Source organism: Rhopalosiphum padi, chromosome 3 (genome assembly GCF_020882245.1).
Source record: "Rhopalosiphum padi isolate XX-2018 chromosome 3, ASM2088224v1, whole genome shotgun sequence".
In the NCBI taxonomy this organism is placed as follows: domain Eukaryota; kingdom Metazoa; phylum Arthropoda; class Insecta; order Hemiptera; family Aphididae; genus Rhopalosiphum; species Rhopalosiphum padi.
In genome coordinates, this window is record NC_083599.1 from 59,332,577 (window position 1) to 59,442,214 (window position 109,638).

At 28.0% G+C, this 109,638-nt stretch overlaps 5 protein-coding genes and 1 pseudogene across 8 annotated transcripts; 2 read left to right on the forward strand and 4 right to left on the reverse strand.

The window, feature by feature from the left end:
* Positions 1 to 1,223: 1,223 nt before the first annotated feature.
* LOC132924517 (uncharacterized) lies at positions 1,224 to 2,427 on the reverse strand. Its single transcript, XM_060988881.1, has 2 exons — positions 2,399 to 2,427; positions 1,224 to 1,905 (listed from the first exon to the last, which is right to left on the reverse strand). The coding sequence occupies exons 1-2, from the start codon at positions 2,425 to 2,427 to the stop codon at positions 1,224 to 1,226; spliced, it is 711 nt and encodes a 236-aa protein (XP_060844864.1).
* Positions 2,428 to 18,183: 15,756 nt separating this feature from the next.
* Positions 18,184 to 22,183, forward strand: LOC132925245 (uncharacterized). The gene is made up of 2 exons (XM_060989653.1): positions 18,184 to 18,671; positions 21,943 to 22,183. Exons 1-2 carry the CDS (start codon positions 18,184 to 18,186, stop codon positions 22,181 to 22,183), a joined length of 729 nt encoding a protein of 242 aa, XP_060845636.1.
* A 3,976-nt stretch (positions 22,184 to 26,159) lies between these two features.
* LOC132925246 (uncharacterized) lies at positions 26,160 to 27,197 on the reverse strand. The gene has a single exon (XM_060989654.1). The coding sequence runs from the start codon at positions 27,195 to 27,197 to the stop codon at positions 26,160 to 26,162; it is 1,038 nt and encodes a 345-aa protein (XP_060845637.1).
* Positions 27,198 to 37,497: 10,300 nt separating this feature from the next.
* Positions 37,498 to 38,463, forward strand: LOC132925247 (ATP-dependent DNA helicase PIF1-like). The gene has a single exon (XM_060989656.1). The coding sequence runs from the start codon at positions 37,498 to 37,500 to the stop codon at positions 38,461 to 38,463; it is 966 nt and encodes a 321-aa protein (XP_060845639.1).
* Positions 38,464 to 39,702: 1,239 nt separating this feature from the next.
* Positions 39,703 to 41,097, reverse strand: LOC132925248 (uncharacterized; annotated as a pseudogene).
* Positions 41,098 to 44,309: 3,212 nt separating this feature from the next.
* Positions 44,310 to 94,312, reverse strand: LOC132926933 (LIM/homeobox protein Lhx3). Of its 4 annotated transcripts, none has more exons than XR_009661561.1 (8): positions 93,706 to 94,311; positions 53,250 to 53,424; positions 51,429 to 51,628; positions 51,132 to 51,315; positions 49,710 to 49,855; positions 49,453 to 49,641; positions 44,878 to 45,085; positions 44,310 to 44,739 (listed from the first exon to the last, which is right to left on the reverse strand). XR_009661561.1 is itself a non-coding variant. In XM_060991359.1 (7 exons), exons 1-7 carry the CDS (start codon positions 93,887 to 93,889, stop codon positions 44,973 to 44,975), a joined length of 1,194 nt encoding a protein of 397 aa, XP_060847342.1. In that variant the 5' UTR covers positions 93,890 to 94,312; the 3' UTR covers positions 44,310 to 44,972. The 4 variants fall into 4 exon arrangements, 1 of the variants encoding a protein (XP_060847342.1); XR_009661560.1 differs by having other exon boundaries at positions 51,429 to 51,631; positions 93,706 to 94,310; XR_009661562.1 differs by lacking the exon at positions 93,706 to 94,311 and adding an exon at positions 55,788 to 56,194 and having other exon boundaries at positions 51,429 to 51,631.
* Between the last annotated feature and the right edge of the window lie 15,326 nt (positions 94,313 to 109,638).

The following is a 109,638-nucleotide window of genomic DNA, read 5'->3' on the forward strand; positions in this document are numbered from 1 at the left end:
CATGTGTCAAATGTATTTCTGTAAAATTAATTTTATAATTAATTTTTATTCTTAAACTAGATATAAAATATAATAATCATAGAAAAAATAATAAAAATTAATCATGATTACAAATTAATACATTTTGTAATCGTAATCAATACTATGATTAAATTATTATTTTAATCATTTGAAATTATTTTAAATTGTGATTAACGATTACATTAATCTTTATAGCGATTAACGATTATACAATTTAATCGTAATCATTAATCATTAATCAGATTACAATTTGCCCAACACTGCTCTGCTGTATAGTAGAGATGGAGAGAGTAGGTCACTATAATGGATGTGTTAAATTTGAATGCAATGGCAGGTATCATTGTATAAAAAAACCGATTCTGAACGGAGATGATTTGTCAGTCTAGGATAATTAGTTGTATAAATTATATTATTAGCTATATTTAAATTGTAATATATCGTTGTTTTACGCGATTTCGTTAAAATTATATTTCATACGCTCATAATTTTTTTTTCTATATTGACGATAGAATTTTTTTATAGTTATTTGAAAGAAAACTTTTGGAAAACTTTTTATTGGGTAACCTTAGGTACAAATCAAAAAATTTATAAGAATTGTCAACTTCATAATTCTTTGCAAATTTTCGCGATTTTGACATATTTCGTATACATTTGAACTTTAAATACTTATAAACAAAAATGTTGATAACTACAACTTATAATAAACCTTGTATTAAATTTTAAAGAATTTTTGAATTACTAAATTTTAAAATCTATACATTCCTCACATCGTTTAGAATCTAAAAATAAGTTTTCGCCAATATAACGGCAAATGTTATTAATTCAATACCCTTTTACAGTTGTTAAATTGAGAAACAACGAAATATTGATAATTCACAATATGTAAAATATATTTATTTTATTTATTTATTTATAATATGTATATCTTGCATAGGTAGTGGAAATAATTATATAAGTCTAAAAATAAAACTACTTTTTTGCCATGCTAAATTGTATTTTTTTCTCTGATTTATAGTATTTTAACTTGGTTGTCTATTTTAACTTAGAATCACATTATAACATCATAGTAAATTAGTAATTTAAAACACGCTAACTTATCTAAAGGTACAATTGTACGTGTCAATATTTCAGTTGATTTTGTTATTTTGACAGTCCACGACATTACCATAAAAACAAGATAGAATAATAATCATAATATTTATTTAAAAATGTTCCACTAGATTCTTATACTGAAATTGTTTAACCATTTTGTTGAAAATACATTTCGTTAATTCTAAGTCATAGCAAGGATCGTGGGGGTACAATCCTTTGTGTTGTTTTGAACATATCATTGTATGTGTTTCTACTAGATTCAACATCCGTCCTTGTTTATTATACGTTCCTAAACTGTACTCGTATATGATCCGATTATCTTTCATTGTAATTAATTGTATGTAAAAATGTTGATTATTTGATACGTCCAAACACGTCATATTTAATAAATTATAGTTATTAATTTGTAATCTCTTTAAAATATCCATATCTGTGGAACCATTCCATAGCACGATTATCGTTATTTTATTGTTATATGCTAGATAACGTTTGATAAATTCAGCGTTTAAATTGTCTGTACTAGTGCTAAGGCTGTTATGCAATTCCTTCAATAATGCAACCTGTAACTCTTGTTTTGAATACAGCTTGATAACTGAAATTGTTTTCCTTAATTCTTGATTATTTAGTTGTCTAACATTTTGATTTAAGGCTAGTAAAAGAGGTTTTCCCTCCAATTTAATGGTTTTAAAATGATACGAACTATTTGAAATTGCACCGGATATTAAAACGATACTGGTGCTGTTAATTGCTGTGAACTCGAAGTCCATTAAAATAAATTGGTGAGTTCGTTCTCTGAAATTTAATATAAAATGATAAAAATTAAAAACAAATATAATATACTTGATAAAAAAGATTATTTGAATACATTTGGGTTATTTTACATGCTAGAACCAAATTACTAATAAGGTTCTTCAAACTCAATACTGTTCTTCCAATATAACTATAGAGCATGTTATTAAATAAAAAATAGGTCATTCTGCAAGGAGCAGACATTTATAAATGATAATGAACTTAAAAGTCATATTAATTGAACAAATAATAAAAAATAACCTAGAAGAGATCCAATTGATGACACCCCGATGACAGTTTTTCCTAATTAGGCATTCGTAAACAAATTTATTTTACTAAAAAGTAACTTTAAACATAGTGATGATGATGCTGTTGAAACTACTGTTTGTTAAATTAAACTAAACTTTTTTTTTACTATTATTACAATTTATTATTATTTTATGGACTCATATAAATTTTTACCTAAATATTAATACATATTATTTAGACGACTTACGATTTCTTCATATTAGATGTCTCGTACATAATCTGTGTATGTTAAAAACTCGTTGCTCAAAATATAAAATTGTTGCTTTGTGACTGTAATGATTCAATTTATTGAAAATATTATACTTGAATTGTCTATTGAAGGGTATGTATTTCGGCTATTGAAAAACTTCCCAGTATTCGGTAATAGATCGATATCTGACTCACTTTGTAAAATATAGTTTCAGGCGTGAAACATGAGTTTATTAAATAAAACTGTATTTAAACTAACGAAATATTTAACTGCAAGGTGTTAATAATGATTCTAAATACAACTATCATGTGAGTTGCTTAGTAACTTCACGAAGTCAAGAGTTGCAAGCATTTAAATTGTTTATTATTGTTCATGTTGGTTTCACATGCCTCTACAGTAAATATTAGGTAGATATTAAAACATAATATCAGTATTAACCCTACACTGCATGATGTGCCATATACGGTACAATTATTATTTACGATAAAAAATCGTAGTATAATTACAGAAAATATGCCATCTATTGAACAATATAATTCTATAAATCTTGATCATTTAAAAAATCAATTTTATTTAAATCTCACTAGATGGCGATAGCTGATTAATGTGGATAAAATAATGTGACAGTCATCGATTATAAAAAACGCGTATAAGCAATAACAACGATATGGTTTAAAAATAGAAAAATGCCCATTCGTATGATTTGTAAATTATCACATAACTTCTTCACAAGTCTTCTTTAATTTTTTATTATTTGTTTAGCCTTATTATTATTTAATCAAAAGATTTATAAATCGTGTTATTATGCCATATATGGCACACTATGCAAGCGTTCTAAAAAAATTAATTGTTTTCAATAGGTAATTTGTATCGCGTATCCAGTGGTTACATGCGTATCGCAAACGTTTTTTCTTGTGCGTTCCTCTTTTGATTTTTTTTAAATTTAATTTTTTTATAATTAACGTTTTGTTTGAAATAAATAATAATTATATCTTATTGAATCTGTGTAAATATGGACGATATTTCAAATAATATTGACAAGATTTTACACGCGTTGGATATGCCGATCGCTATCGATGATGATAATTGTGACAATTTTCTATCAGATGATGAACTATTAGACGGACTAGAAGATTTAGATGTATTTCAAGTCGATTTACATCCTAATATTGAAGGACAATATTGATTTGAATGTACAAAACGATACAGCTGTCGAAAAAGAAAGAAGTAAGACTCCGGCGTATCGCCGAAAAACTCAACGGGTACTTTCAGACATTTCCAACAATAAAAAACCAAATAAACGTCATATTTCACCGGTAAAGATATATTCATATGTAGATTGGAAATATGGAAATTTGATTATGAACAAGCAGTTTATTAAATTTTCTGGAAATACAGACTTACCACCCGAGATAAAAAAAATTATACACTCCATTAGAATTTTTCAAATATTTTTTTGACGATATATTATTAGAAAAAATTCTGTATGAAACTATTCAATTTAATATTGACAAAAATGTAAATAAGCCTTTCATAGGTATTTTAGTGATGATGTCAATTATTAATTTACCTAATTCAAGAAGCTTTTGGAATGAAACCATAGGAAATAATATAATTCAAAATACCATAAGTGTAAACAAGTTTGAAGAAATTCGAAAAAAATTGTATTTCAATGACAACAACAAAATGTTACCTGTTGAAAATCCTGAACATGACCGTCTTCACAAAATTCGTCCACTCATCATTCATTTACAAGAAAAGTGTAAAAGTATACCATTAGGAGAAAACTTATCAATTAACGAACAAATTTGTCCAACCAAATCACGAAGTTTTTGAAAATATACATGCTTCTAAAACCTCATAAATGGGGGTATAAATTATTTGTTTTATGTGGCGTGTCAGGGTTTTCTTACTATTTTGAAATCTATACCGGTTTAGAAAATAACTCGGAAAAAAGATTGCCATCCGAACTTAATCTTGGAGCGTGCGCAAATGTTGTTATGAGACTTTCAAGATGTATACCTGAAAATATCAATCATAAACTATATTTTGACAATTACTACACAACGCTAGCTGTTATGGTTGAACTCGCTAAAAAAATATACATTGCTTAGGAACATTGCACAAAAATAGAATACCAGGACTTCTACTTCCAAATGAAAATGAAATGAAACAAACCAAGAGGATTTTCAGCTGAATGTTTAGCTGGAGTAGATGGAATACCTATCACTGCTATCCAGTGGAAAGACAATAAAACGTTATCTTTTTTATCTACATTTGTTGAAAAAAACCAATATCAGAAGTACACAAAGATTTTACAAAAAATTAAAGTAAAGAATTCCAGTAGAGTGTCCAACAGTAGTTCAGGTCTATAATAAACACATGGGAGGTGTTGACCTTCTAGATTCCATAATTGGTAGATACAGAATCGCTATAAGAAGTAAAAAGTGGTATTTCAAACTTTTCTACCACTTCTTAGATGTGTCTCTTGTAAATGCATGGTTCTTGTATAGAAGAGCATATGAAAATGAAGCCACAATTTCACTAGTCAAATTTAGACAAGAAGTTGCTGTTACCCTTTGTCAATCTGGAATGATAAGTACTCCGACACGAGGAAGAAAATAAAAATTATAAAAAACGAGGTAATTAAAAATGTTTACATTATTTAATTATTATAATGCATATAATTAATAGTTTAATAGTTTGATTCTTTATTAATTATAATAATATCTTATCAAAAATGATTTTGTAAAAATGAATATAATATTTATTATATTTATAATTAAGAGAATGTCATTTTAAAATTTCGAATTTCGATGATGTTTAGCAACAAGTGCACAGAAAAAGTTACAATTTACTATTATACTTTTATTTACTTTTTTTAGATTTACTAACTAATTATATAGGTATCAAATTGTTTTCTGAAAATGATCTTGATATCCTACAAGTACCTATTATACAAAGTAAGTAGGTACAATGTGAAAAAAAACTCATCAAAGGAGTTTAATAAAAAAGTATATACAACATGCAGTTTAAATAAATCAGAATTAAAAGATTTGTTTATTTTAAATAAAATGTCAAAAAATGGCAAAATAAAAGATTTATTAGAAAATAGAAAAGATTTTTTATGAAAAATAATTTTAAAATTATAGTAAATGTTAATGTTAATGTTTAATTATATTTTTGTAAATGTCTACCAACACAATTTCAAAGACTGAGTACTTTCGCGACTCTTTACATTGAAAGTGACAGAGATGTTGATTTTGATCAAGTAATTGATGAATTTGACTAAAATACTAAAATTATCTAGTGGTTATAGGTTCTGAGCATACGGTGTAATGGGTGATTATGACCATATGCCGTGGAATGGCTTGGGATAGAAAATGGAGTGGTTGCGAGGATAGGAAGGAACTCTAAAATTGTATTCTAAATATTATGTTTTAATATTAATATAATAATGTAACTTTTGATATTTCATGTTGTAGATACAGTATTTAGTAAATTGTTTCTTTGAATGTTGCTCTTCACGAGACAGAGTAATATCTTTCGGTATAAGATTAATGTATGTTGTATCTTGAAGTAAAAATATGTGTATTTGTTATGTATATGAGTCTAGACGTGCAGTTTTAACTAATTGTACTTGTTGTAATATGACATAATTTTGTGTTTGAATTTTACTATGTATTCTTTTTTTTTTAAATTGGTACTCACAATCTCATAAATTACATACTTATGAGCAGGGCAGTGAAGTTATTGCATTAAAAAACACACTAAATTGATTGCATTATTGCATTAAAATATATTAAAAATTGCACTTATAAATTTAAAAATTGCATTGAAAAAATTTAAAAAAATTTAATTATAATCAATAAAATTAAATATATTAATACATAATAATAATAAAAATTAAATATGAATATTGCTTACATTATTGCATTGCACTACAAATGATTTTTTTAAGTTTTCAAAATCGAATGATCGTCTGTTATCGCACAACAAATTTTTGTATCGGGAGAAACTTCTTTCTACGTCAGTAGTTGTTATTGGCGTGTACTTGAAATAGATTAAATCGTTGTTGGTCAAGTCTTCTGGCAAGCCCTCCATTGACTGTATTTCTCCACTTAGAATTTTTGATATACGAAAAATTATTTGATATCCTTCATTTTTTTGTAAAATAGTTTTGAATTTCTGGTTTATTAATATTCCATTTTGTCCCGTAATTTTTTCTATTTTAGTTTCAACGTTTTTAACTATAGATAAAGCTTCGATTAATGGAACATGTTGGGTTTCGAATTTAGTGATTTCTGCTGGTATGAAACCATAATTGGAATGAATGAATGCCAAGTTGGTTTCCATAGAACTATCCGACAAAAGATGTTGAGCTTGTTCAATAGAAATAGCATCATTTGAATTTAATAATTGTATTACTTTTTTTACTTCTACAAAATGTTCACAATAGTAGGACGCGGCATTTATCCATGTCCCCCATCGGGTTATAATGGGCTGAGGAGGTAAATTAATACCTGGAGCTTCTTCTTTAAACAATAAAATACGGTTAGGAGCCTTTAAAAATATTTGTTTTACTTTGGCGATAAGCTTATCAATTTTTGGAAAATTACTTCTTATGGTTTCAGCGACTCTATGTATACCGTGAGCCAGGCAAGTTATGTGCACTATTTTAGAATATAAAACTTTAATTGTAGAAGCTGCTTTGACCATATAAGGGGCCGCGTCAGATAAAAATAACAAAACGTCATCGTGACGTATTCCATTGGGCCATAATATAAACATGGACTTGTCAAAAAGTTTGGCTATTGTAGAATGGTTAGCTTTTTCAAGAATTTCCGTAGTGAGTAAAAATATCTTACCAGGTTGATCAAATTCCAAGGTTCCGATTACAACGTTAGCTATGAAACGTCCACTTGTATCTGTTGTTTCATCTATAGATACCCATATTTTTTTACCAGTTACATAATTTCTGATAATTTTCATAGTATTATCGTAGCAATCATTTACACATGTTTTGCGTAAAGTAGTAACTGTTGGAATTTCTTTTCCAATGTATTTTTCCAAAAATGACCGGAAATGTATGTTACTAATTTTATGTAACGGAATATTACTTGACATCAATGCTTTACACAGATCAAACGAAAAATTTGACTTTTTTGTATTTGTTACTAATTGTTGAACTTGTGACTTTGTATTGTTTTTCTTATTTACTGCCCTAGAATGTTTATCTGTTTTTAGATGTTGTGTCACAATATATCGTCTATCGGCACATACTTGCATTCACACATTTTACAAAAGAGAATACTGCCATCAGAAGAAAATATAGCGTCACCAAATTCTGATACGTAATTTTTTTAAATGGCTGATTTAATCGGTTTGACTTTTGGCATTTTAACGGACGAAATAGACGCGACAAAGTATAACGAACGACTACAGTACGTGCCACAAAAACGTGCGGATGATTTTTGACGATAATTTTTATCTTAACGACCAAAATGCGATAATCGCTCTATAGAAATAATAAGTAGGTATTACAATAAATATAGAAATTTGTTCACTGCTACGTTTAGTTACTTTTATTTTATATATTAAGTTATATAATCTTAAATGTAAACGAAAATTATCAAAAATAGTTAAAATTGCAGTAAAATTAAAAAAATCACCAAAATTGCATTTATTGCAATATAATTTTTTTTGGTTTAAATTAAGAGTTTAATGAAACATATTTTAAGCTCACTCAGCAATAAATATAACCATTTAAAAAATACATGCAAATGCAACAACTTCACTGCTCTACTTATGAGTTAATTTTTTTTTATCAGGCATTGGGTTCAGATGTACTAGAAAAACTCATTAAAAGTGGTCTAGCTGGAAAAAAGTAGCCTTATACAGAAGAAATTAAACAATTTTCTGTAACCCTCAAGTATTATTCTCCTAAAGTGTATGCTATGTAAGAAAAACATTTGACAAATTACTTCATCATCCAAGGACATTACGTAGGTGGTATATGGTTGTAGATGGGAACCCAGGTTTCACTAAAAAATCCTTTGAAGCAATTGCTAATTAGACAAAAAATCGTCCACTTTACTGCAATTTAGTCTTTGGCGAAATGTGCATAAGACGTTACGTTTAAATGGATGGTCAACAATATACACGGATATATTAATATGGGTGCAGAATACTTACATGAAAATGACGATATACTATTGGATAAAAGTGCATTACTATAGTTAGTAGTAGAAATTAATAAATACTGGAAAATGCCAATCACATATTTTTTAATAGATGGATTAAACGGCGGTGAAAGAGACAATTTATTAACTAAAGCTATTGATCTTTTATATGCTACAGGTAAACATTTATTTTATGTAACGTTTGATGGTGCATCAGTAAACAGTAAAGTGTGTAAAGAACTTGGTGCAAACTTTAATATAGATAATGTTAAACCATAAATAATAAATAATCACGGACAAAAACTGTATATTTACTATGATCCTGACCATTATGCTGAAACTGATACGTAATACATGAGAATTCAAATCAGTAATAATAAATTCAAAAAAAGAAAAAAATATGTTGAAAATATATAAAAATGTTATACGAAATTGAACAGCAAGAAGGATTAAGGGCGAGGACTAAATTAACCAAACGACACATTTAATTCCATTACGAAAAAATTAATGTTGGTTTGGCTGCCTAGACCCTTAGTGGCAGTGTAGCATCTACGTTATGTTACTTGCAAAATCAAAAAGATTTCTTTAGTGACGTAGAACCAACAGTAGAATTCATCAGATACATAAATAATGTTTTTGATATTTTAAATAGTAGGTCAAAGTTTTCAAAAAATTTATACAATAAGGCTATTTCAAGTGATACTATTGAGCAGTACACAAGATTTATGCAAGATTTTATATAATATATTATCAAAAGCTTAGAATTTTCCAATTCTCAAACTCTGGTAGAAAAACAGGATCTGTAGGATTTATTTCAAATCTACAAAATGCACTATCTATGTTCCATGACCTATTGGCTAAAACAGATTTATATTTTTTTTCCCACATATAAGATCAGTCAAGACCATATCAAGACAACGTTTCCGGAATCAGAAGTCGATTGGGATATAATAATAATCCTACTTGTAGAGAATTTTAAGCTGCATACAAACGAATTATAACTCACAACGGAGTTGTTGGTTCTATAATTGGAAACTGCTCAATACTAGAAAATAAATACAAAAAATAGTCGTTGGTTGCCAGAAAGACATCTAGATAATCATGATTACTTTGAAACTTACATAAATATGACTAAATATATGGAAGACATATGCTATTATATAGGTGGATTTGTAGTGAAAAAGTTGTTGAAAAGAGTTGATTTCCAATTTTGCAAAAATACTTTAACAAAACCTGGAAATAACGATGAAAAGAAAAAATAGTTCAACAAGTTTAAAGAATCGAGGATGGTAGAATAATTTCTAGTAAAAGTGTTAAAACGATATGTGAGGAAGTGGAAAGAATATTTATGGTATATAAACCAATTTATTTTAGTAGAACTTATTAAATAAATTGAAATCCAGTTAGTATAAAACAAATAATACATACTTATTAAGTTGTTAAATTAAATATTCAGTCTGCTCGACAGTGCAATAGCGAGTAGATACTAGATAAATTATTTTTCAATTCATATTTAAATTGTATTTAATATTTATTGTATTAATATCAAGTTTAAATCTTTTAAACATTTTTAAATTTTCAATAGCGAAACCTCCGGGAAAATTAATGAGGATATTATTCTTCTTCTCCAAGAATGGAATTTAATTCCAATAAATGGAGAATACAAATGCCCTAGTGGTCATGTTTTAAAATTATTTTCGTGGAACGATTCTATTAATTGCTTTGTTTGGAGGTTAACACCTATCTGGCAATCTAGTACCTATGAAAGTACGTTCTAAATAGGTCCTTTTTTAATCCAGATGCTGTGAGGAATGTTCGATTAGGAATTAAAAAGCTACACAGTGTAACTATCAGGTATCGATTAGGAAAAATATATTTTTTGAAAAGTCACACCTTTCAATATTTAAGATTGTCGCTTTGTTTTATTTGTACCTTCAACAAATTTGAATCATTTATTATGAGTGAGTTAAAAATTAGCCGTCACACTATTGTCGATTGATCAAATTTCTGTCGAGAAGTAATGTATGATGGGCTAATTGCACATAAAGTACAAATCGGTGGTGTGATTGTTGAAGTGGAGATTGACGATAGTAAATTTGGAAAGCAAAAATACCATAAAGGGCACGCAATTGAAGGACAATGGGTATTTTGAGGTGTTGAGTGAGGAACCAATAGATGTTTTTTTGTTCCAGTGGAAAAAAAAGACAAAATTACTTTATTTAAAATAATAAAGGAGTGGATTTTACCAGGACAACGATAACTTCAGACTGTTGGAAGGTAATTTTTTAAAATAAAAATAAAAAATTGATTAGATGATTTATATTTTTAAATACTCTAATATATTAGGCATATGGCTATTTGAATGAAGAGAGGTTTGTTAATTTTAAAGTCAATCATAGCATTAATTTTAAAGACTCCGAAACTTATCACTGTAGGGCTCGGAAGTTAATGCGCATTTTTTTTTAAAATTTTTAGGTAATTTTCTACATTTTTAGTCATTTTTACTGATTTTACATTTCTTATCGTTTCTTGTCGACCATTATATACCGATAACTTATTTAAAACTCTGAATTACTCATCTGATTTTATCTAACCGATTACAGTCGTCGTTGTCGTGTTTTTTTTGAAATTCCGAAAATTAAAACATCGGTTAGTGCTCGTCTACGTGCATTTGTGTCGGAATTCGGCGACAATATTTTTTCTTCCGATAGCACAGTTTTTTATTGCAAAGCATGTGAAGTAAAGGTAGCCTCGGAAAAAAATTCACTATTGAACAACACATTTCCCGTAGTAAACATAAAAATGGTATAGAGCGCAAACATTTAAAACAAAGTCAAAGTTTTCTTACCATTTCGTCAAAAAAAATCTATTTTTAATTACGTCAAGCTCTTTTATCAGCCAATACTCTTCTGAACAAAATATCAAATGAATTATTTCGTACATTTTTGGAAAAATACACGCACAAAAGTATTCTTGACGAATCAACGCTAAGGTAAACCTATGTTGCTGAATGTTACGAAGATTGTATTAACAAAATAAGAAGTTATTACGAAAACAAAAAACTATAGGTTTCTATAGATGAAACCACGGATTCAGAAAGACGGCAAACGTAATAAAATTGTCGGTACATTGGAAATCGTAAGCCCGGGAAAAATATTTTTGCTCAATTCAGAAATTTAGCCGAAGCCCCTATTAACTTCAAGGTCTAGAACTGAAACAAAAACCAATTCTAAAAATTCAAAATCTAAAACCGTTAACCAAATCGAAAAAATTGATACGGTTCCTGTCTCTGCGAAAAACAGTCACCTGGTTTTAGTCACACAATTTCATAATGGTATAATATTAGTAACGCATTAAACGTTTTTTTAGTACATACCCACCATCATCATTGAATTTTATTGCGATGTGATAAAAACGAGGTTAAATCCATCAATCGCGCGTAGTATTTTTATTTAAAAATAAATCAATTGATAAGGTATTAATGAACGTTTTTGATACTTTTCCGAGTAGAAAATCTCAACAATTATCAGACCATGATACAGTTAGAAATTATTCAAGATTCAGTGAAAAATATTTATCACCTGGATTATTTTCTATTTTTAAGTCCCAAATTAATTAAAAAAAAAAAAAGATTTTAAATGTAATAATGAAATTAAAGTTAGCTCTAAATATTTACTTTTTAGAACCTGAAGTCTACAAATTGTTATTAACTATTCTTTCACTGCCATAAATTTCTACTTTAAAACGTCTAACTCATAAATTTGAAATGGGGCCAGGCTTGAATGATTTTCTTTTTAATATTCTTAATTATAAAATTAAATATTTTACAAACAAAGCTAAACAATGTGTTCTCTGTGCAAACGAATTACCTTAAAATTCAATTTGTATTATATCTATCTATCTATCTACTGGTTAAAGGCCTTTCAAGACCATCCCATCTCACACCCGTTCCTCCATTCTTCTCTATCCATTGCTGTTTCTTTCCAATTGGTTCCTCCTCCTAGCGATTGTACATCATTTTTAACTAAGTCTTCCCATCTTGTTTTAGGTCTTCCCAACGGTCTTTTTCCTCGCGGGTTTTGTTCCAATACTGCTCTAATTAGTTCATTTTGGCTCCTCCAAGCGTGGCCTGCCCATTGGAGTCTTCGATTTTTTATCACTTCCGTTATGGCTGTGTTTTGGAATAATATTTCTAGCTCTGTATTCTTTCTCCTTCTCCATTCACCGCTGTTGTTATCCTTAACTGGTCCATAGATTTTCCTCAATATCTTTCTTTCAAAGGTAATTTGTATTATATGTTAAACAAAAATATTATTGGGTTTCATCTAACAAATAAGACAAAGGTTTAATTTATAATAAACCTGCCAATTATACATTTGTTCTAATGGCTAGAGGAATAAATATTAACTGGAAACAACCAATTGCATACTTTTTATTATCAAGTAGTTGCAACGGATATGACTTGCGGGATATTATTTTTGAAACATTCAAAAACTTTTTAATGTAGGATTGGATGTAAAAATATTTATTACAGATATGGGTTCTAACTTTTTTAGTTTTAGTAAAAATGCTAATATTACATCAGCTCGACCTTTTTTTAAAGCATGTGAAAATAAAATAATATATCTTTTTGACCCTCTCCATTTATTAAAATCAACAAGAAATATGTTTTTTAATACAATTTAAAATGTAATAATAATAATTGAAAAAAATATCTTATATCATTTTTTGAACAAGACAGCAAATGCAATTTAAAAGCAACCCCAAAATTAACACAATTTTACATTTTTCCTGGTTGATTTGAGAAAATGAAAGATTTTTGGCTGCGCAAGTATTCAGTCAAAGTGTAGCAGCCTGCATGAATACTAGCCTTGTTAATAACGAATTGGAGCCTTCTTCAAAGGCAACAATACATTTTATTGAAAATATGGACAACTATTTGATATCTTCAATTCTTCAAGAAAACCAACTTTAAAAAATGTCAATAGGCCCTTTAAACAAGCAAAAGAATAAGAAGATCATTTAAAATGTATGCATGTTTTTTTTACAAATTTAACTATTATTACCAAAAGTGAACAAACTTATGTTACTAAATGGATGAAATTTATTAATGGTTGGTTGGTTCCATAGCTGGTTTGTTGTTACTTTAGAAAGACTTAAAATCAACAAGAACATTAAACCGACAAAAAATTATGTTTTATATACTGCCAAATTAAACCAGGATTGTCTTGAAAATCTTTTTTGTACACTTAGACAACAAAATGGCATAACACTTATCCAATTACTCATCAATTTTTGTTTGTATTTAAAAAAATGTTCTTACTTAATTATTTTCAACACTCAGAAAAAGCAAATTTCATAAATGATTTGGATGCAATTTTAACTTACCCACTGATTTAGGCCGAGATATTAGTATCTTAATTGCTGATAAAACACCCTTTAATTCCAAAAGAAAGTGTTTGCTTTTTATAGGGCAAGTTGATTATAGAAATTTAGAAATTCTCAATCAAAACGCATTAATTTATGTGTGTGGATATATCATGAGTAAATGTTTAACCAAACACTCATGTGAAATATATTTAGAGTACGAAAAAACACAAAAAAAATAGATTCTTTATTTTTTTTAAAGTGCTTGGCAGTGAAAGGTTAAATTAAATGATTTAAATAACATTAATTTTGTATTATTGCCACCAGCCAAATGTTACAAATTTACGCCAATCACTCGATGTAATTATTTTAGTCCTATTATTTAAAGAGAATGGAAAAATGTTTTAAATGATGGAAAAGATTAACATTTTGATACTAATTCAAGGCTGAAATCCCCAGGGTTATTAAAAAGGCAGTTGAAAATGTTATAAATATGCCCGATAACCGATAATATTAAATCAGAGCAACTAGAATTTATCCATGCAACGACTAAATTGTTTTAACAAAACTACAAGTCAATCAGATGAAGATGAATCAGCCACAAGTATGTACTAATACTTCGTGGACTCAAGCTTTAGATTTTATTAAAGAGCTAAAAAATGCACTTATAAATATTGAGGCAGGAATAAGTATATGGTTAAAAGACATTAATCCCAACTAACTTGATGAAAAAATAACGAACAGAACAGTCCTGTAACAAGATAAAATTTAGGGAGACATTGGAAAAAAAACAATACTAATAATATTTTTAATTTATTTATACTGCTGTAAATTTCTACATGAAATCCATTAATAACAATTTCGTCATAACTCAATATAACTAAATTTTGAAAATTTTTTGAGAGCGTGGATTAAGATTTTAATTTTTAAAAATACAAAATAAATAATACTTAAAATAAAAATAATAAAAATTACATTAGAGTGTATGTGATTAAATGTTAAATTTTTGAGGATTTTCAATAAATTTTTAAGTTGTAATTGTCTATACTTTTGCTTGTTAAATTCCATTAATAAAACGTTGAACTTTTAATTTTCAGTCTATTTGAACTCAAACGCCAATAAAGCTAAGTTAAAAAGCCGGTTATATTTCAATGATTACCTATAGGGATTTTAAGTAGGATTAAGCAAGAAAATGTCGATTCAAAAACTACAATGAGTGGATGTAGAGAACTACTTTAAAAGCTACAGTAGAAGCCGCTTATTAGAAACACGGATTATTGATACAATCGCGTTATTGAAACAAAATGTACCGGGACGGATCGCCCGTATATTAGATCATTTAAAATAAATCGGATTATTGAAACATTACATCGGTTATTTGAAACAATTAGGTGAAGGTCAGTTGACATAATATACACCGGTTATCCGTGCGATAACCAATACGTATATGTAATTTAATCTTATCTTTACTGTCGTTACATTTATATATGGACGGTACTTTATCTTACGTCCTATACGATGAGCACTTTTCTGTACGTATCTTTAGTTCAACTTCGGCGTGTGTACGTAAAGGTGATTAGTGTTTCGTTATTTCGTTTGTATTCTAAAAATCTAAAATCTAAATCTAAAAATGTCTAAACGCCAAGATTTAAGTGCTAAACAGAAGTGCGATTTATTAAAATCATACGACGTGCTTCCAAAAATTAGTTTACGTGATGCCGCAGCTCGTTTAAACGTTTCTCATTGCACATTAAATAGAATTTTAAAAAACCGTTCGAATATTGAACGCGCAATAATGGACAATGAATGTGATAATCGGAAAAGAAGAAGTTGTAGACAAAGCGTTAAAGGAATGGTTCTTACAAGTAAGGAAAAAAGATGCCCGTATTAATGTCCACTTTTACGCCAAAAAGCAGAAGACCTGGCAAAGAAAATGGGGAAAGAAGATTTTGTTGCGACGGAAGGATGGTTTCAACGTTGGAAGAAAAGGGAGAACATCAGCTTCATTAAAACACATGGAGAGCAAGGGGAAGCCGATTTTAGTGCGGCACAATCGTGGTTTAAAACTCATTGGACCGATTTGCTATCCCAGTACTCCCCCTCTGATATTTTCAATGCCGACGAGACTGGGCTTTATTTTAGAGCTCTACCTGAACACACATACGCACTCAAACTTGACAAAGCCAAAGGGGCAAAAACGAGCAAAGAGCGACTCACAATTATGTGTTGTGTCAGCATGAACGGGGAAAAACGAAATGTATATCCAAATACTTCAACTACTACTATCATTTCAAATGTAGCTTAACCTTACCTTGGGTGCTACTATTTTGAATACTTTTTGAAAAACATGTGGTTCTTTAGATAATGTGACTCCGTGAAAATCTTTGAAATCTCTTTCCATTTGTAAGAACACTTTGAAAAGATCATCAGATGGCATCTTAGATTATCTTGATATGAATAGTTATCTTGTGGAGGCTAGTAGAAGAATGGATATTTATTGTAGAACCAATTAGCTACATAATCTGAAACATATTCAATACACCCTTCTATTATTATTTATGGTGGTTCTCCTGTATTCTGTTATAAAATGGGTAAGGACTTAACTAATAATATTAATAATTAATAATTCCAACTTTGTAATTAAATATTCACTTTAAATTTATCAAGAAGATCGAAGTGAATTTCAGATTTATAAATATTTATGTTTTCCACAATAAGTGTATCATTATTGGGATCCGCTATAGATAATAAATTGTAAATCATGTATGATTTGGCCTGTCAAAACTCTGTTCTGGCTTATTGTTAAATTAATTTAAAGTTAAGTCAAATACCACACCAGGTGATGAACTACCTACCAGTATAAGAAACAGCTAAAAAAAATATACAACTAAATGACGGCAATAATATAGTAATAAAATATGATATTTTTATATATAAACAAAAAATAAGTGATAATGAAAAAATAAACATTATTCAAAATATCTTGCGATATGAACCAGTGTTGGATGATACCATCTAAATTTGCACGTACAGACTCTAATTTTTAATTATCTGGCCACGATGTAATTTAGCCACGTCGTTTACCGTCCACTACCAATTTAAAGCTTGGGCGCCCGTCATTAGACCGTGTATTGGTATGGACTTATTAAAGTCCGGAGCAATCGATATGTAATTGGATAACTTATTAACTTTCAGCGATTTTTACAACTCTATCAACATGACGTTTTGTGACAATAAAATACAGAGTAAAGTATTTGGGTGTACGTTATCGACGTCGACATTTGACATCGGCATGCTCTACTGCGTTTTTCCTGTGTATCGTTTCGACTCATCGATGCATGCATCAACGTGATGTATTAAATGTAAACAATCTTTATTTAACATAAACTTTGATTATAAAATTACAATATGTAAGATAATAAGGTGGTAACCGGTGTTACGACCTACCTCTGAATGTCTCAAATATCTCTAACCGTCTGCCAAGCACTTGCATCGATCTGTCTTATTATGATCGGATAATAAAGCCATGATTTAGTATGCTTGTTGATTTGAATTCTTATCCGTGTGACATCGAGTTTCAACTTTTCCGTGAAGAAACAGACCTTTTTGTGAATATACTTTAATGGTTATAATACAATGTTCACGCTCTTCGTCCTAACCTTAACATGTTTGTGCTCTTAATTATTTGATAAAAACGTGTACAACGTACGATATTATAGGGTTTGTAATAATTCGTCGTCATTATCGCTTCTTTTATAATTTCATTCGCGTTAGCATATTATAACGTCTCCTCCGTTCCTATCGTTTTCATTCGTTTTAGACATATAAAACAGAATAATCACTACAATATATTGAATAATATCTTATAATGTCATACCATTGTAATGTAACCAAGGGCTACCAGCTCGTACTTATTTATAAATAAATAATTATGTACCTAAGCAGCAATCACAGTATACCGTAACGTTGGACATTCTGCATGTTTATTTTATTTAGCTTTATTATTATTCAATCATATATTATAAAGACAAGAAGTATTGATGAAAATAAATGTCAAGATTCACTTTATATTTTAACAACAAAAACATATGTATATATTTATACAATTTTATAGTGTCCTCGTAACGAACGAATAACGAAGATTTAACGGCGGCTCGAATTTTTAACAATTACAGTGATAAAGAGGATAACACGTTGGGTTATTTGTACGCTACGCTTGAGCCCATTATCGTTATGGAACACTTGTGTCCGGTAATCAATCGGTTGGTGTCATGCTTCACGTGCGGCTCGCAGACGTTGCCGCCATACCGATTATGCGTGGATGCGCACGTGGCCTGCCCCCCATGCACCAAGTACCTATCGCTATGCGCTTGCGGTTGCCGTTTCCTCAGAAGGTCGAACACGACGTTTGACTGGCTGGTATCTGCCATGAAGTTACAGTGTAAGTACCGGACTAATTATTTGAACGACGGTCGGTGCTTATCTAAACCGGGACAAGTCGACTGTTCGAATAAATGGTTTTCCGTCCAGGAACTCCGCGATCATTACCAAACGAGCTGTGTTAGGAATTTGTTTACATGTCCGGTACAGGACTGTGGTCACGTGGCCCGCGTTGACACCATAACTAACCATTACGAAACAGCTCATGGCCCATTCGAGTTGCTCAGTCCTAGTGACTACCAACAGGCACCTAATTGCGTCATGTTCGAGTTACCAATCAAGTAAGTCTGGTGAGACTCTGTTTTGTCTATATTGTAATGTGTAGTCTGTCCAGCGAGAGAACGCGCCGATTTTGCGCATCCCTCCGCGTCACCATGCTATCAAAACTGGTTCGCTTATGGCTAGGTATCATTGGGGAATGCGCAGAAAAACTGATATTGGTCGGTTTGCGGCGCGTTCTCTCGCTGGACAGAGTATAGGTACACTCATAGCGCAACCACACCAACTCGGTATGTAATGTCTTAATATTATTACAACCAAATGACTTTAAAATTAAAAACTACCACGCACTTGTATCAATCAATTCCCCCCACTCAATTAACTTCATTTTTTAACTCTTGATTAATCAAAAATTATGTTTCTCGAGTCACCTAAAGAATTATACTTTATAGGTAGGTACTCTTATAAATATTACAAGCTGAAAATAGTGTATGTTTGATCTCATACATTTTTAATACTACTGGATCGATTAGAATAAGTGTTGTTTATAATTCTTATAGTTTGGTATAGGGTGGTTTAACATTTGATTTTCACGAAAATTGAATATTTTTTGTTTACATTTAGGTTTGTAATTAATTTCAGAAATCAATTTTAGAAACAGAAATAGATTATCTGAAACATGTGGCTATGGCTTTTTTTAAATAAAAAAAAATAATATTGAATTTATTGTTTGTTTTGCAATTATGCAAATGATTGGTTGGGGTGGGCGATTCTGTATTTGATTGATATTACCTAACGAAAAATGTTTTAAAAAATTGTGAGATTTAAACTATTATGGTCTTGAATTAGATATTTTGAGGAACCCTAGAGTTATGATGTGTAACAGCGCATCTAGTTGAGTATATAACCATCAATCGTGTTATAGATATAAATATGATTATTAATAACAATGAATGTTTAATTGTTTTTCTATTTTAGTATTTTATTACCATACGCTATTAATTATTAATAAGTGATTTAAGAAAAACTTTCTTTTTTGATATGATAAATGGAAGTTAATATTACTGACTACTGTACTTTATTCAATAAAATTATTGATATTTTAAAATAAATCAGCAACGAAAATATAGGCATCATTGATTCCAATTACCCTTTTTAATCGAATTCATATAAGATGATTGATATCCAGAGATTAGATTCAAATTTAAATTCCCAAGCAATTTTGGATATAAAACATTTTATAAATTAGTTTAAAAAATGTTTAGACACATTAACAACTTCAGATAATTAAAAAAAATGTTTGAAGCCATTGAACTTTTTTTGTGTATTGCCAATACCTTTAAAATCCAATTATACTCGTATCTAGGAATTTTCAAAAAATTAATTTAATTATTCCTCCAGAAAGTTTAGCATTAAATCAACGTATTATAATTGAATTCTTTCTGAGTTTTTAATATTAGGTTATTACTGTAATGGTATGTTATTTTTATTAAAAATTTTAGAATTTTTTCAACATCTTTTACCAAATGCGAACATGATTCTACGGTTGGTAAATACAGCTTCCATTAGTATATAATCTAATAAACGGACATTTAGTAAATTAAACATTTTGAATATTTATTATTATTATTATTTACTGAAGTCAGTAAATTCCGGTGCATTGTACAACTATATTCTTGTTGTCTGTAAAACTCCAAAAATACTTAACTAATTTTGACGAAAATATCAGAGATTGTTCCTAAAAGTATCAGAAAAATTTAGTAGTTTGAACCATGTTCGAAAATATACCAGGTTTATAAACCGAGGTACACCTAAATTCCGATTTATCCATAATTTGAGGTAATATCCATTTTTTGGACTTGAATGATAAAAACTAACAAGTTGGTTGTGTTTGCAAACTCTACTCATTCTTTAGTTGGAGAATGACCAAAAGTAGTACGCCAATTCCTGGTCCTTTTTATATACACTTATTTTTTTTTACTTATTTTGATTTTACACTTAAGCTTACAATATTATTAAAAACAAATTCAACTTAATTAACAGTTATATATTCTGAATCATTTTTAGTTCTAGTTTCTTCAGTTCTTTATTTGAATCTTTAAATTAAAATAAAATAAATGCATAACTTATTACTATTATAAATAAATTTATTATGATGTATTAATCCAACATAATAACAGTAAGTGTTATATACATTTTTTTACTTTGATTTTAACATTCAATATCCAAAACTTAAATTTAAACTTTCCTATATGTTCGATTCCTATTTAAAAAATATCATGTACATCACCTATATCCAACACTTTTCTGCGTAGACCAAAGAGTGTACTCTGGATCTTTTATTGCTATCATACATTAGGTATGGTATTTTCTTCACTGTCACTGTTGTCGCAACCACTCATTTAACTGTATACATATAATAATAATTTATAACGTTAGAGCCAATTATTATAACTCATAGTTTTAAAATGTATCGCCTATTAAAAATCATAATATTATTTTGATACATTGTGTTTGTTTTATTCTACGTTAAAAGCTTGAATAAAATATCTAAAATAATTAGTCCCAATTTTTTTTTTATATAAGCGTTTGAAGTCCAAACTTTAACAAAATTCATCAAAACGACAAATATTGTTGTTAAAAATACATAATTTATTTAAATTTTATATTGCTTCAAACCTTAAAAATTTAATGAACGGTTATTCTAAAAGTATTAAATTATTGAAAAAACATTTTAAAGAATGTTTAAAGATAAAATTTATTTTGTATTTAACTCTTAATTCGGAGACTAATTGTCCGAGTATAAAATTTTGACAGGGACCAATTGTCCGCATACAGACACACACGTATAAAATTATGGGTACCTGTCTACGTTATAGTGTATACAGAAGGCAAACAATAATAATACTGGGTTTTTCAAAATGATTAATCAGATTTTATGGAATCTTGTATCCATAGTTTGTGGTGATCGAACTACCAATTCTCAACCTTTTTTTTTGACTTTCGGTAGATTGCGTTGAGTTTCACTTGAGCCGACTGGCGTGCCTCTACCAGTTATTGTTGCAACGTAGATCCGTCGTTGCGGTACCTACCTACTTTATCCCTGACTACACTGTATTCCGGATTTTTTGAAGTGAAGTATATACATACTGTCTTTTACGATCGGGTTCGGTGATGGTGACGTCAATATAATATATTACGTTAATGATAATATTATAATAATTATGGTTGCGTTTTTAGCAAAATATAATATATTTTAGCTTGGCAGTGCTAGACATTTTACCGAGTTTATACTATGTAATAACGCATTTATTTGAAATTTTTTGCGTGTAGGAAGCAGGTAAAATTAAAAAAGATTTTCAATGGATACTTTATGTTCAGCGTTAAGCCGTATCGTCGCCTGCAACGAGACTCCAACTCATTATTGTCTATGCAAAATATCAATCCATCAGACTTATTTCAGTATAGATACACAGCGCAAGAGTCATATCAGAATGTGATTACGATCACCGTAACATTAATGGAGCCGCATCTCGGTCCAACATATAATAATACGTTATGGCATTGCAGTTAATTTATGAATAATGTATACCAAGTATAATAATGTCATATACCTATATATTATACCTGACAATACTGCAAAATATTCATTATTATTATTATTATTATGTATCAATAATTTTATTGCATTAGCCACTTTTTAATTGTTATATATAATTAATTTCATTAATATTTTCATCAGAAATAATAGATATCATATAAGTAGATATTTATTGAGCAGTGTTATATTTATTTTTAGTCGAGTTTTTATTTTCTTAGCTTGGGTAATGTCAGCCAAAGATAAATCTGTTGAACAATGCAATTTTTATTAAAAAATGTACACATAAAAAAAAAAAATTAAAAAAAAAATAAAAAATATAAAAATATATATATATATTTATATTTTCATATAAAAATTTACGTCTTCATAAATTTTCATCGAATAATGATTTTACTTTTTGAGGGGTAGCAATTGACTGAAAAAAAACCTTATTAATGTGATAAAATTATTTTTTTTTAAATATTAAATTTAAATAATATTTATTCTGGTACTTGGCCCAATTTTTTTGAATAAACAGGTTTTCCCAAAAATCTTGGGGAAAAGGTGATTCTATTAGTGATCACCACTAAAATAAATGGCTTTTTTGAATAAGAAGATATCAAATCTAAACTTATACTAACTTAAAAAAAATAATATAAGTTGCATAAAACATTGCAGTAGGAAACTGAAAGTCCTCCAACAAACAGATAACTAGAACATGATTTACTCTTTAGAAATAAATAAAAATGAAAAACAATATTATATTATATAAAAATCCAAATAATTTTGGTGGAAAATTAATATATACCTATCACAAATAACTTTAAGAACCTAAAATTGGAAATTCATTTATACTAATAAATAAATATTATTTTGTTTAATAATCTCGATAGCAAGTTTTGTACTTCTTGATACACAAAAGTACTTTTTAAGGAGAACAAATCCATTTTGTTTCTTCTGGTTTTTTTTTAGTTGAAAACATAGTATACCATCTATTACTGTCCTGAATTGGTTGATGTTTGGATTCATTAAGTCTCATATATATTGAGATATGTGGCTTATGGTTGCTGATTTCAGAGTTTGATATTTTTTTTCACTGTGGATGGAATTGCACATCATCTAATTTGGTAGATAAGAAACCTTGGTAAATCTTAATTATTTAATTTTTTATCGTCTATATCTAATTCTTTGTAAATAATTAATGAATTGATAACACAGCAATCAATAAAGTGGTCCCATGTATCCCTTATAGCTCGTTCTGTCATACTGATAATCTTTTTTTAGACGGTAAAAATTGTAAAACAAAGATTACATTTGAATTATAATTCTTCAATGCTAAGGGACATAGAACTTTTAAAATACTTTCATCTTTCTCTTTCCTATTGACGAATATTTTTTTTATCTGGAGAATGAATAGAAAATAAGATATAAGTTTTTTATCTTTCCATTTATAATAAGCCAATCCCCTATTATTTTCTGCCCAATTATAAACACCTTTTTTCATCTGGTTATCTCTTTTAAGTGTTGGAAAACTTTTTTCCATTACATCATATATAGGCAGTTCTACCTGCGTATATATTTTTATTCAACAGTTTCAAAAAGTATATTAATTGAAAAACAAATGTTTATATATACAACATGATTTTTTTTTCCAATTATTTACACAAATAAAATACATCCCTACCTCCAAAACCAGATTCAAGAATCTCTTCTTTTTTTACCTGTATATTCTTCAAATTTTAAATTGTACCCAGAACTATCACATAACATCCATATCTTGTACCTATTTACCTATTATTTACTGACTTAACTTTGATATATTGCTTCAATGAGCTTTGATCCTTGAATTATTGTCGTCTGACAAATTGTTCATTTGGGGCTGTTTAGGTTGCTGATTAGGTGAGTAAAAGTTCGGATCATCATCTGAATCGTCAAATATAGAAAAATCTGAATTTTGGTCACTTTCAATTACCTCAAGTTGGTGTTGTACTATTCGTTCTTCTTTCGAGTCCATCACAGAACATGAAGAAAATATGTAATTTAATTTGAATAACAAACTGAGACCACGCCGTCACGAACTGTAAATGTTTACTGACGTATTCTCGTAATATGTGTTGATAGTTTATAGTGTAAACAACGTTGTAATACTGATAAGAAATAATGTGGTAATATTTAATATCTATTTATAACATCATAATTATAGAAAAATAATATTATATCGGCCTTATTTTGTCAGTGTCCAATATCCCTTTATGCTGTATGGGGACAATACAACTTGCTTTTTCATATGGTCTCATTTATAAATGAAATAGCATTAAATATTATAAAATTGCTAGGATGCAATAAAGTATAATTAAAGTTCATTTGTGTTTTGTTTAGCAAATAAATGCATTTCTACTTTTGTATGTTTTTTTCACATTTATAGAAAAATAAAATTAGCCAATAATTTAAATTTGTACTTATGTAAAAACTTTTATATTAAAGCATATAACAGGTAAGAAATAAAATTAATTGTTTTATTTGTACTTTCAAGCAGTGGTTAATTAGTTTATACACTTTATTGGCTCACTTTAAGATAATTAATTTATTAAAACCTAATACTTGTTGTGAAGCATTCTTCTCTTAATTATTGAATGCTCTGTTTTCTTTTAAAAGATCTATTAAAAAAAAACATGTTTCTCAAAGTTCTAATAATATAATATTACTACAAAATGAACAGCATAATGTACTTAATAATGCAGTTTCAAACGAAAATATGAATAATTGTTCAAATGAGAATAAAGACAGCAAGTTTGTTGATAATATAATTATTAGAACGTTTGATTTTAAAAATACAGTTCACTGCAGTTGAGCTTTTATATCAGACATTAGTCTACTGTTAAATTCATTTAAGTTTTCATAACAGTAATAACTTTAATATTAGTGATGTAACATCATCCAATCTGGGATGAAAAAAAATGTTTTAGAACCTATGACCTCAGTTTTTAAAAGATTAATTGAAAAACAGATTAATGAATCTTTACAACTTTTGAAATTTTTAAAATTTGAAACAGTCAAGTAAGATGGGAAGATATAGTAAAAAGAGACGTGAAATCGTTGAATGGTGGCTCAGATTGAAGAATAAAAGGAGCGGATAGAGAAACCTGAAGGATTGGTTGTTCGGCGGGATGGTCTCAGTGGCCGGTAATACCCAAGAAAGAAAGAAAGAAAGAAGAAGGGTTAAAGATTAAACATATCTACTGAACATTTTGATTTTCGTGTACATTTCCTATTGGCCTGGTGTTAGGCGACAATTTAGGATTAAATAGTTTACTAGAATTCAGCAAGTCATTTTCTGCAAACTATTATTGTAGATTTTGTGAAATAATAAAAATATAAAAAAAAAAGCAAAGTAAAAAATAAATTAAAACGCGAAGAGTATCCGTCAATGAATCAAAGAAACCACAATCAGAAAAAGAACAATCAAATACGTCTGATGAAGTATTTAAATATCGGTGATATAGATACTAGTATTACAGGAAAATACCAATATTTAATGCATAGTTTTTTAAAAATAAAAAGGGTAGATCTGCTAACACTTGCTGTCACCATGAGAATTCCCTGAACATCATGCGTTGAAAGATTTATTGTACAGGGATGGTGAATTAAAAATATTGTTTTACTACAATTGTTTCTCCTTCGATTTTGTTTTTCAAACTGAGATTATAACTATATAAGTTAATTTCACCATCACTGTACTTTCAATACTTAAAAATATTTGATTGTTATTTATGGTCTTGATTCGTTGGTTTAATTGTATATAAGTTTTTTTTCTTCTTTTCCCTTCCATATTTAAGTAACTGCGTTCATATAATAAATCAGAATTTTCAGCCTCTTTTTTTAGACAGTGATACAAATCATTTAAAGTTGGTTGTGGCTTATTTAATATTTTATTTCATTTACTGTTCCACCCCTCAACAATGTTATTTGTTCAATGTCTTCTTTGATAACAATTCCATACACTTCTTGAAATAATTGGGTTTTTCAGCCACTGTTCAATTAAATAATCATAAAATATTTGAAGCTTATCATTATCAGATGTATTGATCATAATAATAATCCAACCTCCGTCGATGTCATCAATTGGAATATGAGCTAAGGCAGAACACATTCTAACGTGTAATCTAGTATCTGCATCATCTTTATAATTACTCGCTAAACCTATATTTTGAACTTTTCTCCAAAGCGATTGATTAAAATGAAAGTTGCAACCATATATTTCAGCATTAGGGAATATTTGTTTTATTGATTGAATAGTCGAAATTTCAAAATCTAATGTAAATGATTCAGGATTAAAGTTTGGAATGTGTGCTTTTATCATCGAAAATAAACGCTCATAAACAATTTTTGTTTTATTAGGAAGTAAAATATATATTACAGGAATTACATTTATTTCGTCGTTTATAGACCCAATATCAATATAAACAGTATAAACTTGATAAAATTGTTTGCTAGAGCTTTTAAAAGTGCCATCCACAAAACAAGTTTTTCCGTCATCAAATAATACAAATTCAGAAACACTAGGTATAATAATATCTACCCTTAATTTAGGATCCAATGAATTTCCAAGCGATTTCCTACGTACACGATTTAATGTCATTTTTACAGACGAGTCAATTGGAATTTCAGTCACTAAATCTAATCCCTGATATATTAACGGTGTAAGCTCTTCACGAAAAATTTGAGCGGCAGAATTTGATAAATCACGTACTCGTTTTTTTGCAATATTATATTTTTTTTTTACTTCAATTTTTGCTGAGTCATATTTACATTGATGAATAGTAATATTTAAAATTGATTTACCTATTGTTTTTAATCTTCCTGTCCATTTTTCTCTCTTTTTTTCATTCAAACATACCCAGGTTGTTACATTTTCGTTATTGGTTCGATACTTCCTATATTGGTAATCATTGTGTACTGCTAAAGCTTTTCCTTTGGTAGTTTCCAAAATTTCTAAAGAATCGTTCATTTTAATAACACTATAATATACCGACTACGAATTCTACAAATGTGTATACTATACTAAAGACTGAGTAAATGTTATCGGTGGATATTATTATGTACTGTATAGAATCAATTTAATATATATATACCTTAGATTAGATAATCAGGTAGATAGAAATAATCTGACTGCAAACGGCACGAAAAAGGTGCCGATACTTTAGTCTTCTGATGCATTCCGTGCATCATTTTCTGATTCAGATATTGCAATTAAATCTTCAAACTCTTGCTGAAATTCTATAAAACCGCTAGAAGTAGCTTCAATCAATTTTTTTTTATGTACTTCACAATCAGTCTCTAGTCCACTAACTACATTTATATCGTCGGTTTCATTGATAAAAACTACAAACATTATAAATAGTAGCGAACTTCTGTCCATGACAGGCACTTTATTAATAAACTAATAGCACGAAGAATAATTTCCCTAACTCTTCGCGGTACTGTCTTCAGAGGCGTTCACTTACTATATATATTAATAAAATGTACTACATCGATTCTTATAAAGCATCGAGGAACCCAATGTGAATCAGACGTAATGTTTTTTGTTAGCAAATCAGAACAAGCTCTTATGTAATGATGAGTATTGAGTAAAATTTTGAATCATAGCCGAAAGCATAGCCAAAGAATTATCGCAAACAGTCTCCTTTGGTTTTTTTATATCAGAACTTATCCACTGTAAAAGTCAATTTGAAATTGCAATATTGGTATACCTTCACTGACCATATATTTTGTGACAGTGAAGTTTTTCTTTTTGTCTTTGTCGTATACAAGTGCTTCGTATAAATAAATAGATTTGGTTTTTTCAATTCTAAATTTATGACATGGTTTTACAATTGAACCTGTGGCATCGATAATTAGTTTTGGAGTTTCTGTGCTATTACAATATCCTCGGTATAAATGTACTTGTTCTGCGCAGTAGTAATGTATAAAAAAGGGGTCACATCCTAAATCATGTATAATATTTTTAAACTCATTTTCCCTTTTCATTATCATCAAAGATATTAATACGTCTTTATACCTCTGATTATTGGCTAGTGTCTTAGACTTAAGTGAACGCAAACAATTTCCTGTTGGAATAATAGCTGGTTCGGACTCTCCTAAAATAAAAATAAAATTTAAAAGTGTGAGATGTATGTAAAACATCATATGAAACTTTTGAACACAACTTTAACATGAAAAAAGAAGAAAAGTAATCACTCAGTATATAGTAAATGTAGAATGTACCTCATTACTGAGTAAAATACTAAATGTATTTATTACATTTGATTCCATGATAAATCATTGCATACGAGAAACAATTCTAAGCCAAGTTAGTACCGTAAATTTAGTGACTTTGATATCCCTATTTTTTTTTGTATGTAAAAATTTATCTTGGTATACTTATTTTATTTCCCCGATTATTGATCTAAATTCTAAGGTCATATTTATTTACTAATTTGGAAGTTCGTTTAATAGAGATGATTAAATTTCAATAGTTTAATATATATTTTGGTTTTTTGTTTTCCAAAATGGATTTGCTAAATAGGCAATCGTTAGAAGTTTGGTTATAAATTAAAATATTAAGTTTTGTTTATAGTTTGTAAAATGTATATATCTTGATATAAGTTAGTAAAGGTTTTAACATAAGTTGTTTGTTGGTACCTTTGATAAAGCATTTTTAAGTCATATCACTTTTTAGTTTTATCAAAAAAGCCAAAACATTTAAAACATAAACAAAAAAAAATCATTATAGCTTAAACAATTTTTAAATTACACCTATTACTGACACTCATTATTATATTAACATAATACTTTTACATAAATATTTTAATTAATTAATTCTAATTTTCACAAAATACGATGTATTCTAAAATTATAATGACATAAAAGTTATTTAATAATAAATTTTATGATGTATACAGTTAAAAGTTAACTTTTTCAATGTTTAGATAAGATTCAAGACAATGTGTCCGAAAACATTCAACTCGCACAAGACCAACAAAAAATCTCGTATGCCAAAAGGCATCCACGTTCAGATAATTTGTTTAATGTTGGGGATAAGGTGTTGTTAAAAAATCTGCGACGGGAAGACAGGAAAGGAGGATGGGCTCTTATGCCATGGATTGGTCCCTACATAATTCATGAAATTATCAACAATAATTTATGTATACTGAAAAATGGTGAAAAAATACTCAAGACAAAACAGTTATTGAAAAACATAAAAAAGTTTCATGAATCATCTAAACCAACAAATACGAATAGTACATCCGAAGAAAATATGGACATTGAGTGTGTACAGACATTACACATTCAAGACAAAATTCGATATTTTAATCCAGTTGGTAAACACTGACAACAGGCCAAGTGTAGGGCACTTAGATTAGAATTCAAACAAAGTGTCGAATATGATATGGAAATTAAAGTTTTAACTCATCCATGTACAATCCAAAAAATTATTGGTGATGGAAATTACTTGTTTAGAGCTTTTTATTATATTGTTACCGGTACGGAAAAACAACATTTAATTATCAGAGAAAACATAGCCACTGTAATATAAAAATTAATAATTTATAATGATTTAACTAATTAATAATAACTTATCTTATTTACTTTAGATTGTAAACACAAACCAGAAAATGTTGAGATATGTAGGGGGTGGAGAACAGCTGCAATCGTATTTAAATCAAAATAAAATAGAAATGAAGGTATATAAATATTACTTATTCCAAATAAGTGGATACAAACAATAATACAATTTATTTCTGATATTAACAGGAGCTTGGGGTACTGATACTGAAATATTTTGAGACTGTGAGAGGTCTTTTCCGGTCTTCCAGTTGAGCCAATCATCTGTCTCTTTGAAGCATGGTGGTAAGTTGCATTGACCACCTAATTTTTTTAATTTTTGCATGGTGGTTATGACTACTAACCACCTCAAGGAAATAATTTTATCTTGTTTACGCATGGTGGTTAATGAATACTACCACCTCAATTGGTTAGTAAATATACCCACGTTTTGATTTATAAATAGTTTTATTTACCCAACTGTTTATATTTTGTGTCATACCATACGATATACGGTGTTGCAGCTGCTTATCTTTATCGTTCCCGTAATATAAATTAAAATTGGAATTTTTGTTTATAACATCTTTGACATATGTATTGATAAGTATATTTTTCATTCATATCAGTCTCTATCACTCAGCAACAATTACTGATATAAAAATTAATACTTTGTAGTGGTTAACAGCCGTAACCACCATTAAAAATATGCACATTATTGATGACCGATAAGCATTTATAAATATTTAAAAATTATTTTTTTCACTTTGAAATTTGAATCATATTTATAATCACATCAAAGATGTCACGTCGTACAAGATTGACGCAAAAAGATGTAGTTCAATACCTCGAAGAAGATTTTCCTTCTGGTTCTGAACTGGAATCAGATGTCGATGACACTGATGAGGATCCGGATTATGAAAAAGAATTTGTTTTGGATTGTTCGGACAGCGAATCGGACGATTCAAATAATTTGAATGATATTGTTTTACCAGCAAACTCATTAGAAACTTGTGCATTTTCAACTTCAACGTAAGTTTGCGAAATATAATATTTTAAATGGTACTGAAACTTATTTCCTTAGGACACCATCTAGGAATAGACCAAATACTCGTAATTTAGTAACACCTGTCCATTATCAACAGCTTCCAGAAAGTTTGGAATTTGTGTCTCCTACTCATTCGTAAGTTTATATGATATATAAACAATATTACAAAATTATAATGATATTTTATATTAAAATTGTTTGTATTATTATTTTGTTAATATTTTTATTTATTTTCACAGAAATGTATCAAGCCAAGTATCAATTGCTTCACCATTGAATTTAAATATAATCCCACCATCACCATCAACTTCAACGGTTCAGTACAATATACAGAATATAGTTATTCCTAACCAACCTCTACAAGTGCCTACTTGGTCTAAAACTGTTTCTATGTTTGAAGAAGATGTATTTAATGAAAGTAATGTTGGAGTTACAGAATATATAACAAGTATGTCAGATATTACACCAACAAATATATTTTTAAAACTTTTTCCTGAGACCCTTTTAGAACATGTTGCATTTCATACAAATTTGTATGCAACTCAAGCTGGAAAACCGTACATACCTACTACACCAAATGAAATAAAACATTTTTTTGCAATTAATATGTTCATGTCATTGAAAAAACTTCCTAGCTACAGAGACTATTGGTCAAGTGCCACTGATTTCCATGATAATTTTATTTCTAAAATAATGCCAGTAAATAGATTTGGATGGATTCTTTCACATTTACATTTTAATGACAACTCTTTAAAACCAAAAAGAGGAGAAATAGACTATGATAAATTATATAAAATTAGGCCACTTTTAAATTGTTTGAGTGAAACATTTAAAAAATCATATCGACCACATCAAAAATTAGCTGTAGATGAAAGTATGGTCAAATTTAAAGGTAGGTGTACCATGAAACAATATATGCAAAATAAACCTATAAAGCGTGGTTTTAAAATTTGGATGCTTTGCGATCAATCAAGTTATAACCTGAAATTTGAAATTTATACTGGAAAATGTAGTAGCAATGTAGTGGAAACAGGACTTGGTGCTAAAATAGTATTAAATTTAATGAATGAATTTGCTGGCAAAAATCATATAGTATACATGGATAATTATTTTAGTAGTTATAATTTATATGAAATTCTGAAACAAAATAATATTTATGCAGTAGGTACAGTAAATTCAAACAGGAAAAATTTACCAAAACTATCAGATGATAAAAAAATGATGAGAGGTGACTTTGACTGGAACACTAGTGATACAAATATCACAATGTGCAAATGGAAAGATAAAAGAAGTGTTCATTTACTTTCATCACGTTCATTACCTCAAGAACCTATTTCAGTAAAAAGAAAACAAAAAGATGGAACAATTGTAAACGTACCCTGTCCACAAGTATTAGTGGATTATAATAAAAACATGAATTATGTAGACAATTTTGACAGATTAAAAGGAGATTATTCATTAGACAGAAAATCTGTTAAGTGGTATATGAGGTTGGTGTTCCATTTTGTAGATTGTGCAATAACAAATGCATTTATTATACATAAGGAACTACCCAATGTGGAACATTTCAAGAATAAAAATTTCAAAAGAAACATTTATAATACACTTTTATCGGACAAATTAGTAGCAGTTTCCCAAAAGTCAAAAAAAACTTTATCTCAAGGAGGCCCTGCTTCACGAAAGCCTCATATAAACAAAAGTATACGATTAGAAAGTTCCAGTCACCAACCTCAGAGAACAACTTCTAGGCGTTGTGGTAATTGTAGTACAAAAAAAAACCCTGTAAAAAGCATTTGGGAGTGCTCAGTATGTAAAGTAAGTTTGTGCATGAAAAAATCCAAAAATTGTTTTCAAGAATTCCATTTAGCAAAAGGTAAGTTTATAATAATTTACTCATCTGTTTCTTGTGTTTTATGTTATTCTACAGAATGGTACATGTTCAGCTGCTTCCTACGACATATAAATTATTTGAATAAATAATATATATGTATTATGTGGTAATTATTTAGTTTGATCAATGTTATGCTTTTTATGTTGTTTTGTGCTTTGCTACTAAAACTAAATTGATGTGCTTATGTATGGAATACATTATATTTTTGCAATTATTTATTACATAGTTGTTTTTATTAATTTATTTAAAATATGAATTTACATTTTTAGATGTTTGACTATTGATGGTTTATTCAAGAACCTATCCAACATAATTCATAATTTGTCATTATTTATTTTTATTATATTATAATGTCAGTAATAAAGAAATTTGATTTATAAAAAAATTATGTTGTTAATCTATGCATGGTGGTTAGTGTAAGTAACCACCACTAAAACTTAAATAACTTTGTAAGTAATTTAAATTTTACTAAAATAGTGGTACATAGATCATTTATTGACCCACTACTATAAGTATTTTACAAAATTTCAAACTTTTTTTTTTAAAAAAGTTTCTGTGCATTTAGGTAGTGAATTTTTATATATGAACCGTGCTTCAAAGAGTTAAGTTATTTTAAGTACCGCTCCATCTTTATATTTGTACCCTGTGGTCATTGCACCAGACTGGATCGATCACAGGGCCCCTCGCCCCTATTATGTAACTTATATCATCTTCCCTTGTCGATATATATATATATATATATATATATAAATCATTTATCCATTCCTTCGTGTCATCGTAGTAGGTATATAACTAGTTGCCTACCCACCGAAAAATCAAACATGCGTCATTAGTTGCCTACCAACCAAATTTAAGGGATATCATCGTTCTCGGACAATCAGAGTGGTCCTTCGGTTGTCTCGTCGCTTTTGGGAACACGATAGCGTACGTTAAACAATTAACTTTAATATTTACTTCATGAGTCGAACGATTGTGTATGATTTGCTGTGCAACGTTGCCGCACTTAAATTTTTATTTATGATCAGTAAAAATTAAATTTAAAAAAAATTAATTTAGTCAACATATTTAAAAATAATAAAAGGTTAAAATAATGAATTGTATAAGTGTATTTAATTTAAAATATTGTACATTGAACTTAAATAACTAATTTTTGATAAATGTTATAATATTTTTATGAATTTTTTATTTATTATATTCTTTAATGGTTTCTTTTATATCAATTAAATCAGCATATTTCATTTTTTTTAAACAGATCTTTAAATACTGATTGCATTTTTGTACATGTTTCCAAAAGATGGGAGCTATGAAATTGAGCATTATAAGTTCGATGAAAACTTTCGGATTAATTTTAAATTGTATGTTCAATTAGTTCAAATAAAAATGGAAACAGTGCTTCAAAGTTGCAGATAAAAATCGTACGCAATCGTGTTTCTCCATACTCGGGCTAGAACAGTACTTATATAATAATAGATGGATTACTATATTTTAACTCTTCGGACATTCTTAAAAAATAATAAATGAATAATTATCTGCAATATCTATGGCATATCATATTATTTAATCAACAAAATTGTTATTTATGCATATAAATAAAATGTAATTGTCTATAGATTACTTTGAATAGAGTAAAATAGGCTACGTGTATTCTGGATATTCGAATCTAATTGCTTAAAAATAAATTTTAACAGAAAATGAACTGATTTTTATGGAATTGAAATTTGACAGAGAAATTGAAACAAATATCTAAAATATTATTGATTAGTTTTATACGTCAAAAAAAGGCGTTTATAGATTTCAAAATTTAATTTTTTATATTTATTTATTATTTTTACTAATAATCTAATTTTGATTATTTTTTATTATCAAAAATAACAAGAAATATGTATTTTATTAATCTAAAAATAGCTATAAATACTTAATAGAATTAGAGCCTTTCCTCCAAAATAAATGTCTGCTATGACACTAAAAAAATAGTAGATTTGAAATTTGTGCGATGTTAGTATTTTGATTTTTTCGTGTAGTATTTTATTACTTAATAAAATAATAAAAAAAGTGGTTTTTACTCCTTGAATGGTTCTTTTTACTAATAAGTAATAGCTTTATAGCCATGGACAACAACAATTCGTGTCATGTTCACGTGTGAATTTTAAATTTATTAATGGGGGTTAAGTCAGCTAATATAAAATGTAGTATACATAAAATATTGTCTAGTTAAAAATGCTACATGCTGAATAATTATAATTCAGTTTAACAAATACTCAACATATTATGCTATTATATGGTTTAAATTATACTTAGGGTTTGGTGAATTAAATATTTTATAAAATTAACTAAAAAATAAGCTTTTTTTTGCATCGACAGCGCTGCCAAAATTGCTTAAGCATTACGTCGACAAACTTAGAAATAAGCTAAACAAAAGTATTTGTTTCTATTAGTTTATATTATATTCAACTAAATACTTTATGTAAATTTCATATAAAATAAAGTTATAATTTAACATTTAGTTATATTTTATCAAATAAAATGTCATAACTCTTAGATTAACTTCAAGGTAAAGTTAAAGAAAATATCTTGGATGCACAATCGTCTCAACAAAAATCCTATGTCAAAAGACATCCATTAGCTTAGTGTACTTTTTAAGTAGGAGACAAAGTGTCAGTAAAAAATCTCCGACAAAATGACCAAAAAAGAGTATGGGCCTCGATGTCATGGCTGGGTCCATTCATTATCTATGAAATATTAACAATTTATGTTAATTAAAAAATGATAAAAAAGTATTAAAAACAAAAGTATTAGTAAGTAATATAAAAAAATATTTTAAATCTGATAGTAAAAAGTGAATGAAGATCCTTATAAAGAAAAATTAAAAACAAGTGAACATATTATAACGTCTCAAAAAGATCAAATTTCCATCGGTCCAAAATCCAAGATGTTTATCCTGTTGGTAAAACATGGGAGCACATTAAACGCAGATTATTAAAATTAAATTTCAACCAATTATCGTTATAAAACAATTTATAAATAAATCCAGAGAGAGTGCGAGGACAACAGCGACTCATCGTGGAGCAGTCAGCTGAGACTTTTGTCGTCCAGCGGCCATCACAACAGCCAAGTGTCGATTTCTGCTGAATTAACTATGAAATCTGTTTTTTTTTTCTTCAAAAATGTATTTATTTGCGTGAGTCATTACGGCCTGTTTATTAGCTTACAAATAAATTACGCAAGCAAAGTCTATTGATATATGTCCAAAATCATATTCAAGATGTATTGAATCTATAATATAAAAATGAATCGCAAAATGTGTTGGTAAGCGCATCACTCAAAAAGTACCCAACGGATTTTAGTACAGTTTTCACTAATCAATAGGTCTAGATTCAGGGGAGGTTTTAATATACAATTTATTTTTTTTTTCCCACCCGGCGTTGCCTGGGCAAAAGTCACTTCAGGTGAAAACCGAGATTTTAAAATGTAAAAAGATGTTTGTATTTCTTCCAAGTGGTTGCTAGGATACCATAAATATGTCTAATTTTGTTTTATTTTAATATTTAATTTATATTTGATATGCCTCCTATAAGACGAAGCAATTTAGGTAGAAGAACCAGAAATGCTAAATACCAAGCTAATTACCGATCTAATCGTACTGCACAAGAACGTGACGACGGAAATGAACGTGAAAGAATTCGGATATCACAAACGCGTGAAGCGCGAGCGCGACATTCAACTAATAATCGCGCAAGTTTGAATCGAGCTGCTTTCAGTTACGATGTGTCAATGGACTACAGTAACTACCAATGTGTTGTTATTGGTTCTATGAACTCGGTTTGCTCACACTGTAAGGCATTAAAATACAAAAACGAAGCCAATGGATTGTGTTGCGCAAATGGTAAAGTGAAATTGATACCATTGGATCCACCACCAGAACCATTGTACTCATTGGTTTCAGGAATAGGAACAGATTCTATACACTTTTTGACACATATCCAACAATATAACAATTGCTTTCAAATGACTTCATTTGGGGCAACAAATGTAGTTCGGGAAAATTTTATGCCAACTTTCAAGGTATGTATTATAGCAGTTACTCATAATTATTTTAGCGAACAAAATTTGCTGTCACCAAAGTTAAGATGTGTCACTAAACTTCAATTTCTTAATCATTACGAAATATATCACTTAGTCATCATATTATATGGTGATTCAGTTTCAGTGACACTTTTATTATATTTTATATTTGATAGATATTAAATATATACTTTTTAAGATCAAATATTATTTAAGTTTGATCACTGACAATCCATTAATTTATACCACACCATAATATTTTTTTTACGCTTTGAAAGAATTAATTCAAACAAATCTTCCACTGTTAAATGAACAACAGAAGTATGTATTTGAAACTCTTATGAAAGTAACAAATGATGAAACTGGAGGGATTTACTTCTTAGATGCACCTGGTGGTACAGGAAAAACTTTTTTGATTTCATTAATATTAGCAACAATTCGCTCACAAAATAAAATTGCACTTGCACTCGCTTCGTCGGGAATCGCAGCAACTTTGCTTGAAGGTGGTCGAACAGCCCATTCAGCACTAAAATTGCCATTAAATAATATGCAAAGCAATGAAACTCCAACCTGCAACGTTTCGAAGAACTCTGCAATGGCAAAGGTTTTGCAGCAATGTAAATTGATTGTTTGGGATGAATGCACGATGGCACATAAAAATCTTTGGAGGCTTTGGACAGAACCTTAAAAGATCTACGGAGCAATAATAACCGATTTAGTGGTGCAATGATTTTTTTAGCAGGAGATTTTCGTCAAACATTGCCGGTGATTCCACGATCAACGCCAGCTGATGAACTAAATGCATGTCTAAAGTCCTCCAGTTTGTGGAAACATGTCAAAGTACTTCATTTAGGCAAGAATATGCGTGTCGAGTTGCAAAATGACCAATCTGGAAACATATTCTCTAAACAACTCATTGACATTGGTAATGGCACATTTCCTATAGACATGTCGACTGGCTGCATTAACTTTCCTCAAAGTTTTTGTCAGTTAACTCGATCAAAAGATGAACTTATTCAGAAGGTGTTTCCAGATGTTTCTCAAAATTACAGAAACCATGATTGGTTGAGCGAACGAGCTATACTGGCTGCAAAAAACATAGATGTAAATGAATTAAATTTCAAAATTCAAGAACAAATTACAGGCGAATTGAGGATATATAAATCAGTTGATTCGGCTACTAATCAAGATGATGTAGTCAACTATCCACCGGAATTTTTAAACTCGCTGGATTTGCCAGGATTGCCCCCTCACAATCTTCAATTAAAGGTTGGATCGGTGGTTATAATGTTGCGAAATATCAACCAACCGCGTCTTTGCAACGGTACACGGTTAGCGATAAAAAAATTACTAAACAATGTGATAGAAGCAACTATACTCAAAGGAAAGTATAAAGGAGAAGATGTTCTCATACCGCGCATCCCAATGATTCCGACTGATGTGCCATTTGAGTTTAAACGACTACAGTTTCCGGTGCGTCTTGCTTTTGCTATGACTATAAACAAGTCCCAGGGGCAATCATTAAGTGTTTGTGGTATTAATCTAGAAAACCCATGTTTCTCACATGGTCAATTGTATGTTGCCTGTTCCCGTGTTGGAAAACCATCAGATTTGTTTATCTATGCGCCTACGAAAATGCCAAAAAACCAACTACTACACGGGCAACGCCGTGCCGGGACAGCTAGTATTTAATAATAATAGAGAATGATCAGATTTAATATAAAAACTAAAAAAAAAACACATTAAAACATTAAATGTTTAAAATAAAAAACTTTAATAGAAAATGAAAGTGTGATCGTTTCCGATTGAAGTTCAGAAATTGACTGAACAAAAATTAAAAATTGTATTTTGTTTATAATATTATTTTAACGATCGACGATGTTTATTGTTTGTAGTTACGCAATTTTGTGGCCGGATTGAAAAAAAAGAAATATTAAGGTTTATAATTAATTGGTCAAGATTTCTTATATTTTTATTTAAATAAATTAAATTATTAATATCGGCTCCTTACGCAACGGTCGTTGACGAAATTAAAATGTTTGATTAATTTGAATGTTTAAATGAAAAACATCGATAGAAACTTTTTAATAATAATATATATTTATTAAACAATCAAATAAATAAATATATGCATAACATCCCGTGTAAAATATATTATTTTTTGAATTAAATATGTTACAACATAATATGTATGAAATCTAGCTAACTGGAGTTGAATGAAGGTAGCTTATAGCCAATTTTTTGTAACAATTTAAGATAATACATATTACGATTTAATATTTTATACACAAAAAAATATTTAGTCCAACAACAGCCAACCGATTAAAAAATATTACTTTTTTTAAATATAAATATACACCATATTAAAAAATCAAAAATATGGTTTACCCACACTTGTTAAGTTAAATGTTAGCATTATTAATATTAGGCAATTGAATTTAACACAACTCCATTTTGTACCGTTAACGAAGTACGCAAGGACAGCTAACCCGCTCCCACTTCGCTGGGCGTCAAACATTTTTACTTGTGACGAAATTATCTTGCGTGGTTTTTAGTACTGAGTGTTTATGGTTTATTTTATTTCTTGTTGGTTGATAGTATGTATTGGGCGAGTATGTATAAATATTCGCGATTTGTACAAACTTACAAACTTTATCTCTTTATAATATTATATTTTAAGTATATAAGTATACATTAATGAGTATTGGTTTGTGATTACTATCATAACAATATATTATAATAAGTTATAATCTTACTATACCAGCCCGATAGCGAAGTTCTACCTATATGGCTATATTGCTAAAATGTTTATTTTATAGTACCTACCTACAATAAAATTATTTTAACGTTTAATCTATATATTTTTATGAATACACTACTTTTTCGGTTTAACCGGTGTATAATAAGGTATTCAAATAAATATAAAATATTTTAGAGAAGTAATACATGGACTTTAAAGTATTTATGAAAAGGCTGTGTCTTGAACACCACCTTGCCTTTCTTGTTCGCGTAATCTGAATAAGATAACGAATATATACATAATACATATGCACATAAATCTTTCAACAGCCATTGCAGTAAGATTCTGGTGCACTCCACATTAATCATTTGATATCCTAACTCTAATACCAACTCTCTAGAAATTAAAATATTATTAATGTTAATTAAGTATTATACAAATAGTATAATATATAATAATCTTGTATAATTTATAAAAAATAGTTTAAAAAAAAAAAGAAACTGATTTTTATTTTTAAGTTGGTTTTTGGAATTTCAGTTCATTGTGGTCACATAAAAAATACTATTTTAGAGGGGAGGGGCTATTGTCATTCATTACTAATTTAAATAACTAATTAGAATTTACAATACCTAAATGTATGAGTGAAAAACGTTTTTGAATCACGATTTGAGGGATTTTAAAATATTATATAACTGCACTAACAAGGTGTTGGAAACTGACACTATTAGAATTATTTGTCTGGCTTTACTTATATTTACTGGAACTATTAAGTTTAAGTACGAAGTACCTATAGTACCTATCTACTAATAAATATCAATTGTTAACCATTTAAAACAACGACAAGTTATCGCCTAAACATAATCAAACTTAAGTATTTCAAATAACCGCCAGGCTTACCTACTTGTATTTTTAATTTCCATTAACGCAAATAAAATATTGATTACATGAAGAGTATTTATAGATGAAAAATGAATAGCCAGCCAACAATTTTGGGTATCTTTGGTATTTTTTAGTATCAAGTAACAACTGTTTAGCAATTAATGTTATGATTATAAACAAATTAGGGGCTTAGCAAACCCCTTGTCCTCTATATGCCTCATAATTTACAGTAATAATCTTTAATTCCATTATACGATCAATATTTGGATATTTCCCAAATACATCAGTATCTCGCTCAGCTTTGTCTAAATTAACCATGATATCATTAAATTTTGAACTTTTATCATTGTTCTCTTCACCGATTTTATTAATTTTGTTACTCCTACACATTGTGTTATTCAACGATGCATATGTTTCTGTAAATACAGCTATACATGATATTCCTGAATAATAAAAATTGTGTTATTTTTTTATAAATACTAGTATTTATAATCAATGGATAGGTACTACTTTATATATTGGAATGATATGTAAACCTAAATATTATCTATAATAATGATTAATATATGTAGATTTAATTAAGTTAAAAAATATATTATTTTAGTTAATTTTTAATCCATGAACTAGGTAATAATAATTTTACTATATAACTATTTATTACTTTTACTCTTAGATGACGATATCAACTCTACATCGAGAAGTAACATTGCACCTCAGGTCTTGGTTGTACTAGAAAACATACCTGAAATAGTATAACCTATGAGCTTGAAGGTATTAGTTGCAATCAAGAAGAACTAAGCAGACTTTGTAACTCGGTCGGACATTTTACAGCATACTGCAAACGTGGTAATGAAAATTGGAAATTAATCGATGATATGAAAAAAAAATAATAGTTCAAGAGTACAAAAAAAAAATCCAGCTGAATATTTAGTATGTACAATATAAAAATATGTTTTAATAAACAGGTTGCTTTAGAAAATTCATTTTTCTTATGCCCTTTTCCATAAAGTTTGTATTATACCATTATTTTGTTTCGTACTTGATAACATAGACTATTCAACTGTTTATTTAATTAATAATAAATAATTAAATAACATTAACATTACTATATGAAATGGGCGTATGTAATTAGCGCCAAAAACAACCCCCCAAAAAATATAGGTATTCCATTTGCGCCACGTCTAAAAATGTATTTTGGTAGTTTACGCCACTTTTTAAGTTCCTTTGTAATTTGCGCCAAATAAAACTAAATAAAATGGCATTATGTAATCTGAGCCATCGTGTACCTACTAAAATTGTAATTTGTGCCATTGTACACCTTATTAAAATTGTTATTAGCGCCACTAATATTATAATTTTAAATAAATGTATATAAGTAAAACAAACTCCATGTATATTAAATAAGTAAATTTTCGTTTAGTAATAAAACATGTAAAAATCAGTCATACTATAATAATTATAAATAATTGTATATAATAATAAACGCCATCATATTGAACAATTTTTCGATTCGTGAACTTTTCGATGGGTAAAAATTTGCGTATAATATCTCTTTTAGTCACTTTTAATAAACCAATATGTATCCATTGCTTATACTTTTATATAATTTTTAAATGTGAAAATAACATAAACGCACACGCGATTTACATCGGACTAACTGTAAATATCACGATTCACGACATTGCTGTTCAATATTGTTCGATGTCTTACTTAACAATGAGTTGATAATTTTCATTAGATTAAACGTAATCGATTTTCGATTACGTCTAATAAGTAATAGAGACGATATGTCTCTATTATTAGTAGAACACAACAATATTATATTGAACACGCGTCACTACGTCGGTACGTATTATTGTATATCCTATGCGATATCAGTAAATTTATCTGCTGGTAAATTCCAACTGCAATTAAAGTTGAAAGTGTGGCGCAAATTATGTATTCCATTTTGTTTTCTGTCGTGGCGCAAAATACATGTTATATTTTTATATTTTGGCGCAAATTACATACGTACTTAAATGTACCTATTCGTGACGCAAATTACAGGTAATAAAATTGGCGCAAAATACCATCTCCCTATGAAATAATTGAATTACATAGGTACAAAAGTATAATATAATTGCCATCACTTGCTTTCTATATTAAGTACTTAGGGTAATCCCTTACCTACGTAAATTATATACGGGTTAATTTTATAGTACTTTTCACTTATCTTCAACAATAAAAGTTTTCTTTGAGCGAACTTTTTCCTAACCACCCTGTCATTTAATTGACATGATAATGATTAACAATGGGATAAAGTTTAATTTAAATATTTGATACGATAAAAGTCAATAGCATTTTCTCTAGGTATGTATGTTGTGTGCACATAGTTATATAATTTTATTTACAAAATCTTTAAGTAATCTTTAGATAATGTCTCTGCAGATTTACAAAAGGTGATTATGTTTCCAAGAGCTGAAATATTTAAATAAAAAGTAATTTTCACAAAATATGAAGTATTGTTCATTTTGGTTGTAATTCCAATCCCACTATCTTGTATTTAACACGAAGAAACTACTGAACGAAACAAAAAAGATATCATAAGTGCGTTTTATATACATATTTATAGAAAACATAGAGATATTCAAATTTGGCTGAATAATTGCATCAATCAGAATAAAAACTGGTCAGTGGCGAATTTAGGGAGGTGTTCATGTCACCCTCCTCATTACAAATTCCTAAATACGCCACTGAAACTGGTGTCTCTTAACCTTAACGTTTCTTGTTTATAGTGTGACCTTATGCGAAGTATCGTCTAATACTCTAATAAAATTAAAATATACTACTTTGAACCAGGACATACATAATATGTGATCGCTGATAGTTGTTATAACTTAGGAGCTCAAACATATCACTTATCATGCAAAACCATCACTAGAATATACAGTCTTATTAATCTTGGATAACCACACCAGTCACATTTCTATGGCAGCCTATCAGTTTTGCAGTTAAAAACACATTGTTATATGTCATTATACCATAAAATACTTCAATTAGACTACAGCCATGAGATGTTACTTTTTTTTTGGTCCGGCACTAGAAGCTGCATTCAAATGAGAGTGTGACTTATATATTAAATCAATTTTTTTAGTAAAAATAACACTCCATGACTTAGCAGAATTATTTGATAGGGCTTATTCTTGTGAAGCTACAATACAATAAGGTATTTCAGAGTTTGCCTCAACGGGCATTATTCCATCGAATCCGAATATTTTTACCGATTAAGATTTTTTTGCTGCGAATACATTGAGTTGTGATAACCTTACCAATGTTGAAAATATAATTGAAAACCTTACAACTTTAATTCAACACTTTAACGTTCTAAAAATGCTGATGATTTATAGCTAAAAAAAAATGTTCTTCAAAAAGACATTTTGATTGATGAAAGTTTCGATATTATGGAGATATATGACGATGATGGTGATGACAACATCAATGATGGCAGTGAAGTATGTATAATTTATGAAGAGTATGGCAAAAATGAAAAACTTAATTTTAAACATTTGAAACATATTTACATAGAGTTCTAGAAGCTAATAACTTTATAGTTCTATTGTAAGCAATAGTAAAATATTTAGATTTTTATTACCGGAGATACGTGAACTCCCGCTTAGGCGGCTGCCATTACTCCGATGTTCCCAAATAAACTAAAAATTCAATTTAAATTTTAAATTAAACGTATTTAAGGAAATATTATATCAAGCGGTTAGTCATAAGTACGCCTAAGCTTGAAATAATACAAAGTTCAAAATACAACATTGTTGATTATAATTAGATAATCACTCACTTATTTTAATTTTATAGGTAATACTAACTATACATTATAATGTCTTTAAATTGATGTTTAATATATACATATACATTATAGATATTAAGATACTTTCAAACAATTCTTTATTAACGATATATTTATTAAAGCTTATTTTACATTTCATACACAATGAATATTTTAAGATATAATAATATTAATTACATAACTTAGTCTTCCAAAGGGTAATACTTAATATACAATGATACAATGTAGCCTTATTATATGTACACATGTATAATTTTATATATGACAATGTATTTTTAAGTTGAAACAACAAAATTCCATAGCCTGTATACAATTATTTTGATTTATTTAAAGATAACATTTAAATGAATATAAATTCGAGATCAAAAAGAAAAAATATCTACATCTAAACACGATTCTTGGCGTAAACCTAATGAAATACCATAAAAACTGTTGCGCGAACTAATGATACACATGTCACACAAACACAGGAAATAAAATAATTATTAAACATTTTAAAAACTTGGTTCTCCTGAAACAAAATAATTAAAAATAGGTATAGGTATCAAAGTTAAAATACATCAATAAAATGAAACTATTATGTAATAGGTAAATGAATAGAAACATCACAAATAGTTAATAACAAATATAAAAATTATAATGTTCTCACCCAGTCAGTATGTTTGTTATATCCCTTGGTAGGTTAAAAGAACATTTTTGATTTGTACTTCGTAATACATTATTTTAATTAATGATAATATATTTTCAATATCTGTGCGGTGTTTCTCCCAGCCATGAATCTGGACTTGGTGGGAAATCTGCAAAACCATGTGTGCTACTGTTGTCGCTTAGTTCTGAAGGCGCAGAATGTGTAGGACCTAATAAAAAATAACATGATAATTTATTTTATTTTCATTAGTCGTTAATAATTATAAAATGAAAAATATTATTATTTAACAATAGTATACAGTTCCCGAAACTCTTATCTAAGAAATGTTGTGCCACCTAAAAATAACATCAATACACATGTTTAACCGTACATAGGATGATTTTTACTTAATTTATCTTATGTCAATTACAAATACATAAATGTATGAATATTATACACATTTGTACTTATTATACTTAGGTAGCTGATAAGCTTATACCATATGTACGAGTAAAACATTTACTAATCTTATACCACTTTCATAGTTATGAGTTACTTTATTCATAGCATAATATAAATATCAAATTTAATAATATTATCAGACGTCACTCGCATATTATTAACTTTATATTTATATTTATATAAAAATAAAGTATAATTTTCTTTTATACTATTTATAGAATGTATAGTATGTTTCAATGATGCAATTCACTATAAATAATAGCAGTGTATACCGGCATCCGAATACAAAGTTGATTAAGTGATATTGTTTAAATTATTTTTATCTGGCGAAAATCGTAAAAATAATATAAACAAATATAGGCCGAGAATGATAGGTGTTATTTGTACTGTCAATAATAATAGTTACCGATATTAAATAAGTCATTAAAGTTAACGAAATAAATTAAGTAAAAGAAATAAAATTGTTTTTTTTATCTTGGGATACAAATTTTGTTTTCATAAGCAATTATCGAACATCCAACAACCAAGTTGCTACAAAACAACTGTAAACCGTATATTTAATTAAATTTGTTGAATATTTTAGTTGAAAAATCAATAATAAAATCTCTAGATTTGAAGTAAAATGCTTCAGTGATTACTTGATATTTGAGAAAATTACGTATCCGAAAACTCAAGCTCCTCTCTTGAAATGTCCTCCTTGGAGTGGACCACTAACTTATAATTATGAATCTTTCCACTCAAAATGCTATGTGGTATTTAACTCATATATACAATTATAAACATTTTGTTAAATGTATATTTATCAAAATGTGAAGTACTTATATTATTAAATCAAGAAATGGTACAAAAAGTAAAAAAAAAAGAAAAGAAGGTTTTGGATATACTCAAAGCTTATTTCATATTTTTTTTACTAATAAATTAAAATAAATTTCAACATAACTTATCTTTTTTTATTTATATACATACAAATCAAAATTAAATTATCCAAATATTATATCTAGTATAATTATTATATTATATTTAAATATTTTAAACGACTGAATTATGTTAAGTATTATATTACCTACACAAATTAATCAAATTTTTAAAAATTAACATTTTTAATCATCTGTAGAACTTTTTATTACAGACAGTCCTAAAATATTTGTATGGATGTAAATGAAGATGCTTTTTTAAGTTTGGTTGGATTCAATATTTAAACATAAATACAAATATTCTTATATTTTAAATTTCACGGGACTCAATTAGTATGTATCTTAAAATAACCCAGGACACAATTTGTTCTAAAAAATTTTATTGGGATTCAGTTCGTATGCGAACAATAATTAGAGGTTTATATTTTTAGATTATTCCAAAAAAGATATTGATGATGGTGAATGATATACTTTCCACTCCATTAGTAACAAAGCAATTAATAACATTTCAATAATGTAACAAAGCAATAATTATATTATTAATAAGATTTAATTTAAAATACTATTTCGTGTATAGAAAAAATGTCTGAAGTGTAACTAATACTTGCAGAAGTCGAACAGCATAGGTAAGTCAGCAATACTAACCACGTCAAAATGTATGTTGCATAGTTCGTTGTAGAAAAAATAAGCGTAACATTCGGCGCCAGTATATTAGCCACACCCATTACCGCCGGCGAACGCAGAAGCCCGACGACTGAGGATACTCTTATAATATGAGAGTGAGTCAACGATACAATATTTATTATTAATTAATTTGATATTATTAAGTGCATTTCGAGAACAGCTATAGTTTTATGAAGTACACTGCGAATAAATATGTTGTACAAGACATTAAAAACTGAATTTATTATGATGAATTTAAAAAATATATATTAACTCATAGAAAAAAGATATGTATGGGATTATTATTATTATTTTTATTTTTTTTTGATTAATTTTAATTTCAATTTTTTGATTCTTGATATTTAAAACAGTAACGCGTTATACTTTAGGGATTACTTATCGAAAATAATTTTCATTAACTTTTCATTTTTTATAAAAAATTTTACGAAATTATGTAACGTGCGTTACAAATAAATATGACGTTTTAACAGTAACATGTTATTTTTGTTACGTTAAAATTGAACATGGAAATACTTATAAAACTATAATTAAAATAGTAGGTATTAAATACCGTTCGATTATTCTTCGATACCTACCTATTTTTTTTTTAATGTCATAAAAAATATTGACATGTATAAATTGTAATACATACACCTTCTCAAAAGCTAAAAAAAATATTTATCTTTGGCATTTTTACCTAATATATTGATTGAGTAATAATAAAATGAACACGGTGAGACAAAAATGCATACGCATTGCAGTACCTATGAGAAAAAATAAAGTTGTTTGTTTTTTTTAAGGTTTTCTTCTTTGCTAAGGGATCTATATGGTGGTTCTAACTACATCTAACTTTGATATTTTATTTTCATATACATTGTTTTTTGTTTAGTGCTTGCAATTGCAATCAACATTCATATTTCATATTATCTTATATGGCCCCTGGATCTACGTCTACCTATGATTAATTTATGATATACGTTATTTTCTGCACGGACTAAGACAAACAAAACTGAAATCACGTATTCTATATTCTGACCACAAACATCTAGTGTTATCTACTAGATAACCGTAGTTGTTATTTTAACCAGTGTATTTTGTGTAGTATTTAATTAGTATTATTCATGATTTTTACAGTTTTTGGAAAATACATGCATTAATAATAAGATACACCGACATAATTACTAGATCGAATCAAAATAATAAAATGTTATTCCGTCCAAAAAATTCATTATTATTCGTCTTGTGTACGATCGAATTTCAATAATACAATGCATTTACTATGCAGACATGCAAACATTAAACACCTATTTTAAATTAAAATAATAATTATTTTTATTTTTGTCCGTCATTTGTATGTTTGCTAAAGAAAACGCCCTAATTCTAATACATTTTCCTATACGATACCACGATTAAAGTGTTAATCTATGATTAATTATGAAATATGATTAAATAATCGGTACAATGGTAAAAAAAACAGGCAGATAATGAATGGTAGATATTCATGCCAAATTTATCTTATTAACAATAACAGCCTTTAAAGCTTTACAATATCAATCTATTATAGTTTATGGTACAAAATATCCATATATTTTCAATAAAACATAAAAATCATAAATAACTACAATACTTAAGTGGGCATCACACCCGCATATGTTGTCTCCGTCTTACAAGTACGTAAAATAGCAAATTTATGCTCAGCAGATCAGGTTTAGCTCCGTCAGTTTAAAAATTAGAGTGAATCGACCAATGGTAAGAACATTATCTGTATTAGTATGTTGGTTTTTTACGATTATTAAGTTTTTAAGTTTTTAAATGAGTTATGAGCATTTTAAATTTACGCTATGTTATATACGCATAACTTTCTAAAAAATTGAACTATCGTAAAAAACGAACGTACAAACAGATAATTGTCTTACCATCGAGTTTCATAATAGGTCGATTCACTCTAATTCTTAAACTGACGGAGCTAAACCTGATCTACTGAGCGTAAATTTGCAATGTTACGTACTTGTAAGACGGAGACAACACATGCGGGTGTTGCGGCCTCTTAAACAAGAGGGTTAAAGTAACTCGGGCTGCGCCGTTAAACGTGTGACACTTTTTAGATTGAATTTTTGGTGTTTGGTCTTCTCATGATAAAATAGATCTATTTTTATATCATGCTTATTTAAGTTTTTACGCTCAACGTCATACAAAACTAAAAAAATACTCATAAGTTAAAATCTTAAGACTTATTTAGGACCTACTGAAATACATTTAAAAAATGTAGGCATGAACTGCCGTTTTTTATTATCTACCTATCTAATTTTTCAAGTTTTAATAATTTCTTTTTGTTTGTAGATATAAACTATATCTATTTTCAAATTACTTACAATGGAACTTCCATTAAAATACTGTTCTGGTTTTGAAATTTATTCATTTTTATTAAAAACCCTTTATCACATGCAAGTTTAAATATATTCTATTCACCCATGCCTATTGAAATAAATAGACATGCAAGTACACCTTATTTCTTTAATAACTAATACAGCGTAAATATATGCATTGTTTAACTTGCCTACTGTGATGTAACCATTGTCTGCTGTAAATGTTGTAACGTGTTGAGTGGGTGATGACATGTATTGATGTGACGATGGTGAAGAGTTGCCGGGTAAAAACTTATGGTGATGACTCCCGGGTAAAGGAGAGCTGTGTTCTTGATCTATAGTTAACGTGCTTGTACCATAACTGTCATTGCTTTCTAAATCTAAACAAAATAATATAAATATTTTAAAAAAAATGTCACTTGCAATTAGTTTTATTCTATAAATTTACCGTGCGAATGACTGAAGTTCGAATCAAGATCAACCTTAAGGTCGTCTTTGTCGTTTCGAGGCGAAATTGAACCTTTCATTGTTCTGAAATATTGACTCCAACGTGATCTGCCAGCGTCTTTTTTAAGCCTTTTTTCTTTTGCACGTCTAAAATGTAGTAGTACAATTTGTCAAAATATAATATATGAAATAATAAAAAAAAACCCTATAAAACTATGCGGCAGAATTTATTTATTTATCTTATAAATAATTAATTATTTTTACTAATTCAGTTTTTATCACTATTATTACTATAAAAATTAAGGAATTACACTAATTGCTAAAAAAAACCTCGGGCATCTGGTAATTACCTATTTAAACTCGTGGAACTTATTAATAAAAAATGTAACTTTTAAATATTTTTTTGGTAAAAATTGCAGACCATAATGAATGCACATAATTATTATACGAGTATCATACATACACAAATAGGTACAATACGCCATAAATTTCTATTTTAATCTACAATATAATTCAGTATTAATACACGTGACATGACAACATGTATTATTTATATTTAATTCTAAAAATAATTTAAATTACTGAGTTATAAAAGTTTTAGCTAGGTAGGTATCTACCTACTAACATAGGTATTAAATAAATATTACATTTCCAATAGGTGGGTATGTCCATTATCCGTACTTTTTAAAATGTTCGTTTTACGGATTATAGCATATATTAAATTTAAATATACTAAATGGCATGTATTAAATGTTTTAAATTATTAAAAGGTATGAGGTAATTTAAAAAAAATGGACAGTTTATTTTAAGTTTAAATTATACTATATACTGTTTAAGTTTATAGCTGTTAATTAGTTAATAGCTTGTTACCATTTTGTAAATTGAGTTTATAATAAAATAATTGTAACAAACTAGTGTTGGCACAGCTAGACTTTGGAGTTAAGGATGTTTACAATGTATAGGTAATTATAAAATTATAAAAATAAATTAACTTATTAGATTATCAAATGAAATAATTTGATATATTTAAATAATAAATGTATAACATTTTAAGTAAAAATAATTTATAGCTAATAAGTTATAACTAATAACTATCGAAGATGAATCAATATTTTCTTTTTGTTGTTCTAATAAGCAATGCGTATTAGAATTAAAATTAAAATTTGACAGTATTTTCTTAAAATCCAATACTTATCCTCATTTTAAAAATTATAATCTTTCTAAAATTATTTTATTTATTTTGTCATTAAAATTTAAAATATATGATTTTGAATACATAATTTTCTAACATTTTTTAAATGTTAGGAGTGGAATATATAGGAAAAACTGTTCACAAAACATGAAACAGTCAGAAAAAAAATGTATGCTAAATAAAATGAACCGTTGGCTAAACTGAAATAATATAATTTTGGCATTATTTTACCTGTTTTGAAACCAAACTTGGACTACCCTCATGTCTAATCCAGTGTCTTGACTTAGCTGCTCTCTAACATGTCTAGCTGGTTTTGGACTGTTGTTGTACGCCATTTTTAATGTTTCCAACTGTTTTGCCGTAATAGTCGTTCTTGGACGTTTATTTGGTTGATCACCATCCAGGCATCCGCCCTCTAAAAATATCATTTACTTTTAAATTTTCATCAACGATAGTAAAATAAAACCACAAATTTCCCAACTATTTTGTAGCATCATGATTGGAATCGTAATAAAGTTCGAAACACACCTTTCGTTTTTGCGGCTTCGTAATCAGGTTTACACACTAATTTCCGATCTTCCATCAGATAAAATTCATCGCCGGTATTCAACGTACGGCCACACATGACACATGCAAAACATTGTAAGTGGTAGACGAGATCTTGAGCCCTCCGAACTATTTGTGTGGGCGGGATTCCCAAATCGCAACCGGCGCATTTTGTCCCGTACCTTCTGGCAAACACCAAAAATTAGTCTCTAACCAATTTTATTTTTTTAAATAATTCTTTAAAAAACCAAAAATTAAATTAGTAATGAAAGGTTTTATTAATATTAGTTGATAATTGATAACTAATTTTCTTCTAGAGATTAGAGAAAACTTTATATTAGATTGTAGATTGGTTTTACTAACGTTAAAAAACTCTTTCACATCTAAACAGAAAAATAAAAGCAACTGCCTTGTGCAGAATAATTTTTATTAATTAATTAAAACGCTTAGCTACCCGGGTTGGTACTTACAGAATTTGAAAAATTCTAACCAAATTTTGGTACATTTTGATGACATAAAATGTAATTTCTTTTTTTCTATCATTTAAGCCTTAGATATATACATACAATGATTTTAATATTTGAATATTTACTAGAATCCCGAAACGTATGGCTATTTATTCAAAGATATTTTTATGATATATAATTAAAATGTGATAATCATTGCCCTTTGATTTATCAAATTATTTCAGAACAAAGATAAAAACAATAAAGTATATTTTTACTACTTATTCGCAGTATAGACGTGTTTTATCTATTCTTAAATTAGGTATAGTAATATTAGAATTATGAGAGATAGGAATTCACGTTTTCTTCCATTGAATAAGAAACTCAAACAGCTTTAAACAATTTCATTGTGATTTTCTAAGTTAATATTTTCACTTAAAGAAGCACTTCTTGATTCGCAATAATTTTGTCGAAGCCTAGACACGACTTGGTGATTTCGGATTGTCGCAATTGATTCCTTATTTAAATATATATAACACAAAACTGATGAAGCCAAATTTGAAAATGTATAAAAAAAATAGATTGTAAACATATACTTTCCAATAAATATAATGGATAGCATTTAGAATATCTTCATGAAATTCCATAATTATATGATTTTTCTAATTAAATTAAGTTAACTTAGAAGAAATTAGAAGAATTACTTAATAAATAATTAGTTTCTATAAAATTTAAGTTATATTTATTTATACTCGTAAATAATAATTATAACTTATTAGATACACTTGAATTGGTTTTTACATTTGTTTTCCTATCAAGTAAACTTGAGTTAGTTAACCTTTAATATATAATATCATTTAATATAATTTAATTTAATATCATTAACTTGCCCAGGATTGGTTTGTTGTAATGAAAATAAACCAGACTGTAAAAAGCAATATCGTAAACACTTATTAATTAATTATATTATTTTATACACTTCTAAGTTTTTTTCTAAGTTTTTTTCTTAGTTTCTTTTTTACATAGTATTATGTTATTTTTATTTTTAGTGAACCAATATGTATTCAATTAATTATGTTTAATTCCTGACATTTTCGTTTTTTAAATGTAGTGCACGATTTTATATTTTTCAATTCAATAACTAAACAATCTTGATAAAATGAAAGAGATAATATCACAGTACATTAAGTATGTGTGAAAAAATATTCACAATAGTCGATGGTCGATGTGTGTAATATTATAAAAAAGTTCTATTGTAGTAATACTTCTTCATTTCATTATTGTATTATTTCTTTTGTTTTAAATACTTGAATTATTTAATTCTATTAATTTTCTCGCTTACGTAAACTGTACTCACTTAAAGAAGTCGTCTTTACAAAACAGCATTCCGTTTCTTGCAAAACACTTGTCGGCTAATGTTGCTCCACACTCGTTACACTTTAAACAACGAGCGTGCCAAGTGCGTTCCAATACTTTTAATATAAATCTGTCTAGTATTAATTCTTGACAACCGCCACACTTTGGTATACTAGCTGTAAAATAATTAGATTAAACAGATTACTAACGTTTCATTTATATTTAAATATTATACATTTTGCCATAAACTTATAAATTATAGTATACAGAGTGTATATAATCTATCGGTACTTTATACCTCATATTACATATACTATTATATCGTAAATGCCGAGGAAGTAGCTTTGTTATATAGTAGGTGTTCTTGTTATTAAAGATGTAATGAAAGTGTGTGATTGGAATTCAACGATAAACTATTGTATGCAGATACGGTGCTAAACGTAGATTAACACATTCAAAATTATTTTTTAAAGATTTTTTAGAATTTATTTATATGCATGATAACTTAATTTTTTTCTAAAGAACATTGTATATTATATTTTATAATAATTTTAATATTAATATTATATATTATTAATTTATTAAGTTTAAATCATCCAAGGTTAGGTTATCAATTTGTTATTTATGTTTGACTTGTAAAATGTATAGATTTTTTTCGAAATGTAACGAAAAACTTGGAAAATTGATTAATCAAATATCAGATACAATAAATATATTCTTGAACTATCAATCAAAAAAACAATTACAGAAATAAAAATAAATTCTTCAAAAAAAAATATTTTAACTGAGAATATTCTAAAAGAAAGTATCCGAAATAAGAATATTTTCTTCAATTTGAGTTTATGTATATTGTATATAGTAATTCGTGAATAAGTACGGGTGGTGGTACGACGAGGATAATACACAAAATTATAACACCGTCTGTCGTTGGTGTGTAAAAAGGGTTGATTATTATTGACATTTTACTTTGCCCTCTGGTGCGTTTATCGGTAATGGTAATATCTGTCCACATATACATTGATATTAATAAAAATAAATGCCATTATTATTGAAAGTAAAAGTATTATTGGTTATTGTGGTTTCTAGCAATAATCCTCTGGATATACTAGACGAGACACTGTGTTTTTCCGTATTTTTATATCTTTTAATTATATTGTCTAAGTAAAACTGGAACACAGGACAAGTTATATTTAATATATAAGTAAACCTATATAGTATTTATTTATTTATTTATTTGTTAACGGGCTGGGCCTTATTCAACAGTTTAACATAATACAATAATACATAATTTAAAATATATTAGGATAAACTGTTTTAATGATGTTTTATCAGTTATAAAGTCGAAAATATTTTAAATTTAAAATATGACCACATATTTGCTCATGCACTGTTTGGAATTTTATAATTTCACAATTTAACTAATCTAATCAACAATGATTAATACGGGGGTTGTATATCGCAGGTAATCACTGATTTTTCAAAATAAGTAAACTATTTATGCTCTATAATCTGGACTGAAACTAAGGAAATAAGTCTTATTATTGGAATTTGGAGTTGATCATTTTAAAATTTCTCATAGAGAAATAAGGTTACCAGCCCAAACAAATGTTAACTTAAAAATAAATTAAAATAAAACGATCGGTTTCTTCTCATTCGATTTTTGATACATTGTTATAATATAATAAATACTAATCGTAGAAACATGAATGACCGCTATTACTTAAAATATAATTTCCTATACATAATAAGTTTTTTTATTAATAAGTAACTTTAATAAGTACTTTTTTTTCTATAAATTTTGATAAAAATCAAATTTACTTTTACACATAATAAAAGGTTCTTCAAAACCTGTATTTAGAGCAATTCAGAAGTACCAAAAATATATGAATTTACATTACATTTTGAATAAAACTTCAATGAATATTATATATGTATTATATTTATATATATAACCACTGCAAATAATATACGTATCTAGTAATACAATTTTTTTTTATATAAATACGGTCACAAATAGTTTTAAAATATGTTTAATACCTACACGGTTATCGGTCACATATAATAATTATACACACGGAGAAATAAAGGCACTAATTATTTATTAAATAAAGTAAAGTTGGTATGTATAATGATTTTAAATAAAAAATAAACTAATAAATATTTCTTGATATATTTTATATTTAGTATAGGTACAAACATTAACTTTCCTAAAAAATACTGTGTGCATCAAATAAGATAAATATTTATAAAAAAAAAATTGGTTAATTATCATATAGTTTAAACTGAAAAGTGCACACCTTTTTATAAATCTGGGTAGTAAAAATATCTTGCTTTTTTTTAAACTCGTTCAAGTTAATAGATTTAGTTATTTGTTAACTATATTGTAACTAATAATTTGTTTTACATTGACTTGACAGAACTAGCTCCATAGTTAATACTCCCCATTAACTTGCCAGCCATTGTTACACGATAATAGTATACAAAATAAGTATCTATAGTAGATATCTAACTATAACTACCTTCGTATAATATTACATACCTAAGAGTTTCACCGGTATATTATTCAGATCCTGTTGAAAGAATCTTAAAAACGAGTTGGGCAGCCAATCAGCCGTGTCCGATTCTTCATTGCTCACGTGCAAAGACGAATCTATCATTTTCGGCCGTTAGGACGAACATACTACGGATCATCGGGACATCGCGTGAAGTGTGTAGAGTAATCGGGCGATGTATAACAGGCACGGCGGTGGGCAGTGGAAATAATTTTAACAAAAAAAAAATACAGAGAATAAAGACTGTTGAAAACCGAAAGTTTTTTTCGGCAGAATGACAAACAACAGTTATAATAATAATAATAACGACGATGGCGATGATGATGACGACGACGACGACGACGACAACGACTAACGTCGCGTACAATGGATTCATGAACACTGACGAAGCGCTGCCGCCACCCCGACGAGAAAGGCCGCCGGTAGTCGGGGGGCGGCGATCAAAAGAGAGGGTGCGCGTGTGCCTTTGTACGAAAACATCGGTCGGCGGTGGTCGGGGGATCGATAAGCGCCGGCGACGGGGCCCGGCCGGGCGGCGAGCGCTCCCATTTGCGACTGTCGGCCACACCCAGCGACACGCCGGCGGGCGACGGGCACCGCCCCAAACTTCCCCATAGCCCGACGACCCGTAACCACCACCACCACCGCCGCCGCCGCCACCACCACTACCACCGCCGGTTCCGCCGTCTCGGCGTGACGAGTTTTCCCGCCGGGCCTGGTCGCAGTGACAGGTAATCCGCGAAAAGTCTATAGAGGACAGGCGGGGCAGGTGTACGTAGTATACCTGCAGTACACCGCAGTAGCGCGGAGTTGCGACTTGTAAGGCGATTTTAAGGAGTGTAAAAAAAGAGAGAAAAAAAAAAGGGGAAAATGAAAAAAGGAAGCGCCGCGATAGAGCCGGAAAGGATGCGCGCGCGCGAGCTGTGCCGCGGGAACGACGAGAGAGGGAAAAAAATGATATCCACCCAAAGTCGGGTATAGGTATACATAACATATGTATAAAATGTAGTGTATATATATATATATATGTACAAGCACGGTTAACGGACTTATTCTGCTATATAAAGCCGCCGTAAAGGATAAAGCGCGTGTGCGAGCGAAACGTGTATAATAATGCGTATACACTATATATATATATTAGGTACGGTGAAAAGCGAGTGTTCGGCGAGGGAGCTTTCGTATTCCGCCGCACCGCCTGTGTGCGGTACAGCCGCGGGTGTGCGGAGGTGTGCCTAAAAACCGACACCGTAATAACATATAGTGATGCGTAACACACCGCCGTCTGTTTTAGTTCGGGTTACCGGGTCCCTATAATTTGACGTTTAAAACGCCACAGCCGTGACTGTTGCAATCCTATATTATATGACGTGCGCGCGTGTATATAGATAGGTGTGTAGGTAGGAGGTATACGTGTGTGCGTTATTCACGAACAAACCGAAAAGTCACTAGTACAAAATTAAATTCTGCTTTTTTTTTTTTTTTTTTATGTTATTATTATTGTTTTCCATCGAAACGGCCGTTCCCGTCAAATATACCTACGCGTGTTATATAGTATTATACGCAACTTCAACGGTATTTTTTGGCCAACGCTTTTATTTGTGAATACTGCGAAACCAAAGTTAATTGTGAAAAAATGATTCAATGTAACATACTAGCTAATACAACGTCTAAGGGTTATGGAAATAAATACAATATTTTGGAGCGTATGGTATAGTCAACAATATACTATACCAGTACAATATAAAATAGTTTATACTTTCACAAAATTGTTGTATAAAGAAAAATTAATACTTGAATAATTATTATACAATGAGCAGTAATACTCATATTACAAGTTTAAATTTTTTGGGTACAAATTGTTACTAACTGAATACCTATCTTATAAAAAAGTTTGAAATAAAGCTAAAAAGGGTTTGTATTTTACCTATAGTAATTACTAATTAATTAATAAAAATAAAATAGTCGCTTTCTTTATATTTTTTTCTTTTGTGTAGAAACATTCATTGTACTTGTAAGCTAAATCATAATTAGTTATACTTTATAATCTAAGCCCTATAAGGTTTTATTTTATGATCTAATGAAAAAAAAATATATTCTTTAGTTAAACAAATAATATAGTTGGTAAATAAGTGAATTTTTAAATTCAAAAATTATTTTTTTTTTATTGAAACACAATAAAAATGTCTATAATAAATTAAACATATCATATCATTAATATCAATTAATATTAATATTAATTCATATCATAACATATCATTCTGAATAACGTTTTAATACTGAAAAAATGAGTAGCAATAATTTTCACAACAGTAAAAAATTAAATTAGTCACCACATCTTTAAAAAAAATATATTGTATTAATTAATTTTACAGCATTAATAATATGTTGTAACTTAAATATATATGTATATGATCATGAAGTGTTTCTTTTCATATAAAATAAAATATTAATCATATTTTTTGTTTTAATTTATATAAATTAAAAACCATAAAAAATAATACCAGAATCTTGAATATTCATATTTTATTCTAGTATTTAAACTAGATCTGTTTTATGTATCGGAAAAACACAACTAAAATAACTTAAAAAAAGCTTCATATTTATATAATTATTTTTATTATATAAAATAACGCATTTTAGTAAAATATACTTAAAATAACATGATTATTTAAAAAAAAAAAAAACGTTCAATCACTTATTCGATGTCAATGTTCTCGTAGATCATAAGTGGTTTATCATTCGATTATGTTAAGTAACTATAATGTGGAGTAAAAGTAAAGTGGTTTTTTTAAATTAACCCTTAAAAGCATAAAGGTAATGTATGTATTGCATATCCAAGCTTTTAAATTTACGGTTTCTTTAATTAATTTTTATGACAATAATTGCATAGTTTAAAACCCAAAAACTTTTATAAAATTATTAAATATCATTATTATTAACAAAACCTGTTAGCGGTATATGTATCAACAATTAAAAGCACCTTATGCAAATGATTATGTCTAATCAGATACTAATATATAAACGGACGACCGCAGCGGTCGTTTGGGCGAAGGTAATCATTTAATTTTGAATGAAATTATTTTTACCTATGTGAGGTATAAACCTGGTAACGGATTTTGATATGGACGATATCACTACTAATTATTATATTTGCCAAGATTACAAACATACAGTACAAATTTTACATAATAACACCTTGCTCGTCATTCGTATATTACCTATATAAGTGTGAAATCTTTTTTCAAACTAATTCTTAACGATAGTTAAAAATAGTACATTTTAAACATGCATTTCAATATGTTTTTAAATATCTAACATATTTTAACGATCAAATGAATTACAAAATGGAACATTTCGATTTCATTATACGAACAAAAGATAAAACGTAAGTGTTTTAACTTGTAGTAAATAGTAATATGAAAAATATATTAAAGATGACAACACAATCATGACCCGAGTTTAAAGAGATATTTAGCATTATATATAGTTCGAAGTTCTTTTAAAAGAAAAGCTATTGAAAATACACATGAAAACCCGAATGTAATAAATTATTACTATCAAACTCAGGATTGAAGTCAGAGTGAACTTAATTTTACTGATATTAATTTAATCAGGTGTTCAATTTATCGTAACAGAAAACATTATTGTACCCAATAATACCCAAATCACAAAAAAGTAATTTGACCAATTATTATGTACCTAACATTCAATTAACCATTAAATTCAAAGATCATCAACTTTATTTCATGAATGATCAAAAGTAAATTGCTATTACATAGCTTGTGGTGACTAATGTACAACTTCTATATAAATCACAAAATGTTTTTGTAGATTTAACATTTTCGTATTGTTCTAATAGTATTTATGTCAACTATATACACACAATAATTATCATGTATCAGTACCTATGTATTCTTGACATCAAAATCAAATTCAAAAAATAATTACTTAAGTGTATGTGTTTGAAATATGCAAGTTATGTGCAATGAACTAATTGATGAAATTCATCAAGTAAATTTTTTTCTTTCTATGATAAACTGCACATTTAGTTACAGCATTCACCAAGTTATCGCAGTATTGTTAGAGTTATAAACCGAAAATCAGTTTTATTTAAAAAAAATATTAAGATATTATTGTTGTAAACAAAGAATTAAGTTTTGCATGTAAATAGATTCACAACTATTTGTGATTTTTCTGATGTAATAGAAAAAGAAGCCTACACATTAGTAAGACATTTTGAATACTCATTATTGTAATTTTTAGTTAAATAATTACAAAATTCTAAGTTTATACGATCATTTGGGAAGTGTGCCATAAAATACTCTATAAAACAATTAGAAATTTCTTATGGGTTTAAAAAAGAAAGTCCGTATATTTTTTTGTAGCCAGATTCTGGAATCGCAGTTTTTATTTTTATATTATTCTGTTAATCCAATTTCTTCGATTTTTCTCCGTCAACTTTGAGTTAAATGGAATCTGTATCCAATTACTCTTTTTAATGGCCAAATTATTTTTGCGCTGACATAAATTGATTTTTCAAATCGGCTACGATTGTTGTTAAATTTAATTCAGTACATTTTGTTTTAAAAAACTAAATAGTAATGCATATATATTTATTATTTTTTGGACAATAAAAATAACTAATAGAACTAATGCCCATTTATAATTATATGGATTGTAAAAAGTTGATAAAACAATTTAGAACATGAATTTCGTACAATATTTTGTATATTTCGTTTAATATTATAAACGACTCGCTTTATTTCACGATTCTTTGTAGCATCATTGCATCAATCATACCAACAAGATTTTTTACGTTCTCGGTGTATGCATTGTTTAATATTGTCAATATAGTCATTTTCAATGATATATTCAATTTGAGGATTTTTAATATTTTCCTATTTATAACTTTGGAAGGAATTTCTGTGAAAATACTGAGTTTACTTTTGAGTTTCAAATTACAAATTTTCATTTTGATAAATAACCAAATTATTTTCTCGTTCACCAGTTACAATTTCAAAATTCATTGTAATGTATAATAATGACACAAGAACAAATCGAGATTTATCTGATTAGTCATTCTATGGGTTCATTCGTCCAAATGGTGTACGTCCCTAGACACATGGGTATATATAATTTGGTTATAAAAAAAATCCTAATTAGCAATATACCTAAATAATAAATAGATTTAATCAAAAGATGCAAAATCATTATTTTTTCAATATAATATCATTTGTTATAAACTAAAAACTTATAAGTTATAACATACAATTATACAAATGTATAATACATCATTTTCAAAAATATCCAGTTATTTGAATTAAGCTTAATATAATATGATGTTTAAATTGATACATAAACGTATAAATTTCTATTTACATTTAAAAATAAATGTTAAGTATTTTATAACACTAAATACACCCCCTCCCCCCAAAAAATTATTATTTTCATAATAAAAAAAATTGTAAAAATGTTTAAATTAAAAATTAGTGTATTAAACTTCGGGTTAAAATTAAACCTAACTTTATTCTCGGTATAAATAGTAAATGATATATTTTGTAGTCATAAATTTATGCTTCCTCTTCTGACCTCCGCATAATATTATAACAATACACAGCGTTAAGGCAATTTATTGTTGTTCTTTTTAAGTTTAAATCAATGTTGAAGTACTGAAAAACTTTTTGAATTTTGCTAATTTCATTAAAATGTTAATGTCATAAATATACAACGTATGATTAACTTTTAAGTTAAATTTCAAATCTTTAAAAATTAATCAAAATATTGAAATTTTTTTTTTAAATATATTCAAAAAAAATATCACATTAAAAATTGTAAATCTTTTATACGAAATTAAAATTTCATATGGAAATTATTATTGTTTACAAATTAAAATATTTTTGGCTTTTATCAAAATATTAAGCACCGGTCAATAGTTTATTACATTGGTAAAATAAAACAAATTAATATTATTGTAAATGTTTAAAAAAAAAATAACAATTAGGTATATACAAAGACAGAACTTTAATAATTACCATTCTTCTGCTCAAGACATTTATTTAAAGAAAATTAATTTTGTATACATATTTTCCTTAGATGTGTATAGATTGTACATACCAGGAACGATATTGCAAGAAAATAAAAATATTTTTATTGAGCTATCTATAATATTGTAAATGTAAAATGTAATGTAAATTTTATATCATGTTATACGTATTTTATTTGATAATTTTTACTCACATAGTTAAACCTTATAATGTCAACATGTATAATTATTGTTATTATAATTTATTAGGTTACTCTCACAGATTACTGATACTTTTAGATTTAATACCAGAATTCTATGTTTGCGGTATTATTTTATCTGAGATTTGATAATTCAAAATATATTATTTTACTATAAATAGTGAAAATGTTAAATTAACTTCTAGGTAGGTACAGGTTGGTTCTTGGTGCTTTTATGGGTTCTATAAGTTAATTTCAATAACAGAGTTACAACAATATGAGCATGTCCCACATATACCGAAAAAATATAGATTCAATTATTATTGAGACGTTAAAATAAGGCGCGGTGTGCAGATGCTATATTGTTATGTCACTTTGGTGTTTTTATATTAAAAACTTTATTGTTATAGAATTCGTCTTTTAATATTCTAATATGTACATTTTTATGGTGAAAAACTTAATTTATATACGTAAAACAACATATCGGAATCTTTAAATTAAAATTCTGCCATTGTTATCATAGATAAATACTAATAAGTGTATAACTGAAATGAGCATATATACCTCAAACAGATGTTTCTTATAGCCCGCGGTGTTTACGGTATTAAATTTTATAGATTCTATACATACTGAAATACCTGCCTGTTATAACGCAAGCGGCCTCGTCTTCAATTTATGTAAAATATGCGCTTGGGTGTATTATTTTTTCTCCTTTTTCACTTGGATGATAGTGCGCCAGTCGAGACTCGAAATGGTTTAATTTAAAAAAATAAAAATAAATTACTTTTCTCTGAGTTTGTAGAGGGGCTGCGACTGCAAGCAGATAATTTACATACGGGTTAATCCATTTAACTGACTACATTAAATTTCTAAATAGATTTTTGAGTTTGTAAAATAATATATTTGTAAAGTTTGAAGAATTTACAATACTTTATTTGATAACAAGAATTCAATTATATTGTTTTTTTTTTTTAGATTTTTTCATGATGTATATATTTTTAACATTACATTCAGAAACAAAATACATTTTATAAAATATTGAAAAAAATAGCTTTTTTGTTAATAAGTATAGGTTTTTAAAATTAATATGATTAGTAAACTACATATTTTGTGGTGAAAATACTTTTTATTCTCTGGTCATTTAAACAAGATATGCATATTAATAATAATAATAATAAACTATTTATTTAGTGTTTAATGGTACTAAATGTAAGTATTTGTCAACGAATTAAAACACTTAAAAACAACTGCCTATGATAAAAATGTATATTTTATATAATAACCACAAAATTTGACTTTGAAAGTTATTATTGATATTTACATAATGTGCATTTCAGAATGCTGAATGCAGGACGGATCCCGGTTCGGGTGTAACTGATAGTTTCAACAATATTGTCATGTTAGAGGTACATAATATTATACACTGTGCGTCGCCGCTTCTATTGTCGGGAGCATTAGAGGAATTATATTTTATATTTTATTATTATCGTGGCACGAACGACAAAAGGGATATGCGCACACAACCGGCAGTGCATATAACTGCTGCTGCAGTATGGAATCTATTATTGCGACCGACCGATACGACAGATGGCCGCCCGAAAGTCACATTATTTATATTATAGAAACTGCCTTTTTATAATACGTGTTTTTATGACGATTGTCCGAATGCGCTCGATGACGACCGCGGCGGCGATGACTTATGTTTTTATTTATTTGACTATTATTATTGTTATTTCAATTTTTTCCCTGTTATATCATTCACTATTGTTATATTATTTATGGAAATTATTATATTAATGGTCGGGATCTAGGTTTGCCTATACTTTGGCACTACTATACTCTATGTGCCACCTGTTCGTTTTGTATTTTGTCGTTCGAATGAAAGTCATGTTCCGATTCGTAACTTATAGCTATGTATGAATTTACTGATTATAATTGCTATATTATCTGTTCAAAATATTTTGTAGTATAATTTATAAATTAACTGTTGCATTTTTTAACGTAGCTATGTTAACATGGTTTAGTATAAAATATAATCAATATAAGAAACGCCCTCATTATAGTTGTTAACCTAAATAATAATTTATTGTTACTTAATATTATTTTGCACGAAATACCGACGTTTATTATACAAAAAAACCTTTTTATGCAGTCGATAGCTAGTTAATTAATTAAATAATAGTGTTGTATAAAATCAAATTTTTTTAGCAGGTTTAATATATTTTAACGTATGATGTATCTATTAAAATTTAAAACATAATAGTAAACTAAAATTCATGTTTTATCTGATAATTACTAGATAAAATTAATTAATTTTTATTTTTTCATATTCTAGTAAGAATGTAAGTATTTATCGAATGCTTGCCAGACAAGACTTGTCTTTTATTATTGAATTGAATTAATTAAATATTTGGGTTAAAAGTAAAAAAAAAAATCAAAGATTATTAATATAATGTATTAAGATTTAAAGGTTCAATGTTATTACTTATTTCAACACAGTCACTATGTTGTAATTAGCGTGTAAAAATGCGCATCCAAAGTAACCTAGTATTATATTATGTAAGTACCTTAGTTGCTGCGAGTCGGCAATACAATGTGTAATTTAAACAAATTTAATAGCAATTCAATGATAAATATTATCTCTGCTAATTTACCTACATGGAGTCGTTAGTAATTTTTTTACTCATACGTTTTCCTCGTTTTAGATTTTATAATATACATTAAATGTACCATAATGTGTACATTTTGATTAATTTGTTGAACATTTTAAATTATAAAAATCATAATCTTAGAGGGAAACATGAAATGTTTAATGATTATTATTATTATTAGTACTAGTAGTAGTAGTAGTACTTTTCACTAAGACTTAAAATTAAAGATAACTTCTAAATAATACAATTTTCCAGCTAACAATTTTATTCTCATCTAACATACCTTACAAATCACTCTTACCCTTGCTTACAATCACTAAATAATATCAAGCGACAGGAAATACTCTAAGAACGTTAACTGAAATGAGAAAATTGTGTATAAAATTAAATTATATTTATCAAAAATTCGTCTTTTTTTACACGGCCACACATTAAATTTTACTTTTTATTTACTCGTATCGTATCACTTAAATGAGTTGTAATCGAAAATTACTGGTATGGTACTTTATTTTTTTTAGTGTACATCTCCCATACTATCTTCTCATTTTGTCTTGTATCGTGTGACTTTGTCGTTATTAAAAAATAAAACTCATTTTAAATAATACATGTGTTGACAAAAGTGAAAATGCAATGGAAATACTCAAACAACTTAGAAGTTAGATTTAAAAAGACTTTCAACACGGCTACAAAAAGTAGCAGGAGTGTAGGAACAAATGCATGTTTTACGTCAAACGATGAATAATGTAAAGGAAATTAATTTTTAAAAATGCATTAGGGTTTTTAATTTGTGTTTGTTTATATTTTTCTCATAGTTCTGACTTACGTCAACATTTGGTGTTTTTTTGGTGCTAATTAATCATAAAGAAAAAGTAACCTTCTAACATTTGTTTGTCACCTTTTATCAACTCAACTAACTATCGCGGACTACAAAAAAAAATTGGCTCAATTTAATTAATAACAACATAATTAATGGTTGTAAAATAGCTGCTTAATTTCAAAGCAAATTACATATATATTTATAATTACGTACTAAAAATAATACTTGTTGTACACATTTCCTTTTTTCAAATTGTATGTTTATTTTAAAGTACTAAAGGTATACTATAGGTTCCTATATGTACAAGTACATTATATACATTGTTGATAACTATTATAGACAGTAAAGTTAGTTAAAAGTTATTTTACTTTGATTTAATAATAAACGTTTTCAATATAATTCTAGTTCATAGTAAAAATACGGTACGATTATAAATATTCATCGTTGGAGAAATGGAGACAGTAAAGCTTAATGCCAATGTAACGGCGTGACACCCTACTAATATTGTTCGTACAATATAATTCTGTAAACTTTTTATGCTGAAAGGAACGTACAATGGTCATCTAGGTCAACCGAAATGTAATCATAAACGAGTCGGCCGTTTCAGAGGGTCCTCGACAACAATAATATCAGCGGGAAGTCTTACACAAAGTGAATTAGTGTATACCTATAAAAGAAGAGATCGAAAAAAAAAATTAAAAAAAAAAAAAGAAAAAGAAAATGATGCATAATGATAAAAGATTATAATGCGGATATAAACCGTTGGATAATTTCACAGTCTAATCCCCAAGAGAAAAGCGCGGCGGAATTGTCGGCGGTGCACGGGAACCGGGACAGGTCGCGTGCACGGTTAAACCCCAAGAGTGCCCGATGGCTGATATCCATCAAACCTAATTATTATTTGCGCTTAGGATCGGTTTGGCACGTGATTCGAAAACAGTTATTCTTCATTCTTTCTCTTTCTCTTGTTTTTTTCCCCTCCCCTGGTTTGCTTTTCTACGGCTGTGGCCACGGCAGCACTCGTCTGCCTTGGGCGGGTGTACCAAATTGAATTATCGAACGTGGTTCGTAACAAAAACCAGGGAAAGAGTAATGGGAAGCACACGCGCAAAATCGTTTTGCAACATCAAAGCGGTTGTTGTTGAACACAAACAAAATATAATATAATATAGTTTTAGATAAAATATTATCTTTAGATTTAAAATTTGTCTATGATTCATTTATTATCTAAACATTATTTGAATTTTCTCTGATCGTCTACCTGTAGTATACATTGTAATAATTAATTATAGTTATATAAAATAAAATAAAGAAAAAAATATTGTTTTGTGCATAAAAAGTCTTAAAAAGTATGTATTAAAGTAATTATTAATCGGGCGTTTGATGAAATTAGTTACCTACTAGATTGATATTTATTCGTGGGCATTAAATGAAAATACGTGAAATTATTTAATATATTTACTGTAATTTTTTTTATTTTATTTAAGGTTACTATAAAAGATTTTAATTTGTTATTGACGATTTACTCATATTTAAAAATAGTCAAAGTAATATTGGTAGGAATGTATTTTCCATATTAAACATTTTACAGTGAGTTTAATTTTCATACTTATAGTAAACTCCTTCACACGTGACTAAAGTTGTACTTAATGTTTCGTACAGAGTATAAAATGTTCACGTGCAGAGTTATCTTGTATATTATAAAATATGTAAAACGAAAATGTACTTTAGTATTTGTTTATTAATTTAAATGACAAATTTATACTTAAGTAGGTAGGTACCTCAGTTTTCTCATTCACGTGCCATAAAATATTCAACCTTCGGGTGTATAGTAAATAAATAAAAGTAGTATTTATAATAATATGTAATACGACTATGTATTATTATATACTTACAATATACTGTATGTATTATTTTAACTATAGGTTTAGATTATTTTCAATCTAGGGATATTTAATTTTCAATTATTTAAATTATTTTAAAATCAATATAGTATTTAACTATTCATTACTTATTTTAAATATTTTATTTTCCGGAAAATGGTTTAATTGATACATAGTTTTACAAAAATAGTTAAGGGGGGTGGGGATAAACGATCACCCGAAAAAACCACGTTGACAGATGATTCAGTAATAAAAATAAAGTATCAACACATATAACGATTGTCACAGGCTATTGAATTCTATTGATTCATTTCAGATTGTTAAATTGACTAACAAATGCCATTTATGTGTAAGGCGAACAATACGCTAAAATGCACTTATATGTATTGGAGTTAATAATTTAGTAGGAATCAGCATTTTTATATTTTTAAATAATTGTTTTATTTAAGTAGGTACGTATTTTGGTATTTGACTCATATGTATATTTTATTATTTAGTCTAAACATTTTATAAATCATCATCATTGCAGAAAATAAAGTTTGCTTAATATTTAACACAAAGCTGGACAATGACAACTAAAGCAAATTGAACATAATATTTTAATAAAAATAAAAAAAGTCACAGTCAATAATTCCATAAAATGTTAGTGCACAGTCTTAAGAATACATTATTCTATCATAATACACATTTTATATTTGTATTGCCCATCATAAGCTATAATAGCCATAACTATATTATGTATTATATGGTTATATTCTTAGAAACAGTTTTGTTTTATCAATTTTGTCATGAGACACAATAAAAGTAAATACAAATATTTTTTTTTCTATATCTATATTCTATTAATATTTATTACCAACATTTAATAAATTAAAACTGCACGATTGACGTTTTACGGTGTCTCGGGGTGGTATATAATAATATATTATAAAAAAAAAAGCAGACGTCCAAAACGTGGACCAGCCATCGTGGAAGTACGTTGCGGTTTTTTTTTCCTGAGTGGGTTGAAAAGTCTTGGAACGTTTTGCGGAATCAATATCTGCTGTGGTGATAGGGTAGAGAGGGGCAAAAACTGGCGATGCGATGACCTAATAAAACACGACGTACAATAATGCACGGCCATCTACAAACGCGGTGTATAGCGCTAAGCATGTCCAATGTCCATTACGAAATTAATGTACACAAAAACGACGGCACGTACACAATATATAGTACACAACAAGGCCACCTACAACATACGTGCGTACATATTTTTTCCCTTCCGTTTCACCCTTATCGGATGTGTATTATTTTTAGGCGACGGGTCGTTCGAAAACGTTTACCGCCGTAATATTATAATGTGAGGTTTTTATTTTGTGTTTTATATATTATTTTTTTTCTCATTCCTTCCCGACGTGTTCCGCAAAACGCGTGCGGTTCACGTGCTGCCCGGACAACAAAAGCGTTCCGCCGGTAAACGTCGGCCGTCGACTCCCACCGTTATCGAAATTCACCCCATCCTACTACTGTTACTATATTAATATTTCGTTTTTTTATTATTATTATTTTGTTATTATTATTATCATCTGATATAATTACACGATTGAAAGTCGAGAGGGTGCAAATCTGGGAACGTTACGCGATGCTCTAAACCGGAGTATCGACTATATATAATACCACCGCTATATGATAATATTATAGCCGGCGACGGTCGTTTCGTTGCGAATATTGTTGTCGGAACAGAAGGAGTGGATTTGTTGACGTTTATCGCTACGCCTGTTTATACTTTGCGAAACGTGGCGACGGTCATGGTCGGGAAATTGTGCATTTCCGTGGATAAAAAAAAAACAATGTAGCGTTTTTTTCTTTATAATACATTAGTGAAAAAAAATGCCCTATTTTCGAAATATTACTTAAAGCACAACCCCACTCCGACTTCGCACCAAAAATATTATACACTTTTGACTTTTTACAATGTGTAATCTAATTAACTTACTCCGAACGGTCCCAAGACAATTATAACTGTTGTATAGTGTGCAAGAAATCGACTTAAACTTAAAATATAAATACAAACTAAACGTATACATTAAATACGTTTTAAGTCTTAAGTACCCATCACTGGTGCCAATTTTTGAGTTCATAGAAACTCCTGATTTTAATGCAGCTTTTATGTTGAAAGCAATGTATATTATAATTGTTGATTTGGAAATAGGACTAAGTATTATAACTAAATACACTAAGACATTAATTTTAAATATAACAACTTGTTAAATAAATTTATTCCACCGTGTTATAATTTTTAGTAGTAAAAAGTAATGTACACACTTTATTTTCAACATATTAGAATAGTTTTAATATTTTGATAACTGATATCTGTGATTAAATTTGTATCACTTTTAATCATTTTTTTTTTTTTTAATTTACCGTGTATAAAAATGTTTAAAAGACAGTATTACACTTTACATAACAGACATTATTTTAGCAACAATATTATAAATACACTACATACATATTAAGAAATATATATATATTAAATATTCAAAAAGCATAAATAAGAGAAGGTTGTTAGGGTTAAATTGCAATGTGTATTTATGACGGGTGTTTATAGTATCCCCTAATGTTTTTTTTAGATCCACCACTGGTTCTCATGACTGGTGTACAAAAGACTCGAGTGATTTTTGTTTTTTATAGAGCTATTATCAAAGGGAACTTTTGTTTCTAACAATAACAGTTTATGTATAACCACTTGTGACCTTAGAATGTTTAAATGTATTGTGTAAATAGATACGTTTATTCTTTATTGAGTAACATGTTATGATCAATATATTTTTGATTTACTTTTCTATTTTTTATTAATAGTATAATAATTTACAAAAGATTTATTAACAACCGTCGATACATGTTGAGTTACTAGTATACGTATACTCATGTATATAATAATGTTAGATCAATCAAATACATATAAAAAACACTACGTTTTAGATTTTTAAATTAGCTCTAATAAATAAGTAGCAATAGAAAAAACAAACAGAAAAACAATTAAATATTTAAAAAAAAATCAAGATACACAGTTTATTTAAAAGTAGTAAATTTATTGAGTTTCCCCCTTCTACTAAATCGTAAATCGATGTAGTATATTATATTCTTCAAATTACCTCCCCCAAGTGTAAATTTACTACATCGATATTCATCACTTTTCGGCACTATATCATTACTACAGCCATTCAAATAACGACAGTTATACACAATGGTCCAATTCTCAGTAACCCTATACGGAACCCGCCTAGCTTTACGACAGATGGCCTGATATTTAGAATACCATTTCAATTGTTTAAGTGTTCCATAAATGAATGTCAAATTCACCTCTTTATGATATCGTACACAAAACCATTATTTTAAATATATGAAAAAAAAAAATATTTTTTAAACATTTTGCAGGTTCTTCAAAAAATATGTTTATAATAAAAGAAAACTTAGTTAAGTCGCTTTACTATATAATTGGTGTCGAGTTCACCTCATCACTTAGTAGGTCACTGTGAAGGATATTGTATTAAATTAAAATTCAATGATAAATCATTGTATATAAAAAAAAATCCAAAGCAGTGATGGTTTGTCAACTTATTTTCCTGAGAATATTAATAACACCGCTGGTTGAGCTGATCTTTTTTCCACAAACAAATCAAAAATTATAGATACTAATTATTATCTATAATCTTATTTAATATATTTCTAGCTGTATTAGTAGCTTTAGTAGTTTTAATCAATACCGATGTGCCGTATAACGGTGTAAATAGATTCATTCATTAAATAGCTGAAAATTGATATAATTAGAATATTTAGAAAATTGCATTGTATAGGTATTAAATAAAAATATATTCGTATCAGAAATATTTAAGTCTACAAATTAAATTTGAATTACATCAAAATATTGTTTTAAATCTTCAAAATTGTTAACGTATCCTCAATCGGCTCAATCATACCTTTATCAACACTAAAAAAAAAAAAAAATAACTAAACAATTTTTCAAACTATGAATATCTATAAACGATCTTAAAGTATTTCTAAAATTATATGATTTATATAAAATGTTTATTTAGGTAATAGTGAAAAATTCCTACTATTAATATTTATGAGAAGTCTTGTTCAACTTTAAATCTTAAGATGTAAAAATTAAAAGTGTTGTGCATTTTTAACTACAAAATAAATTCCAAGTTTTGGTAATTTTAACGAATTTCATTAAAATTTTAACTTATTAAACGATTATTTATCGCATTATGAAGATTTTTCCAGAACCTAAACTTTTTATTTTTCCTATATGCTATTTTATCATGTCATAATTTTCGAATGCAAACTTTTTGAATAATAAATAAATATAAATTATATATTTATAATGTATTTGTTTATGATTAACTTTTGAAAAGAAACATTCATATTTTGAAAACTAATCTATTAAGGTGGTACAAGGAAAAAAAAGTAAAACCGTTTTACTTTAATATATATATGATTATAATATTATAATAGAATCTAAAATGAATGTGGGGTAAATATATATGAATAACGAGACCGAACACATTTACATAGTGAACATTACATACTATATTAAATTCTGCTTAAGTTACTATAATGAAAAAACTTCCGTACAGCAATTTATTTTTGGGGTTTTCACAAGTATATAATTTTCTCGTAAACAGTCATAATATATTTTTTAGTTTTTCTTTTAATATAGTTTCATTTAAAGAACTTAAAGTTTAAATTAAAATCTAGAAAAAGTAATATTAGTTTTATATTTATTTGAAATTATTAAAATTTGTTTATATTAAAAGCTATAATCAGGGAAATCATTAGTTTTCCAATGGTTGTTGTTGTTTTTTTTTTAGTAAAATTGTTCTATAAATGTAACTTTTATTTTTAAACAGTTATACAATTGGTTTATGTTTATAATTTATAAAGAAGAAGGTTGTATAACATGTATATACATATTTTAAGATTTAAATTTAATAATTTTTTTTATGCCCAACTGTTACGTATAGTTTTATATTTAATATTGTTTATTAATTAAAAAACATGTTAATGTGTTAATATATGCCAAACATTATTGGTTGTGTAATGGATTCAATAATGTTTTTAAATTGTTATAATGAAGTTATTTAATTTGAATGTCAATTAAAACTTTAAAAATACTTATAAGTTCATTGCAAAATATATACAAGTTCAACTTCATTCATACATTTTCACATATCAGCTACTTTTTGTTAAGTACCTAATCGAAAAAATATATGAAATAGTGTAGGAAGTTCAGTAACTTGTGTAATGATAATAATTAATAAATATTTTTGATGAATATAAACATAAATTTATTTATTGAGGTAGAGATAATTATGAGTGGTAACTGGTACCTAAATTTAAATTAATAGAAATGTTTATATGTAAATTTTATTTTCAAAAAAAAAATCTAAAATTTTTTATTATGGTGTTATGTGTTGCGTCGATCTGTATACACGGCGTAGGAACTGATTTAAAAATGTTATTAACTTATTATATTTGATGTTTTAAATGTTATGAGATAAAAAATGCTAAACCCAATGTTATGAACTTTATACATAAAACTAGACAATTCTTGAATATTTATATTTACTGATAAGTAATCTAGTCTACTCATCACTGGATCAACTATTAAGTCTTTCAGTATATATATTTGAATTCCAAACAAATACCAGCTATTATTCATGAGTATTTTCTATTTAGTTTGTCCCGGTGAGAAATTATTATTCGAAAATAAATTTCAAGACTTCCGACGCGGGCGGGTATTTAATAGAACTCAAATTTCGACGTGTATGATCGATATACAAAGTAGTACAACCCTGTTCATGGAAAATTCAGTGGAAACACGGAGATCTAAACCACGACATATTTTCATTTAGAAACGTATTATCAACATACAAAAAAAAATCTGTAACTATACTATACCACAGAGAATATAAACCTATAGAGGGGGAAAACATTTAAATCTCCATAATTTGTGTATTGATACTTATATGTATACAGTGCGATTCTCACCGACAGTACGACACAATACACACACACACACACACACACACACACACACAGTGTTTTTGTATACGAATTTTTTTTTCTCGAAAAGAGTGCGCGTTTAAGTGGTATAATTATCACCGCTGCAGTCGTCGGGACGGAATCGGATTTGGGGAAACGCGTCACCGCGGCATGAACGAGGGGTGGGTATCACTCGCGTCCGTTTATCGATTCGATAAACGCCATACGTATGTGTACTTACGTACAACATGTATATATTATCTCTCTCTCTCTCTCATTCTGCCTGTATACACACTGGCGGCGGCGGTATCGGTTTGGAGTAGGGTGCGTGCACTGACTCCAGGTGGTGGTAATTGAGGGTAGCAGGGTAGCAGATTATGTGCGCGTATATATGCGTGCCAGATGGTTAAGACGGGTTAGACCAGTAAAGCCACAACGGGGTCTCCCTCGCCGTATAATAATAATGCATAAGTGTGCGCGTAGTAATAGCAGCAGCAGCAGCAGCAGCAGTAGTAGTAGAGTAGAGTAGTAGTAGTAGTAGTATACTATAATATATTATAATACCATGTGTTTGTATATATATATACATATACGCGTGTGTACGCGCGTCGTGTATATTTCAATCAACAAATTAAACGGGCCGACGTGCTCCTCCCACTGTTCCCCGAAAAACCGTCCGTCAAACATGATTTATAATAATTATTATTATTTCCTATAAACACAGAGCGGCGTACACGAAGCGATAGATGGCTCGAAAAGCAAAAAAAATAAAAAATATATATATGATATGTATCGAGTGTACAGTATATCACCTACGACGAAACTATTTTCGGTGTGTGTAATACGTAATAATAAAAGTATACGCGATATTCACTGTACGATAATATACCACTATGGATCTGATTAAGGTTTTTTTTTTTCATTTTCTATTATTATTATTTTCGTAAAAGTAATTTTCGATGCCGGATCGTTTGTGCTATGCAATGCCGCTGCGAACCAACTTTGGCAGCAGCAAATCGAACAATGCTCAGAAGTCTTTGTGCGATATTAGTGAAAACCAAAAAGGCTTTCAAATCGATTCGCAAAATATTGTAAACGATGATGAAAACCTAAACATTTCGAAGGCTTCTAAGCCTGTACCCTAATGGTTATCTATAGACGGACGCACCATCATTATGGAACTCTTTGGGTCTTTATTCTGATTAATACTCATTGTATACTTTTTTCCGTATATATATATATAGTAAATACTCCTCTCCCTTTCACTCTTTGTATATATTTCTGCTTAACTACGTAAACTTTTTCAGTGGCTTTTGTGCCAATTTATATTGTTGCTATACTCGATTTTTTAATGTTCCACCTATAGAAATGTTTAACTGCTTATGTTTTTTTTTTTTTTTAGTTTGTTTAACAAACGTTAACGCTATATGGGTTCACCGTGTTTCATTACTTATTAAGGCATAATAATCATTAATTTAATTTATTATTTATAAATTTATAATACTCTAATATATTGCAATGGATATATACGCCAAGTCTATTTTATATTTTCGAATCACCTTAGTTCGTTATATTGCGTACAATGTTTAAATAGTTTTTAAATAATATTGCAAAATATGACTGAATTTTCCCAAATAGTTTTTTTTGCTTTTGTGTGTACAGTTGTTTATACATTTGTTCGTAAAAGCGTATTCGTAAACACACAGTGTGTTATACGCTAATTAAATAAGTTTAGTTAAATCATATTTTGTCGTTTGTATTATAATTGCAGTTCATCATTCTTCACAGTTGTTGATTATGCATTCAGATTTATTTGAGTTTTGAAAATCCTAATATTTACACTACAAATAAAATTAATATAATAAATAAAAGACAGGGGAGTGATAATGGTAAAGGAAAGTTAAGGGTTGGCCAATACGCGCAGTTGTTATAAAAACAAATAAACTTGATAAAAAATATGATTCCCGAAGGATGGACACTGAAAAGCAAATACTAAAAGTAGTATAAAAAAAAATAATCGCTGCAGGATCATAAATACTAGCCCCAATGTTTATTTGTGGTGAGTATGAATATGAATATGAGTACCGTGAGTCGATGGGCAAATACAGCCATGCATCGAATTATTTACGGTTCACAAGCAGACACTTGCTTTAAAGATACACAAATAATAACTCTGAGTGTTGTAAATAGGGTTGAGAAATTATTTAATTTGAAATTTGTTCTTTGTATATATGATTTATAACTAATAAAGAGTAATAAAGAGATACTTACAGTATCATAACCTATATTTTATTTTGTATATATTTCGCATATTTCTATGATTTTTTTTTATTAAAAGCGTATACTTTAAAAACTAACCTTATATTAATATTATTGTATATATATTTAAATTATTTCTGGTTATTTTTTTTTTTAATATTTCTGTGAAAGTCAAATAAAGTATAGGTACGGCCGTATCCCGGGATACTGTCAATAGTAAACAGTGATGTATAGGTACAAATTGTTATATAAAAAGCATAGTTTAATAAAATTAATTTTTTACTATCTACATTATTAAGAACCATTTATTTGAATATTTATAATATTTGTTCAATATATTACGTCAATTTAAGCTTATATAACGACTTTATATCCTCCTCATAAATGTAAAAATATCTAATATATAAAAATCCCGCGCCACAATAGAAAATGTATGTCGCCAAACTCCTCCGAAACGGTTTGACCGATTTCCATGAAATTTTGTGTGTATATTCAGTAGGTCTGAGAGAGTGATGTAAACTATTTTTCATATCCCTAGGTGTAAAGGGGGGGCTCTCCACAAATATTGTTTAATATTTAAATTGTATGCCTATAAGTGATATTATATTGATAATTCATAAATTAAAGTGATATATTTTTATTACCTCAATTGCATCGTTTGTCACATTAAATCTAAGTACGTAATATTCAATAAAAATAGATACCTACTAATACGAAAATGTCTAAACCTAACTAATATATTTAAAAATTTGGTGTGAATATGGTGAATATGATGTCTCGATGCATTCCGAAACTACTCAACTGATTTTGATGAAACTTTGATCAATGTGTGTATAATTTTATCTTTGTCATAAGATAGGATAGATTTTATCCCGGTTAATGACCTCTTTATTATGTTTAGGGCTGTTCGATTATTCAATCGATTTTTCGAATAATAGATTTTTTTTTTTAACGAATGATACATAATCGGTTAATCCATTGAAAAAATGCAACTCTAGGCGGGACAGTTATGTAAGATTGATATGTCAGTAAATTTGGTGGTCTATACACCAAATCAGAAAACCAAAGGTAGTTTTTATCCTTACGCTAATGTTAGCATTATAGACAAACAAACTCATCACGGGTGCATTTTGTACGGGCGACGAAGTGCGCGGAGACAGCTAGTATAATTATATAAATAAAAATAAAAATAACGTAAAAAACTGTTGACAAATAATTGATAATGTTCTTGTATAAGTAAATGAAATCATAAGTCAATTCTCTCTAATATTAAATCTAATGATACAAAATCGGTTATACTGAAAGAAAATTTACTATACTTTACGTTTGTTAAACGGAGTCATGTATAACAGATAATAATTGCGGTTGTAGCATCTATTTAATGTAATATTTAATTTTTATTCTTCATTAATATTATTTATTTATTCATTTAACTCCCAGAGGCAATATACGTAGTGTACATTCTCCATTTCTACAATTCTATATTGTAATAGTTCAGTTAAAATATTATTCTTTTTATGAGATTTTATAGAACTACATCTCCTTTATAGTGTCAACATATTTTAATCACGTGATCTGGATTAAATCAATATTTATTATGCTATAGGGCTCTCACCCTCTATCCACTCTTAAATTTGTCTCTGTTCATGTATGTGTTAGAAAGAGTTCATATTTACTTGGAACCATCATCGTTTTGTTAAGATTTGAAGCCAAGACACTCGATATTTTCGCGGTAGTAGGTAGTAGGTACCTACTGTATGCAAGGTTAACATATTATTTTCAATTTTTTTTTTAACTGTTTTACATTTTATAATATTTAATTAATTCGGAAAATGTATGATATTAATTTAATAAAAACCAAAAATAAATTTATTCCAAATTAAACATTGCTTGGTAGTTATTGCAAGTATTAAATAATCATAAAGTATTTATATAAATTCTTATTATAAATTTATCGATGTATATAAATGTTTATAGTTTGTATAATAATATATGTATAAACTAAAGGTGTCGTAGTAAGGTACTTTTAAATGAAAAAAAGATATAGGGTGAGGAGTAAGGATTTTCTTTGCCTCTTCTTTTATTATTTATTGGGGCCTATAATTATTACGATAGACCGGGATGGTGAATGTAGATTTAAATGTTGGTTAAGTTTCTTTTTAGGACACCTGAGTCTGCGTATTTTATTTAACTTTTATTGGTGATAATCTTATTGTCTGCGATATTCAGATATATATTACTATATTTTCTTACTTGGTAAAACGTAGGTGATCAGATGATATAGTAGAATTAAGACGAGAACTCTTACAGTCTTGATGATTAAAATAATATAAGTACAGTTTTTACTAGTTGTAATAATTTATACTACTAATTTAATATTTTACAACAAGAAATAAACGCAGATAATAAGTTAAGTTAATACTTTCTATGTTGCAATTGAAGAAGGTGTGAGCTGTACAAAACAGATTTTTGTTGGAAGAAGACTCAATAAAAATTAATTATATTAATAAAAATACAATTTGAATATCACCCTATATTTTTCAATGACGTCGAATATTCAATGAAAATGTAGTTATTTTTAAATGAAAACTTAAACACTGATAATATACAACAGAAAAAAATATGAATATGATTATTCGAATTAGTTAAAATGTATATACCTACTACTCACTCGGCTTTCGAAACTTTGAATACGTTTTATATAAAAATGCTTTGTTGTCATCACCCATTAGTGATTCTATTTGTATTTGGTAGCTTTGTGTTCGCTTCGTTTACATTATTGATGATTCTACCAAGACCGTTGGACAATTTGTCATATGGGGATCGTGAAGACACGTGTGTTGTTATTGTTTTGCGTTTTAAAGGCGTGAAAGCATGGAAAATATTGGGAGAAAAAAATAAGCTCATTCAGTCATTTAGAAACACATTAGGGAAACATTTACAATGCACGAGATTTGTACGGGTTGCATTATTGTAAAGGTCTCATGCGTGTGGAGTATTATATTGTGAAGTCTCGTGCGGCACAACAATGGCAGTCGCGAACAATGACAACGTAAGTCACGTGCCATCTTTTGGGTGATATAAAACACACGGGCGTGGTGTTCTACATGAAAATCAAACAACATTTTTCTCTTTTTTTTTTACGTGCGTTTGTTTTATATACAGTACAACATAAACCGAAAACAATTTGTGTAACTGTAACAGCAAACACGACGTCATCGAGTTGTAGGAAGTAACACAGCCTAAAAAATATATACCCATGACTGGGTCAATATAGTATGACACAACTACATAAAACTGTTTTTCACAAAATACTATGTTTAAATAATACAATATTTTGACGTAGTAAAAGGCTTACGCTTTAGAAAAGGCAACACGTCGTGTATAATAAATTATTTTCAAAAAGTATTTGCAATTTCTATAGATCTTGTATATAAATAAGTATTATAGATATTGCAGGTTTGTAGGTACCATTGAAATAATTCAATAATATACACATATTACATATAGATATTATATTTTTATAAATTCTAATGTAGGTACCTATTAATTATTTCTTTTCTATATGCAAATGTAATTAAATTATATGTATACGTGGTTATGCGATACTATAGTATCACACGTATATTATAATATTAGAATCAGGCCAGATAATAGATAAATAATTGATAAAAAAAAAATGAAACCAGAAATGTGTCATTTGTGACAAAATTAACAAAACACTATTAATAATCGATTCAAATGAAATAATTGTTTTTACTTTTTACTATACCTATAAACATGAAATATTTTCCGTTCAATACTGTTTAGTTTAGACGTGAGTTTTAATAATAATAAAAACAATACAAATCCGGTCAACCAACATAAAGCTCTGAATGCACGAGAAAACAACTTTATGAAAATTCTTTTTAAAATTTGTTTTCCTTTTTTAAAGACAATTAATATTTACAACTGAATTAAGATAATACACTGTATATATTATTGTTAACAATAATAAATATTTATTTTTATTTGGTAATAATCTAAGCAGCAATTAAAGGTGTAACATAAATAATAATAAAAAAAAATGTTTGTTATAATAATAAATTCCAATTTCAAATATATACAAATCAATATATATATATTTATTAGAATATTATGCGCATAACTGCATAAGCATAATATTAACATACTTATTTTAGTATTATTATTAGATATAGGTATAATATTATAATATTTCAGCCGGTACTTTTATTTTACATTGTACGTGCAGGTGTATGATGATCATTACATATTATTTATGTATTGAAATTATGATTTATTTAGATATGAAAATAATTAAATTATTGTTTGTCTATAATTCGATAGTATAATTATTAATTAGTATACCTATACTATTAAAATATGATAGAAGGTAATAGTGTATCTGGCAACCACATTTTCGTTACGAAATAATCTCAAGTGTAATAATTAGAGGTCGGAATAATATTCTTTTGCATATTTTTTTTGAGTCTATGCAGTTAAATTTCGGTTTGAAATCTATAAAAATTATGAATCATATAATTCAATGGCAAAAGTTTTTTTTGCATATTTGAGAATATTTTAAGATGAAAGAATATTTCGTATAATAAAGAATATTAGAGAATATTTCGATTAATCTTTTGGGATTTGGATATTTTTTGTTGTAAGGACGAAAATTATATATAATATTAAATAAGTGTTTAGTCTGTTGTTATTGAGATGACTATAAATGGAATAATGATTACGACGCTCAATAAGTCACGTAGGCTAAAAATGAATTGGAAAAAACACTTCAAAAATAGCTCCAAACGTTCGTTTATGACATTAAGTAACGAGTTCATAGAATAGATATACAAAGTTCATATTGTATAACATAATATTATACGCGAGTGTAGTTCATTTAGTTGATATCCCATCAGTCTATGGTTTAATGCCGCGCGTCGTCTATACGTAATATTGTCATACTGGGTGTAATTTATTTGTCCTGTTAAATTATTTTCAATATGCCGAAAATCCCATCAAGTAAATTAAAAAATTTAATTGCACAGTGGATACTACCATTAAATAAAAACAATGTCATTTTTACAACTGATGGTGCTACTCTTTTTTGTCAACTGTGTAACAAACACATACCATGCATTAAAAAGTCTCAGATTACACAACACGTACACACATCTTTACACCAAGAAGCTCTAAACCGTAAGTTAAATACTTCAAAACAATTATTTTTATCGGAATCTACTTCTAAAAAAAATGTAAATGAATTCTATGAAGACTTATGTTTGAGTTTTATTTCTGCTAATATACCGTGGTATAAACTACAAAATCCACAATTCCGTGCATTTTTAGAAAAATATATTGGCAAACATATACCCGATGAAAGTTTGTTACGTAAAAATTATCTTCCACATTGTTATGATAAGACTTTATCCAATATAAAAAATGAAATTGGGGAAAATAACATTTGGATTGCGGTTGATGAGACGACAGATATAAATGGTCGTTATGTGGCAAATTTATTGGTTGGTATATTAAAGTCAAATCATCCGACTCGTTCTTTTCTTTTAACATGTAAAGTTCTAGAAAAAACTAACCATTCTACAGTGGCTCGATTTGTGAATGATGGGTTAAAATTACTATGGCCCTTGGGCGGAAATGATGAAAAAGTGTTGTTGATGCTCTCAGATGCTGCACCATATATGGTGAAAACTGGACAGTCATTAAAAGTATTTTATCCCAATTTAATTCACGTGACATGCGCAGCTCATATGCTTAATAGGGTAGCAGAAAAGGTTAGAGAAATGTATCCAGACGTAAATTCATTAATTAATAACATAAAAAAAGTATTTTTAAAAGCTCCGTACCATGTTCAAGTGTATAAAGAACTGTTACCTGATATTCCGTTACCCCCCGAACCGGTATTAACAAGATGGGGAACATGGTTGGAAGCTGCTGTTTTTAACTGTGATCATTTCCAAGGTTTAAAAAAAGTTATTGAAGAATTAAGTAAACAAAAATCTCCTAGTCAGTCTATACTTAAATGTAAATCAGTTCTTGAATTAAAAACTGTAGAAAATGAATTAATATTTATTAAGACCCATTTTCTTATGCTTATAACAGCCATAAAAAATTTAGAAAAGTCAAATGTGACTCTTGTTGATTCGATAAATCTTATTGAAAGTACAATTGTTAAACTTCAACAAATACCTGGAGAAAATGGAGAAAAAATAAAAATAAAAATTGAACAACTTCAACAAAAAAATCAGGGACTCACAATTTTAAAGAACGTAGCAAAAATGTTGAAAGGAAATAATGAAATACAATTTGTAGATAATTTTTCACCTACTATGGTAACTGATTTGCAGTATGCTCCTGTGACTTCAGTTGATGTTGAACGTTCGTTCAGTACATATAAAAACATTTTAACAGATCGTCGTACGAAAATGACGCCAGAACACATGGAACAGAATATAGTTGTTAACTGTTTCCAAAAAGGAGAATTGTCTTAAATAAAATATATCATTTATATAACTTTATCATGTTAATAAAATGTTAAGTTAAAGTATTTTTTAAAGCTAAATTATAATGTATTGTTTATTTAATTAAAAATATATTATACATTTATATATATATATTTCATTTAATATATATAATTATACCAAGAATTACCTTTTTTTTAAAATATAAAAGCATATTTTGAATTTAGGAGAATATATTACTTTAAAAACATATTTTTTGTATATTTAACTACAATTATTAAAGAATATTAGAAGAATATTATCAAATTTTTAGGAGAATATTAGCATCTTATTTTGGCTATTTTAAGAGAATATTATTCCGACCTCTAGTAATAATAAACATAGTTTTGCCTCGTATTTGCATAGTTTGGTTTCAGTTAATCATTCTAAAAGCAGCGGTGTGGCCTTTGAGAGATTTGTCAACCCCATTACGAAATTTAGTCGTAGCTAATTCCTAAATTTCTCTTTATGTGTACATCGGCGTTTTATGATAATCCACACCCTCTAAGTGTTCAAAACGTTCAGTATGTGTGTACATGTCCCCTTTCATGGTGTTGATCCTTAGCACGCCGATCGTCGTTTGTGACTTATCCTATGGGGAAAGGTTTAGTGATAATCAATGGTAATCCCTCGGCCGATTTTAACTGCTGGCCGTTTTACATGGGGTAAAATGGCATTTGGACTAAGTGAAACATTTGGACGTATTTCATCGGTTGATTAGTTTTCATCCTTATTTTTTTTCTCTCCACTTTCCTAATAGTCACCCGCTGTTTAACGCTGAAGAGTCGAGCTAAAACACATACGATTCGGTACATTGTGAAAATAAAACAACAACGTTTTAAGTGAAAATGAGATTTTATTATTCTTTTCTAAAATTGAATTTTAACATGTAAATTAAATCACATCACGCTCACTGCTAAAAATAACTATAGGTACTGTTTGGTTATTGTATCAGAAATAATTTTTTAGCCTGAAAAATGTAATACTGATTGATGAGTCGAGAATATGTATTCGTTTAAATTATAATTTACATAATACATTTTTCTTGTGAATCAAAAACAAATATTTACTAGTGTTAAATTGTTAATGAAATTAATAACTTTTAGCTTTAAATGTATCCATCTTGTTAACCATATATATAGTTTTGGTAAAAATAACTAGTTACACTATTTTTTCAAATAATTGTCCTATCTTTAGATACAGACTGAGTGCTAAACACACAATTACTGTCTCGATTCAGAGTGTTGTGACTTCTGATATTCAATTTGATGGAATCGATAATATAATATTACAATAAAAAAAAAACCTTGTAATAACGATGAAAGCATGCTTATAATTTTTTTAACATGTACGACAGTTTTCTATGGTTTTTGAAAAACTATGTGTGGAACTATTGGGAAAATAAAAATAAAATTACTTTTTAAAAACAGTATTATAAACAGATTTTTTTTCAACCCTCCTTCTAATCAAAACATTATTCAGAAAAAATATAATAACAAAAGAACATCATTAAAACGAACATTTGCTCACAAACTAAAAGTTTATTGGAAAACATTATTTTTTATTGTGAATAATTATTTTTAAGACATTGTCAGACTGTAAAACTTCAAATGTTCTGCTGAGCATAGGCAAACATAAAAAAATAATAATATTATGTTTAGAATTTCTACGAAAATAAAACACTAATTATATTTATTAACATTTTTTTTTTATAAATAATATTTTTATATAAGTACATTTGAATTATACATAATATTATCATAACTGTATACACAAACTAGTTAAATAAACTTCACGTTAAGTTTGACTTATATTTTTATACTGAGGTATATTTACAATATTTACATGTAGACATAACATGATATTAACCATAGTCTCTACAGAAATGTAATTAAAATGTAATTTTTGTGTTTTTTAAATATTTAATATTTCATTATTTTACCGTAAATTTAAAAATCTTAAACAAGAAAGAAAAATAATACTTAAGTCCAAAATCCTGATATTTTTAGATTTACAATCTTACTTTTGTCTTATTTGTTAAATTATAATGCTAATAAACCCATAAACGGAACTTTGTCTGAATTATAAATAAAAACCAAACCTAATGCAACAATCGAACAACAACATAAGTTATGTGTTCATTTCGTTATATTGTTTTGACATAAAGCTAATAATACAAATTCAGTAGACATATTTTTATTATTCATATATGTATTAAGTATTATGTGTATAATATTTTTCTTCGATATATTATGTAAATTTGCATTGCATAAAATATAAATTACGTATACCTATATACTTATAAAACTCTATTTTTTTTAGAAATTTTAACCATAAAATCAAATTAAAAAAGACGTTAGTTCAATAACAGTAGTTTACGTTTTTTTCGAAATGAAATTACATTTCTTGTTTTTTCTTAAAACTGTATTTGTAATGAAACTTTCATACCGTTATGGAACAATGTAGGTAATATTCAAGTTTTTTTTTATGATATAAAAAGAAAGAAAAAGAAATCTCAAAACTAAGAAAAAATGAAAAAGAAAAATTAATCACATGCTAAAAGGAAGCCTCAGGTGCAAAGAGGTCTTTGTAAGTTTTAATCAACACCAGTGAACAGCAGTAACATTCATTACTTAACGGTTGGTGCAAGTGTTTAACCTTTCCGAACGCCTTTAATTGCAGGTCGAACCGGGGGAACCCTCCAGCTTTTAAGTAGAACATATTAAAGCGCCGGAATGACTCGATAAAATGAAACTTGCATCGTATACCTTTGGCCCTTTTTTATGGTTTCGAGTAAACAAGATTACAGCAGTATTTTTCCTCAAGTCACTGAAAATAACAAGTTTTTTTACACTGCAAATAATAACCTTTGGATGATCACTTTTCAAAATGCTCTCATCAGACCAAACCAGAATACATAAGTTTTCTTAATATTAAGATATCATAGACAATAATTGTATAATAATGTTTTTGTCGGAATCCTTAAAAGAAACCTTCTAATAAAATGCACGGTCAATGAAACCTTATTATTTATCTCTAATATAATTTTTAGAAAACAAAAACAATAATAACTTTTGCTCTGTATTTTATAACTAATGAAAATAAGATGAACTATATTATGTATAATGATTGGAAACATTTTAACCCGTCAATCACAATGTGAAATTGTTGTGTTGTTTATACAAATCAAATGGGTTATTCAATTTTGACAAATAAACCACTTGTGTGGTACAAAATATATATATTTGTATACAAGAATGAAACATTATGTTTGACATACAGACAATAAACCGCAAAAACACAGTCCTGTAAACTGAGGTTTTAAAAACTAGTAGAATTTGTTATTCTATTTTACATTTGCGATATTATTATTAAATATTGAAGCGGACAGCTTTTCAATGTTTGCCAATTCGATGTTCGTTTCTCTACTCTTTACGGTTTCGTCGTTTGTCCCAAGAGAAAAGACACCAGCCGACTGACTCCTTTCACGCATGTCCCTTTTGTTCATATTTAGTGATTACATTTCCTAAAAATCCAAGTGGTCGTTGTAATTGGCCGTTTATATATATTTTTTTTTACATTCGTCTCGAAAACCATTTGCGTAATGCGTGCACTTCACAAGGTCCCTGCTTATAGTAATAATAATAATAATAATAATAATCGGTCATTTACATGCAACTAGTATACACATGCATACACGATAACGATGACTAATAAGGGGCATCGCCGCGGAGGGTAGCCCATCATTCATGCGACTAATCATAGTAATATCCATATTGAACAGGTGGTCCCGTGTCCTTTATTATTTTGACTAGTCGAACGGTCATTTTTCCGAGTGACGTCGAGTGCTGCCGTATGTTACTGCTGATAGTTATCTTTTACTCTGTCGGTGTGTCCCTTTTTTATTATTATTATTTATTATGTTTCGAGGATGATCACGCAAAATACCGTGAGGGGAAAGAGCCAGGACCCGTATAATACATTTTGACGGTACTTAGAATCTATTAAACCGTAACTAACGCATTGACAAAACAGTATGTGCACAGTGCTTGTAGGTAGGTGCTTATGTTTAAGCAAATCCAACTAAAAATAGCACTCTCAAAACATTCTATTCTTAGGTATATCATTACCAATATTTCCATTGTCTTATTTGTATTAATACCTACCCAAAACTGAAAACGATCAGAATTTGTCTAAATTGATTAGGTACATATGTATAATAAATTATTTGTGTTTAATTTTTTTTTTATTATTATATTTGCTACCTAATTTGATTATTGACCACGAAGAAGATTTTGTTTAAAAAATTATTTAAACAAAATATACATTGGAATGTAATGATATGCCTATAATCTTAGGTATATGACTCAATTTAAACTGTTTACATTTACTAGATATCCACACACAACAGTATTTTAACTGTAAAGTTCTAATTTAGTTTTATTATTAACTGTGAAAACAATTAATTTTTAAAATGACACAATTTACTGGAACATATTTGATATAATTAAAAGTGACTAGGTTAAAACCAATATAGTATTTTGGAGGGATTTAACAATGGATTCGATCGTTTAATTACTACTGCATGACATCTTTGTATCTATACATTATTTCTAAATGGCTTAAAACGACAGAAAAACTTAGCTGAAATTAAGTTAAGTTAATCGTATCAAATATTTTCTAGTGAAAGAAAAAGAGTAGAGTAATATATTAGGTTATTTAACAGAAAAAAATAATTATATTACAGTGAAAAAAGTACAATTTAAAGGAATTGCAACTAATATTTATTAAATAAATTATTTTTAAATCCAAAATAAATTCTTATTACTTTTTATTTAAAAATAATGTCATATTTTCATTGCACAAATGACAATATAAATCATAATTGAATTACATTATAAATATTTGGCTGTAGTCGTGTTTGACCTTCCATTGACAAGTGACTTATCGTACGCTGCAGGTATACGTGATAATTTCCTAGTTTGAAGTGTGACCTATCTAGTAATTTAAGTCAGTCGTTTTTACGTTGACTATTAATTATTATTATTTATTGTTATCAAAACATTTTAGATTCTGAGCGGAGCGATACCTGTATTGATTTTACAATAATGATACATTTTTGATTCTCTTTTAAGTTGTTTGCTATACATATCAATAACATTTTTTTAAATTTTATTGACCTAAAAGCTTTAAAATCAACTAAAAAGTTACTCATATTAAATATTTCGTACTAGAACCCACAAATTAAAAAAATAAACAGATTTTTTGTTTACAGATATTTTAGGTTTGGACAAATTTAGTTATTTAAACGAAGAATAAAGATTATATATAATCTATATAACTATAGTTATTTGTAGTAATTCTAAATATATTCTTACGCATATTATTTAACTTTAATATATGCAATGACATTTTAAAACTTAATGTTTTTGGCAGAAATTAATTTAATCTATTATGTTACTAATAGTAAAATACATTACTATAATAAACTTAACTTACTCAATGACGAAGACACGAGTAACATTCGATACCTACTGTACATCACAACGATTCCCTACTTTCCTTTTTTTTATGTTTATATAAATGATACTTAAATTAATTTTTACAAATATATCATTAGATTTTGTTAAAAATATTGAAGTAAAATAATTTAATTATACACATACATAACATTATTCGTAAAGTTTAAATTTTTATTTGTTATAGTTTATTTTAATTTATTTTTTACGTATGTGAAAATTATATAGTAAATTAACTGTTTAAAAAAAATTTAAGTAAAGAAACGTTGGTAGGTCGCATACTTAACCACCAAATAATATAGGCTACCTACCGATGATATATTTAAAGGTAATTCAATATTTTTTTAATGTAAAAAAAAATTTGGAGAACAATCTTATAACTATAAACGTAAATAACTTGTATTATGTTGTACATTATATTAAAGAATATAAGCTATAGACTAGCCATAAAGACGTATAGTGAAATTAATAATTTTCTGAAAAAAGTCATCTCTAATGTCTTTACCATCATAAGAATCATGAGATAACCAATATTTTTTATCATCGTTTATTTTTAACGAGAGAACACGTTATATGTAACCTTAAATGCACATATGGGGAATAAATGTCAATATTGTAATGCTATTCAATAGAGCACTTCTAATAATTGGTTTTTGTATCATCTTCCATCTTTTATGTGCACTTTATATATTGTTTGACAGTTTAACTATCAGAGTTTAGAAACTTAATAAATATCCGCATTAGTATATCCAATAACTTCTTAGTGTCTCGAAGTTTACCATACAAGAATAACGCCAGTGTCTAATGTAATTTGCCATAGTTCAGAATCAGAATATTAGAAACATTTAAGTAAAATTAATAATTGTTATTTAATACCTAAAGAAATTTATAAGAAAACATAAAAGATAGGTATACAATTTATGCTGTTTGATTAAGCAACTTTTGATAATATTTGTGTCAGCAACACTGACATTAGTGATGTTATATATTAATGCATGTTAATTAAACTTTCAAATGAAGATAACGAGTTAGGAATTTTTTTTTCTTCGTCAGAAATAAATTTGACAGAATAACATATTAAATAAAACATTAAATTGATTTATCTATCTCCTGTAAACTTATGCTATTGTGTTGGAAATAGAGAGTTACAAAACGATTAAATTAATTACAAATTATCATATAATATAGACATAGCATTAATAGCATAAAAACATATTAGATTATTACTTTCAGATAAATAGGATGTAGAATAGAACAATAAATATTTAATTAGATTTTTTTATCTATGACCCAGTTGAGATGAGAACATACACAAAGCATTTAATATAATATTAGAGTAAAAATCTTGGCTTTGATATACCTGTCTTCGAAATGCGTTCTGTACTCATGTCTATCGTAGTCTTATAATTGAATGGCATTGATAAGACAATTAAAGTATACTTCCAGACATTGATTTATATAAATATTATTTCAAATAAAAGACGAAGTGTTCAATCAAACGGGTAAAATATTAGTCTCAATTGATTTGTATAGATCAGGTCAGATTTAAAAATGTTTAACGACTAATGCGTTATGACGCCTTAAGTTTTGTGTCTATTTGAAATTAAAATCATATTGCGGTTTGCATCAATCGCTAGTACAAAGTACATTTGCAGCGCATATTACCGATATAATACGACCTAGTATGTTGATTACTTCGAGTTCAAGATACAAACAGCATGATTTGTTCGACTATTTCACCTTCCTCGGATTACAGGAGAGGCGGGACGGAGTAGCGTTGGTGATGTTCTACGATTAAGCAAGTCCGTGATGACAACCACTGACCATTACGAATAACTGAGGTTAGGTTAACTGAGTGTGATATATATATATATATTAGTATTTTAATCAAATACAATCTGATAGCCACCATACAATCAGTTTTGTATTTGATGTCTGTGATTTATCCTCTAATTCTAATCCTACAATTATTTATTATGATAATGATTCTTTTATTATTTCTGTAATTCGTAAAAGTAAAAAATATAGTTTGACTTTCATATTTTACAATATTTGTTTTCATATAATATTAAATGTATTTTTGTTTTATTTATGTTATACCTTATAATGAAATTATTTATTTTTATGTTGATATTTTAAACATTATGTTGACATTTATTTTGTGTTGATGTATAGTAATTAATATTTAAATTCGCATGGTTTATTTTAGTAATTTGACTGTAAAGTTAAGTATGAATTTGAATATTTTAAGATGTTTATAGGCGACATTTATTTTTACGAACACACAAAGATAATTTATCCACGTGGGAAATAATAACTCATATACTTAATATCTTTTCGTGTTCCTTCGCACTTTACGAGAAATTCTCTATATTCCATTCCGACTCATCTCAACTCTTATGGACATAATCAACCATTCCAAAAAATGTAACATTGCATTTAACCTTAATCTCGGGCTTTGGTATTCATCTATATTCATTAAAATAATGTATTAACTATATACTTGACAAAGTGTTAAATATTATCAAGTTAAATTTAAAAAAGTGTATTTTCATTTAAAAATAATAACTATTATGTATTTATATGTTAACACCGTTTAGCGCGCGCAAGTAACCATGACTGTATTAACTATTATGGTAAAAAGTGTGTGGTAACTCTTAGTATGTAGAACTTTAGAAAACATAATTACACTATCACCTATCTTACTATATTTAGTTTATTTAAGATTTTGATTTGACTACCATTTTTTTAAAAGAAAAGATCTATGACCTATAATAGCTTTTATGGAGCATATCTACATTATTTAATCGATTACCTACTCTAGACTGACGGGCTAACTCGTTAAACATTAGGTAAAAATAAAACACAAAAATCTACTAAATATTTGTATACGTGATTATACAATTGATAAGAAAGTGTAGGCCATATCGATGTATCTTTTTTCATATAAAATAGCTAAGACAAACTACAAAGTCACTTCATGCTGGGCCACAAAGAACTTATTCCAACAACAATCATATTTTCACTCATAAATTATCGCAATGATTCCCACATACAATTTTATTATTTATACAACCAAATGCATATGTAGCTATTTATTTACATAATATTGTGATACTTCATACTTGATAACACTTTTCTTTTATAATGAGCTATATCGTTAATGACTATTTTCATACTGGTTTTTAAATATTATTATTCTCTATAAATTCAATATAAATATTTTTTAATAATTTTGAATACATTAGAAAAATAAAACATTTTATTATTTACATATTTACATGACAGATAATGCATAATAGTTTTGATTATATAAACCTATTAAAGGTAATCAATAATATATCTCTTTTTAAAATAAATATTTACTTTTTATCTATAAATATGGCTAGGTTAATATTTAATACGAAATTGTAATTGACTTTTAAGTTAGATTACCAAAACAATCAAAATAGATGATCTCCAAGATGCGTGAAGTGAAATGGGTGTAGAATTGCTAAATGAATATCAGTTTACTAGTGAAAATAAAAAACAAATAGGAAGTATCACCAATGCATGGTTTCATTACCTTCTTTCGTCAATATATACATTTACAATTCAAAATATATATACATTTTAGGTAGATATCCTGATGGAATTGACTATGATATTGATTACTCGTGTATATAATTACATATAGTATGCATTTTGTATAACCTCACCTTTGCATATTTATTAGGATTTTACATATTCTGAATTTTTAAGCATTTCAACAATCATATAATATTGTATATGGACGAGTGTGTTTACAATCAAGACTAATAATTTCACGTTAATATAAAGTTATTGCATTCAATGCGTTTTAAATAAATAATTTTAATACTGCGAATTTAATTTATATTAAATTGTGTCATAAATAAAATATAATATTCAAATATTTTAATACTATTCAAATCGAAATATTCCTGCTATTTCAATGAGAAATGTATATACGTAAATATTGTAAATTCATCATTTTGTGTATCTACTTGAAATAAATTATGGAGCATATAATATGATGCGTACCTATGCATACCTATCGTAAATATTTAATCAGTTAAGGTATACTCGGAATTGGTATAGTATAGTTTGGTTGTTTAAGAAAAAAATAGGTGAATATAGTTATTATAGATTTGATTAAATTCATATCAATAACAAAATAAATATTACTTAGTATTTTGCTATTTAAAAGGTAAAGTAATAAAAATAACAAGTTTGAAGGTTTATATTTTATACTTCTTTACGTATAACGCAGTTTATTTATACCTAATATATAAACTATATAAAATACCTACACCATTTATCACTAAATAAATCCATATAGCAGTACTTTATTGTATCATATAATATGTTACATTGTCCCTAATAAAACTATATAGTATCTAGCACTCTTCACGAAATGGTTCATTTCACGAACTTGTGTCGTATGGAGTAATGCGTTTTTAGCGTTAATGCGTAATAAACAGACATTTTATGAATTTCATTAAACGGAAAAAGTGACTTTTTGTGAAATAATTACTACCTCGAATTGCAACATTTTTTTTTTAATTTTCTATACTTTGTTGGTTTTTTCTCGTTCATTTTCTAAACGTATTATTAATAATGAAAATAGACTATAATTGTATACGAGACATAGGTAGTTACTATTGTATTTCTAGTGGGCAAATTTATACATTATTGATGGTACTTGCTCCAAATGTTTGGTCATGTGTAATCTATATTTTGTTATCAATTGTTTTTAGTTTTAATGGTTATGAATGTTATGATGATTATAGCTATAATTATAATTTAAATCTAATCGGATTTACGTAGTTACTCTTTTATTTAAAATTGAAACTACTATCACTATAATATTATTATTTTTTCTTCGTAGTACACAATTACAATATTTTATTAATTAAGCAAAACTTGATCGGGATAAAATACCGATATCTATTTCACGGAGTTTATACAATGTATGAATAGTATAAATATATATTCATTATGACATGCACCTAAATATACCTTACATAACGATACGGCCAATAGTATTTTACTTACAAAGAGCTTATATTATGAAATAAAACTCTCGATTAAAATAAAAAATAAAAACCATATAGTTTGCAGATGTCTCGTATTTAGAAAACCAACTAGAATGTTGTATTCAAGTTTATAGTTGTATATAAAACACGAAACTTGGCGTTTTTCCTAGGTGGTTAGCATGTCGGCTTTTACTTGTTCCAAGTGCCTGCCTAAGGTACATTTGCGTTATTCACGGAAAATCATGAATTACAGATTTTGTTCGTAACTTATGAAAATATGTTCAAATCATTTACCAATTATAAATGTAAATATTCAAGTCCGATTGGTAAGTATATTGTTGAACTTATTACGAATCCAAAAATACACACGTTTACAAATCTACTATTTCGGTAACGCCAGTGAGAAATACGGGTGAAAACGCGATAGACGATCGAACCGGATCATTTCAATCGCATGCGTTTTACGAAACACAAAAACAGTGCCGCAACACTTGCCCAAATCAAGATCCCCGAATAATTACGTATATCTACTAATTTATCATAAGACACGCTTGGTCCGATTGATATACACGACCGGGTCGGGGAGACCGGATATCGTCTTCGCATATGTACGAGACGGTATCTCATAATAGGCCCGACGCATCTTCCTCCTTCTAATCTTTCGGGGTATTAACAACCACCAAAAACGTCCGGAGGGGGAAAGCTGGTGCATTTGCCCCCCTGGCTTTTCTAAAATATTTTTGAAATCGAATGTTTTAAGATAAATAACTATTTAGTATAGAACAAATTTAAAGTGGTTACATAAATAATAGGTAACTTTTTTTATGTTAACTTTACTTATACACATGTATCTATACTTGTAAGTTGTTATAACATAATATAAAATATATATACGAGTATAATAATCAACATTGCCCCCCCCCCCAAGAAAAATGTCTGCGGGTGCCTACGACAACCTTGACGGACTTACCTTCTAGAGCTTTGTTCCGGGCTAGCAGGGCGAGCAGGACATCCGGGTTGTGGGCTGCAGCCTGTAGTTCGGCGGCCGGCCTGTGGTGCAAGTGATGGCCGTGGTGGCCGTGCGGATGCAGGTGCGGCAGCAGCGACGATTGTGGTGCTCCTCCGGACGGCGGTTGTTGCAGCACCGTGGACATACCGCCCGCGGTTTACGCTGACCCGCCGGTTGTCGTCAACCGCCGGCTGCAGTGGTTACGGCGGCGGCGGCAGCAGTGGTGGTGGAGGTTTCGTCGACTGCGGTGGCGGTGCGAATGGGTGCACCAGTGGCCGTCATCAAAAGCAACGACGACGGTTAGGTTACCAACTGCGACCTGGTTCCGCCAAGTGGCTGGCGTATGTTGACGGTGCAAATGTCTCGAGAGGCGGCGGCGGCGGAAGCGCGGCTGTCGCGTGTGGGTGCGTGCGTGTGCGTGACCACGCGTGGCGGCCACAGCGGCGACGTGTGCGTGCGCGTGGGTCGCGACAGCGGCGGTGGCAGTGGCGCGATACCGGAAGATTGTACGTAGTTATACACACGGACGTAACGCGAGCTTTTATCATCGGGCGGCGGCGGCCGAACTTTCGTCGGCTGGCGGCGGCGGCGGCGGTGGTGGTGGCGGCGATGAGGGACGGCGATGGTTTTGTGCGGCGGCGGCAGTGGTGGAGGTTTGGCCTCTGTGTTATGCGATTGCGGCGGTGGAAAGCGTGGAAAACCGAATGGGTACCTCGACCGGATGTGGTGGCGGGCGAGGGTGCGGCAATACGCGCGCGCGCGCTCTCTCGCCCCAACACTCTTCGCCCCGCTTTCCACATCGCGTTTTCCCGCCACTGCAGCCCGAGGGGTTTAATTTTGCTAAGTGTCGGCGCGCATATACATGTACACACGCACCGACCGCCGCCCTTCCACCCTCATTTGTGTTCGGCGTCCGTCCCTCGTGGTATTACCGCCATTGCGCGCGGCGTTCCGGCGACGGCGCGTGCGCGGTAAAAATCCAGTCGCCGCGGCGGTGGTTTTTGCCGGGTTTTCTTTTCGCCCCCATTCTCCTCCCCTACAAATCCACCCCTCACCACCACGTCACTCCGACGTAACTTCAGACCGTTTGCATGCCGAGTGCGCATCCACTGTCGCCGGAGGACGCGCTGGCAAAAAAAAAAAAAAAAGAATTGAAAAAAGAAAACGACGGGGTTCTGTGAGCTTGTGTATGCATGGTAAGGGGGTGAATGCGGTAAGGGTGTGTGTTTCAAGGGTGGGTGGCGAAGAGGATATGAAAATGTACACACTCACCGGTACACCGCGCATCCAATAGTATTATAGGTGTGCGTGTGAATGTTGTGTTTGTGTGTGTGTGTGTGTGTGGGCATACGTAATAATGCTTTCTCCCTATAGCTTTTTCCCCAGTCCCTCCTTCCAGTCACATCCCAAAAGCCAAACGAACGCAGTGCGGTGGTATACGGATCCGAGGGAATCGAGAGGAGAGAGAATAAACGTCGCCGTCGCCGACATCGGTAAAAGAAGCGCAGTACTCGTCGAATAAATAATAATATCGATGTAAATGAAAAAAACTGAGTGCGAGGGGAAAAAAATACATACCAAAACAAACGACCTCAAACCCTTCAGCTTATGCTGTTATACTTTAGAAATCCTTAGGCTGAGCGCGTTGTTTTATATTCCTTGCACAACGATTGTTCCTTAAAGTTCTTTAATTATTGATATTATTTAGTTTTAAAAGAATTATTTCAATGTGACTAACAGCTGTAGCACAAATCAAAAAAAAACTTATATATGCGATCATAAATCATGGTCTGTGTTAAATAATATAACATAAAATGCAAATAAAACATACTTTGATGATTACATAATTTTTATTTATTAATATAATTATAAAATAAAATTATATATTTACGCATGTAGATATACCATCTATAAAAACATAAAGGATAATATTATACAAATACAAATATTATAAATTAGTAAATATTGAAAATATATGTATACACTTAAAACTATATAATAAATATTATTATAATTATTCCGAATAACTTTTTTGGATAACGTATTTTTAGAAAATTAAACGACGTATCCTTGGAAAAAACAAACAAAATACATATTAATAAACCGAACAACGGTTATCAATGTAGTTTTAATTTTTATTTTATAACAAAACTACCGCCGAGGGCTACATTAATATAAACGTGCTACGCTAGTATTATGTTGGATTATCAGGGTTTACTTTACTATAATACGATCCATTTATATAGTATATAGTGCTATAGTTACATACATTTTTCAACGTTTTAAATACGCGAGTACATTTATAATAATGTAAAATTAACTTAATATTTTTAAGTCTTTTGTAAATCATATTTTATGCAATGTCAATATTTAATTTTTCAGTTTTAAAGCAAAATATAATACAGTGGTTTATAATAGGTACATTCCTTTAACTACCTATTGCTATTATTTTTATTATTTTTGTTTTATTTTTGGATTATCTTATATTATTATATCTATTATTATTATTATTATTTTAATTACACCAGTAAGAGGTTTTCCTCAGTAGCAAGTTGGGCCATAATACTTGTAATTTTTACATAAATGTATTTTCAGATAATTTAACTATTGTTATTATTAGTAAAATATTCTTTAATTTAATGATATTATTTAAGTAGTTTATGTTAATGTGTAAAAATTAAAAATGCATAAAATAATTTTTGTATGTTTTAAGATTCCTATCGAAGCCAGTAATGTATTGGTTTTTCAATGAATAATGATGATTATGTGTTTTATTTTTTTATGAATATGTTGGCTACTTTTTTGGGAAGCCACAAGCTAATAATTTAAGTTAAGACATTAAACAATATTGATCATTTTTTGGGTTATCGTTTGAAGTTACGTTTAAATTGTTTGTTTATTAATTTATTTAGTTAGTTTAGAAATAAACTAATGCTATTTTAACTAGTATTTTATTTAAAATAAATTATTTTTGAGAAATTGATTTTATTTTAGACTAAGATGTATATAGCTAGACACATTTGATTTTAAGACAAAATTTAAAGACCTAAAAATTCAATATTACGTTAATAATAACTCAATAATACAATTCTATTATATTTATTAAAATATAGTTAAACTTCCTTTACAGATTTATTAATTTATTAAAGTTATCAGAGTTCTACGTCAAAGAACTAGAAATTAACCATATTTGTGTTAGAATTTAAAATATTTATGGAACACGTGAATAAATCATGCATCAAAACAAATGCCAACATTTTCGGTGTACCTACACTAAGTAATATAATATAATTTCCTAATTGTATTGATTTTCGTAAAATAAAACAATGTCAAAATGTAATGCAACGCGATTATAGATAGGTATAATACCTGGTTACATTATAGAAAAACAAAAGTAGGTATTCTGTTCTAATTTAAAAACGTATAAATTAAGTGAAATTATATACAATATTATGTTAAAACCACAATTATGCAAGCTATTGCAACTTATACAAGTTGTAACTTTGTAAGTATTGTAATAGATGTATAGTGTATGCATGTCCTACAGTAAAATATTTAATGGATACATATAGTTCATGGAAAATATATATTATAGAATAATAAATTTCTTAAATAAACTGATATTACTGAGTTAAGTTCGAGAAGGGTGTAGCAATAATGACCCAAAAGTTGGGGGATTTTTAAAAGGGGGAGAAAGTAAAGTCAACTTAATATACGTAGTATTTTCATTCCATCATTAAATATTCTTATTTCTTAGTATTGATTTAATTCTAATAATATTTCTTAGAACTTGATTTTTCTTAAAGTGCCTATATTTGTATCAAATTATTATTTTAATAATAATTAGTAATAAGTAATAAATATACGTACTTGGAGAAAAATGTATTTTTAACGACGAATAAACTTGTAAATCGGCGTTCTATTCAAGGTTGATTAAAGCATAAGGATTATATTTTGTTAGGTAACATAATATTATATTTATTATTTCCACTCAATTTTACCATTTTTTTAAACTGTACTACTGCGTCAAAATAATGATTATGTTGAAAAATGAAATTGTACAAATATTTTTTTTTTAGTAATTTAATTTAAAAAAATCCTTTTAGAAACTTATGCCAGTCAATTAAAATTTTCTTATAAATATTGTTGTAAAAAAAATCCATGTTTAAGTATATTGATTTGCTACAGATACTAAGGGTAATATAGAAATTTTGGGATATACATACAGTATATAATTTTTGAATATATTGTAAAATATTATAACACTTATATAGATGATTTCAGTCCAATTAAAATATATATAATATCGGTTTGCAGTTTAATAATTCGCCATTATTCAAACTTTAATCATAAAAAATCAACCCGAAAATGAGCAAAAAGTTTTGAAATTTATTTTACATCTATATGATAATGAAAAAAATAATAACTTTAAAACATATCAACTTAGTCATTATTATTTATCATGGTTTAGTATAATATATATCAACTAAAACAGTAAAACAGATTTTATTGATAAACGGTAATAATAATTTTTACTATTTTAACAATTTGTTTGTAGATTTTTATTATACTTAAGAAAAATTATCAAGAAACAAAAAAATAAACTACACATAATTTTCAATCATTAATTATCGTATAGTATATATATATATATATATATATATTATTTAAACGCCAAAATTCATTACTATTTGCTTTACTCAATATTTAAAATCCAAACATTCAGTCATAATATGTGTATTTGGTTTCGTTTATTTGTATTATTAGTATAGGCAGTAGTCAAGTCATGTTTATCAACGTATAAATGCAAAAATTTCTCTTAAAAAAGTTATAAAATAAAATCATAAGTACCTATTTATTGATATGAATTTTATACGATCCAATAATTGAATTTAGAATTAATATATATTTTTGCTAAATTAATTGTAAAAATAAAATGTGATATTGAAAATTATAATGAGTGTAAATATTAATTTAAATTCACTGTAGATGTATGAAATGATACAATTGTAATTTATCTTAGAAGTCCTATATTAAATTATTTAAAAGCACTGATGAGGCTTTATCTTGAGAATAATATTATGAATAATAAATTAATATGTATTTATTTTTAAATTATCGTATTGGTTGGTTGCTCGAATTTCCTGTACGAAAATATAGACTCTATATTATTCTAGCCTTTATAGTCGACCTTATTGGTCTTCATCCGGTGGGTTGCAGATCAATTTCGGACCATGTCTAAGCTTTATAATTAAGACGTGATATACTTTATAATTAAAAAAAAATTATATTAAAAATTAATTTAAATGAGTTTTGCGAAGCAAATAAAGTGAACATTATAATAATTAATAATAATACTACATTTTTAAAAGTGTACCCGTTTTTCACATTTACCTAAACCACAATTTATAGTCAATCAGCTTATGAAAAAAAATATGTATAAATATATAGATAAATGGGGTACGAAACATAGATAATTACTAAAATTGGTTGCGACTACAATAAGGTCGAAGAACATTGTCTATCTTGAATTCAAATGTTGAAAATGTAGGTGCGTTCAGGACTTTATTGTAATTCGAGATAATTGTTATTCAGTTGAAAAATGTACAGGTGTAAGAGTGAAAATGTATAAAGTAATTCGATTACCATGAACTAAAACCTTGTTGACGGCATCTAAACAAATTAACTTTTTTTAATACTATTATGTCTGTTATCTCTGTGGATTTAGCCAAAGTGCAGCGATTAAAGAAAATGGCACTTAACAATAGGGTCTTTTCCAGGTGAAGCTAGGGAAAAGGGCTTTTAATTCCGCATTTTATAGTTAACAGTAAAAATTAACGATATTATGACGAAAACTTTTGAGTTTAATGTTAGTTGAATAATGTATTACCTATGCGTATACTGTATATTTAATACTTCTTTTACTTCTCTGTCGGTAACTATTTTGTAAGATAAAATTTTATTATTTTATAATCTACCAAAAATTAATACTTATTGGTAGCTTAATAAACTATTGATTGAATTATTGGAAATCAGATGAAAAAAAAAATTATAATAATTAAAATATCAGTTGCCTATTGCAAAAAACATCGGGTATTCGTCTGATATATAACAATAATATAAATGAATCTAACTTATTAATTATTATTATACAAAGTACATACTTGTAAATATCACGTTAATTATTAAGATTGTAAACATATTTTTGGAAAGGATTTTTTACTTAGGTATAATTAACATATTTTATGTCCACTTCAGTTGTTAAGGAGAAATTTTGCATTTTATCTTATTAATGGTTATACCTCAAATGAAGAATACAATACAGTTTAATATTTTTAATTTCCCCCTCCTCACCACCAAAAAAAAAAGAAAAAAGATAAAAGATAAATTATCAGTAAACGGAGTACATGCACTAAAAATCTTTATTTTATGCACTATAAAATACCAAACTATGCCTTAAAAATGTTTAAACAATAAAATATGCATACATTTGCTTTTTAATAAATTTAGTGTGCTTTTTATTTTTATTTTTTATAAAGAATTTATGAATGAATAATATATTATAATACATATAGAATTACACCCAAGGTGTGGTAAAATGTATCAAAGATAATTTTGCAATAGGTATATAACAATTACTTATGCTTAATAATAGTGGTAAAAAAAAATCGTCATATCGGTACATTTTGTGACATAAATTGAATAAAACATTTTTGGTTAAATTAATATAATAATTAAATAAGTTGTAGTTTATATTAGTATTAACTATTAGTACCTATAATACAGGTGTTATTTATGAATACGTAAAAAAATTATGTACAATATTTTGTACGCATATTATATTTTAGTATATATACGTCATCGTATGGGTTTTTTCCAATTTCATAATGAAAAAATAAAAATAGTTAAAAACTTGTGAAGCAAACCACGGTTCAATGTATTGTACATAATTATATATTTATTACATATTTTATTAGATACCTAATTGAAACACGATGAAGAGGTATTAACAAAATGGATACGGGATTCAAAAATAAAAAACAAAATCGGGTAGACCACATGATAGACGAGCTAGAAGACAGCCTCTAAAGTAGTTTAAAGAAATAACTTCAGTAAAATAGAGCATATTTTATTCTACAATCGTGAGGAATATAAAGTGATAAAATAATGTTAACATAATATTTTTGATGGTACAATTATTATAGCTCTGTTATATATACATGAAAAATGACTTGTTTTGGACGTCGAACACCCGGCTAAAAAAAACACCGTGCGCAATCGACCGTACTAGATATAATTTTGTGCGTTCGAAACAGGGTTGAAACACCGACACAGCATAATAGCTGTGAAGATTTATTGCATTTGCACCATTGTATTTAAATGGATCCATATGTTTTGATTCGATTAAAAAAAACATAATAATAATAACAAAATAAATAAAATAGAGTACCTACTGTATTATGACGTTGCATGTACACCAAACCGAATTAGTTATTAACACTCAACTCTATATCACGTCATAATGTATACCTACGCATATTTGTCTATACCTTGTCATTACAATAACGAGATTTTAAATTGTAAATTAAAATACTGTACAAGAAGTCGGTATCATATTCGGATGTATGAGCGTTGATAATTTCTTCCTATAGATAGGTATATAATTATATAATTATTATGTAAATAAAATTAAACGATTTCGATGAATTTTATTATTTAAGAATATTTAAATGTTTATATAATATACATGTTCTGTTGATAAAATATTTGGTTTTAACAACTTTTAAGACCTTGTAATATATTTTTAAATATTTTCATCGAGAAAAACATGTTATATCAGCATGTGAAAAAAAAAGTTAAAAATTTGAAAATACTATAAATAGTAGAATCTAAGTTTTTATAATTTTCATTGTGTATTTGAAATATTTATAAAATCTGATATTTTATTTTTAGAATAATAATAGTTAGTAGTTATCTACGTCAGCGTAAGCTTACGGAATAAAAATATATTTACAAAAGCATTTTAAAATGAGGGTTTTCTTCCTATAACATTTGAGACTATGTATTTTAATCTTGTTACTAAATAATAAATACATTATACAGTTTATTTATACTTAAGCAAGTAAGTATCCGATCCGGTTTAATGTAGCTATGATAATAAACTATGTGATTATAGTGTAGGTAGTATTTTCATCTAAAAAGTAAAATTAAATTACATTTTTTATTAAGTATATTATTATCACGAGGAACATACATTGTTTTAACAACTGATTGTTATTAGTTAAATATTTTACCGTATCAATATCAAATAAAACGAATTGTTTGGTAGTAATCAATCTTTGATCGCTGTATGGTAGGTACACACGGCAACTATATATTATGTACTTAAAAAGCGGCGAACCATATAACGTTGATATTTTGTATGTATCTGTAAGTGATATTAATATACTTCAAAATGATAAAAAAAAAATTAATAAAATATACATCTTCTGACAAAATAAAAATATGAAAGTAATCACTTGTAAGGTGTATTCCATCAACTTGATTTATGTGGTATATAGATATTGAATCTTTATAAAAATTATTAACATTATTTTCTTATGACAATCAAAATATTTTATTTCAAAATTGATGTTTATTTTTATATGCAAATACATCAATAATATTCTGTACATTTATCATAATAACTTTTTTATATATAAATTATAAAAAAAATATAATATATTTTTATATATAAATTATAAAAAAAATATAATATATTTTTATATATAAAAAATATGTTTCTTTCATATTAACATTTAAAAAAAATTGTCACTAATATTATTAAATGTAAAATCTTGTTTTTATATACATATATGTAACATATGTTTTTTAATAAATGCATTTATTATTTTAAAATGGGCTCATTAAATATTAAATACTGGGGAAATGTTTAAAGACTGTATACTATATATAGTGGTTATTATTCATTTCGGAGAGATTTTATGGGCGAATGTAAGTTTCTACACAAGACCTAGCAGATTAGTTAGTTCCTATACGATAGAATAAGGTACATATTAAATTCTTACACGGAAAAAAGGTACGTATGTAAGTTCATACACTACATATATTAATATTATATATAATTATTATTCAATAAATGTAAAAATACTACATTTTATATAATACTATAATAATTTATAAGTTATCAATCTGATTATATATTTTAATATAATAAAAAAATAAAAATAAATATATTTTATGTGGTTTACTTGGTATTAATAATGTTTAATATAATCGTATTGGTTGATTTTGTTTGTTGAGTACTTTACAGATTTTTCATTTATAACATTTTTTTTATCGGCATATTTTTGACTGATTTTTGTTTTGTGTAACTATTTGTAGTTCTTATTTTTATTTATGTATTTATTACTTGAAATAATTTGAGAATTTCAATAATTACTTTTAAAATATTATACTAAAATGTATGAAAATGAAATGTATTATTATGATATATACTATTTTAAGACGGTATCATCAGTTTGATAATTAAAATATATCGAGTATAATATAACATTAAATATAGCATAATTTTTTATATGCGTGCCGTGTAGGAACTTACGATTCCCCGATTTTATATCTACCATTACGGTTTACCCATTGTACCTAGTCGACAGAGATAGACGGTAATATTATGGCAGGTACCTTATTCCTTGCAATAATGAAGAATTTCAGGCTCCATGAGCTTTTTTCCCGATCTTCTTTCACTCTCACGCGCCATGCCCTCTCACTACCCCCCTCCCCACGCTATCGTCATATCTTTCCAATGCTGGCTATCCGGACCCACTTTGTTGTGAAAAGTCTGAATATAATACACGCTCAAGTACGTCGTGTATTTGTTTTTTTTTTCTTCAATAAGTTGGCGCCTTTGCTGCGGGAAACCAAACCGATGCAGTTCCTCGGGGACTTGCCCCGGCGACATCAATATGGTCAAGACTCTGGGGAATACCACACAGTGTAATTTGTTGGCGGGTGGGGGTAAGGGGAACATGCACATCGCGCATACGCTACAACGACACGTTTGGGAAAAAAATTATTATGACGACAGCCCAAAACGTTCCTGGTCCGCCGTTAACCCACCAGCGGTACAATATTTTGCCGCCCGTCTCGTCATGACCCATCACTCGTGTCTGCGGGTCTGTTGCCGCCGCCGCCCACCATCCACCGTATAATTATACAAAGAGTGATCGATTTTTCTTTTGTAGTGTTGTCATATCACTCGTTATGAGTTACACGCATAAAAACCAAGTAAGGATAAAGCATAACATAGCTGAAATGGTTGAAAACATATAAATAATATACATAAATTCTCTTGGATTTCGATCCACAAAGAATTAAAATTTCGAATGTAACTCACTTGTTTGTAAAGGTTAAGTCCCTTGGCCTATAACATCACTAAAAATATTTTTTTTTATTTTTTGATAATTTTTTATTGCTATTTAAGTAATTTATTTTAATACTCGTAATCCAGTAGGTTGAGCTAATTTTTGTCAAAATACTGCGTTTGAAAATATCGTGATGCGTAAAAAATATAATTATATACCTATACATAAAAGTAAAAAGTTCTATATTCCTCCTAATATTTTTTAATTATAACAAAATAATTAATATCGGTATTAAATATGCAATGTCATCCAAATTTTAGATCAAAATTTCCATAAAAAAGTTTGTATTACATTTTTTAACATAAACTATAAAAATAGCGTATTTCAAATGCAAATGTTGATAAAAATATACTGTGGTTATGTATTTTTAAATATGTCTATAAGAAAAAACTTATATGGGATCTTGCATTCAATTTTTAATCTTTTTTTACCAAGCAAAAAAAATGTTATCGGCATAGATAGAAATGTTTTGGTTTAATTTTTAAAAGTATTCAAACTAAATAGTACATATTAATATATTATACTTAAACATTATAACTTTAAAGACCATATTTTCATACATAATGTTCATTATGATTTCAATGAACACAAAACTAATTATAGTTGAGTAGACGCGCGGCTATATATACGTTTGAATCTTATAAAAATTAATATTAAAATCTTAAGATCAATAAAAGAAACTAAACTTATAATATTTTATGAGTTTTTGAAAAAAGTAGTGGTCAAGTAAACACAATGTTTAAAAAAGAACATAAGAAAACAAGTAATTAAAATAAAATATTAATTAAGTACTTTTTTCATGACACATATTTAATTATTTGTTATACAATATTTATTGACCTGAGTACAAATAATATAACATAAATTATAATACATAGTTGCACCTATCATAAATTATACATCGTAAATTCATATAATATAAATACAAATATAAAGAAGGTACCTACCTTCAGGAGAGAAGAAACGTCGACAGCAGTGAAAAAGCCAGCCAGGCGCCTATAGGTACCTACCTATCTAACCAAACGAATAATTAAAATAATAGCCATTACTATCAGGTAGGAATTAAAAAAAAAAATGAGATTAGTATACTTAAATATTTAAAAATATCATAGATTAGTCATAGATTCATCACACTGGTTCAATCATGAATTATGCTTCCTACTGAGCTCTCTTTTTATTGTTAGTGTTTTGAGTATGTAATGTTATAAATTTATAATAATGTTTATTGTAGTATATAATATGTAATAATAATGTCATATGTGATACTGCTTAAGGGGGGTTTTCATAACCCCCAAACACCCCCCCTTGTATATGCCACTGATCGCATAAACAAATAAACAATTACTATGAACAGTACAAACATATAATGAATTAAAAGTGAGCTAATGTCCCTAAAATATGATTCAATATTTTGATTGGTTCATCAAATTTTAGTGAATCAATTTTGTTTTATTTAACAGCATAGGTGTGAATACAATTTATATTTGCATTTTTATATATTATAATAAATGTACATATAAAAATAAAATAAAATAGCACTTAAATGTAACTAATGATTCATTCAATACTCCATTTTAGATACAATGCGGAAACTAGTAGAAATATTGTTGACTGTTGAGAAAAATTAATTACCAACACTTAGTTTACCATTGTGTTACTATTATTAAAGGAAAAAAGAAGAGAAAGAAAAATGAATCACTCTGTATTATTTATATGTTATTTTTTATTTATATTTGAAATACAAAACATAAAATGTTTAATATATTGTGGTTTTTTCTCTTTAATAATAATTTATAGTTATTGCACCTCTACTGATAAAACTAATAATATAAAATATAATCTCAGAAGAAGGTATTTCCTTGTCATAGTATTGAGATAAATAAAAAAAAATTCTTAATAGTTTGAAACTATATGGTAAAAGTGACCCTAATTGTTGAATGTCTATACTTTTGTACTGATATTTATAATTTTAATCACAGTATTAAATCAGGAATGTACAAAATGAATTAGCAACATCTTCAACAGTATTTAGTGAGTGTAATGATTGTTGGGATGCAACCGACTTATATACAAAACCACATAAAATAGAAATAATAAACCAAATAACCAGAACATACCTCAAGATACGACTACATGCCTACAGTAAACTACTAACATCGTCAATTGTGAAAACGGCAAGCAAAAGACAAAAACTGACGAAAACTATCCTATTTTATAACATGTAATTTTTATAATATTATACAATCTGACGACAAATGTTTAATTTTTAATACTTAGGTATGTGATTTATTTATGTATGTTATAAAAACTAAAGATGATCTGTTTTTTTTATTTATGTGTAAAGCTAAAAATATTTAAAAGTATATTAATTACTAGAATTGATTTATATAATTATAATTAATTGTGAACTACAGAATTGTTTTTCTAATATTAAAAAAAAACCATTTGTTATCAATATAAATAATAAGTGATATGGAGTTCTGGCCTCGATTAAAATGGCGGATTGTTGGCTTCAATGAAATACACAGGCTGTATAGGCCAGTTAGCAATCTAGTTTATTATATATATCTGTGAGTGCATATAAGAGTCACCCGTGATCTTCATGGTAGCCAACGTGTTAAGAAGAGGTAACCTCACACAACCATTTATAAAAAAAAAACACCTAATAAGAAGCGATAATGAGTTTGGTGGTAACTTAAAAGAAACGGGAAATTATCAATGATAGATGATACCATCCTTAGTCCTTACCATTATTATGATAATATTTTTAAAAACAATGTCAGCCCGCTATAATTGTTTTTTTTTCTTAGGCCCATACACAACACAGCAAATTAGCTAATCGATCTTATAGTTTTTCAGCTTTAATATTAGAATTTATTAATTTATTATTAAATTTAAAATTAAGAATATTACTTGTGTACATACGTCTTATTATGTGTTCATTTTTTTATTTGTACATATATATATAATAGCCACGTAGTCTTATAAGTTTAATAATAAGTCTAATAACTAACATCAAAGCTAACAGCAGAAGATTGGTTTCTGCTGAACGAAAATTCACTAAATGTTGTGCAAGAGAGAGAAAACAAATATTGTGCACTGCACTAACATACTCTTAACTAGTATTTTCCATTTTTTATAACTGATATAAATCATTGAAAGATAACCATCAAATTTTCGTTCAGCAGAGTTAACCGTATGTTGTTAGTTTTAGTATTAGAATGAATTGACCTACACAGACTTAAAGTTAAGGATATTATTATCTGCGTTCTTAAGTTGGATCTTTACGATAATTTAATTTTAAAGCGATAAATGTGTATTTTGAAATTGCAACATTTTACATCTTCCGTCGTAAATTCACTATAATATTAAAGCAAACAATACAAGTTTTATTCTACTGAACGGAAATTATCTATGTAGTTCCACGTGGATCAAAAAGAATAAACAAATGATATGCTGAAATCCTCTTAAGATGTATTTGTTTTATTTATACATTCCTATTTATTTATTTATTTCGTTACTATAAAATGTAAAATAAAGTAGCAATATTATTAATATTAATAAATTATTATTATTAAGATTATTGCAATATAATTAAATACCTATATTAATTGTTAAGTACCTACTGCCTACTACCTAGTAATATAAATATTTCAATATTTTATTTCACAAAGTACAGAAACTAAAAGAGAGTGCATTTCAAACTTGTTTTAATGTATATTCAAAGAAAAAAGTTTTATAAAGAGATATAATATAAATAAATTCAATTTTAGCTCAAAATAATGGACTAAGTTTTAACATCATCATATAATGCAGACACGTTTCTAGTATTGTTATTTGTTAGTGACATAAAATAATAAATAAACAATATCATTTCTCCCACAAAGGACTTCAAGGAAATAAATACGTAGTCGTTTGCACACTTTTACTGAAACTGAGTGCAATTTTTCTCTTCAAAGCACTTTCTACCCTACTTCTCTATTTTTGTGCATTTCAGATTTTACTGTGTAATTTTCTTTTTTTACGTCATTAGAAAATAATGTAACGGAAACATCGTTAAATTATATCGTAGTTTCGCATATCTAGCGTATACATTTTTTTTTTATTATTATTACCTATCTAATTAAAAGTTTAAATTCATGTAGTTGATACTATACATAATATTCAGTACAATAAGTAGTTACTTAATCAAAGTCGTAGGATTTTTGTATTAAATTATATTATGATTAGTACTCAGTGTTTTTTCAACATATTTAAATGAAAATTAATTTTGTTTTCTAAGTACTTATATGTATATATACGCTCCACGGCATATACGTACATTAAAAATTAAATATTTATAAAATGTGATTTCAATTTAAAGCTGTGAATACAAATATACTAGCTATCTTAGGGTTAAGATATTTAGTTTAACAATTAATATGTATTATGAAACAAAAAATAAATATATGTTAACCTGTTAACCTAACTTGTTGTTTATTATTTTTTTTTTATTATTTAGTCTTATGATCTGCACCATTGGTTTTGTTAATGCAATTTATGATTATTGATTTGGATTTAATCAATAATGCAAATATGAAATATATCAAATGTTTCATGCCATTTATGAACTTACAACTCAGCTTCAAGACTGGACTCAAAAAAAAACCCCATTATAAGAAATAGTAAGTACCTTTGTGGTAGTAAACTTTACTTGGGGTTTTATCATCATAAGGAAAGTTACGAGAAAAACTTTTGACTGTGACTGCTGCCATCTAAAGTTAGATGCAAATTGCTATAGTTAGTGTAATGGTGTGTTCTTGATATGCGTACGTTTTTATTTCCTAATACATACTATTCATTCCGATTTGTCAAGTGTATTATATAAATGTAAAAGTTGTAAAGAATAAAAAGGTTTTACTATTTTATTTCTATTAAGATTGATTGACGTTAGATTTACAACAATGTATTATCAAGGAAAACGGGATAGCTCCGTACGAGGGCAAGAAAGAAAATTTTTTTTTGATATTTATTGTTATCAATAACTGTTTAACTCGCTTCAAGTACATATAAATAATATTTTTAAATTATAACAAAATAACTAAAAGACTCGTTATTCTTTGTTTAAATACCGAATTTGGACTTAAAATATTGATAAAAATAACTGTATTTTTTAAATGTTGGTTAATAAGCTACTTATGATGAACTTAGTAATAAAGTGTCAAGGTTTTTGACTGAGAAAAAAGTTGTGTAATATGTATTGATATTTATAGAAAAAAAAATTATCACGTGTCTGTTTATACATATAATATATAGCTCAAAACAACTCATAAATCAAAATCTCGAAAATCGTATCTTATATAGAAATTATAGTATAAACATTTAGTAAAAGTTCCAAGTATCTGCGGTTAATCGTTATTGAGGTTCACAAAAAAAAAAAAACAATAATTTTTATTAAATACATACCGGTTTTGCGTAAAAATTTCTGTTT

Bases quoted from the DNA above. Each gene is read 5' to 3' on its own strand.
- LOC132924517 (XM_060988881.1), bottom strand. From the start codon at position 2,427: ATGTACGAGACATCTAATATGAAGAAATC. The intron at 1,906-2,398 runs GTAAGTCGTCTA...ATTAAATTTCAG, and splicing joins ACATCTAATATGAAGAAATC to AGAACGAACTCACCAATTTA.
- LOC132925245 (XM_060989653.1), top strand. From the start codon at position 18,184: ATGGAACACTTGTGTCCGGTAATCAATCGGTTGGTGTCATGCTTCACG. The intron at 18,672-21,942 runs GTAAGTCTGGTG...TTTTGCGTGTAG, and splicing joins ATGTTCGAGTTACCAATCAA to GAAGCAGGTAAAATTAAAAA.
- LOC132925246 (XM_060989654.1), bottom strand. From the start codon at position 27,197: ATGAACGATTCTTTAGAAATTTTGGAAACTACCAAAGGAAAAGCTTTA.
- LOC132925247 (XM_060989656.1), top strand. From the start codon at position 37,498: ATGATTTTTTTAGCAGGAGATTTTCGTCAAACATTGCCGGTGATTCCA.
- LOC132926933 (XM_060991359.1), bottom strand. From the start codon at position 93,889: ATGTCCACGGTGCTGCAACAACCGCCGTCCGGAGGAGCACCACAATCG. The intron at 49,642-49,709 runs GTAAATTTATAG...TATTTTGTTTAG, and splicing joins GAACTTCAGTCATTCGCACG to ATTTAGAAAGCAATGACAGT. The intron at 45,086-49,452 runs GCAAGTTAAACA...ATTTTTTATTAG, and splicing joins CAATGGTTACATCACAGTAG to GTCCTACACATTCTGCGCCT.